Source organism: Oncorhynchus keta, unplaced genomic scaffold, assembly GCF_023373465.1.
Source record: "Oncorhynchus keta strain PuntledgeMale-10-30-2019 unplaced genomic scaffold, Oket_V2 Un_contig_2618_pilon_pilon, whole genome shotgun sequence".
NCBI classification, from domain to species: Eukaryota; Metazoa; Chordata; class Actinopteri; order Salmoniformes; family Salmonidae; genus Oncorhynchus; species Oncorhynchus keta.
This window is the reverse complement of record NW_026284834.1, coordinates 1-111,394: the sequence shown is the minus strand read 5'-3', so window position 1 is coordinate 111,394 and position 111,394 is coordinate 1. Positions and strand designations below refer to the sequence as shown.

At 50.6% G+C, this 111,394-nt stretch overlaps 1 protein-coding gene across 1 annotated transcript; it reads left to right on the top strand.

Moving 5' to 3' along the window:
* Positions 1-35,401: 35,401 nt before the first annotated feature.
* LOC118375891 (synapsin-2-like) lies at positions 35,402-95,709 on the top strand (the record flags this gene model as incomplete). The annotated part of the gene is made up of 5 exons (XM_052506386.1): positions 35,402-36,283; positions 73,274-73,331; positions 82,364-82,455; positions 94,670-94,826; positions 95,620-95,709. Coding segments are annotated over exons 1-5 (801 nt in total), but the record flags the coding sequence as incomplete, so codon positions are not given.
* Positions 95,710-111,394: the final 15,685 nt, after the last annotated feature.

Below are 111,394 nucleotides of genomic sequence, written 5' to 3'. Positions count from 1 at the left end.
CCTGGCCTGGCCTGGCCTGGCCTGGCCTGACCTGGCCTGGCCTGGCCTGGCCTGGCCTGGCCTGGCCTGGCCTGGCCCTGGCCCCTGGCCTGGCCTGGCCTGGCCTGGCCTGGCCTGGCCTGGCCTGGCCTGGCCTGGCCTGGCCTGGCCTGGCCTGGCCTGGCCCCTGGCCCTGGCCTGGCCTGGCCTGGCCTGGCCTGAGCCTGGCCTGGCCTGGCCTGGCCCTGGCCTGGCCTGGCCTGGCCTGGCCTGGCCTGGCCTGGCCTGGCCTGGCCTGGCTGGCCTGGCCTGGCCTGCTTCCTGGCCTGGCCCTGGCCTGGCCTGGCCTGGCCTGGCCTGGCCTGGTCTTCTTCTGGCCTGGCCTAGCCTGGGCCTGGCCTGGCCCTGGCCTGGCCTGGCCTGGCCTGGCCTGGCCCTGACCTGGCCTGGCCTCCTCCGACGCCTGGCCTGGCCTGGCCTGGCCGCTGGCCTGGCCTGGCCTGGCCTGGCCTGGCCTGGCCCTGGCCTGGCCTGGCCTGGCCTGGCCTGGCCTGGCCTGGCCTGAGCCCTGGCCTGGCCTGGCCTGGCCTGGCCTGGCCTGGCCTGGCCTGGCCTGGCCTGGCCTGGCCCCTGGCCTGAGCCTGGCCTGGCCTGGCCTGGCCTGGCCCTGGCCCTGGCCTGGCCTGGCCTGGCCTGGCCTGGCCTGGCCTGGCCTGGCCTGGCCTGGCCTGGCCTGGCCTGGCCTGGCCTGGCCTGGCCTGGCCTGGCCTGGCCTGGCCTGGCCTGGCCTGGCCTGGCCTGGCCTGGCCTGGCCTGGCCTGGCCTGGCCTGGCCTGGCCTGGCCTGGCCTGGCCTGGCCTGGCCTGGCCTGGCCTGGCCCTGGCCTGGCCTGGCCTGGCCTGGCCTGGCCTGGCCTGGCCTGGCCTGGCCTGGCCTGAGCCTGGCCTGGCCTGGCCTGGCCTGGCCTGGCCTGGCCTGGCCTGGCCTGGCCTGGCCTGGCCTGGCCTGGCCTGGCCCTGGCCTGGCCTGGCCTGGCCTGGCCTGGCCTGGCCTGGCCTGGCCTGGCCTGGCCTGGCCTGGCCTGGCCCTGGCCTGGCCTGGCCTGGCCTGGCCTGGCCTGGCCTGGCCTGGCCTGGCCTGGCCTGGCCTGGCCTGGCCTGGCCTGGCCTGGCCCTGGCCTGGCCTGGCCTGGCCTGGCCTGGCCTGGCCTGGCCTGGCCTGGCCTGGCCTGGCCTGGCCTGGCCTGGCCTGGCCTGGCCTGGCCCTGGCCTGGCCTGGCCTGGCCTGGCCTGGCCTGGCCTGGCCTGGCCTGGCCTGGCCTGGCCTGGCCTGGCCTGGCCTGGCCTGGCCTGGCCTGGCCCTGGCCTGGCCTGGCCTGGCCTGGCCTGGCCCTGGCCCTGGCCTGGCCTGGCCTGGCCTGGCCTGGCCTGGCCTGGCCTGGCCCTGGCCTGGCCTGGCCTGGCCTGGCCTGGCCTGGCCTGGCCTGGCCTGGCCTGGCCTGGCCTGGCCTGGCCTGGCCTGGCCTGGCCTGGCCTGGCCTGGCCTGGCCTGGCCTGGCCTGGCCTGGCCTGGCCCTGGCCTGGCCTGGCCTGGCCTGGCCTGGCCCTGGCCTGGCCTGGCCTGGCCTGGCCTGGCCTGGCCTGGCCTGGCCTGGCCTGGCCTGGCCTGGCCTGGCCTGGCCTGGCCTGGCCTGGCCCTGGCCTGGCCTGGCCTGGCCTGGCCTGGCCTGGCCTGGCCTGGCCTGGCCTGGCCTGGCCTGGCCTGGCCCTGGCCTGGCCTGGCCTGGCCTGGCCTGGCCTGGCCTGGCCTGGCCTGGCCTGGCCCTGGCCTGGCCTGGCCTGGCCTGGCCTGGCCTGGCCTGGCCTGGCCTGAGCCTGGCCTGGCCTGGCCTGGCCTGGCCTGGCCTGGCCTGGCCTGGCCTGGCCTGGCCTGGCCTGGCCTGGCCTGGCCTGGCCTGGCCCTGGCCTGGCCTGGCCTGGCCTGGCCTGGCCTGGCCTGGCCCTGGCCTGGCCTGGCCTGGCCTGGCCTGGCCTGGCCCTGGCCTGGCCTGGCCCTGGCCTGGCCTGGCCTGGCCTGGCCTGGCCTGGCCTGGCCTGGCCTGGCCTGGCCTGGCCTGGCCTGGCCTGGCCCTGGCCTGGCCTGGCCTGGCCCTGGCCTGGCCTGGCCTGGCCTGGCCTGGCCTGGCCTGGCCTGGCCTGGCCTGGCCTGGCCCTGGCCTGGCCTGGCCCTGGCCTGGCCCTGGCCTGGCCTGGCCTGGCCCTGGCCTGGCCTGGCCTGGCCTGGCCTGGCCTGGCCTGGCCTGGCCTGGCCCTGGCCCTGGCCTGGCCTGGCCTGGCCTGGCCTGGCCCTGGCCTGGCCTGGCCTGGCCTGGCCCTGGCCTGGCCTGGCCTGGCCCTGGCCTGGCCTGGCCTGGCCCTGGCCTGGCCTGGCCTGGCCTGGCCTGGCCTGGCCCTGGCCCTGGCCTGGCCTGGCCTGGCCTGGCCTGGCCCTGGCCTGGCCTGGCCTGGCCTGGCCTGGCCTGGCCTGGCCTGGCCTGGCCTGGCCCTGGCCTGGCCTGGCCTGGCCTGGCCTGGCCTGGCCTGGCCCTGGCCTGGCCTGGCCTGGCCTGGCCTGGCCTGGCCCTGGCCTGGCCTGGCCTGGCCTGGCCTGGCCCTGGCCTGGCCTGGCCTGGCCTGGCCTGGCCTGGCCCTGGCCTGGCCTGGCCTGGCCTGGCCTGGCCTGGCCTGGCCTGGCCTGGCCTGGCCTGGCCTGGCCTGGCCCTGGCCTGGCCTGGCCTGGCCTGGCCCTGGCCTGGCCTGGCCTGGCCTGGCCTGGCCTGGCCCTGGCCTGGCCTGGCCTGGCCTGGCCTGGCCTGGCCTGGCCTGGCCTGGCCTGGCCTGGCCTGGCCTGGCCTGGCCTGGCCTGGCCTGGCCTGGCCTGGCCTGGCCTGGCCTGGCCTGGCCTGGCCTGGCCCTGGCCTGGCCTGGCCTGGCCTGGCCTGGCCTGGCCTGGCCTGGCCTGGCCTGGCCTGGCCTGGCCTGGCCTGGCCCTGGCCTGGCCTGGCCTGGCCTGGCCTGGCCTGGCCTGGCCTGGCCTGGCCTGGCCTGGCCTGGCCTGGCCTGGCCTGGCCTGGCCTGGCCCTGGCCTGGCCTGGCCTGGCCTGGCCTGGCCTGGCCTGGCCTGGCCTGGCCCTGGCCTGGCCTGGCCTGGCCTGGCCTGGCCTGGCCTGGCCTGGCCTGGCCTGGCCTGGCCTGGCCTGGCCCTGGCCTGGCCTGGCCTGGCCTGGCCTGGCCCTGGCCTGGCCTGGCCTGGCCTGGCCTGGCCTGGCCTGGCCCTGGCCTGGCCTGGCCTGGCCTGGCCTGGCCTGGCCTGGCCTGGCCTGGCCTGGCCTGGCCTGGCCTGGCCTGGCCCTGGCCTGGCCTGGCCTGGCCTGGCCTGGCCTGGCCTGGCCTGGCCTGGCCCCTGGCCTGGCCTGGCCTGGCCTGGCCTGGCCTGGCCTGGCCTGGCCTGGCCTGGCCTGGCCTGGCCTGGCCTGGCCTGGCCTGGCCTGGCCTGGCCTGGCCTGGCCTGGCCTGGCCTGGCCTGGCCTGGCCTGGCCTGGCCTGGCCTGGCCTGGCCTGGCCTGGCCCTGGCCTGGCCTGGCCTGGCCTGGCCCTGGCCTGGCCTGGCCTGGCCTGGCCTGGCCCTGGCCTGGCCTGGCCTGGCCTGGCCTGGCCTGGCCTGGCCTGGCCTGGCCTGGCCTGGCCTGGCCTGGCCTGGCCTGGCCTGGCCTGGCCTGGCCCTGGCCTGGCCTGGCCTGGCCTGGCCTGGCCCTGGCCCTGGCCTGGCCTGGCCTGGCCTGGCCTGGCCTGGCCTGGCCTGGCCTGGCCTGGCCTGGCCTGGCCTGGCCTGGCCTGGCCCTGGCCTGGCCTGGCCTGGCCTGGCCTGGCCTGGCCTGGCCTGGCCTGGCCTGGCCTGGCCTGGCCTGGCCTGGCCTGGCCTGGCCTGGCCTGGCCTGGCCTGGCCTGGCCTGGCCTGGCCTGGCCTGGCCTGGCCTGGCCTGGCCCTGGCCTGGCCTGGCCTGGCCTGGCCTGGCCTGGCCTGGCCCTGGCCTGGCCTGGCCTGGCCTGGCCTGGCCCTGGCCTGGCCTGGCCTGGCCTGGCCTGGCCTGGCCTGGCCTGGCCTGGCCTGGCCTGGCCTGGCCCTGGCCTGGCCTGGCCTGGCCTGGCCCTGGCCTGGCCCTGGCCTGGCCTGGCCTGGCCTGGCCTGGCCTGGCCTGGCCTGGCCTGGCCTGGCCTGGCCTGGCCTGGCCTGGCCCTGGCCTGGCCTGGCCTGGCCTGGCCTGGCCTGGCCTGGCCTGGCCTGGCCTGGCCTGGCCTGGCCTGGCCTGGCCTGGCCTGGCCTGGCCTGGCCTGGCCCTGGCCTGGCCTGGCCTGGCCTGGCCTGGCCTGGCCTGGCCTGGCCTGGCCTGGCCTGGCCTGGCCTGGCCTGGCCCTGGCCTGGCCTGGCCTGGCCTGGCCCTGGCCTGGCCTGGCCTGGCCTGGCCTGGCCTGGCCTGGCCTGGCCTGGCCTGGCCTGGCCTGGCCTGGCCTGGCCTGGCCTGGCCCTGGCCTGGCCTGGCCTGGCCTGGCCTGGCCTGGCCTGGCCTGGCCTGGCCTGGCCTGGCCTGGCCTGGCCTGGCCTGGCCTGGCCTGGCCTGGCCTGGCCTGGCCTGGCCTGGCCTGGCCTGGCCTGGCCTGGCCTGGCCTGGCCTGGCCTGGCCTGGCCTGGCCTGGCCCTGGCCTGGCCTGGCCTGGCCTGGCCTGGCCCTGGCCTGGCCCTGGCCTGGCCTGGCCTGGCCTGGCCTGGCCTGGCCTGGCCTGGCCTGGCCTGGCCTGGCCTGGCCTGGCCTGGCCTGGCCTGGCCTGGCCTGGCCTGGCCTGGCCTGGCCTGGCCTGGCCTGGCCTGGCCTGGCCTGGCCTGGCCCTGGCCTGGCCTGGCCTGGCCTGGCCTGGCCTGGCCTGGCCCTGGCCTGGCCTGGCCCTGGCCTGGCCTGGCCTGGCCTGGCCTGGCCTGGCCTGGCCTGGCCTGGCCTGGCCTGGCCTGGCCTGGCCTGGCCTGGCCTGGCCTGGCCTGGCCTGGCCTGGCCCTGGCCTGGCCCTGGCCTGGCCTGGCCTGGCCTGGCCTGGCCTGGCCTGGCCTGGCCTGGCCTGGCCTGGCCTGGCCTGGCCTGGCCTGGCCTGGCCTGGCCTGGCCTGGCCTGGCCTGGCCTGGCCTGGCCTGGCCTGGCCTGGCCTGGCCTGGCCTGGCCTGGCCTGGCCTGGCCTGGCCTGGCCTGGCCTGGCCTGGCCTGGCCTGGCCTGGCCTGGCCTGGCCTGGCCTGGCCTGGCCTGGCCTGGCCTGGCCTGGCCTGGCCTGGCCTGGCCTGGCCTGGCCTGGCCTGGCCTGGCCTGGCCTGGCCTGGCCTGGCCTGGCCTGGCCTGGCCTGGCCTGGCCTGGCCCTGGCCTGGCCTGGCCTGGCCTGGCCTGGCCTGGCCTGGCCTGGCCTGGCCTGGCCTGGCCTGGCCTGGCCTGGCCTGGCCTGGCCTGGCCTGGCCTGGCCTGGCCTGGCCTGGCCTGGCCTGGCCTGGCCTGGCCTGGCCTGGCCTGGCCTGGCCTGGCCTGGCCTGGCCTGGCCTGGCCTGGCCTGGCCTGGCCTGGCCCTGGCCTGGCCTGGCCTGGCCTGGCCTGGCCTGGCCTGGCCTGGCCTGGCCTGGCCTGGCCCTGGCCTGGCCTGGCCTGGCCTGGCCTGGCCTGGCCTGGCCTGGCCTGGCCTGGCCTGGCCTGGCCTGGCCTGGCCTGGCCTGGCCTGGCCTGGCCTGGCCTGGCCTGGCCTGGCCTGGCCTGGCCTGGCCTGGCCTGGCCTGGCCTGGCCTGGCCCTGGCCTGGCCTGGCCTGGCCTGGCCTGGCCTGGCCTGGCCTGGCCTGGCCTGGCCTGGCCCTGGCCTGGCCTGGCCTGGCCCTGGCCTGGCCTGGCCTGGCCTGGCCTGGCCCTGGCCTGGCCTGGCCTGGCCTGGCCTGGCCTGGCCTGGCCTGGCCTGGCCTGGCCTGGCCTGGCCTGGCCTGGCCTGGCCTGGCCTGGCCTGGCCTGGCCTGGCCTGGCCCTGGCCTGGCCTGGCCTGGCCTGGCCTGGCCTGGCCTGGCCTGGCCTGGCCTGGCCTGGCCTGGCCCTGGCCTGGCCTGGCCTGGCCTGGCCTGGCCTGGCCTGGCCTGGCCTGGCCTGGCCTGGCCTGGCCTGGCCTGGCCTGGCCTGGCCTGGCCTGGCCTGGCCCTGGCCTGGCCTGGCCTGGCCTGGCCTGGCCTGGCCTGGCCTGGCCTGGCCTGGCCCTGGCCTGGCCTGGCCTGGCCTGGCCTGGCCTGGCCTGGCCTGGCCTGGCCTGGCCTGGCCTGGCCTGGCCTGGCCTGGCCTGGCCTGGCCTGGCCTGGCCTGGCCTGGCCTGGCCTGGCCTGGCCTGGCCTGGCCTGGCCTGGCCTGGCCCTGGCCTGGCCTGGCCTGGCCTGGCCTGGCCTGGCCTGGCCTGGCCTGGCCTGGCCTGGCCTGGCCTGGCCTGGCCTGGCCTGGCCTGGCCTGGCCCTGGCCTGGCCTGGCCTGGCCTGGCCTGGCCTGGCCCTGGCCTGGCCTGGCCTGGCCTGGCCTGGCCTGGCCTGGCCTGGCCTGGCCTGGCCTGGCCTGGCCTGGCCTGGCCTGGCCTGGCCTGGCCTGGCCTGGCCTGGCCTGGCCTGGCCTGGCCTGGCCTGGCCTGGCCTGGCCTGGCCTGGCCTGGCCTGGCCCTGGCCTGGCCTGGCCTGGCCTGGCCTGGCCTGGCCTGGCCTGGCCTGGCCTGGCCTGGCCTGGCCTGGCCTGGCCCTGGCCTGGCCTGGCCTGGCCTGGCCTGGCCTGGCCTGGCCTGGCCTGGCCTGGCCTGGCCCTGGCCTGGCCTGGCCTGGCCCTGGCCTGGCCCTGGCCTGGCCTGGCCTGGCCTGGCCTGGCCTGGCCTGGCCCTGGCCTGGCCTGGCCTGGCCTGGCCTGGCCTGGCCTGGCCTGGCCTGGCCTGGCCTGGCCTGGCCTGGCCTGGCCTGGCCTGGCCTGGCCTGGCCTGGCCTGGCCTGGCCTGGCCTGGCCTGGCCTGGCCTGGCCTGGCCTGGCCTGGCCTGGCCTGGCCTGGCCTGGCCTGGCCTGGCCTGGCCTGGCCTGGCCTGGCCTGGCCTGGCCTGGCCCTGGCCTGGCCTGGCCTGGCCTGGCCTGGCCTGGCCTGGCCTGGCCTGGCCTGGCCTGGCCTGGCCTGGCCTGGCCTGGCCTGGCCTGGCCCTGGCCTGGCCTGGCCTGGCCTGGCCTGGCCTGGCCTGGCCTGGCCTGGCCTGGCCTGGCCTGGCCTGGCCTGGCCTGGCCTGGCCTGGCCTGGCCTGGCCTGGCCTGGCCTGGCCTGGCCTGGCCTGGCCTGGCCTGGCCTGGCCTGGCCTGGCCTGGCCTGGCCTGGCCTGGCCTGGCCTGGCCTGGCCTGGCCTGGCCTGGCCCTGGCCTGGCCTGGCCTGGCCTGGCCTGGCCTGGCCTGGCCCTGGCCTGGCCTGGCCTGGCCCTGGCCTGGCCTGGCCTGGCCTGGCCTGGCCTGGCCTGGCCTGGCCTGGCCTGGCCTGGCCTGGCCTGGCCTGGCCTGGCCTGGCCTGGCCTGGCCTGGCCTGGCCTGGCCTGGCCTGGCCCTGGCCTGGCCTGGCCTGGCCTGGCCTGGCCTGGCCTGGCCCTGGCCTGGCCTGGCCTGGCCTGGCCTGGCCTGGCCTGGCCTGGCCTGGCCTGGCCTGGCCTGGCCTGGCCTGGCCTGGCCTGGCCTGGCCTGGCCTGGCCTGGCCTGGCCTGGCCTGGCCTGGCCTGGCCTGGCCTGGCCTGGCCTGGCCTGGCCTGGCCTGGCCTGGCCTGGCCTGGCCTGGCCTGGCCTGGCCTGGCCTGGCCTGGCCTGGCCTGGCCTGGCCTGGCCTGGCCTGGCCTGGCCTGGCCTGGCCTGGCCTGGCCTGGCCTGGCCTGGCCTGGCCTGGCCTGGCCTGGCCTGGCCTGGCCTGGCCTGGCCTGGCCTGGCCTGGCCTGGCCTGGCCTGGCCTGGCCTGGCCTGGCCTGGCCTGGCCTGGCCCTGGCCTGGCCTGGCCTGGCCTGGCCTGGCCTGGCCTGGCCTGGCCTGGCCTGGCCTGGCCTGGCCTGGCCTGGCCTGGCCCTGGCCTGGCCTGGCCTGGCCTGGCCTGGCCTGGCCTGGCCTGGCCTGGCCTGGCCTGGCCTGGCCCTGGCCTGGCCTGGCCTGGCCTGGCCTGGCCTGGCCTGGCCTGGCCTGGCCTGGCCTGGCCTGGCCCTGGCCTGGCCTGGCCTGGCCTGGCCTGGCCTGGCCTGGCCTGGCCTGGCCTGGCCTGGCCTGGCCTGGCCTGGCCTGGCCTGGCCTGGCCTGGCCTGGCCTGGCCTGGCCTGGCCTGGCCTGGCCTGGCCTGGCCTGGCCTGGCCTGGCCTGGCCCTGGCCTGGCCTGGCCTGGCCTGGCCTGGCCTGGCCTGGCCTGGCCTGGCCTGGCCTGGCCTGGCCTGGCCTGGCCTGGCCTGGCCTGGCCTGGCCTGGCCTGGCCTGGCCTGGCCTGGCCTGGCCTGGCCTGGCCTGGCCTGGCCTGGCCTGGCCTGGCCTGGCCTGGCCTGGCCTGGCCTGGCCTGGCCTGGCCTGGCCTGGCCTGGCCTGGCCTGGCCTGGCCTGGCCTGGCCTGGCCTGGCCTGGCCTGGCCTGGCCTGGCCCTGGCCTGGCCTGGCCTGGCCTGGCCTGGCCCTGGCCTGGCCTGGCCTGGCCTGGCCTGGCCTGGCCTGGCCTGGCCTGGCCTGGCCTGGCCTGGCCTGGCCTGGCCTGGCCTGGCCTGGCCTGGCCTGGCCTGGCCCTGGCCTGGCCTGGCCTGGCCTGGCCTGGCCTGGCCTGGCCTGGCCTGGCCCTGGCCTGGCCTGGCCTGGCCTGGCCTGGCCTGGCCTGGCCTGGCCTGGCCTGGCCTGGCCTGGCCTGGCCTGGCCTGGCCTGGCCTGGCCTGGCCTGGCCTGGCCTGGCCTGGCCCTGGCCTGGCCTGGCCTGGCCTGGCCCTGGCCTGGCCTGGCCTGGCCCTGGCCTGGCCTGGCCTGGCCTGGCCTGGCCTGGCCTGGCCTGGCCTGGCCTGGCCTGGCCTGGCCTGGCCTGGCCTGGCCTGGCCTGGCCTGGCCTGGCCTGGCCTGGCCTGGCCTGGCCTGGCCTGGCCTGGCCTGGCCTGGCCTGGCCTGGCCTGGCCTGGCCTGGCCTGGCCTGGCCTGGCCTGGCCTGGCCTGGCCTGGCCTGGCCTGGCCTGGCCTGGCCTGGCCTGGCCTGGCCTGGCCTGGCCTGGCCTGGCCTGGCCTGGCCTGGCCTGGCCTGGCCTGGCCTGGCCTGGCCTGGCCTGGCCTGGCCTGGCCTGGCCTGGCCTGGCCTGGCCTGGCCTGGCCTGGCCTGGCCTGGCCTGGCCTGGCCTGGCCTGGCCTGGCCTGGCCTGGCCTGGCCTGGCCTGGCCTGGCCTGGCCTGGCCTGGCCCTGGCCTGGCCTGGCCTGGCCTGGCCTGGCCCTGGCCTGGCCTGGCCTGGCCTGGCCTGGCCTGGCCTGGCCTGGCCTGGCCTGGCCTGGCCTGGCCTGGCCTGGCCTGGCCTGGCCTGGCCTGGCCTGGCCTGGCCTGGCCTGGCCTGGCCTGGCCTGGCCTGGCCTGGCCTGGCCTGGCCTGGCCTGGCCTGGCCTGGCCTGGCCTGGCCTGGCCTGGCCTGGCCTGGCCTGGCCTGGCCTGGCCTGGCCTGGCCTGGCCTGGCCTGGCCTGGCCTGGCCTGGCCTGGCCTGGCCTGGCCTGGCCTGGCCTGGCCTGGCCCTGGCCTGGCCTGGCCTGGCCTGGCCTGGCCTGGCCTGGCCTGGCCTGGCCTGGCCTGGCCTGGCCTGGCCTGGCCTGGCCCTGGCCTGGCCTGGCCTGGCCCTGGCCTGGCCTGGCCTGGCCTGGCCTGGCCTGGCCTGGCCTGGCCTGGCCTGGCCTGGCCTGGCCTGGCCTGGCCTGGCCTGGCCTGGCCTGGCCTGGCCTGGCCTGGCCTGGCCTGGCCTGGCCTGGCCTGGCCTGGCCTGGCCTGGCCTGGCCTGGCCTGGCCTGGCCTGGCCTGGCCTGGCCTGGCCTGGCCTGGCCCTGGCCTGGCCTGGCCTGGCCTGGCCTGGCCCTGGCCTGGCCTGGCCTGGCCTGGCCTGGCCTGGCCTGGCCCTGGCCTGGCCTGGCCTGGCCTGGCCTGGCCTGGCCTGGCCTGGCCTGGCCTGGCCTGGCCTGGCCTGGCCTGGCCTGGCCTGGCCTGGCCTGGCCTGGCCTGGCCTGGCCCTGGCCTGGCCTGGCCTGGCCTGGCCTGGCCTGGCCTGGCCTGGCCTGGCCTGGCCTGGCCTGGCCTGGCCTGGCCTGGCCTGGCCTGGCCTGGCCTGGCCTGGCCTGGCCTGGCCTGGCCTGGCCTGGCCTGGCCTGGCCTCTGGCCTGGCCTGGCCCTGGCCTGGCCTGGCCTGGCCTGGCCTGGCCTGGCCTGGCCTGGCCTGGCCTGGCCTGGCCTGGCCTGGCCTGGCCTGGCCTGGCCTGGCCTGGCCTGGCCTGGCCTGGCCCTGGCCTGGCCTGGCCTGGCCTGGCCTGGCCTGGCCTGGCCTGGCCTGGCCTGGCCTGGCCTGGCCTGGCCTGGCCTGGCCTGGCCTGGCCTGGCCTGGCCTGGCCTGGCCTGGCCTGGCCTGGCCTGGCCTGGCCTGGCCTGGCCTGGCCTGGCCTGGCCTGGCCTGGCCTGGCCTGGCCTGGCCTGGCCTGGCCTGGCCTGGCCTGGCCTGGCCTGGCCTGGCCTGGCCTGGCCTGGCCTGGCCTGGCCTGGCCTGGCCTGGCCCTGGCCTGGCCTGGCCTGGCCTGGCCTGGCCTGGCCTGGCCTGGCCTGGCCCTGGCCTGGCCTGGCCTGGCCTGGCCTGGCCTGGCCTGGCCTGGCCTGGCCTGGCCTGGCCTGGCCTGGCCTGGCCCTGGCCTGGCCTGGCCTGGCCTGGCCCTGGCCTGGCCTGGCCTGGCCTGGCCTGGCCTGGCCTGGCCTGGCCTGGCCTGGCCTGGCCTGGCCTGGCCTGGCCTGGCCTGGCCTGGCCTGGCCCTGGCCTGGCCTGGCCTGGCCTGGCCTGGCCTGGCCTGGCCTGGCCTGGCCTGGCCTGGCCTGGCCTGGCCTGGCCTGGCCTGGCCTGGCCTGGCCTGGCCTGGCCTGGCCTGGCCTGGCCTGGCCTGGCCTGGCCTGGCCTGGCCTGGCCTGGCCTGGCCCTGGCCTGGCCTGGCCTGGCCTGGCCTGGCCTGGCCTGGCCTGGCCTGGCCTGGCCTGGCCTGGCCTGGCCTGGCCTGGCCTGGCCTGGCCTGGCCTGGCCTGGCCTGGCCTGGCCTGGCCTGGCCTGGCCTGGCCTGGCCTGGCCTGGCCTGGCCCTGGCCTGGCCTGGCCTGGCCTGGCCTGGCCTGGCCTGGCCTGGCCTGGCCTGGCCTGGCCTGGCCTGGCCTGGCCTGGCCTGGCCTGGCCTGGCCTGGCCTGGCCTGGCCTGGCCTGGCCTGGCCTGGCCTGGCCTGGCCTGGCCTGGCCTGGCCTGGCCTGGCCTGGCCTGGCCTGGCCTGGCCCTGGCCTGGCCTGGCCTGGCCTGGCCTGGCCTGGCCTGGCCTGGCCTGGCCTGGCCTGGCCTGGCCTGGCCTGGCCTGGCCTGGCCTGGCCTGGCCTGGCCTGGCCTGGCCTGGCCTGGCCTGGCCTGGCCTGGCCTGGCCTGGCCTGGCCTGGCCTGGCCCTGGCCTGGCCTGGCCTGGCCTGGCCTGGCCTGGCCTGGCCTGGCCTGGCCTGGCCTGGCCTGGCCTGGCCTGGCCTGGCCTGGCCTGGCCTGGCCTGGCCTGGCCTGGCCTGGCCTGGCCTGGCCTGGCCTGGCCTGGCCTGGCCTGGCCTGGCCTGGCCTGGCCTGGCCTGGCCTGGCCTGGCCTGGCCTGGCCTGGCCTGGCCTGGCCCTGGCCTGGCCTGGCCTGGCCTGGCCTGGCCTGGCCTGGCCTGGCCTGGCCTGGCCTGGCCTGGCCTGGCCTGGCCCTGGCCTGGCCTGGCCTGGCCTGGCCTGGCCTGGCCTGGCCCTGGCCTGGCCTGGCCTGGCCTGGCCTGGCCTGGCCTGGCCTGGCCCTGGCCTGGCCTGGCCTGGCCTGGCCTGGCCTGGCCTGGCCTGGCCTGGCCTGGCCTGGCCTGGCCTGGCCTGGCCTGGCCTGGCCTGGCCTGGCCTGGCCTGGCCTGGCCTGGCCTGGCCTGGCCTGGCCCTGGCCTGGCCTGGCCTGGCCTGGCCTGGCCTGGCCTGGCCTGGCCTGGCCTGGCCTGGCCTGGCCTGGCCTGGCCTGGCCTGGCCTGGCCTGGCCTGGCCTGGCCTGGCCTGGCCTGGCCTGGCCTGGCCTGGCCTGGCCTGGCCTGGCCTGGCCTGGCCTGGCCTGGCCTGGCCTGGCCTGGCCTGGCCTGGCCTGGCCCTGGCCTGGCCTGGCCTGGCCTGGCCTGGCCTGGCCTGGCCTGGCCTGGCCTGGCCTGGCCTGGCCTGGCCTGGCCTGGCCTGGCCTGGCCTGGCCTGGCCTGGCCTGGCCTGGCCTGGCCTGGCCTGGCCTGGCCTGGCCTATTTTATTTTCAGCCTATTTTCGGCCTGGCCTGACTTATATTTCAGCCTATTTTCTTTCTTCCCTGGCCCTGGCCTGGCCTGGCCTGGCCTGGCCTGGCCTGGCCTGGCCTGGCCTGGCCTGGCCTGGCCTGGCCTGGCCTGGCCTGGCCCTGGCCTGACTGTGGCCTGACCTGGCTGGCCTGGCCTGGCCTGTTACTGGCCTGGCCTGGCCTGGCCTGGCCTGGCCTGGCCCTGGCCTGAAGCCCTGGCCTGAGGCCTGGCCTGGCCTGGCCTGGCCTGGCCTGGCCCTGGCCTGGCCCTGGCCCTGGCCTGGCCTGGCCTGGCCCTGGCCTGGCCTGGCCTATTTTCCTGGCCTGACCTATTTCTTCTGACCTGGCCTGGCCTGGCCTGGCCTGGCCTGGCCTAGCTATGGCCTGGCCTGGCCTTTCAGCCCCTGGCCCTATTTCCTGGCCCTGACTATTTTGGCCTGACCTGGCCTGGCCTGGCCTGGCCCTGGCCTGGCCTGGCCTGGCTGGCCTGGCCTCCTATTTTGGCCTGGCCTGGCCTGGCGGCCCTCAAACCTGGCCTGAGCCTGGCCTGAGCCTGGCCTGGCCTATTTTCGAGCCTGACCTGGCCCTGGCCTGGCCTGGCACTGGCCCTGGCTGGCCTGGCCTGGCCTGGCCTGGCCTATTTCTGGCCCTGGCCCTGGCCCTGGCCCTGAGCCTGACCCTTTACAGCCTGGCCTGGCCTGGCCTATTTTGGCCTGACCTGGCCCTGGCCTGGCCTGGCCTGGCCTATTTTCTTTGACTGACTGACTGACTGACCCTGGCCTGGCCTGGCTATTTTGGCCTATTTTCTTTCAGCCTAGGCCTGGCCTGGCCTGGCCTGGCCCTGGCCTGGCCTATTTCTTCCTGAGCCTGACCTATTTTCCTGACCTATTTTGACCCCTATTTTCTTTTCCTGCCTGGCCCTGGCCCTATTTTCAGCCTGGCCCTGGCCTGGCCTGAGCCTGGCCTGGCCTGACCTGGCCCTGGCCTGGCCTGGCCTGGCCTGGCCTGGCCTGGCCTGACCTGGCCTGGCCTGGCCTGGCCCTGGCCTGGCCTGGCCCTGGCCCTGGCCTGGCCTGGCCTGGCCTGAGGCCTGGCCTGGCCTGGCCTGGCCTGGCCTGGCCTGGCCTGGCCCTGAGCCTGGCCTGGCCTGGCCTGGCCTCTGGCCTGGCCTATTTTCGGCCTGGCCTGGCCTGGCCCCTGGCCCTGGCCTGGCCTGGCCCTGGCCTGGCCTGGCCTAGGCCCTGGCCTGGCCTGGCCTGGCCTGGCCCCTGACTGGCCTGGCCTGGCTGGCCTGGCCTGGCCTGGCCTGGCCTGGCCTGGCCTGGCCTGGCCTGGCCTGGCCTGGCCTGGCCTGGCCCAGCCTGGCCTGGCCTGGCCTGGCCCTGGCCTGGCCCCTGGCCCTGGCCTGGCCTGGCCTGGCCCCTGGCCTGACCTGGCCTGGCCTGGCCTGGCCTGGCCTGGCCCCTGGCCTGGCCCTGACTGGCCTGGCCTGGCCCTGGCCTGGCCCTGGCCTGGCCTGGCCTGGCCTGGCCTGGCCTGGCCCTGGCCTGGCCTGGCCTGGCCTGGCCTGACCTGGCCTGGCCTGGCCTGGCCTGGCCCTGGCCCTGGCCTGGCCCCTGGCCTGGCCCTGGCCTGGCCTGGCCTGGCCTGGCTATTTTGGCCTGGCCTGGCCCCCTGGCCTGGCCCTGGCCTGGCCTGGCCTGGCCTGGCCTGGCCTGGCCTGGCCTGGCCCTGGCCTGGCCTGGCCTGGCCCTGGCCCTGGCCTGGCCTGCCTGGCCTGGCCCCTGGCCTGGCCTGGCCTGGCCTGGCCCTGGCCTGGCTGGGCCTCAGCCCCTGGCCTGGCCTGGCCTGGCCTGGCCTGACTGGCCTGGCCTGGCCTGGCCTGGCCTGGCCTGGCCTGGCCTGGCCTGGCCTGGCCCTGGCCTGGCCTGGCCTGGCCCTGGCCCTGGCCTGGCCTGGCCCTGGCCTGACCTGAGCCTGGCCTGGCCTGGCCCTGGCCTGGCCCTGGCCTGGCCTGGCCTGGCCTGGCCTGGCCTGGCCTGGCCTGGCCTGGCCTGGCCCCTGGCCTGGCCTGGCCTGGCCTGGCCTGGCCTGGCCTGGCCTGGCCTGGCCCTGGCCTGGCCTGGCCTGGCCTGAGCCTGGCCTGGCCTGGCCTGGCCTGGCCTGGCCCTGGCCTGGCCTGGCCTGGCCTGGCCTGGCCTGGCCTGGCCCTGACTGTGGCCTGGCCTGCCCCTGGCCCTGGCCCTGGCTGGCCTGAGCCTGGCCTGGCCTGGCCTGGCCCTGGCCCCTGGCCTGGGCCTGGCCTGGCCTGGCCCCTGGCCTGGCCTGGCCTGGCCTGGCCTGAGCCTGGCCTGGCCTGGCCTGGCCTGGCCCCTGGCCCTGGCCTGACCTGGCCTGGCCTGGCCTGGCCTGGCCCTGGCCTGGCCCTGGCCTGGCCTGGCCTGGCCTGGCCTGGCCTGGCCTGGCTGGCCTGGCCTGGCCCTTGGCCTGGCCTGGCCTGGCCTGGCCTGGCCTGGCCTGGCCTGGCCTGGCCTGGCCTGGCCCTGGCCTGGCCTGGCCTGGCCTGGCCCTGGCCTGGCCTGGCCCTGGCCTGAGCCTGGCCTGGCCTGGCCTGGCCTGGCCTGGCCTGGCCTGACCTGGCCTGGCCTGGCCTGGCCTGGCCTGGCCCTGGCCCTGGCCTGGCCTGGCCTGGCCTGGCCTGGCCTGGCCTGACCTGGCCTGGCCTGGCCTGGCCTGGCCTGGCCTGGCCTATTTCACAGGCCTGACTGGCCTGGCCTGATTTGGCCTGGCCTGACCCTGGCCTGGCCTGGCCTGACCTGGCCTGGCCTGGCCCTGTTTCAGCCTGGCCCTGACCTGGCCTGGCCTGGCCTGGCCTGGCCTGGCCTGGCCTGGCCTGGCCTGGCCCTGGCCTGGCCTGGCCTGGCCTGGCCTGGCCTGGCCTGGCCTGGCCTATTTCTGGCCTGGCCTGGCCTGGCCTGGCCTGGCCTGGCCCCCTGGCCCTGGCCTGGCCTGGCCTGGCCTGGCCTGGCCTGGCCTGGCCTATTTTGGCCTGAGCCTGGCCTGGCCCTGGCCCTGGCCTGGCCTGGCCTGGCCTGGCCTGGCCTGGCCTGGCCTGGCCTGGCCTGGCCTGGCCTGGCCTGGCCTGTGGCCTGGCCATTTCAAGCCTGGCCTGGCCTGGCCTGGCCTGGCCTGGCCCCTGGCCTGGCCTGGCCCTGGCCTGGCCCTGGCCTGGCCTGGCCTGGCCTGGCCTGGCCTGGCCTGGCCTGGCCTGGCCTGGCCTGAGCCCCTGGCCTGGCCCTGGCCTGGCCTGGCCTGGCCTGAGCCTGGCCCCCTGGCCTGGCCTGGCCTGGCTGGCCTGGCCTGGCCTGGCCTGGCCTGCCTGGCCTGGCCTGGCCCTGGCCCTGGCCTGGCCTGGCTGGCTGGCCTGGCCTGGCCTGGCCTGGCCTGGCCTGGCCTGGCCTGGCCTGGCCTATTTATGGCCTGGCCTGGCCTGGCCTGGCCTGGCCTGGCCTGGCCTGGCCTGGCCTGGCCTGGCCTGGCCTGGCCTGACCTGGCCCTGGCCTGGCCCTGGCCTGGCCTGAGCCTGGCCCTGGCCTGGCCTGGCCTGGCCTGGCCTGGCCTGGCCTGGCCTGGCCTGGCCTGGCCTGGCCTGGCCTGGCCTGGCCTGGCCTGGCCTGGCCTGGCCTGGCCTGAGCCTGGCCTGGCCCTGGCCTGGCCCTGGCCCTGGCCTGGCCTGGCCTGGCCTGGCCTGGCCTGGCCCTGGCCTGGCCTGGCCTGGCCTGGCCTGGCCTGGCCTGGCCTGGCCTGGCCTGGCCTGGCCTGGCCCTGGCCTGGCCTGGCCTGGCCTGAGCCTGGCCCTGGCCTGGCCTGGCCTGGCCTGGCCTGGCCTGGCCTGGCCTGGCCTGGCCTGGCCTGGCCTGGCCCTGGCCTGGCCCTGGCCTGGCCTGGCCTGGCCTGGCCTGGCCTGGCCTGGCCTGGCCTGGCCTGGCCTGGCCTGCCTGGCCTGGCCTGACCTGGCCTGGCCTGGCCTGGCCTTCTGGCCTGGCCCTGGCCCTGGCCTGGCCTGGCCTGGCCCCTGGCCTGGCCTGGCCTGGCCTGGCCTGGCCTGGCCTGGCCTGGCCTGGCCTGGCCTGGCCTGGCCTGGCCTGGCCTGGCCTGGCCTGGCCCTGGCCTGGCCTGGCCTGGCCTGGCCTGGCCTGGCCTGGCCTGGCTGGCCTGGCCTGGCCTGGCCTGGCCTGGCCTGGCCCTGGCCTGAGCCTGGCCTGGCCTGGCCCTGGCCTGGCCTGGCCTGACCTGGCCTGGCCTGGCCTGGCCTGGCCTGACCTGGCCTGACCCTGGCCTGGCCTGGCCCCTGGCCTGGCCCTGGCCTGGCCCTGGCCTGGCCTGGCCTGGCCTGGCCTGGCCTGGCCTGGCCTGGCCTGGCCTGGCCTGGCCTGGCCTGGCCTGGCCCCCCTGGCCTGAGCCTGGCCTGGCCTGGCCTGCCTGGCCTGGCCTGGCCCTGGCCTGGCCCCTGGCCTGGCCTGGCCTGGCCTGGCCCTGGCCTGGCCTGGCCTGGCCTGGCCTGGCTGGCCTGGCCTGGCCTGGCCTGGCCTGGCCTGGCCTGGCCTGGCCCTGGCCCTGGCCTGGCCTGGCCTGGCCTGGCCTGGCCTGGCCTGAGCCTGGCCTGGCCTGGCCTGGCCTGGCCCCTGGCCTGGCCTGGCCTGGCCTGGCCTGGCCTGGCCTGGCCTGGCCTGGCCTGGCCTGGCCTGGCCTGGCCTGGCCTGGCCTGGCCTGGCCCCTGGCCTGGCCTGGCCTGGCCTGGCCTGGCCTGGCCCTGGCCTGGCCTGGCCTGGCCTGGCCTGGCCTGGCCTGGCCCTGGCCTGGCCTGGCCTGGCCTGGCCTGGCCTGGCCTGGCCTGGCCTGGCCTGGCCTGGCCTGGCCTGGCCTGGCCCTGGCCTGGCCTGGCCTGGCCTGGCCCCTGGCCTGGCCTGGCCTGGCCTGGCCTGGCCTGGCCTGGCCTGGCCTGGCCTGGCCTGGCCTGGCCTGGCCTGGCCTGGCCCTGGCCTGGCCTGGCCTGGCCTGGCCTGGCCTGGCCTGGCCTGGCCTGGCCTGGCCTGGCCTGGCCTGGCCCTGGCCTGGCCTGGCCTGGCCTGGCCTGGCCCCTGGCCCTGGCCTGGCCTGGCCTGGCCTGGCCTGGCCCCTGGCCTGGCCTGGCCTATTTTCTGGCCTGGCCCCCTGGCCTGGCCTAGCCTAGCCTGGCCTATTTTCAGCTGGCCTGGCCTGGCCTGGCCCTGGCCCCTGGCCTGGCCCTGGCCTGCCCCAGCTGACCTCAGCCTGGCCTAGCCTGACCTGGCCCTGGCCTATTTGGCCCTGGCCTAACCCTGGCCTGGCCTGAGCCTGGCCTGGCCTAACCTGGCCTAGCCCTGGCCCTGGCCCTGGCCCTGGCCCTGGCCCTGGCCCTTTTTTCAGCCTGGCCCCTGGCCTAGCCTGACCTATTTTCCCTGGCCTGGCCTGGCCTGGCCCTGGCCCTGGCCCCTGGCCCTGGCCTGGCCTGAGCCTGGCCTGGCCTGGCCTGGCCTGACCTGGCCCTGGCCTGGCCTGGCCTGGCCTGGCCTGGCCTGGCCCTGGCCTGGCCTGGCCTGGCCTGGCCTGGCCTGGCCTGGCCTGGCCTGGCCTGGCCTGGCCCCTGGCCTGGCCTGGCCTGGCCCTGGCCTGGCCCTGGCCTGGCCTGGCCTGGCCTGGCCTGGCCTGGCCTGGCCTGACCTGGCCTGGCCTGACCTGGCCTGGCCTGGCCTGGCCTGGCCTGGCCTGGCCTGGCCTGGCCTGGCCTGGCCTGGCCTGGCCTGGCCTGGCCTGGCCTGGCCCCTGGCCTGGCCTGGCCCTGGCCTGGCCTGGCCTGGCCTGGCCTGGCCTGGCCTGGCCTGGCCTGGCCTGGCCCTGGCCTGGCCTGGCCCTGGCCTGGCCCCTGGCCTGGCCCTGGCCTGGCCTGGCCTGGCCCTGACCCTGGCCTGGCCTGGCCTGGCCCCTGAGCCCTGGCCTGGCCCTGGCCTGGCCCCTGGCCCTGGCCTGGCCTGGCCTGGCCTGGCCTGGCCTGGCCTGGCCTGGCCTGGCCTGGCCTGGCCTGGCCTGGCCCCCTGGCCTGGCCTGGCCCTGGCCTGGCCTGGCCTGGCCTGGCCTGGCCTGGCCTGGCCTGGCCTGGCCCTGACCTGGCCTGGCCTGGCCTGGCCTGGCTGGCCTGACCCCTGGCCTGGCCTGGCCCTGGCCTGGCCTGGCCTGGCCTGGCCCCCTGGCCTGGCCTGGCCTGGCCTGGCCTGGCCCTGGCCTGGCCTGGCCTGGCCTGGCCTGGCCTGGCCTGGCCTGGCCTGGCCTGGCCCTGGCCTGGCCTGGCCTGGCCTGGCCTGGCCTGGCCTGGCCTGGCCCTGGCCTGGCCTGGCCTGGCCTGGCCTGGCCCTGGCCTGGCCTGGCCCTGGCCTGGCCTGGCCTGGCCTGGCCTGGCCCTGGCCCTGGCCTGGCCTGGCCTGGCCTGGCCTGGCCTGGCCTGGCCTGGCCTGGCCTGAGCCTGGCCTGGCCTGGCCTGGCCTGGCCTGGCCTGGCCTGGCCTGGCCTGGCCTGGCCTGGCCTGGCCTGGCCTTTCAGGCCTGGCCTGGCCCTGGCCTGGCCTGGCCTGCCCCTGGCCTGGCCTGGCCTGGCCTGGCCTGGCCTGGCCTGGCCCTGGCCTGGCCTGGCCTGGCCTGGCCCTGGCCCTGGCCTGGCCTGGCCTGGCCTGAGCCTGGCCTGGCCTGGCCCCTGGCCTGGCCTGGCCTGGCCTGGCCTGGCCTGGCCTGGCCTGGCCTGGCCTGGCCTGGCCTGGCCTGGCCCTGGCCTGGCCTGGCCTGGCCTGGCCTGACCTGGCCTGGCCTGGCCCTGAGCCTGGCCTGGCCTGGGCCCTGGCCTGGCCCTGGCCCTGGCCTGGCCTGGCCTGGCCTGGCCTGGCCTGGCCTGGCCCTGGCCTGGCCTGGCCTGGCCTGGCCTGGCCTGGCCTGGCCTGGCCTGGCCCTGGCCTGACCCTGGCCTGGCCTGGCCTGGCCCTGGCCTGGCCTGGCCTGGCCCTGACCTGGCCTGGCCCCTGGCCTGGCCTATTTTCCCTGGCCTGGCCTATTTGGCCTGGCCTATTGACTGGCTGACCCTAGCCTGGCCCTGGCCTGGCCTGGCCCTGGCCTGGCCTGGCCTGGCCTGGCCTGGCCTGGCCTGGCCTGGCCTGGCCTGGCCTATTTCAGCCTGGCCTGGCCCTGGCCCCCTGGCCTGGCCTGGCCTGGCCTGGCCTGGCCTGGCCTATTTTCTTCTGGCCTATTTTTTGGCCCCCTATTTTTCTGGCCTGGCCTGGCCTGGCCTGGCCTGGCCCTGGCCTGGCCTGGCCTGGCCTGGCCTGGCCTGGCCTGGCCTGGCCTGGCCTGGCTGGCCTGGCCTGGCCTGGCCTGGCCCTGGCCTGGCCTGGCCTGGCCTGGCCTGGCCTGGCCTGGCCTGGCCTGGCCTGGCCTGGCCTGGCCTGGCCCTGGCCTGGCCTGGCCTGGCCTGGCCTGGCCTGGCCTGGCCTGGCCTGGCCTGGCCTGGCCTGGCCTGGCCTGGCCTGACCTGGCCTGGCCTGGCCTGGCCTGGCCTGGCCTGGCCTGGCCCCTGGCCTGGCCTGGCCTGGCCTGGCCTGGCCTGGCCTGGCCTGGCCTGGCCTGGCCTGGCCTGGCCTGGCCTGGCCCTGGCCTGGCCTGGCCTGACCCTGGCCTGGCCTGGCCTGGCCTGGCCCCTGGCCTGGCCTGGCCTGGCCTGGCCTGGCCTGGCCTGGCCTGGCCTGGCCTGGCCTGGCCCTGGCCTGGCCTAGGCCTGGCCTGGCCTGGCCCCTGGCCTGGCCCCCAGCTGGCCTGGCCCTGGCCTGGCCCTGGCCTGGCCTGGCCCTGGCCCTGGCCTGGCCTGGCCTGGCCCTGGCCTGGCCTGGCCCTGGCCTGGCCTGGCCTGGCCTGGCCTGGCCTGGCCTGGCCTGGCCTGACCTGGCCCTGGCCTGGCCTGGCCTGGCCCTGGCCCTGGCCTGGCCTGGCCTGGCCTGGCCTGGCCTGGCCTGGCCTGGCCTGGCCTGGCCTGGCCTGGCCTGGCCTGGCCTGGCCCTGGCCTGACCTGGCCTGGCCTGGCCTGGCCTGGCCTGGCCTGGCCTGGCCTGGCCTGGCCTGGCCTGGCCTGGCCTGGCCCTGGCCTGGCCTGGCCTGGCCTGGCCTGGCCTGGCCTGGCCCTGGCCCTGGCCCTGGCCTGGCCTGGCCCTGGCCTGGCCTGGCCCTGGCCTGGCCTGGCCTGGCCTGGCCTGGCCCTGGCCTGGCCTGGCCCTGGCCTGGCCTGGCCCCTGGCCTGGCCTGGCCTGGCCTGGCCTGGCCTGGCCTGGCCCTGGCCTGGCCTGGCCTGGCCTGGCCTGGCCTGGCCTGGCCTGGCCTGGCCTGGCCTGGCCTGGCCTGGCCTGGCCTGACCTGGCCTGGCCTATTTCTTCCTGGCCTGGCCTGGCCTATGGCCCTGGCCCTGGCCTGGCCTGGCCCTGGCCTGGCCCTGGCCTGGCCCTGGCCTGGCCTGGCCCTGGCCTGGCCTGAGCCCTGGCCTGGCCCTGGCCTGGCCCTGGCCTGGCCTGGCCTGGCCCTGGCCTGAGCCTGGCCTGGCCCCTGGCCTGGCCTGGCCTGGCCTGGCCTGGCCTGGCCTGGCCTGGCCTGGCCTGGCCTGGCCTGGCCCTGGCCCCTGGCCCTGGCCTGGCCCTGGCCCCTGGCCCTGGCCTGGCCTGGCCTGGCCCTGGCCTGGCCTGGCCTGGCCTGGCCTGGCCTGGCCTGGCCTGGCCTGGCCCTGGCCTGGCCTGGCCTGGCCTGGCCTGGCCTGGCCTGGCCTGGCCTGGCCTGGCCCTGGCCTGGCCTGGCCTGGCCCTGGCCTGGCCTGGCCTGGCCCTGGCCTGGCCTGGCCTGGCCTGGCCTGGCCTGGCCTGGCCTGGCCTGGCCTGGCCTGGCCTGGCCTGGCCTGGCCTGGCCTGGCCTGACTGGCCTGGCCTGGCCCTGGCCTGGCCTGGCCTGGCCTGGCCTGGCCTGGCCTGGCCTGGCCTGGCCTGGCCTGGCCTGGCCTGGCCCTGGCCCTGGCCTGGCCTGGCCTGGCCTGGCCTGGCCCTGGCCTATTTTGGCCTGGCCCTGGCCTGGCCTGGCCTGGCCCCTGGCCCTGGCCTGGCCTGGCTGGCCTGGCCTGGCCTGGCCTGGCCTGGCCTGGCCTGGCCTGGCCCTCAGCCTGGCCTGGCCTGGCCTGGCCTGGCCTGGCCTGACTGGCCTGGCCTGGCCTGGCCTGGCCTGGCCCCTGGCCTGACCTGGCCTGGCCTGGCCTGGCCTGGCCCCCTGGCCTGGCCTGGCCTGGCCTGGCCCTGGCCTGGCCTGGCCTGGCCTGGCCTGGCCTGGCCTGGCCTGGCCCTGGCCTGGCCTGGCCTGGCCTGGCCTGGCCTGGCCTGGCCTGGCCTGGCCTGGCCTGGCCTGGCCTGGCCTGGCCTGGCCTGGCCTGGCCTGGCCTGGCCTGGCCTGGCCTGGCCTGGCCTGGCCTGGCCTGGCCTGGCCTGGCCTGGCCTGGCCTGGCCTGGCCTGGCCTGGCCTATTTGGCCCTGGCCTGGCCCTGGCCTGGCCTGGCCCTGGCCTATTTTCTGGCCCTGGCCTGGCCCTGGCCTGGCCTGGCCTGGCCTGGCCTGGCTGGCCTGGCCTGGCCTGGCCTGGCCCTGGCCTATTTCAGCCTGGCCTGGCCTGGCCTGGCCTGGCCTGGCCTGGCCTGGCCTGGCCTGGCCTGGCCTGGCCTGGCCTGGCCTGGCCTGGCCTGGCCTGGCCTGGCCTGGCCTGGCCTGGCCTGGCCTGGCCTGGCCTGGCCTGGCCTGGCCTGGCCTGGCCTGGCCTGGCCCTGGCCCTGGCCTATGGCCCTGGCCTGGCCTGGCCCCTGGCCTGGCCTGGCCTGGCCTGGCCTGGCCTGGCCTGGCCTGGCCTGGCCTGGCCTGGCCTGGCCTGGCCTGGCCTGGCCTGGCCTGGCCTGGCCTGGCCTGGCCTGAGCCTGGCCTGGCCTGGCCCTGGCCTGGCCTGGCCTGGCCCTGGCCTGGCCTGGCTGGCCTGACCCTGGCCCTGGCCTGGCCTGGCCTGGCCTGGCCTGGCCTGGCCTGGCCTGAGCCTGGCCCCTGGCCTGGCCTGGCCTGGCCCTGGCCTGACCCCCTGGCCCTGGCCCCTGGCCCTGGCCTGGCCCTGGCCTGGCCCTAACCTGGCCTGGCCCACAACCTGGCCCACCTGGCCTGGCCTGGCCTGGCCCTGGCCTAACCCCTGGCCTGACCCTTCTGGCCTGGCCTAGCCTGGCCTGACCTGGCCCTAGGCCTGGCCTGGCCTGGCCCCCAGCCTAACCCCTAACCTGGCCTGGCCTATTTGCCCCTGGCCTGCCTGACCTTTCCCCTGGCCTTAATGTGGCCTAACCTTAATCTTCCCCGTAACCCCACACTAACCTTAACCCTCCCCAAACCTCACGCCTAATCCTAACCTCTCCCCAAACCTCACGCCCTAACCTTAACCTCCCTTAACCCCACGCCTAACCCTAATGTGTACCATTACCTAACCAGGGTTCTCATCCTATCTCCTCCCTCACCCTAACTCCCCTATGGAAAGTGATCTGCACCAATCACTAAACCGGAACACTTCCTCTGTCTCCCTCCTTTGTCATCAATACTCAATCAACAGACAACTATCATCCCCTAGTAACCACATTTTCACATAGAATTAGACCCCTACATCAATCATTCAAACACAACTTCTCTACAGTTCAGCACACTTACATACCACTCAAACCATACAGAATTATCTCAGCATTTAGAAAGAACAAAAACTTAAAGGACATGCTCACCAAAGCAAGATTCAGTAGCAAGCCACCACAAGACCTCAAACCTCATAACGTCCATTTTCGACAGATAAAGTTCATTACAAATATACATAGCCACACATCAGCACCAGTACAAGAATCTTATTCATTGAACACACATAACACCATTTATATCATTACATGCACACTTTGCAATAAACAATACATTGGAGAAACCAAACACACCATAGAAACCAGACTCAAACAACACTTGTATAACATTAAAAGGGCACACCTACAAACAGAACTCATAACCCACTTCCAGGAGCATCCCATCACTCACCTTACCATATCAGGGTTACGGGCACATATAGGCTGGACCTGTGGGCAGCGAAAGAGGGTAGAACGGGAGTGGATCCAGCACCTACAGACAATAACGCCAAATGGCCTGAACGAGAGGTTTTAGAAAATGGGTTTTAACAGACAGGAAAATGGATGGAGAAGAACATGGTTTTATTCATAATTTATTTTTATTCTCTATAGATTTATGGTTTGTTTGGTTTTAGTTTGGCACTGCCTCTTTTAGGTTTTTCTGTCCTTTAACAAAACAATAAAACCATTTAAATGCACAACATGGCGTTTATGTTCACATTTAACAACACTATGGTTGAATGAATCTCTCACCACATTGACTCCTGTACTGCTACCCAGAAAGAGGCAACTTGGAGCTTACCTCAGTTTTATTTATGGTCTTAGGAGGACATCTACGGGCCTTTTTAAGTACTACACCCACTACATTAGATCATCACACATGGGAGGGATAAACAGGAGATAGGCCAGTGCACCGTAAAACGAACTAGTTGAAACGAAACACATTTATATGCAAAACCTAACCCTAACCCTAACCCTAACCCCTAACCCTAACCCTAACCCTAACCCTAACCCTAACCCCTAACCCTAACCCCTAACCCTAACCCTAACCCCTAACCCTAACCTAAACCCTAACCCTAACCCTAACCCTAACCTGGCCCTTAACCCTAACCTAACCCCTAACCCCTAACCCTAACCCTAACCCCTAACCCTAACCCTGGCCCTAACCCTAACCCTAACCCTAACCCCCTAACCCTAACCCTAACCCTAACCCTAACCCTAACCCTAACCCCTAACCCTAACCCTAACCCTAACCCTAACCCTAAACCCATACCTAAACTTAACCCTAACCTTAAACCTTCTTAAAAAACAATATCTTACCCTAACCCTAAACCCTAACCTTAACCATTCTTAAGCCATACCTAACCTTAACCCTACAGACAGACAGTCCTTTAACCCAACCAACGGGTTAATCTACAAGTGGGCTACCATGGGGCCTACAACTTTGGCCGGCCGCGCCCGTACCCTCCGACCCGCGTATATGATGTGGAGTGCAACCCTCCCTTCCCCCTCCGGTTTCCACGTGTCAGAGATGGAAGTGGATCAACCGACTCAAAACTAGAAACCAAACACTTGGCGAGTCACCGCTGCGTTGCCGGATGTAGGGTATGGACGCAGCAAGCCAAGGAAATGTTATTCCTTACACCTACTGGGATCCTCCCAAATCTGACCCTATACAAGGTTTTTTCCACCCTTGTACCTTCTGGATTGGTTTGATGGTGAACAGGTTTAAAATAAATCTTAGATTACATACCAACTAAAATAACCCTACTCTACTCCTGACCCCTGGATATACACCACCTACACTACCCCCCTTTTTTCAACGAAAGAAGACCCCTTCCTTCCCCAATATCCCACCTTTTTCCACCGAAGAGGATTCTTCTCAAAGATACCAACCCCCCTCCCCCCTCTTTTTCAATGAAAGAAGACCCCAACTTTTTCCACCGAAGAGGATTCCTCCCAAAGATCCCCCCCCCCCTTTTTTTCATCAACAAAAGAAGACCCCTCTCCAAGATCTTACCTTCCCACCAAAGAGGATTCCACCCCCCCAGCTAAAGACAAAGACCTTTTTCTACAAAGAACTGGATTCACCACACTGACGCAGATGTAAGAGACTTCTTTACCCATCCTGATGACCGTATCTCCAACTTAGGAGTAAAATAATACAAATTACTATATAGGCCCACCACACTCACACCCCTGCACCATACACCCACATATAAAAATAAATAAATAAATAAAAAAAATAAAACCCAGAACAATACCAACATCCTACACCAGACCCTCCCCCAGGTAAGTATTCTCCCCTCCCCCCAGGTAAGTCTCTCCCCTTCTGGAGTGGTCCCATCACCTTCGGAGGACAAACATCACTGGATACAGCCAAAAAAGTTTTTCTGGACCCATACCTCCCATTCCCCAAGTGGACGTTAACTAAACAACACGGCCAAATCTACTATATGCCCAGGATCCCAAATGGACGAAAACGCGATGGAAGCTATACTCCGTCAAAAAAGCACCAACTAAAGACGAACATTTTAGGAACACTTCCAAGCCGGCCAAACTGAAACTACCCCTCAGAAACACTACCTACCACTACCCTTCAACAAAGAAACAAGGTTACAAGTTCCCCACACACCTGGATATGACCAAAGTTCACGACCTTCACTTCAACTCTACATCGCTCCTTTCTGCACTCTAACGCAAACTCCAAAAACGGAAAAAGATGTCCACCACCTTTGAAAGCCTACAGATAGACCTATGGGTCACCTAGAAACTCAACTATAGTCTCATTCGAATCCCACAGATTTCCACCCTACCCCCAACGACTCCTGAAACTACAGAACCTTATCCTGGGTTCCTTCCAGGCCCAAACCCCCCAACAAGAAGCAGACCGCTCCCGACGCTAACACACAAGTCAATGGAGACACAGAGGTCAAACACTACTTTTTCAGAGGAGGATCTAATATACTTCTACTCATCACAGAAACTCCACGTTTGGCTTATTCTGACCCCTTAGACGTCTTGTCTTACCTAAAATTAACCCCACACCTCTGGGACCCCACATCCTATACAGCACCCCAAAAGCAAAGTTCCATCCTTTCCATATAATTCTCCATAGGATTCAATGATAGAGGCTCCCTACACCTAAGAGACGAACAGACGCCACCCGAAAAAAACGAAAAAATCTCATTGGCCAAGAGACAAGCATGCCTCTCACATGCACACCGCATGCACACCTGGTCCACCAATAGAAACGATCTTTGGCTAAACCACACCCCTATTATTTCCCATAAAAGAGGAGCATCCTCAGTCTCAGCACCATTAGGGTCGAAGAGACCCCGAAGAGCCTTCAACTGGACAAAGACTCAAGCTGGAACTCTACAAGGACAACCTCTTCCTCAACGGATCTACTGGGCCCTAGCTATATGCTTACCCCTGAAAAAGACACCTCATCGGGATCAAGATATCAAGCTTGGACTTCACACACCCCTTGGACTGTAGCTATATGCTGCTCCTAAAAGACACTTCACCAGGATCCAGACATCAAGTTGGGGCCTCATACCCCTAAAGAAGACACCTCATCGGGATCAAGACATCAAGCTGGGACTTCACACACCCCCTGGGGCTCTAGCTACATGCTACTCCCTCAAAGACACTTCACCAGGATCCAGACATCAAGTTGGGGCCTCATACCCCCCTGGGCCCTAACTATATGCTACCCCCAAACACCTCACCTGGATCAAGATATCAGCTGGGGCCTCATACCCCTAAAGAAGACACCTCATCGGGATCAAGACATCAAGCTGGGACTTCACACACCCCTTGGGCTCTAGCTACATGCTACTCCTCAAAGACACTTCACCTGGATCCAGACATCAAGTTGGGGCCTCATACCCCCTGGGCCCTAACTATATGCTACCCCCCAAACACCTCACCTGGATCAAGACATCAGCTGGGGCCCTGTACTCTCTACAGGCATCTCATCGGAACGACTGGGCTCTAGCTATATGCTACTCCCTAAATAAAGACACCTCACCAGGATCTAGATACCAGCGGGCACTCTGCACCTCTCATCCCCTACCCCCTCTCCGCCCTACCCCTTCTCCTCCCGGAGGAAAAGAAGCCTACAGCTTTCCGCTACATCGTTAATTCGGTCTGTACCCTAAACCCCACTACTTCCTCCCCATATAGGTACTCCTACGACGGACCTTCATAGACCTTCTAGACCTTCGAGCCTCAACCACATACACCCACATCCTTATTTTTCCGGTCCAAAATACGGCCTTTTTACCGTACTACGACCAAGTGCACCTATTTTTGCACATTTTTTTCTCCCTGCCACCTGATGAAGCTGAGCAAAGCAGAAACGCGTCGTGGCTGGGCTGCCCCTAGATCCGTTGTGATGCTGTAAGGAAGGCAGGTTCCACACGGACTTCGGGGTATCTCCTTTGGCTACTCAATTTCCTTTGTACTTTTCTCTCTCCTTACTTTCAGTTTTACACAGGGACACACACGGAAGATCTACAGGACAGCGATGACCCTGGGCACTCTGATGGCTACTCAGACCCCCTACTTCATCACAATACAAGCCCAAACAATTTCGACGGGCATAGTTATCTACATAGACCCTCTACATTTTTTGAAAGAGACGCACAGAGGGTCCGGCCGAATAAGAGTTTCGACCGCAACCTAGTCTCATCATAGGATCGTCGCACAGCTTACCCCCACCATACCAGAGGACCCAGAGACCCGGTCATATCCTCATAAGGTTGACATAGGGAAGGGCTCCTTTTGGGCAACACAAACCCTCCTAACCTTCCCCACATCATACCCTGACCAGGGTGATTGAGGGAACGGAGCAGAGGCAGAGTGTTAAGGTGGCCTCTGCATTTTCATCTCCATCCCATACCCAGACCTGGGTGGTATGGAATGTTAATCAGCAGGAACAGGTTCAAACTCTGTTACTACTTACCTCCATACTCTCTTCCCAGTCAACCCCATCTAAACATGGGATTGCTGGGTAGAACCACAGGCTGAATCCCCCAGTTGACCACTAGACCCACAGCCAATCCCACACCGTGGGACTCCTGGACCCTCTAGATACCAAAAAACAACTGAAAGAAGATTCGCACAGAAGGACCAGCAGATAAAAAGCGAGGACCGGCAGCCCAGTCTCATCATTGGAAACGCCGACTTCACCTCACACAGAGACCCCTGTTCAGGCTTCAACTAATGGCACTACAGGCTCCTACCTACCCCAACCACACAGAACAACCCGATCTCACCAACCCAAGATCAACTAAGAACCAAAGACAAAGAAACCCCTCCAAGAAAACAGCTTACCCCCACCATACCAGGGGACCCAGAGACCCGGTCATACCCTCATAAGGTTGACATAGGGAAGGGCTCCTTTTGGGCAACACAAACCCTCCTAACCTTCCCCCACATCATACCCTGACCAGGGTGATTGAGGGAACGGAGCAGAGGCAGAGTGTTAAGGTGGCCTCTGCATTTTCATCTCCATCCCATACCCAGACCTGGGTGGTATGGAATGATAATCAGCAGGAACAGGTTATAACTCTGTTACCACCTACCCCCATACTCTCTTCCCAGTCAACACCATCTAAACATGGGATTGCTGGACAGAACCACAGGATGAATCCCCCAGTTGACCACTAGACCCACAGCCAATCCTCACCGTGGGACTCTCCTGGACCCTCTAGATACCAAAAACAACTGAAAGAAGATTCGCACAGAAGGACCAGCAGACAAAAAGCGTTGACCGGCAGCCCAGTCTCATCATTGGAACGCCGACTTCACCTCACACGGAGACCCCTGCTCAGGCTTCTACAAAGGGCATATTAGGCATCTTCCTACTACGACCACACAGGACAACCCGATCTCACCAACCCAAGATCAACTAAGAACCAAAGACAAAGAAATCCCTCTAAGAAAACAGCTTACCCCCACCATACCAGGGGACCCAGAGACCCTGTCATACCCTCACAAGGCTGACATAAGAACGGACTCCTTTTGGACGACGCAAACCCTCTTAACCTTCCCTGACCAGGTTGCTTAACGGTACGAAGCAGAGGCAGAGTGTTGAGGTGACCTCTGTACTCTCCTTCCTGTCCCATACCCTCCCAAGCCATCTACTCATAGAACCGAGCTCCGCTAAAAAGTCCACCTACAGATACCCCAAGGACCGGACTTATCCACGACATTCAGCCCAACAACACACCCAGCTAATAAGCGATACCCTCACCAACCCAGCATCATTGGATCTACGCCTCAAGAATAGGACCGAAAACACAGGAATAAAGATACTGAATGGAACATCAGGCCCCCACCACTACGGCTGGACCACCACTGAGGCTTTCAGTACAGCGGAGGAACGTCTGGACAGACACTACACCTGCACCTTACACACCCCACATTCCATACAAAAGATAGGGGGTCATTAAGACCACAAAAACAGACCTTCAATAGCACCATAGAGTTACCATGCCCATGGACTCTCAATAAGTACTTTCTTAAAAAAAAATAATAATAAAAAAAAAAATAAAAAAAAGGGATATAACTATATATTTATATATAAATATATCACTTTTATTTTCCAAGTTTCTTGAACTCAGGGTTACCATGACCATGGACCTTTTGATGAAAAGAAACTACAAAATATAATCTAAATATCTAAATGTTATATACCTAGAACCTTCACCATCCCACCATCCTTCCAAATCTACCTCACCGAAGATACCCACCAGCACCCCCAACGGACGAGAACCTTTTTTCTCCAACTACTCTGGGGGCACGGTTTTGTCGACTCCCCCGCAGCGAGTAGACCCTAAGCAAGCAGGCCCAACCATACACCAAGCAAGAAGACGGGAGGAAATGGTAGACCGGACTCCTTCGGGACCCCTCTGGGGCCTGTTGGCTAGACCTATCGGCTCAACCCTCCCAAGCCCCCTTACACACGGGAGACTCACGTAACGCGCTGGACCACTATCTACCCCAGATTAGATCTGGATTGGCAGTAGGTTCAGTAGCGCGTGTTTCCTCCTAGCGGGTTGGGATACCCAAAAGAGGGGCTTTTGGGTTATGCGCTGCGGCTGGAGGATCGCGTCTGCCGAATAACCCCTGGGGTGCCCAGATGATGTCTGGCGAGGTATCGGACCCCGCAGGGGAATAACCCACTGGGGGACCCCTTACCCCGCCGCACTTAGCCTGGACAACCGAACCATTTTTTACCTGGACTACGAACCAATTCACTGTCTAGGGATGATATACCTTTGGAAACTTTACGATCCTGGAAGGGAGTAATTCCACTGGTCACTATTACCCAAAACCTCTGAATTACCTACGACTGAGATGGTTGGAATGGAAACACCCAATTAACTTCTACTACTGCCGGACGTTTCATACGTAAGCCAGAGAAGGTTTGCCGGTTTCCAAACCCTCCATACACCGACCGAAACACAGGACGTGACTCCAGGGGCGGATGCATGACAACCGTATAGAGGGCTCGCCTTCTGGTCTTTGTCTACTCAAACCACTGGCTGTTATAGACAGACCACTTGACAGGGACACATGGCAACCGACTGAGGTCCGGACCTGCACAAGGTACGCAACTCGATGGTTTTGCCTGATCCTACGCCGAGTATACCCATACAGACCAGCTGGATTCGACTAGACATGGGTTGATTTTGAATTAGGATCCTGGAAGGGAATAACTCCCAATCATACACATGATTGAAAACATCCAGGACCAAAGACTGACGAACACTGAGGTTGATACATAGACAACATGGAGCTAAAGAAGAAGGATCTGAAAGAGAGTAAAAACTCCTAAGTTGCACTATGCTTTCCACCTCCGTTGACACAGCGGACCTGGACATCATGACCATACCACTCGACATGGACACATGGCAACCAACCGAGGACCGTACCTGCATAAGGGACGCAACTCAAGGGCTTTGCCTGATCCTAAGTTGAGGTGACAGACCTACCTAAACTTAACCTTTTCTATACCTTACCCTAACCCTAACCCTAACCTTAACCATCTCAAAACCCATACCTAAACTTAACCCTAACCTTAAACCTTCTTAAAAAACAATATCTTACCCTAACCCTAAACCCTAACCTTAACCATTCTTAAGCCATACCTAACCTTAACCCTACAGACAGACAGTCCTTTAACCCAACCAACGGGTTAATCTACAAGTGGGCTACCATGGGGCCTGCAACTTTGGCCGGCCGCGCCCGTACCCTCCGACCCGCGCGTATATGATGTGGAGTGCAACCCCTCCCTTCCCCCCTCCGGTTTCCACGTGTCAGAGATGGAAGTGGATCAACCGACTCAAAACTAGAAACCTAACCCTAACCCTAACCTTAACCTAACCCCTAACCCTAACCCTAACCCTAACCCCTAACCCTAACCCTAACCATAACCCTAACCCTAACCCTAACCCTAACCCTAACCCTTACAATGTATTGTGTCCCCTGTTCTGTCACAATCCATTCTTCATTCATACCAAATAACATTTGAAAAGCTTGTGTCATTACAAGGTTTAACTTTTATCACATTAGGTCTCCATTGTGTTGTTGTTAGGTGTGCTTGACCTCTACTCTAACAGCCCATCCACTTTACTGCATCCCCATTCCAATCTCACCTTTATCTGAACCCTCCACACCACAACCTGTTACTGGCTATCCTACCTAGTAACAGTACAGACCAATCAAAAATAACCTAAGGCACCTGGCCCACACATGCACACACCAGAGAGGTAGCACTCCTCACAACTTTACAGGGAGACCACCGGACAGGCAGCATTTCGCTCCACACACCTAACCAGGACTACATTCAAGGCAAGTAAATGACACAGTACACCCTACTGTACATGTAGATATATATACATACATTTTTACTACTTTTTGCACCTTTTATTTCAATTTTATTTATATATTCTCCTCCCTGCTCCCTGATCAAGCCGAGTAAGGCAGAAACGCGTCGTGGCTGGGACTCCTCTAGATCTGTAGTGTTGCTGTAAGGAAGGCAGGTTCCACACAGACGTCGGAGGAGTCTCCTTTTGGCTACTATTTTATTTGTACATTTTTCTTTCCTTAATTGGATTTTTACACAGCTCTCATATATATGCACACACTAGGATGTAGTGGAGTGTGACGTTGTATGTTATCCCTCACACCACTTGTGGGGATGTATGTGTATGCTTTTGTATATGTAAAAACTATGTGTATAGGCACATCCCCTTTTATGTTCATGTGTGTATGCATGTGTATCCCCACCCCATCCTTGGTCCCAACCCTACTGACGGAGAGACACTAACACTCAGCCATCGCACCACAGGGCCTTTTTACCAGTAGGCTACCCTAAAAATAGATTGGTGGCCATTAAACATAGATCTTTAATAGCATTTCAGAGTTACCGTGACCACGGACTCTTAAAAATGTACTTTATATTTATCCTAAATGATCTCTTGGATCCTGTACCAATAATCACTAGGGAACCAATTTATATTTAACAAAACATTTCATTTTCTTCTCTTGGGGTTACCTTGACCATGGACCCTTGACCAATAGGTTACAATTTAACCCTAACCCTAACCCTAAAATAAATAAATAATAATAAATAAATAACATAGATACTCGGGGTTACCATGACCATGGGCCTTGATGAAAAGAAACAATAAACTGGATTCGACTAGACATGGGCTGATTCAGAGTTAAGATCCTGGAAGGGAATAACCCCTGAATTACACAACATGATTGAAAACATCCAGGACCTAAAGACTGACGAACACGGAAGTAAATACATAGACAACATGGAGTTAAGAGAAAATGATCCGATGGGGAGTAAACTCCTAGGTTGCACTATGCTTTCCACATCCGTTGACATAGCGGACCTAGACATCATGACCATACCACTCGACATGGACACATGGCAACCAACCGAGGACCAAACCTGCATAAGGTGCGCAACTCAAGGGTTTTGCCTGATCCTACGTTGAGTTGACAGACCTACCTAAACCTAATCTTAACATTTCTAAAAAACTATACCTTACCCTAACCCTAACCATCCTAAAATCCATACAGAACCTTAACCCTCACCCTAACCCTAAACCCTTACCCTAACCCTAACCCTAACCCTAACCTTAACCTAAATATTAAAATACTATACCTTACCCTAACCTCAATCCTAACCTTAACCATTCTACCAACTATACCTAACCCTAACCCCTACCCTACGGACAGACAACTTTTTAACCCAACCAATGGGTTAATCTACAAGTGGGCAACCATGGGGCCTACAACTTTGGCCGGCCGCGCCCGGACCCCTCCGGCCTACGCGCACATGAGTGGAGTGCACCCCCCCCCCCTTCCCCCCTCCGGTTTCCACGTGTCAGAGATGGAAGTGGATCAACCAACTCAAAACTAGAAACCTAACCCTAACCCCTAACCCTAACACTAACCCTAACCCTAACCTTAACCCTACGGATGGACTGTTTTATTCCCAACCAACGTACCCCAGGGAATTTCTACAATTGGGCAACCATGGGGTCTACAACTTTGGCCTGGTGCACCCCTGGCTCGCGCGTCAATGCTGTGGAGTGCACCCATTCCGCTTCCCCCCCTTCGGCTTCCACGCATCAGAGATGGAAGTGGATCAACAGACTCAAAACTAGGAACCAGAAACAAACCCTAACCCTAACCCTTAACCCCTAACCCTAACCCCTAACCCCAACCCTAACCCCCAACCCTAACCCCAACCCTATAACCCTAACAAACAAAAACCTAACCCTATTCGGTATTAAGAATTTGTCCCCAACCTAACCCTAACCCTACCCCCCCTAACCCTAACTCCAATCCAAACCCTAACCCCTAACCGCTAAACCTAACTCCCCCATTATGCAAGCGAAGTACAACCCTCCCCCCGCTCTCTGAATTTGCTTGAAGGTATCAGATCGACCTTGTGGATTCCTTAAAAAAAAAAAATAACCCTAACCCCAACCCCCTAACCCTACCCCAAACTCTAACCCTTAACCTCTTTGGGCTAGGGGGCAGTAACTGCCTGTTACTCAGGCCCAGAAGCTAGGATATGCATATAATTGGTAGAATTGGATAGAAAACACTAAAGATTCTAAAACTGTTCAAATAATGTCTGTAAGTATAACAGAGCTGATATGGCAGGTGAAACCCCGAGGACAAACCATCCCCCAAAAAATAAAATTCAGCCTACCACTGTTTCCAAAAGCTTTCATGTTTATTATGAGGATAAAAGAAGAAGAGGGGGAGGAATAGGGAGTGAGACAGAGAGGGAAGCCGTCACAGCAGAGTAGAGTGGAGTCTGTGCGTAAGTAACACTGCACCTCCCTCTCTATACACATTCACATTGACTGGAAACCCTTTCAGAAGCTACACTACTATACACGAAGCCTCCCTCCCTGTAACCCTAACACTTCAGAGGCTGCAGTACACAGAGCTGCGTCACATAACTATGATGGGGGAGGGGGACAGCAAACCAGAATACATATTACAGAGAGGAATAGAGATAGAGCGGCAGAGAGAGAGAAGGGGGTAAGGAGAGAGATTGAGAGAGAAGGAGAATTTAAACTAATTGAGAGAGAGGGCGAGGGGAAAGACAACCACCATACATACTACAGAGAGGAAGAGAGATAGAGGGGAGAGAGATAGAATTGAATACAATTGAGAGAGGGGGAGGGGGACAACCAACCACCATATATACTACATCGAGGAGAGATAGAGCAGCAGAGAGAGAGAAAGGAGGAGAGATTGAGAGAGAGTGAGAGAGCGAGAGGTGGTGAAGGAGAAAGAGGTGGAGGAGAGAAATTGAGAAAGAGAGAGAGATATAGGTGGTGGAGGAGAGAGCGAGAGGTGCAGGAGAGGCAGAGAGAGAGAGAGAGGTGCAGGAGAGAGGTGGAGGAGAGGCAGAGAGAGAGAGGCAGAGAGAGAGAGAGAGAGAGAGAGAGAGAGAGAGAGGGAGAGGAGAGAGCAGAGCTACAGAGAGAGAGAGAGAAGCAGAAAGAGGACGAGAGGCAGAGTGAAATCCTCTCTTGCAGGCATTCAGGTTTCTGTCGCAGATGGGGACAGGCAGAGTAGCAGGATACCACCAGTACCTTATCGAGGGACAGCATCACCACATACACATCCTGCACACACAAAAACACACCACAACACTCCATAGGAGAAGCTGGTGAAGCTCGGAGGGGGAAACAAGCATCTCTTCTCTGTGGTGTGGAGAGCTAGAAGACTGGTCTAGAGCCTCTGCTACACCACCACACCGTGCAGGAGCCTCATCCAGCTCCCCAGGATCCTCTAGCAGCAACAACCCTCATACATAGCTCTACTTCGATAGTACAGCTTTCTCCATCCGACCATCCGATAGCTCTCCACTCCACCTCTAAAGCTCTCTCCATCCGACGAGCTCTCTCTCTGAAATTTCTCTGTCAGCTCTCTCTCAACCGCTACCATGAATTTCCTGCGTCGCCGGTTGTCTGACAGCAGCTTTATAGCTAATCTTCCTAACGGCTACATGACAGACCTCCAGAGATCTGACCCTCCACCGCCTCCCCCCTCTACAGCCACCCCAGGAGTCCCAGCCACATCCCCAGGACAAGTTCCAGCACCAGCCCCCAACGCTGCCCCCCCAGCTCCAGAGTGTGGGCCCCAGCCTGTCCAGGCTGCCCCATCCCCGGCCCCTTCTTCAGGCTCTGGGTTCTTCAGCTCCCTGACCTCCCTGAGTTCCATCACTAATGTGGTAAAACAAACAGCAGTGTCAGCTGGCTTGGTGGATCAGAACCCAGCACCCGGGCCTGGTCATGTCTCCATGAGATTTAAGATACTGCTGGTCATCGACGAGCAGCAGTACGTGTGGTGAGTGGACACCTGGACGGCATGACTCAACAAATCAGCTCATCCTGTTGGCTATATGAGAACAGTCAGGGTGGATTCCAATAGGGCAGTAGGAACCTCCACAGGGCTTAGGGCATAGGGATAACCGAGCGTCTGCTAAATGACTTAAATGTAAAAATGTAATAACCTTATGGATCAGAATACACACTCAGATTGATGTTGGAGTTGGGTTTGTTGTCATAACTGTCTTAATGTAAGTTGCTCTGAATTAGAGTGTGCTAAATGTCTGAAATGGAAATGTAATGTCAGTTCTCATTGGTGAGCTGCAGGATCAGGTTGGATTGATTTAGGATTAGGTTGGACAACAGTAAAATATGACTGCACAAGATGCATCTGAGGTGTGTGAGCACTGAGCATTGACAATGATATTCTATTACATGCATACATCCTATTTACTTCTCCCTTTTCCCATATTGAAATCAGTGTTTGAAGCTTGATAGTCAGATGGTTATACTATTTCAACACACAGCTACCACTCTATTCCCCGGGAATCAACAGCCCCCTGCTAGCTCTGGGCTAAGAGGGATGTTAAGGATAGAGACATGTTATGTTATAGAGAGGATAGTGACAGTGACATGTTATAAAGAGGACAGAGAGATGTTATGAAGAGGATAGAGAGATGTTCTGTTAAAGAGCATAAAGAGATGTTCTGTTTTAAAGAGGACAGAGAGATGTTATGTTAAAGAGTATAGAGAGATGCTGTGTGATATAGAGCATAGAGAGATGCTGTGTGATGAAGAGGATAGAGACAAGTTATGTAATAAAGAGCATAGAGCGATACTATATTATAAAGAGGATAGAGAGATGCTATATTATAAAGAGCATAGAGAGATGCTATATTATAAAGAGGATAGAGACAAGTTATGTAATACAGAGCATAGAGCGATACTATATTATAAAGAGGATAGAGAGATGCTATATTATAAAGAGCATAGAGAGATGCTATATTATAAAGAGCATAGAGAGATGCTATTTTATAAAGAGCATAGAGACCAGTTATGTAATAAAGAGCATAGAGCTATATTATAAAGATACTATATTATAAAGAGCATAGAGCGATACTATATTATAAAGAGGATAGAGATGCTATATTATAAAGAGGATAGAGATGCTATATTATAAAGAGGATAGAGAGATGCTATATTATAACGAGGATAGAGACATGCTGTGTTATAAAGATTATAGAGACATGCTGTCTTATAAAGAGGATAGAGAGATTTAATGTTATAAAGAGGATAGAGAGATTTAATGTTATAAAGAGGATAGAGAGATGTTATATTATGAGGAGGATAGAGAGATATACTGTTATACAGAGGATGCGTGGAGTGGTTGAAAAACGAGTTTGAATGACTCCAACCTAAGTATATGTAAACTTCCAACTTCAACTGTATATGATATGGTCATTATTTGAACTACCTAGCCAGCTAATTTAGCATTAGCTAGATAGCTTACAAGCTAGATACGAATCAAAACTTTGTTTCAAAAGTTGCTTTTAATTTTCTGGTTTGCTTGATTGACATATATTAAATACATTTTTAAACATATAGGTTTATTGGTGTTTAAACACACCAGTTATGCCATTTTGTACCACCAGGCTGCTGATGTCATGCAGCCTGTCCTTTTTGTGTTTATGATTTTTCATAACAACAAGTTTGATGTGGGACAACAATAGAATGTTAATGATGTCACTGCGACAACTGTATACAGACATCTCAATGGACGTAGCATAAACTAGTCTATAGTGTCGAAATCTTTGGTTGTTTAGTACACTACTGTACTCACTCTGTTTAGCAAAGGCCTCCTGTGAATCCTTAAGAGGGTGTTAACGATACTGAATAATTGTAGACAACGAAGAGCTCTCCACTAGGTGTACCAAATTATTCAAGAGACATTTTCTCAAAAGTAGAATTACAGGTTTATCAACTTTCAAAGCAGAATGACTTTCCAATTGTTCCTCAACTGCAGTAAATGACATACTATTTTCTAGCTCTGAGTCTCTACTTTTATCCAACGTAAAGAAAAGTACAAAAAAATACATAAGACCGAATCGAGCAGGTCGGTCACATATTGGAGCTTATTCATAGTGTTGAGGCATCCATTGTGAAAAACTGCAACTTGTAGGGATTTGGAATCTTCAACCCTAATTGGAGATCTCTATGACTTCTGTCAGCCTCCATATGTTGGCAACTGCGGAATCGATCTCTTGGTTGGTGTATTGCTCTGTACTGCCTTCAATAGTATGTTCAAAGACACGTGCAAAGAACCTGTAGTGTAGTGGGTCACCCTTAAACACTAAGAGGAACATTCACCAAGGTATTCTCAGGCCTTCCCATTGCAATCAGGTAATCGTTCAATCATCATCTGATTCACGTCATGTAACAAAGTGGAACACAGTCATATTGCATGCTGAAACACAGTGATATGTCACATCATGTAACAAAGTGGAACACAGTCATATTGCATGCTGAAACACAATGATATGTCACATCATGTTACACCAACCTGATCTCTTAGTTTTATTTTGGAATTTGCAGTATTATGAATGAATGCCATATTATTTTTGATGCAATAATGCCATGTGGTTAGAGGGATAATTCCGACACATTATGCTACACAGTGGAACACAGTAATATGTCACATTATGTTACACCGTGAAACACAGTAATATGTCACATTATGTTACACAGTGGAACACAGTAATATGTCACATTATGTTACACAGTGGAACACAGTAATATGTCACATTATGTTACACAGTGGAACACAGTAATATGTCACATTATGTTACACCGTGAAACAGAGATGTCACATTATGTTACACAGTGAAACAGAGATGTCACATTATGCTACACAGTGAACACAGTAATATGTCACATTATGTTACACCGTGAAACAGAGATGTCACATTATGCTACACAGTGAACACAGTAATATGTCACATTATGTTACACCATGAAACAGAGATGTCACATTATGCTACACAGTGGAACACAGTAATATGTCACATTATGTTACACCGTGAAACAGAGATGTCACATTATGTTACACAGTGAAACAGAGATGTCACATTATGTTACACAGTGAAACAGAGATTTCACATTATGTTACACAGTGAAACAGAGATGTCATATTATGTTACACCATGAAACAGAGATGTCACATTATGTTACACCGTGAAACAGAGATGTCACATTATGTTACACAGTGGAACACAGTAATATGTCACATTATGTTACACCATGAAACAGAGATGTCACATTATGTTACACCGTGAAACAGAGTTGTCACATTATGCTACACAGTGGAACACAGTAATATGTCACATTATGTTACACAGTGAAACAGAGATGTCACATTATGTTACACTGTGAAACAGAGATGTCACATTATGTTACACAGTGAAACAGAGATGTCACATTATGTTACACAGTGAAACAGAGATGTCACATTATGTTACACCATGAAACAGAGATGTCACATTATGTTACACCGTGAAACAGAGATGTCACATTATGTTACACCGTGAAACAGAGATGTCACATTATGTTACACAGTGAAACAGAGATGTCACATTATGTTACACTGTGAAACAGAGATGTCACATTATGTTACACCGTGAAACAGAGATGTCACATTATGTTACACCATGAAACAGAGATGTCACATTATGTTACACCGTGAAACAGAGATGTCACATTATGTTACACAGTGGAACACAGTAAGATGTCACATTATGTTACACCATGAAACAGAGATGTCACATTATGTTACACCGTGAAACAGAGATGTCACATTATGTTACACCATGAAACAGAGATGTCACATTATGTTACACAATGGAACACAGTAATATGTCACATTATGTTACACCGTGAAACAGAGATGTCACATTATGTTACACCGTGAAACAGAGATGTCACATTATGTTACACAGTGGAACACAGTAATATGTCACATTATGTTACACCGTGAAACAGAGATGTCACATTATGTTACACCGTGAAACAGAGATGTCACATTATGTTACACCGTGAAACAGAGATGTCACATTATGTTACACAGTGGAACACAGTAATATGTCACATTATGTTACACCGTGAAACAGAGATGTCACATTATGTTACACCGTGAAACAGAGATGTCACATTATGTTACACCATGAAACAGAGATGTCACATTATGTTACACAATGGAACACAGTAATATGTCACATTATGTTACACCGTGAAACAGAGATGTCACATTATGTTACACCGTGAAACAGAGATGTCACATTATGTTACACAATGGAACACAGTAATATGTCACATTATGTTACACCGTGAAACAGAGATGTCACATTATGCTACACAGTGGAACACAGTAATATGTCACATTATGTTACACCGTGAAACAGAGATGTCACATTATGTTACACCGTGAAACAGAGATGTCACATTATGTTACACCGTGAAACAGAGATGTCACATTATGTTACACAGTGAAACAGAGATGTCACATTATGTTACACTGTGAAACAGAGATGTCACATTATGCTACACCGTGAAACAGAGATGTCACATTATGTTACACCATGAAACAGAGATGTCACATTATGTTACACAGTGGAACACAGTAATATGTCACATTATGTTACACTGTGAAACAGAGATGTCACATTATGTTACACAGTGGAACACAGTAATATGTCACATTATGTTACACAGTGAAACAGAGATGTCACATTATGTTACACCGTGAAACAGAGATGTCACATTATGTTACACAGTGGAACACAGTAATATGTCACATTATGTTACACAGTGAAACAGAGATGTCACATTATGTTACACAGTGAAACAGAGATGTCACATTATGTTACACCATGAAACAGAGATGTCACATTATGTTACACCGTGAAACAGAGATGTCACATTATGTTACACAGTGAAACAGAGATGTCACATTATGTTACACAGTGGAACAGAGATGTCACATTATGTTACACCGTGAAACAGAGATGTCACATTATGTTACACAGTGGAACACAGTAATATGTCACATTATGTTACACCGTGAAACAGAGATGTCACATTATGTTACACCGTGAAACAGAGATGTCACATTATGTTACACTGTGAAACAGAGATGTCACATTATGCTACACCGTGAAACAGAGATGTCACATTATGTTACACCATGAAACAGAGATGTCACATTATGCTACACCGTGAAACAGAGATGTCACATTATGTTACACCATGAAACAGAGATGTCACATTATGCTACACAGTGGAACACAGTAATATGTCACATTATGTTACACCGTGAAACAGAGATGTCACATTATGTTACACTGTGAAACAGAGATGTCACATTATGCTACACCGTGAAACAGAGATGTCACATTATGTTACACAGTGGAACACAGTAATATGTCACATTATGTTACACAGTGAAACAGAGATGTCACATTATCTTACACAGTGAAACAGAGATGTCACATTATGTTACACCATGAAACAGAGATGTCACATTATGTTACACAGTGAAACAGAGATGTCACATTATCTTACACAGTGAAACAGAGATGTCACATTATGTTACACCATGAAACAGAGATGTCACATTATGTTACACCGTGAAACAGAGATGTCACATTATGTTACACAGTGGAACACAGTAATATGTCACATTATGTTACACAGTGAAACAGAGATGTCACATTATGTTACACTGTGAAACAGAGATGTCACATTATGTTACACCGTGAAACAGAGATGTCACATTATGTTACACAGTGAAACAGAGATGTCACATTATGCTACACAGTGGAACACAGTAATATGTCACATTATGTTACACCGTGAAACAGAGATGTCACATTATGTTACACCGTGAAACAGAGATGTCACATTATGTTACACTGTGAAACAGAGATGTCACATTATGTTACACTGTGAAACAGAGATGTCACATTATGTTACACAGTGGAACACAGTAATATGTCACATTATGTTACACCGTGAAACAGAGATGTCACATTATGTTACACTGTGAAACAGAGATGTCACATTATGTTACACTGTGAAACAGAGATGTCACATTATGTTACACCGTGAAACACAGTGATGTCACATTATGCTACACTGTGAAACAGAGATGTCACATTATGTTACACTGTGAAACAGAGATGTCACATTATGTTACACAGTGGAACACAGTAATATGTCACATTATGTTACACCGTGAAACAGAGATGTCACATTATGTTACACCGTGAAACACAGTGATATGTGACATCATGTACCAGCTCTGTGTCCCTGTTGTTTTTTCAGATCCCTCTCAAATATAAAACCATCCCTGAGTTTCATATGAAATGACAGGAATCTATTTTAGGTATTAAAGAACGCTGATTAACCGGTGGACACAACACAATTTGGCTCTGAGCTGCAAGACCTGCTGGGTAAATAATCACATTTCCTCCTGCTAGTGAGACAAAGCGGAGAGAGAGTACTCAGTGCTCTGTTCTACCTTGCTCTGTAATGACATTGACTCTCAGTACACACACACACACACACACATACACACTGAACAGACGCTGATGGGAAGTGAAAAGAGGCCGTGGGGTTCCACACTCTGTTCTGTTGCCCGGGAAACGGCTGCCTGACGCCCAGAGTAGTGACACGTGCTGCATCAGTCTGAGACAACGTCACATGACCTCCTCAGGGCTACTCTACTCCAATCCACTGCGCCATGATGTTATCAGAGAGTGAGAGAAAAAGGGTGAGGGAGCGAGAGAGACAGAGAGGTGGAGGGAGGGAGGGAGAGAGAGAGAAAGAAAGAAAGAAAGAAAGAAAGAAAGAAAGAAAGAAAGAAAGAAAGAAAGAAAGAAAGAAAGAAAGAGGGAGCGACACATTTGCTATAGAAATATTAGCATGCGTCATTCGAATATGAAATGGTTTTTGGAGTTCCCACTGTTATGTTTCCATCTGCACCGCCATCTTTTTGGATGAATGTGTAAAACGTAATGCACAACAGAATGTCAACTGCAATATTCAATGTTCCTCTCCACATCATGCTTTGGAGAAAACACATGTTATCGTCATTCTATGGTGAATAGTTCATAAATTAACATTACATTTCCATGCTTGGTATCAGGCAGAGAAGCCTCTACATGCAACAATTTCAAAGATTGTACTGTGTTACAGTTCATGGGTAGGCATTTTTTAAATTTGATTTAACCAGACAAGTCAGTTAAGAACAAATTCTTATTTTCAATGACGGCCTAGGAACAGTTGGCTAGCTGCCTGTTCAGGGGCAGAACGACAGATTTGTACCTTGTCAGCTCGGTGATTTGAACATGAAACCTTTCAGTTATTAGTCCAACTCTCTAACCACTAGGCTACCCTGCCGCCCCACATAAGCTACAGACAGTGTTATGAAATGTAATGTCAGGTAATATTTTTTATTGTATATAAATAACTGTCTTCATGTTGCTGGACCCCAGTAAAAGTAGCTGCTGCTGCCTTAGCAGAAGTTGACAGCAGAAATGTGTGAAGGTGAGAACAGAACTGTGTGAAGGTGACAGCAGAACTGTGTGAACATGTGAAGTAAGCAGCAGAACTGTATGAAGGTGTGAAGGTGACAGCAAAACTGTGTGAAGGTGACAGCAAAACTGTGTGAAGGTGGCAGCAGATCTGTGTGAAGGTCTGAAGTATACAGCAGAATTGTGTGAAAATGACAGCAGAAGTCTGTGAAGACGTAAACAGAACTGTGAAGATATGAAAGTAAAAACAGAACTGTGTAAAGGTGTGAAAGTTACAGCAGACCTGTGTGGGGGGGGGAAATTACTACAGAACTGTAAGATGGCGCCTGACCAGAAGGCAGACGTTTTACATGCCCCCAACTGATGTGTTTTTTTTATTGATCTGCCTTGTTTGTAGCTTATTTATTTACTTATTTTGTACATAATGTTGCCACTAGCATCTCTTATGACTGAAAATAACTTCTAGACATTAGGACTGCGATTCCTCACCACGGACTAGCAGAATCCTTTTTCTTCTTCCACGACAGTGACGAGCCCGAGGATATACGGTTCCCTCGGGAACAGGCCCGACCCCAGTGATCTGCATGAAGAGGAGGCAGAGAAAGAGAGGCCGGAGAGCGGGCTGCCTTCTGAGGAGTAGGAGGCGATCGAATAAATCCCCATTTCCCTCAATTCTGCTAGCAAACGTGCAATCTTTGGACAATGAAATCGACGACGTGGAAGATTAAACTACCAATGGGACATTTAAAACTAACATCTTATGCTTCACGGAGTCGTGGCTGAACGACGACAATATCAACATACAGCTGGCTGGTCATACGATGTACCGGCAGGATAGACAGCGGCGTCTGGTCAGACAAGGGGCGGCGGACTATGTATTTTTGTAAATAACAGCTGGTGCACTATATCTAAGGAAGTCTCGAGCTATTGCTCGCCTGAGGTAGAGTATATTATGATAATCTGTAGACCACACTACCTACCGAGAGAGTTCATCTGTATTCTTCTTATCTGTTTACATACCACCTCAGTCAGAGGTTGGCACTAAGATATCACTGAATGAGCTGTATTCTGCCATAAGCAAACAGTTAAATGGTCACCCAGAGGTGGCGCTCCTAGTAGCCGGGGACTTTAATGCAGGGAAACTTGAATTAGTTTGACCAAATTCCTATCAGCATGTTAAATGTGCCACCAGAGGAAAAATAAAACTCTGGACCACTTGTACTCCACACACAGAGACAAATACAAATCTCTCTCTCCATTTTACACATCTGACCATAATTCCATCCTCCTGATTCCTATTTACAAAAATTAAAGCAGGAAGCATCCGTGACTAGTTGAATAAAAAAGTGGTCAGATGAAGCAGATGCGAAGCTACAGGACTGTTTTGCTAGCACAGACCGGAACATGTTCCGGGATTCTTCCGATGGCATTGAGGAGTATGTCACATCTATCATTGGCTTCATCAATAAGTGCATCGATGATGTCATCCCCACAGTGACCGTACGTACATACCCCAACCAGAAGCGATGGATAACAGGCAGCATCCGCACTGAGCTAAAGGCTAGAGCTGCCGCTTTCAAGGAGTGGGACTCTAACCCGGGAGCTTATAAGAAATCCTGCTATGCCCTCAGACGAACCATCAAACAGGCAAAGCGTCAATAAAGGACCAAAATCGAGTCATACTACTACAATGGCTCTGACGCTCTTTGAATCTGACAGGTCATGCAAACCATTACAGACTACAAAGGGACGCACAGCCGAGAGCTGCCCTATGACACGAGCCTACAAGACGAGCTAAACTACTTCTATGCACCAGCTCTACCGGAAGATTGTGTGATCATGCTCTCCGCAGCCGATGTGAGTAAGACCTTTAGACAGGTCAACATTCACAAGGCCGCAGGGATAGACGGATTACCAGGACATATACTGCGAGCATGCGCTGACCAACTGGCAAGTGTCTTCACTGACATGTTCAACCTCTCCGAGTCTGTAATACCAGCATGTTTTAAGCAGACCACCATAGTGCCTGTGCCCAAGAACACTAAGGTAACCTGCATAAATGACTTCCGACCCGTAGCACTCACATCTGTAGCCATGAAGTGCTTTGAAAGGCTGGTCATGGCTCACAAGACCATGATCCCAGAAACCCTAGACCCACTCCAACTTGCATACCACCACAACAGATCCACAGATGATGCAATCTCTATTGCACTCAACACTGCCCTTTCCCACCTGGACAAAAGGAACACCTATGTGAGAATGCTATTCATTGACTACAGGTCAGCGTTCAACACCAAATCAAATCAAATGTATTTATATAGCCCTTCATACATCAGCTGATATCTCAAAGTGCTGTACAGAAACCCATCCAAAAACCTCAAACAGCAAGCAATGCAGGTGTAGAAGCACGGTGACTAGGAAAACCCCCCCTGAAAGGCCAAAACCTAGGAAGAAACCTAGAGAGGAACCAGGCTATGTGGGGTGGCTAGTCCTCTTCTGGCTGTGCCGAGTGGAGATTATAACAGAACATGGCCAAGATGTTCAAATGTTCATAAATGACCAGCATGGTCAAATAATAATAATCACAGGCAGAACAGTTGAAACTGGAGCAGCGGCACAGCCAGGTGGACTGGGGACAGCAAGGAGTCATCATGCCAGGTAGTCCTGAGGCATGGTCCTAGGGCTCATGTTCTCCGAGAGAGAGAGAGAAAGAAAGAGAGAAAGAGATAATTAGAGAGAGCACACTTAATTTCACACAGGACACCGGATAGGACAGGAGAAGTACTCCACATATAACAAACTGACCCTAGCCCCCAACACATAAACTACTGCAGCATAAATACTGGAGGAAGACCATGGTGCTCGCCTACGGAGCTGTGAGGGGAACGGCACCTCAGTACCTCCAGGCTCTGATCAGGCCCTACACCCAAACAAGGGCACTGCGTTCATCCACCTCTGGCCTGCTCGCCTCCCTACCACTGAGGAAGTACAGTTCCCGCTCAGCCCAGTCAAAACTGTTCGCTGCTCTGGCCCCCAATGGTGGAACAAACTCCCTCACGACGCCAGGACAGCGGAGTCAATCACCACCTTCCGGAGACACCTGAAACCCCACCTCTTTAAGGAATACCTAGGATAGGATAAAGTAATCCTTCTCACCCCACCCCCCCCCCCCCTTAAAAGATTTAGATGCACTATTGTAAAGTGGCTGTTCCACTGGATGTCATAAGGTGAATGCACCAATTTGTAAGTCGCTCTGGATAAGAGCGTCTGCTAAATGTAAATGTAAATGTAAACTACTGCAGCATAAATACTGGAGGCTGAGACAGGAGGGGTCAGGAGACACTGTTGCCCCGATGACACCCCCGGACAGGGCCAAACAGGAAGGATATAACCCCACTCACTTTGCCAAAGCACAGCCCCCACACCACTAGAGGGATATCTTCAACCACCAACTTACCATCCTGAGACAAGGCAGAGTATAGCCCACAAAGATCTCCGCCACGGCACAACCCAAGGGGGGGCGCCAACCCAGACAGGAAGATCACATCAGTGACTCAACCCACTCAAGTGACGCACCCTTCCTAGGGACTGTATGAAAGAGCCCTAGTAAGCCAGTGACTCAGCCCCTTTAATAGGGTTAGAGGCAGAGAATCCCAGTGGAAAGAGGGGAACCGGCCAGGCAGAGACAGCAAGGGCGGTTCGTTGCTCCAGAGCCTTTCCGTTCACCTTCACACTCCTGGGCCAGTCCATAGTGCCGTCAAAGCTCATTAATAATTTAAGGACCCTGGGACTAAACACCTCCCTCTGCAACTGGATCCTGGACTTCCTGAAGGGCCGCCCCCAGGTGGTAAGGGTAGGTAACAACACATCCGCCATGCTGATCCTCAACACAGAGGCCCCTCGAGGATGCATGCTCAGCCCCCTCCTGTACTCCCTGTTCGCTCATGACTGCATGACCAGGCATGACTCCAACACCATCCTTATTAAATTTGCCGTTGATACAACAGTGGTAGGCCTGATCGCCGACAACAACGAGACAGCCTATAGGGAGGAGGTCAGAGACCTGGCCGTGTGCAAGGACAACAACATCTTCCTCAACATGATCAAGACAAATTAGATGATTGTGGACTACAGGAAAAAGAGGACCCAGCACGCCCCCATTCTCATTAATGGGGCCGTAGTAGAGCAGGTTGAGAGCTTCAAGTTCCTTGGTGTCAACATCACCAACAAACTAACATGGTCCAAGCACACCAAGACAGTTGTGATGTGGGCACGACAAAACCTATTTAAGGGCCAGCCGTGCTGCCCTGTTCTGAGCCAATTGTAATTTTCCGAGGTCCCTCTTTGTGGCACCTAAACATAAGACTGAATAGTAGTCCAGGTGCAACAAAACTAAAGCCTGTGGAACCTGCCTTGTTGATGGTGTCGTTAAAAAGACAGAGCAGCGCTTAATTATTGGCAGACTTCTCCCCATCGTAGCTGCTGTTGTATCAACGTTTTTATTTATTTTTATTTTACCCCCTTTTTCTCCCCAATTTCGTAGTATCCAATTATTAGTAGTTACTATCTTGTCTCATCAGTAAAAATGAAATCAGACCTTGTTTTGCATGTACAAAAATCTACAGTTTATATAGGAGTGGTTAAAACATGCTAATAATGGTCCACTGAGTATATCAAAACAAGTTTGGTATAATTCCACTGGTATGCCATCCAGCCCTGGAGTTGGCTGTCTTTGTTAGGAAGAAATAGTCTTCACACAGTTCGCAATGAGCCAGGTCACACAGTTCGCAACGAGTCATGTTAGCAGGCAATATTAACTAAATATACAGGTGTAAAAATATATATGATTTTAAGAAAGGCATTGATGTTTATGGTTAGGTACACATGGAGCAACAACAGTCCTTTTTCGCAAATACGCACCGCATCGATTATATGCAACGCAGGACAAGATAGATAAACTAGTAATATCATCAACCATGTGTAGTTAACTAGTGAATATGATTGATTGATTGTTTTTTTATAAGATAAGTTTAATGCTAGCTAGCAACTTACCTTGGCTTCTTACTGCATTCATAACAGGCAGGCTGCTCGTGAGGTGCAATGTAAGGCAGGTGGTTATAGCATTGGACAAGTTAACTGTAAGGTTGCAAGATTGAATCCCCGAGCTGAAAAGGTAAAAATCTGTCATTCTGCCCCTGAACAAGGCAGTTGACCCATCGTTCCTAGGCCGTCATTGAAAATAAGGTGTTCTTAACTGACTTGGTTAAATAAAGGTTTAACAAATTAATTTTAAACAATTTAAACCCTAACCCTAACCCTAACCCTAAATCTAACCCTAACCCTAACCCTAAATCTAATTAATCGACCTCTAGTACAGATGTTCATTTTACATTATTAATTGGAAAAAAAACCATACATTTAGCTTCGGTTAGTGGAGATGGAGGAGACTGAAATTAAAACACATTCTTAAAGTACTTCCTCTGTGACTCCATCATTTGTAAGTTTCAATAAAAAAATGTTGGTACCATTTCCAAATTTGGGCATTTTTACCATATATACCTTCCAGTTTGATTTATTTTTTATAATATATAACACTGGATCTTTCTTGAATAAGTTCCTCCATTTATTTTAGTTTTCCTTTAAATCACTTAGTACCTCTATGGTACAGTTTATCTAACTGTACTGCTTCCTTTGTTAATATGGACTCTTTTGCTCTAAATTGATTTTGTTTTATAGATGAGTACTGAATTGCATGGCCTCTAAAGGCACATTTAAAAGTGTCCCATACAATAAGTGTATCTGCTGTACCTATGTTTTGTCGGAGAAAAATCAGTTATCAATTCTTCTATCCTAGTTATAAACAAGTTATCATCCAGTAGGCTGATTAAATTTCCAATATCCTCGCTCATGTGGAAATTCTGTATTTGCCAATTATGTGATGATCCGACCGCATTCTGTGCCCTATCAACACTATATTTTGTTGCCAGAGAGAATGACATAAGAAAGTAATCAAGATGACTAGCTTGATTAAGCCTCTGCCATATACAGTATATCTCACTAGGTCAGGGTATTTAAGCCTCCATATACCACTAATTCCAATATATCCACGACATTCATGATTTCCTTAAGTGCCTGTGGGTGATAGTTTGTAGTGTGATTACCTTTACGGTCCATAGAGGTATTTAAATCCATATTAAAATATCCCACCATAATAATAGAGTCTGGTGTTGCTTGTAGAGTTGATAAATGAGTTTCCTGTAAACAATAGATATTATATTCCTTCTCTTTTAGCCAGGTAAATACTGATCGACTTTTCTTATTATCTGCTAAGCCAGTATAATTATAACTGGCTATTCTTATTTCACCACTTAACATAATGAGACAAGATTCAATTCTGTTTATCAAAATATATGTTTGTAAATTAATTAACATTAAAAAGTGACATGATGATTGAGTGTCTATATAGCTGTACCATGAATATTTGCGTTTCCCTAAGTAACCTCCAATTTTCCCCACATTTTCACCTGTTAAAACCCCTCCTCATCCCGAGCTGGGTTTTCATCCCAATCCCCGGCAGAACACCCCTGACCCATCCTTCGAAAAGAGTATACAGTGCCACTCACAGAACAGAAACAGATAACCACCTAATGCGTAGTAGCCTTCCACAAACTTCCCACAATAAGTTGGGTAAATGTTGGCCCATTCCTCCTGACAGAGCTGGTGTAACTGAGTCGGGTTTGTAGACCTCCTTGCTCGCACACGCTTTTTCAGTTCTGCCCACACATTTTCTATAGGATTAAGGTCAGGGCTTTGTGATGGCCACTCCAATACCTTGACTTTGTTGTCCTTAAGCCATTTTGCCACAACTTTGGAAGTATGCTTGGGGTCATTGTTCATTTGGAAGACCCATTTGTGACCAAGCTTTAACTTCCTGACTGATGTCTTGAGATGTTGCTTCAATATATCCACATAATTTCCTCCCTCATGGTGCAATCTCTTTTGTGAAGTGCACCAGTCCCTCCTGCAGCAAAGCACCTCCACAACATGATGCTGCCACCCCGTGCTTCAAGGTTGGGATGGTGTTTTTCAGCTAGCAAGCCTCCCCTTTTTCCTACAAACATAACAATGGTCATTATGGCCAAACAGTTCTACTTTTGCTTCATCAGACCAGAGGGCATTTCTCCAAAAAGTACGATGTTTGTCCCCATGTGCAGTTGCAAACCGTAGTCTGGCTCTTTTTATGGAGGGTTTGAAGCAGTGGCTTCTTCCTTGCTGAGCGGCCTTTCAGGTTATGTCGATATAGGACTTGTTTTACTGTGGATACAGATACTTTTGAAACCTGTTTCCTCCAGCATCTTGACAAGGTCTTTTGCTGTTGTTCTGGGATTGATTTGCACTTTTCGCTCCAAAGTACGTTCATCTCTAGGAGACAGAACGTGTCTCACTCCTGAGCGGTATGACGGCTGTATGGTCCCATGGTGTTTATACTTGCGTACTATTGGTTGTACAGATGAATGTGTTACTTCCAGCTGTTTGTAAATTGCTCCCACAGAAGAACCAGACTTGTGGAGGTCTATAATTTTTTCTGAGGTCTTGGCTGATTTCTTTTGATTTTCCCATTATGTAAAGCAAAGAGGCACTGAGTTTGAAGGTGGGCCTTGAAATACATCCACAGGTACACCTCCAATTGACTCAAATTATGTCAATTGGCCTATCAGAAGCTTCTAAAGCCATGACATAATTTTCTGGAATTTTCCAAGCTGTTTAAAGGCACAGTCAACTGAGAGTATGTTAACTTCTGACCCACTGGAATTGTGATACAGTGAAATAATCTGTCTGTAAACAATTGATTGGAAAATGACTTTTGTCATGCACAAAGTAGATGTCCTAACCGACTTGCCAAAACTATAGTTTGTTAACAAGAAATGTGTAGAGTAGTTGAAAAATGAGTTTTAATCACTCCAACCTAAGTGTATGTAAACTTCCGACTTCAAGTGTGTGTGTATTATATATATATATATATTTTTAACCCTGTTTCATATTTTCTATAATTAGCTATTCATATTTGTAGTAATGTCAGCAATTTATGCAAATTTAATTTATGCATTACCAAAATTACATTAAGGCAAGCAATTATTATATGAGCAAACACTTATTGTGAATCATCCTATATTGTCCCTAACATCTTTTACTCCCTCTCAACAGTTGTGGGACACACACAACCATTTCCCCCACAACAACTATAGACTCAGATTCTCAACATTTGCACCAACTCAAGAAAGTTCTTTATTTACGAATGCATATACAGATGCAGCTGTATGAGAAGGCATGCAAAACTGATAAAAAAAAAGGGCAGAAATGAGGAGATTTCCTTTTTTCCCTTCACCTTTATTAACCAGGTAGGTAATGTGCATATATGATATGCAAATATGTACATATTCTTATTCATTATTTTACAATTGTGTGTATAAGGTAGTTGTTGTGAAATTATTAGATTACTTGTTAGATATTACTGCATGGTCGGAACTAGAAGCACAAGCATTTCGCTACACTCACATTAACATCTGCTAACCATATGCATGTGACCAATAAAATTTGATTTGATTTATTTAGAGATCCTGGGGTGTAAAAGAGCAAGAGTGTAAGTAATAATAAGGGGATGAGGTAGTTGGGTGTGCTATTCACAGATTGGCAGTGTACAGGTACTGTGATCGGTAAGCTGCTCAGACAGCTGATGCTTAAAGTCAGAGAGGGAGATATAAGACTCCAGCTTCATAGATTTTTGCAATTCGTTACAGTCAGTGGCAGCAGAGAACTGGAAGGAAAGGTGGCCAAAGTAAGAATTGGCTTTGGGGATGACCAGTGCAATATACCTGCTGAAGTGCGTGCTATGGGTGGGAGTTGCTATGGTGACCAGTGAGCTGAGATAAGGCAGGGCTTTACCTAGCAAAGACTTATAGATGGCCTGGAGCCTGTGTGTTTGGCGACGTATATCTAGTGAGGGCCAGCCAACGAGAGCATACAGTTCGCAATGGTGGGTAGTATATGGGGCTTGGGTGATACGGATGGCATTGTGATAGACTACATCCAATTTGCTGAGTAGAGTGTTGGGGGCTATTTTGTAAATGACATCGTCGAAGACAAGGATCGGTAGGATAGTCAGTTTTACGAGGGTATTTTTTTATTTTTTTATTTCACCTTTATTTAACCAGGTAGGCTAGTTGAGAACAAGTTCTCATTTGCAACTGCGACCTGGCCAAGATAAAGCATAGCAGTGTGAACAGACAACACAGAGTTACACATGGAGTAAACAATTAAAAAGTCAATAACACAGTAGAAAAAAGGGGAGTCTATATACAATGTGTGCAAAAGGCATGAGGAGGTAGGCGAATAATTACAATTTTGCAGATTAGCACTGGAGTGATAAATGATCAGATGGTCATGTACAGGTCATGTACATGTATATTGGTGTGCAAAAGAGCAGAAAAGTAAATAAATAAAAACAGTATAAAAACATGAGGTAGGAATGAGGTAGGTGAAAATGGGTGGGCTATTTACCAATAGACTATGTACAGCTGCAGCAATCGGTTAGCTGCTCAGATAGCTGATGTTTAAAGTTGGTGAGGGAGATAAGTCTCCAACTTCAGCGATTTTGCAGTTCGTTCCAGTCACAGGCAGCAGAGAACTGGAACGAAAGGCGGCCAAATGAGGTGTTGGCTTTAGGGATGATCAGTGAGATACACCTGCTGGAGCGCGTGCTATGGATGGGTGTTGCCATCGTGACCAGTGAACTGAGATAAGGCGGAGCTTTACCTAGCATGGACTTGTAGATGACCTGGAGCCAGTGGGTCTGGCGCCGAATATGTTGCGAGGGCCAGCCGACTAGAGCATACAAGTCGCAGTGGTGGGTGGTATAAGGTGCTTTAGTGACAAAACGGATGGCACTGTGATAGACTGCATCCAGTTTGTTGAGTAGAGTGTTGGAAGCCATTTTGTAGATGACATCGCCGAAGTCGAGGATCGGTAGGATAGTCAGTTTTACTAGGGTAAGCTTGGCGGCGTGAGTAGGCTTTGTTGCGGAATAGAAAGCCGATTCTTGATTTGATTTTCGATTGGAGATGTTTGATATGAGTCTGGAAGGAGAGTTTGCAGTCGAGCCAGACACCTAGGTACTTATAGATGTCCACATATTCAAGGTCGGAACCATCCAGGGTGGTGATGCTAGTCGGGCATGCGGGTGCAGGCAGCGATCGGTTGAAAAGCATGGATTTGGTTTTACTAGCGTTTAAGAGCAGTTGGAGGTCACGGAAGGAGTGTTGTATGGCATTGAAGCTCGTTTGGAGGTTAGATAGCACAGTGTCCAATGACGGGCCGAAAGTATATAGAATGGTGTCGTCTGCGTAGAGGTGGATCAGGGAATCGCCCGCAGCAAGAGCAACATCATTGATATATACAGAGAAAAGAGTCGGCCCGAGAATTGAACCCTGTGGCACCCCCATAGAGACTGCCAGAGGACCGGACAGCATGCCCTCCGATTTGACACACTGAACTCTGTCTGCAAAGTAATTGGTGAACCAGGCAAGGCAGTCATCCGAAAAACCGAGGCTACTGAATCTGCCGATAAGAATATGGTGATTGACAGAGTCGAAGGCCTTGGCAAGGTCGATGAAGACGGCTGCACAGTACTGTCTTTTATCGATGGCGGTTATGATATCGTTTAGTACCTTGAGTGTGGCTGAGGTGCACCCGTGACCGGCTCGGAAACCAGATTGCACAGCGGAGAAGGTACGGTGGGATTCGAGATGGTCAGTGACCTGTTTGTTGACTTGGCTTTCGAAGACCTTAGATAGGCACGGCAGGATGGATATAGGACTGTAACAGTTTGGGTCCAGGGTGTCTCCCCCTTTGAAGAGGGGATGACTGCGGCAGCTTTCAATCCTTGGGGATCTCAGACGATATGAAAGAGAGGTTGAACAGGCTGGTAATAGGGGTTGCGACAATGGCGGCGGATAGTTTCAGAAATAGAGGGTCCAGATTGTCAAGCCCAGCTGATTTGTACGGGTCCAGGTTTTGCAGCTCTTTCAGAACATCTGCTATCTGGATTTGGGTAAAGGAGAACCTGGAGAGGCTTGGGCGAGGAGCTGCGGGGGGTGGAGCTGTTGGCCGAGGTTGGAGTAGCCAGGCGGAAGGCATGGCCAGCCGTTGAGAAATGCTTATTGAAGTTTTCGATAATCATGGATTTATCGGTGGTGACCGTGTTACCTAGCCTCAGTGCAGTGGGCAGCTGGGAGGAGGTGCTCTTGTTCTCCATGGACTTCACAGTGTCCCAGAACTTTTTGGAGTTGGAGCTACAGGATGCAAACTTCTGCCTGAAGTAGCTGGCCTTAGCTTTCCTGACTGACTGCGTGTATTGGTTCCTGACTTCCCTGAACAGTTGCATATCACGGGGACTATTCAATGCTATTGCAGTCCGCCACAGGATGTTTTTGTGCTGGTCGAGGGCAGTCAGGTCTGGTGTGAACCAAGGGCTGTATCTGTTCTTGGTTCTGCATTTTTTGAACGGAGTATGCTTATCTAAAATGGTGAGGAAGTTACTTTTAAAGAATGACCAGGCTTCCTCAACTGACGGGATGAGGTCAATGTCCTTCCAGGATACCCGGGCCAGGTCGATTAGAAAGGCCTGCTCACAGAAGTGTTTTAGGGAGCGTTTGACAGTGATGAGGGGTGGTCGTTTGACTGTGGCTCCGTAGCGGATACAGGCAATGAGGCAGTGATCGCTGAGATCCTGGTTGAAGCCAGCGGAGGTGTATTTGGAGGGCCAGTTGGTCAGGATGACGTCTATGAGGGTACCCTTGTTTACGGAGTTAGGGTTGTACCTGGTGGGTTCCTTGATGATTTGTGTGAGATTGAGAGCATCTAGCTTAGATTGTAGGACTGCCGGGGTGTTAAGCATATCCCAGTTTAGGTCACCTAACAGAACAAACTCTGAAGCTAGATGGGGGGCGATCAATTCACAAATGGTGTGCAGGGCACAGCTGGGAGCTGAGGGGGGTCGGTAGCAGGCGGCAACAGTGAGAGACTTATTTCTAAAGAGAGTAATTTTCAAAATTAGTAGTTCGAACTGTTTGGGTATGGACCTGGAAAGTATGACATTACTTTGCAGGCTATCTCTGCAGTAGACTGCAACTCCTCCCCCTTTGGCAGTTCTATCTTGACTGAAGATGTTATAGTTGGGTATGGAAATCTCTGAATTTTTGGTGGCCTTCCTGAGCCAGGATTCAGACACGGCAAGGACATCAGGGTTAGCAGAGTGTGCTAAAGCAGTGAGTAAAACAAACTTAGGGCGGAGGCTTCTGATGTTGACATGCATGAAACCAAGGCTTTTTCGATCACAGAAGTCAACAAATGAGGGTGCCTGGGGACATGCAGGGCCTGGGTTTACCTCCACATCACCCGCGGAGCAGAGAAGGAGTAGTATGAGGGTGCGGCTGAAGGCTATCAAAACTGGTCGCCTAGAGCGTTGGGGACAGAGAATAAGAGGAGCAGGTTTCTGGGCATGGTAGAATATATTCAGGGCATAATGCGCAGACAGAGGTATGGTGGGGTGCGGGTACAGCGGAGGTAAGCCCAGGCACTGGGTGATGATGAGAGAGGTTGTATCTCTGGACATGCTGGTTGTAATGGGTGAGGTCACCGCATGTGTGGGAGGTGGGACAAAGGAGGTAACAGGGGTATGAAGAGTGGAACTAGGGGCTCCATTGTGAACTAAAACAATGATCACTAACCTGAACAACAGTATACAAGGCATATTGACATTTGAGAGAGACATACAGCGAGGCATACAGTAATCACAGGTGTTGAATTGGGAAAGCTAGCTAAAACAGTAGGTGAGACAGCAACAGCTAGTCAGCTAGCTCAACAAACAGCAGGTAAAATGGCGTTGACTAGGCAACGGGGCCGACAGATAAAACAAACAAGCAGAATGGAGTACCGTGATTAATGGACAGTCCAGCGTGCATCAGCTATGTAGCCAAGAGATCAGTGTCCAGGGGGCAGTGGTGGATGGGCAGGGAAGCTGGACTGGCGAGTGTTATCCAGGTTAAAAAAACTAACAATGACTAAATAGCTTGTAGCTAGTTAGCTGGTTAGCGTCTGGAGGTTCTTGAGTGTGTTCTAAAAAATTACAAATAATAGCGTTTCCGGATCACAATGGGTGAGGCAGGTTTCCGGAAGGTATAAACAATTTAAAAATCAAAAAGAGATAGAAAGTATATGGGTCCAGAGAGTGTTTGGGACTCGGCGATTCAGACGGTTAGCAGGCCTGTGCTAACAAGCTAACAGTTCGTAGGCCCGGGCTAGACAGGGTAGCAGGGGTGTGCTACAGGTGCTCTGGCCGGGCTAGCTTCAAGCTAAGTGGGTGGAAACGCTAGCCAGGGGTAATCATCCGGGGTTGCAGTTTAGCTCGATAGCTAGTTGTGAAGATCCAGCTAAAAAATGTTCCGTTTGCGGTGGGAATCCGGGGATGAAAAATAAATAGGTCTGTTATGCTCTGGTTAGAGTCGCGTTGTTCGAACTGGCGAGAGCTTTCCGCGCTAAAGGTTAGCTGATGACCGGTTAGCTGAAGACCGCTAGCATAGCTGGTGGATTAGCTAGCTAGCTTCAGTTGAGGGGTTCCGGTTCCGAAGTAAATATAAATACTTTAGGAAAAATAGCTACATTGGGTGAGGCGGGTTGCAGGAGAGTATTTGGAAGCTTAGGTTTAGCAAAATGTTTTTAAAGAGGTATGCGAAGAAAAATATGTAAAAAAATGAAAAAGAGGCGATATATACAGGGGACAGGACGACAGGACGACTTACTGCTACGCCATCTTGGAATTCATGATGTTTGGCTGCATGAGTGAAGGAGGCTTTGTTGCAAAATAGGAAGAGGATTTTAGATTTAATTTTGGATTGGAGATGCTTAATGTGAGTCTGGAAATAGAGTTTACAGTCTAACCAGACACCTACGTATTTGTACTTGTCCACATATTCTAGGTCAGAACCGTCCAGAGTAGTGATGCTAGTCGGGCGGGAGGTTGCTGGCAGCAATCGGTTGAAGAGCATGCACTTAGTTTTACTAGCATTTGAAAGCAGTTGGATGCCACGGAAGGAGTGTTGTATGTCGTTGAAGAACGTTTGGAGCACAGTGTCCAAAGAGGGGCCAGAAGTATACCAAATGGTGTCGTCTGTGTAGAGGTGGATCAGAGAATCACCACCAGCATGAGCGACTTCATTGATATATTAACCATGGTCACATCCTAGATGATGGTCAGATATACCCCCTTCCCCCTTCCCCTGAAACACCTTTAACATGGTCCCCCGTAGTGACCATATTCCCAAGCATCTCTGTGCAGTCAGACCTTTGATGTTGTGCCTCCAGGGTCACAATAACATGCACTCTCTCTGAATGTCCGAGTGTGACCCCCTCCCCATGGGTTACTGCAGCTAGTGTTGCCAGCACTGCCACTGCCTCAGTGGAGGCACCCCACCGGAATCCCCACCAGCTAGGTACAAGGCCGCCAAGGTTCTCATTAGCAGCTTTGAGAATGTCCTTGTATATTATGCTCTCCCTTTAGGGGGCTTTGGCTTTGCAGGACCAACTCTGCCAAGCAGGCTCAGAATCTTGAAGGGGCAGTGCTGCTCTAGGTCTCTGACTGCATTTTGGCTGCATACAGACTGCTTATAGCAGGCCCATAAAACAGTTAGGGACTTCTCCTCAGTATCTGGGTCATTCAGGTGGGTGTCTAGGGTATAGGGCTGTGGACCGTACCATTACATTAGGACTTCTCCTTAGTATCTGGGTCGTTCAGGTGGGTGTCTAGGGTATAGGGTCATGGACCGTACCATTACATTAGGACTTCTCCTCAGTATCTGGGTCATTCAGGTGGGTGTCTAGGGTATAGGGCTGTGGATCGTTCCATTACATTAGGACTTCTCCTTAGTATCTGGGTCATTCAGGTGGGTGTCTAGGGTATAGGGTTGTGGACCGTACCATTACATTAGGACTTCTCCTTAGTATCTGGGTCAGTCAGGTGGGTGTCTAGGGTAAAGGGTTGTGGACCGTACCATTACATTAGGACTTCTCCTCAGTATCTGGGTCATTCAGGTGGGTGTATAGGGTTGTGGACCGTACCATTACATTAGGACTTCTCCTCAGTATCTGGGTCATTCAGGTGGGTGTCTAGGGTATAGGGTCATGGACCGTACCATTACATTAGGACTTCTCCTTAGTGTCTGGGTCATTCAGGTGGGTGTCTAGGGTATAGGGTTGTGGACCGTTCCATTACATTAGGACTTCTCCTTAGTATCTGGGTTATTCAGGTGGGTGTCTATGGTATAGGGTCATGGACTGTTTCATCAATATAGGACCATAAATAAATAAATAAAATGTATATATATATTTTTTTAAATGTAGTTACCCATGATAGGACAATAAATTAGATGTATAATTTATTTTAAAACACTGTTCCACCACGATAGGACAATAAATAAATAAGATGTATAATTCATTATAAAATGTATATCCCTCATATACACAACACTGAAAGCTCTCTCACAACCCCTGCTCACAGAAATACATTGGTTCAACCATTTCCTTTCTCACTCAACGCCACACTTTATCAAACACCACACTCAATACATACACACAGAGTCTTCTGTTTTTATCTCAACCATGTTGAATTTGTGCCTTTGTGTTCCAATTAGTTATATTTGAAGATAGAAAAGCTACAATGTTTGTTGTATTATTACAATCCATAACAGGGCTAGAATTGTGCATTTCATTATTTGCCTCCTCTATGAGAACTTTGTAATTTAAAAAAAGCCATGGAGTAGTCTGTGTCTCCCATAGTTTTGTCACAAAAACTGTTGTTTTAAATGGCAGACTGAAGGGTGGGTGCAGCGGCAGGTGCCGCTTATCATACGAATGCTGTTATTTTATCTAAACCATCAGGTGTACGCCGACCCCAGCTAAGTAACTAATGCAAAGATTTAAAACGCAATTATGGGTTTTATCTCCAGTACTTTGCCATGACTGTCAATTATGTAGCTGCTCTACTGATAATCTCAGTGCGTCCTTGCTGGGATGACACAATCAGTCTACTACCGGAGAATATCAACTCCAAACACATTGGTTCACCGTTCCACGGGAGCGGACAGTACACAGCATACCATAATGTTCTGAATAATGGCCAAGTCTACCTCGCTCCCTATTCTACTGAACCGCTTAGGCGTAACAAACACAAGTCCAACATTTTTCGGAAACTGTTAAACTACCTATTCACTACACTCCTGCTCTCCGGGAAGTCGCTATATGTGGCTATATGCGATCTCTGACTCGGCTTCTGGTATGCAAGCTGTTTTAATTAGTTCCCCGCCTCCAGTGCAGGCGGGAGGGATAGTTAATTGCACTATCAAACTGCTCCTAATCCAAACGAAACAAAACGGTTAACCCAGCCGTCAGAAAACCCAGAAAATCTAACTTTTTTCAATGTGTCAATCAAGAGCATCTGGGATCCACGAGGTAAGCCCAAGGGACTACTAGGAGGGCACTTGAACATTTGTAGTGTCGTTCCAAAAAGTGATCAAATTCAACATCTACTCACAGACTCCAACCTTGACTTCCTCTGCCTCTCAGAGACATGGCTCCATAAAAACTCTCCATCTGCTGCTTTGATTGTGATTGGCTACAATGTTTTCAGGAGAGACAGGATTGAAGGAAGAGGAGGGTTGTGATGATTTACATTAAAGAACATATCCGATGTAAACAAATTGAGTGGTCATGTGATAATGAACTAGAATGTATTGGTCTGAATGTTACACTGTCTCCCCAAATGTATTTTGTCCTAGTGGAATGTGTAGACCACCTTGTACCAAAAGTGTGTTTTTTGATCAGTTTAATAACATTGCTTAGGGAATGGGATTTTGGGAAAGAGATCATCATTTTAATATTAATTATGAAGACAAGTCTTGTAGGAAATCCCTCAAACGGATCACTAATACCTTTGACCTTACACAGCTAGTTAAAGGGCCAACCAGGGTGACTTGTTGCTCTGGACCTAAGGAAGGCTTGTGATACTGTTAAGAGTGTCGTCCACTCTTAGCTATGATGTGGGCGTGCCCCAAGGGTCAATACTGGGGCCCCTCCTGTTCAGCCTGTACATTGACCTTTTGTGACTAGGGGGTAGTATTTTCATTTTTTGGAAAAATAACGTTCCCGTAGTAAAGGGGATATTTTGTCAGGACAAGATGCTAGAATATGCATATAATTGACAGCTTAGGATATAAAACACTCTAAAGTTTCCAAAACTGTAAAAATATTGTCTGTGAGTATAACAGAACTGATGTTGCAGGCGAAAGCCTGAGAAAAATCCAATCCGGAAGTGCCTCATGTTTTGAAAGCGCTGCGTTCCAATGCGTCCCTATTGAGCAGTGAATGGGCTATCAACCAGATTACTTTTTCTCCGTATTCCCCAAGGTGTCTACAGCATTGTGACGTAGTTTTACGCATTTATGTTGAAGAATACCCGTAAGCGGCTACATTGCGCAACTGGTCACCTGATGGCTCCCAGAGTGATTCCGCGCCTAAAATACAGAGGTAGCCATTATTCCAATCGGTCCTACTAAAAAACCAATTGTCCCGGTGGATATATTATCGAATAGATATTTGAAAAACACCTTGAGGATTGATTATGGTGAGGCTGGCTTCCGGGTTGGATGGCGCTGTGTTAAGAAGCAGTGCGGTTGGGTTGTGTATCGGAGGACGCATGACTTTCAACCTTAGTCTTTCCCGAGCCCGTACGGGAGTTGTACCGATGAGACAAGATAGTAGCTACTAAACAATTGGATACCATGAAATTGGGGAGAAAAAAAAACATTTGGCAACGATTGGACGTTCATACCTCTGCCCGAATCGGTGTACATGTTCAGTTGGATTTTGTCAATAGCTTTGGGTGGGATCTGAAGCGCTGTAAGGAGGACCTTTCTAACTACAGATTCAGGAAGTTGTCCTTTCTCTTGGACACCTGTAAGTACCAGATTCTCTCTCATGGATCTAGTCTGTATGTCAAGTAAGGCTTCTCTCAAAATGATGTTCTCCTTTTTAAGTTCATTAACTTCGGTTTCAATCTTATTGACCGCTCCTTTTAGCTTGTGTTTTTCTCCAATGTTGAGGCTTTTTCGTCACTCATCTCGAGGCTTGCCTTCAACTCTTTTATACCTTACTGACTAGTTCAAGTATACCCAGTTTGTCATTTATTGATTTTAACTTCTTATGGCTGGGGGCAGTATTGAGTAGCTTGGAGGAATAAGGTGCCCAGATGTGCCCAGAGTAAACTGCCTGCTCCTCAGTTCCAGTTGCTAATATATTTTGTCAAAGAAGGGAGTCGAGTGATAAATTGCAGATATGTGAGAGCAGAACTAATAAACGGGCTCTGCCCGATCACTAAAATGGCCACCCCTGTCAGAACTACAGATCACAAAATGGCAGAGGGATCGAGGGATCGAAGAGTCACATATTGAGTGGTCTAGCCCAATTGTGATGGTCTCCAAGCCCGATGGGTCTTTGCGGTTCTGTAATGACTTTCGGAAGGTAAATGAAATTTCCAAGTTTGATGCCTACCCCATGCCCCGAGTAGATGAACTACTGGAGAAAATTGGTAATGCTCGGTACATTACGACCCTTGATCTGACAAAAGGATACTGGAAAATTCCTCTGACCCCCAGGGCCAAAGAAAAGACAGCCTTTGCAACACCTGACGGTTTGTTTCAATACACCGTCATGCCATTCGGCTTACACGGGGCCCCAGCCACCTTTCAACGGCTCATGGACAAAAACCTAAAACCGCACAAAGCATACGCTGCAGCTTATTTAGATGACGTGGGGTACAGGCAGTGTTAGACGCCCTTAGAAAGGCAGGGCTCACGGCAAACCCTGCCAAGTGTTATGTGGGGTTAGAGGAAACAGAGTATCTGGGATACACTGTGGGAAGAGGGTTAATCAAACCCCAACGTAAAAAGGTGAAGGCAATTAGAAAATGACCGAAACCAGTAAATAAAAAGCAGGTTTGAGCCTTCCTAGGGCTGACCGGTTACTACCGGAAGTTCATCCCAAGTTATGTCACAGTGGTCGCCCCACTTACCGACATGACTAGAGCCAGAGGGCCAAACATGGTCAAATGGGATGAAAGGGCCACCAAAGCATTTAGGACATTACAGGAGGCTCTCTGCTGTAATCCAGTGCTGGTGGTACCCGACTTTGAGAGAGAGTTTGTGGTTCAGACGGATGCCTCAGAGGTCGGCTTGGGAGCAGTGCTATCCTAAGAGGTAGAAGGGGTGGAACACCCCATCCTGTTTTTACGCAGGAAGCTGGAACCACAGGAAACCAACTACTCAGTTGTTGAGAAAGAGGCGCTGGCAGTAACGTGGGCTCTAGAAAGCCTGAAATACTACCTGCTGGGGCGCCACTTCACCCTCATCAATGACCATGCCCCACTCACCTGGATGCATAGGGCTAAAGAGAAGAACGCTTGGGTGATGCTGTGGTTTTTGAGTCTCCAACCATTTCATTTTGACTTGAAACACAGAGCAAGGAAGGAAATGGGAAACGTGGATGGGTTATCCCGCATGCGCGCATATTTTGCTGCGGTAGCCCGACCTAGGGGGTCGGTTGTAGGGGGAGAGATGTGTGGCAAAGAAGAGGGTCGAGTGATAAATGGCAGATATGTGAGAGCAGAACTAATAAACGGGCTCTGCCCGATCACTAAAATGGCCACCCCTGTCAGAACTACAGATCACAAAATGGCCGACCGCCAAAACTTCAAGTCCCAGAAGCAAGGGGAACCCTCAGAAGGTGGAGCCGACCCACAGATAAAGGGTCAAGAAAAACCAGGAAAAGGGAGAGAGAGGGCTGGAAGGATCTATGAACAATAGAGAAAGAGACAATAGAGATTGGCTGGATTTACCGTGTATGAGCTGGATTGTTTTGGATTTACCTATTGGCGTTTGGACCTGGACGTACCGAGAACCCGATTCGTGTACCGAACCCTGCTATCCTTGACCTCGCCTACGGCCTGGGTGGACCAGGACGGAGAAACAAACACACAGGTACTGTCCTGTTCGAAAGAACTCTCATTCTTGGGTGATTTGGTGACAGTTTACCACTTAATTTGTGACAAACGCTCCTAACCTTGAAGAGGTTTGCCACAATATGCATATTATTAGTATATTTTGATAGAAAACACTCTGAAGTTTCTGTAACGAAACTTTTTGATATTTCATCTGCAACTAGTGAACGCGCTTCGTGAGTTTTGATTTGTTTACCAAACGCGCTAACAAAAGTAGCTATTTGGATGTAAATTATGGACATTATCGAACAAATCAAACATTTATTATGGAACTGGGATTCCTGGGAGTGCATTCTGATGAAGATCATCAAAGGTAAGTGAATATTTATAATGTTATTTTTGACTTCTGTTGACTCCAACATGGCACATATATGTATTTCTTGTCTGAGCGCCGTTCTCAGATTGCATGGTTTGCTTTTTCCGTAAAGCTTTTTTGAAATCTGACACAGTTTCATTAAGGAGAAGTGTATGTAATGTTCCATGCATAACACTTGTATTTATCAACATTTATAATGAGTATTTCTGTAAATTGACATGGCGCTCTGCAAAATCACCGGATGTTTTTGGAACTACTGAACATAATGCTACAATGTAAACTCAGATTTTTTTATTTATCAATATGAACTTTATCAAACAAAACATACATGTATTGTGTAACATGAAGTCCTATGAGTGTCATCTGATGAAGATCAAAGGTTAGTGAATCATTTGATCTATATTTGTGCTTTTTGTGACTCCTCTCTTTGGCTGGAAAATGGCTGTGTTTTTCTGTGGGTCGAACCTAACATAATCGTTTGTGGTGCTTTCGCTGTAAACCCTATTTTAAATCAGACACTGTAGTGGGAATAACAACAAGATTACCTTTAAAATTGTATAAGGTCCATGTATGTTTGAGGAATTTTAATTATGAGATTTCTGTTGTTTTGAATTTGGCGCCCTGCACTTTTACTGGCTGTTGTCATATAGACAGGATTTCAGCCCTAAGAAGTTAACAGATCGGTTTTGACCTTTACCGGTGATTAAAATAGTAAATCTTTCTTGACCTGGAGGCCTGCTTTAGTTTTTGCTTATTGCTTATATACTTTTTTCCATTTCCGCCTGAAGACATACCCAAATCTAACTGCCTCTAGCTCAGGATATGCATATTCTTGGTACCATTTGAAAGAAAACACTCTGAAGTTTGTGTAAATATGAATTGAATATAGGATAATATAACACAATAGATCTGGTTTATATAATACAATGAAAACAACATATGTTTTTTCTATTTATTGTTGTATCATCTTTAAAATAAATGAACATGATAAAACATTCAGATAGGATGATGAGGACAATTTCAGTGAAAAACATAAGAGGGCAACAGTACTTGTGCAAAGTTTCAGAATGATAACTTTCAAAATGAGTGTGCTACATGACATTTATCATGAAGTCCCACACAAGTAGCCCAAATGTACCCAAGTGGCCAAATTGGGGAAGTTATACATTTGGAATGGAATAACTATATACAAAATACCAAAATGTTATTCTAACACCGCTTATTTGGAAGACCCTCTACAGCATATTGTGCTGCTGATGCCAGGTGCCATAGCACATCCATGCCTGCAGAAATACATTTGGGCAGATGAACACCACTTGTGGCAGGAGCTGGATGAACCAGCTTCAGTGGGGGATGGACACCTTGGCACTGGGGGCTCCCATTCGGAGTCAGTGTCACTGTGAAAGAAAATGTTAATTTAGAATAGTTTCACATATGAGCCCTGTATCAACAGGTATAATAAACAGATATATATAGAGTACAGGGAACATAAGGTTGAATATATTATTATAGACCTGCTAGATCTACTGTCTCATTTATATTATGACATATCACCTAGATCTGCTGTCTTTATTATATTACAACAGACCAGCTGTATCTACTGTCTCCATTTCACTTAGGCCATTGTTGTGGACCTGCCCTCCCCTCAACAGCCTCAAATAGGCTATGTCATTTCACAAATAATATGTTATATTATTAATTTCAAACAACGGCATTAGCATGAGAAGAACTTACCAGTCCAAAACGATGTCCTCTTGCTCAATGAATCGTCCTCGATCAATTTCTTCTAAAATTGTGTGTACATCTGTATATCTAGACTTAGATTTAGCTTTCCCTGACTTAGTCACCAAACTAATTCATATATAAACAGCTGAAGATGCGCTTTACCAAAACAATGCTGTGCTCAACATGCGTGGCTCCTTCCGGTATGAATCGTCAATGGCAAATGAACCTCTTTACGCCGGAGTTTACTACATGGGTTGGTCTTCCAACACATAAACATTACATATTGCCGTTTACCTCAGCTCATTGGCTATCTACCCAACTAGATTTCAAGATGTTAAAATACAGTCAATCAACGAAACAGTGGGCAAATCATTGGTGCACAATGATGTCATTACTTGTTGTCTTCAAATCGGTTTCTTTCAGTCGATACGTCCCGCGAAATGACCCATCAGGTTTGGTTGTGTTACAAACAAACCAGTTGATTGCAATGAAACCAAACATGACTGGAAAAGTCACATTTTGTGTGTGTATTTACCTCGAATGTGTCGTCGAAAATGGAATGAGACGGAATTCACAACACAAGCGGTTCACAAAATATTTGTGTTAGGCTATAAAAATAGATTTTATCAAACAAAAGACCATTCATTGTGTAACAATGAGCATTGGCATTGCAAAAAGAGGAAGATCGTCAAAGGTAAACAATTTATTTTATTGCAGTTTGTGATTTTGTTACGCCTATGCTGGTTGAAATAGTTTTTTTCTTATGGGGCTCTATCCTCAGATAATCGCAACGTATTCTTTCGCAGTAAATCCTTTGTTAAATCTGACAATGCAGTTGGATTAGCAAGATTATAGGCTTTCGAAGCATCTGAGACACTTGTATTTTCATGAATGTTTAATATGACTATTTATGTAGCGATCACCGTATGTTGTAGAATTTTATCCCGCTACCGGGTTCGGTGCACAGAGAGGTTAAGGTCAGATTGCCAAATGGAGGGCGAGGGAGAGCTTTCTATGCATCTCTGTCTGGAGCAAAGGTGGTCTAGATTTTGTTTAACCTCTGGATACACATGTAACATGCTGGTAGAAATGAGGAAGAATGGATTTAAGTTTTCCTGCATTAAAGTCCCCAGCCGCTAGGATCGACACATCTAGATAAACATTTTCTTGTTAGCTTATGGCCTTATACAGCTTGTTGTGTGGGGTCTTAGTGCCAGAGTCGGTTTGTCGTGGTAAATAGACAGCTTTGAAAAATATAGATAAACTCTTGGTAAATAGTGTGGTCTGCAGCTTATCATGAGATACTCTACCTCAGGCCAGCAAAGCCTTGAGACTTCATTAATGTTAGATTTCATGCACCAGCTGTTATTGACAAATAGACAGACTGCCACCCCTTGTCTTACCGGAGGCATCTGTTCTAGCTTGCCGATGCACGGAAAACCGAGCCAGCTGTATGTTATCCATGTCATCATTCAGCCACGACTCTGTGAAATATAAGATATTAGTTTAATATCCCGTTGGTAGGATAGTCTTGAACGGAGCTCATCCAGTGTATTATCCAATGATTGCACGTTGGTTAATAGGACTGATGGTAGAGGCAGGTTACCCACTCGCCGTCGGATTCTTACAAGGCACAACAACCTACGACCCCTATATCTCCATCTCTTCTTCATGCAAATTACAGGGATTTGGGCCTTGTCCGGTGTCTGAATTAATTCCTTCACATCCGACTCCTTAAAGACAAAAATCTTTGTCCAGTACGAGGTGAGAAATCACTGTTCTGATATCCAGAAGCTCTTTTCGGTCATAAGAGACGTTAGCAGAAACATTATGTACAAAATAAGTTACAAATAACACACAATAGCACAATTGGTTGAGAGCCCGTAAAATGGCAGCCATCTCCTCCAGCGCCATTGGTTTGCCATCATGTTTCTCTTATTTTTGACACAACTTTTACCAGTATCAGTTAATATGGGGAGGGATGAACCCTGTGTGTTTTGCACCAGGATCAGTGAAACCCTGTTCTATATGGGACACCACAAAGGTATCATCACTCTGACATGTTTGCCAAGGTAGCCCAATTACGACCAGACAAAACGTCAATAGGCACAGTATCTGTATCGGCTGGGAATGACAATGAAAGGTGAACATTGTTATATTAACAGAACACTGCTTCTATGGTATTATGTAAAGGGTTGTTAATTCTACATGGACCTGTTAAACATTATAAACTATATACCTACAGCTGTTCAACTTTATAGACTACATACAGTACACAAGTATGTGGACATCTGTTTGTTCAGATTCAGAATACTTGAATGTCCTCAGAGGCAATTCATCTTACAGCAGTCATAAAACATAACATCTAAAAATGTAAAATAAACAGCAAATTACATTTACAAACAAATAGGCAGGGCAAGTGCAGTTTCATAGTACAAGTGCTAAGTGCAGTGTCTTGTCTTTGGCTATGCCGGATTAAGTGATATGACATGCTATTCGATAAAATAATTTATCCGTAATTAATATCACCTGATTGAGCTAATCATGTAAATGTAATTAACTAGAGAGTCGGGCACAACAAAATAATATTTATGCAAATTAATTACTTCAAAATCATACAATGTGATTTTCTGGATTTTTGTTTTAGATTCCGTCTCTCACAGTTGAAGTTTTCCTATGATAAAAATTACAGACCTCTACATGCTTTGTAAGTAGGAAAACCTGCAAAATCGACAGTGTGTCAAATACTTGTTCTCCACACTGTATACATATAGGGAAGATAATCAGGGAAGTGATGGAGTCCAGGTGAGTCTGATGACACGCAGGTGCGCATAAAGATGGTGACAGCTGTGCACCATAATGAGAAGTCTGGTGACCTAGAGGCTGGAGGGAGCACACGTGACACTGACAATCTTGCCCAACCTATTTTTCTGTGCAACCTTGATATTCCCAAACCAGCAGGTCAAGCAGTAGGACTATATTTTTTAAAAGAGAACCATGATAGTTAAATCATCATTAAAGTAGTAAATACAGTCTTTGTTGGCCTTTCTTAAAAATATTGTCAGTACAAGGACAGCTGATTGTCGATGACTAGCCCAAAGTATTTGTACTCCTCCACTATTTCAATGGGCTCACCTTTTATCAGTGATGGTGTGTGCATGGTAGTGTTCCTTCCAAAGTCAATTACCAGATCCTTTGTTTTTGATGTATTTAATATTAGATGGGATGACTCACACCAGACAGTAAACTCATTTAGAGCCGGTCCGGGCTCCATCTCATCCCCTTCGAGAAGACTGACCTAAGCAGTACGGTCAGCGTATTTGAGGTGGAGCCCTGGGAACTGTCTCCGGCAGCTGTCTATATACAGTATGTATTGTACTGGTAAAAGAACACTGCCCTGTGGGGTTCCAACTGAAGCAGTGCACACCTCAGAGAGTGTGTTGCCAACTCGTACCTGCTGAGACCTATCAGTTAGGAAGTTGGTGATCCATGTGATAAGCATCAAGTCCGAAGTCTGTCCGGGAGGGCCAACGGATTGATTGTATTAAATGCTGAGGAGAAATCTGCAAACATGATCCGCACATGGATTTTACTACCCTCCATATGCATACACCAGATATAAGAGCGAAAGGATGACATTATCTGTTCCTCTCTCTGAACGGTATGCAAAATAAAGGGGTCAAGAAGGTGACTGGTAGTGTTGATAATGTATGCCTTGATGATCTTTTCAATAGATTTAATCAAGAGAGAGGTCAGAGCGACAGGTCTGTAATTATTTGATGCAGACGGATGAGAGGTTTTTGGGACAGGTATAACAATATATTTTTTTCCAAAAAGATGGAATTTCCAATGTATTCAGGGACCGCTGAAAGAGAGCAGAAGACATCGCTCAGCTGAGTGGAACAGTGTTTCAAGACACAACCACTTATGTTATCAGACCCCGGGCTCTTTTGTGCTTTTGAACACTCGTTGTACGACTGACTTCCTCATCGATGACAAGCGTGCTCTTGGTTGCCATGACATCCTCCTTCAGACAGGCCAGGGGAGCGGAGGCAACCACTGTTTCAAAGTGGATGAAGAACTTGTTTAGTTCATTGGCTGTAGAGAGGAACACCCTAGGGGGGGCAGCATTTTAGGGGGCAGCATTTTCACTTTTGGATGAAAAGCATGCCCAGAGTTAACTGCCTCCTACTCAGTCCCAGATGCTAATATATGCATATTATTATTAGTATTTGGATAGAAAACACTCTGAAGTTTCTAAACTGTTTGAATGATGTATGTGAGTATAACAGAACTCATATGGCAGGCAAAAACTTGAGAAAAATCCAAACAGGAAGTGGGAAATCTGAGGTTTGTAGTTTTTGAACTCACCCCTATTGAATACACAGTGGGATATTGGTTATGTTGCACTTCCTAAAGCTTCCACTAGATATCAACCGTCTTTACAAGGTTGTTTCAGGCTTCTACTGTGATGTGGGACCGGATGGGAGCTCTTTGAGTCAGTGGTCTGCCTACAGCCTCGTTCTCAGTCACGCACTTTCACTTGAGAGGTAGCTGTCGTTCCATTGCTTTTCTACAGACAATGGAATTCTCCGGTTGGAACAATATTGAACTTTTATGATAAAAACAACCTAAAGATTGATTCTATACTTAGTTTGACAAGTTTCTTCAACCTTTAATATAACTTTTTGAACGTTTCTTCCGAATGGACCAGATCGCAGATTTGGATATGTTTACCAAAAGCCCTAACAAAAGAAGCTATTGGACATAAATGGACATAAATCATGGACATTATCGAACAAAACAAGCATTTATTGTGGAACTGCAATTCCTGGGAGTGCATTCTGATGAAGATCATCAAATGTAAGGGAATATTTATAATGCTATTTATGAATAATGTTGACTGCGCAACATGGCGGATATTTCTCTGGCTGGTTTGTGCTCTGAGTGCCGTCATCACATTATGCTTTTTTCGTAAAGTTTTTTTGAAATCTGACACAGTGGTTGCATTAAGGAGAAGTGTATCTATATTTCCATGTCTAAATTTTTTTATTTTCATTGACATTTATAATGAGTATTTCTGTGAATTCATGTGGCTCTCTGCAATATCACTGCATGTTTTGGAACTACTGAACGTAACACGCCAATGTAAAATAAGACTGTTTAATATAAATATGAACTTTACAGAACAAAACATACATGTATTATGTAACATGAAGTCCTATGAGTGTCATCTGATGAAGATCATCAAAGGTTAGTGATTAATTTTATCTCTATTTGTGTTTTTTGTGACTCCTCTCTTTGGCTTGAAAAATGGCTGTGTTTTTCTGTGAGTTGGTGGTGACCTAACATAATCGTTTGTGGAGCTTTCGCTGTAAAGCATTTTTGAAATCAGACACTGGCTGGATTAACGAGAATTTTATCTTTAAAATGGTGCCTAAATGGTGCCTAGAAATTTGATTTATGAGATTTCTGTTGATTTGTATTTGGCGCCCTGCAATTTCATTGGCTGTTGGCGAGGTGTTCCGCTAGCGGAACGAGAGTCTCCTTCTCGGTCTGAGATGTTGAACATCTCATTCCAAAGTCATGGGCATTAATATGGATTTCGTCCCCCCTTTGGTGCCATAGCAGCCACCACTCTTCTGGGAAGGCTTTCCACTAGATGTTTGAACATTGCAGCGGGGACTTGCTTCCATTCAGCCACAAGAGAATTAGTAAGGTCGAGCACTGATGTTGGGCGATTAGGCCTGGCTTGCAGTCGGCTTTACAATTAATCCCAAAGGTGTTCAATGGGGTTGAGGTCAGGGCTCTGTGCAGGCCAGTCAAGTTCTTCCACACCGATCTCGACAAACCCTTTCTGTACGGACCTCGCTTTGTGCATGGGGCGTTGTCATGCTGAAACAGGAAATGGCCTTCCCCAAACTTTTAACACAAAGTTGGGAGCACAGAATCATCTAGAATGTCATTGTATGCTTTAGAGTTAAGATTTCCCTACACTGGAAATAAGGGGCCTAGCCTGAATAATGAAAAACAGCCCCTGACCATTATTCCTCCTCCACCAAACTTTACAATTGGCAATATGCATTCGGACAGATAGCGTTCTCCTGGCATCTGCCAAACTCACTTTGTCCATTGGACTGCCAGATGGTGAAGCGTGATTCCTTACTCCAGAGAACGCGTTTCCACTGCTGAGTTTAATGACGGCCAGCTTTACACCACTCCAGCTAACGCTTGGAATTGCAATCGCAGGCTAGTGTGCACCTGCTCAGCCATGGCAACCCATTTCATGAGGCTCCCCATGAACAGTGTTTGTGCTGATGTTGCTTCCAGAGGCAGTTTGGACCTCAGTAGTGACTGTTGCTACCGAGGACAGACAATTTTCACAAGCTTCCGCACTCAGCGGTCCCGTTTTGTGAGCTTGTGTGGCCTACCACTTCGCGGCTGAGCCGTTGTTGCTCTTAGACGTTTCCACTTCACAAAGATATCACTTACAGTTGACCAGTGCAGCTCAAATATGGCATACATTTGAAAGGTATCCTATGCCACGTTGAAAGTCACTGAGCGCTTCAGTATGGGAAATTCTACTGGCAATGTCTTTATGGAGATTGCATGGCTTTGTGTGCGATTTCATATACCTGCCAGCAACGGGTGTGGCTGAAATTGCCAAACCCACTATTTTCAAGGGGTGTCAACATCATTCTGGATGCTGCAGTGAGTGACTGATCGTCCTCCACAGCTGCTCTACTGCTAACAGCTTACTGGGTAGTATAGTGGTGCCTGGATACAGGTTAGTAGCCTATGCAAAAAGGTTAGCCCATTTCTGCTAATGTCCTGGGTTGTGATACATAACAGTCCTGAACTGCATGGGTTTCGGTAGTATAATATGACGCTATAGTAATCTCATCCCTTTCATATTATGTGAACAATAGTAATTGTAATATCTATCAGTTAGCGCCACAATGTATACAACTGGCACAACAAAAATAACAAGGGGAAGGGGTTGTGTACTGAAAAGTATTTACTTCATTTGCTGTATTGCCACGCTTATGCAATCTGAACAGAAGTGCACCCCAGAACCATTTCAGTAGTTGTCTTCCTGTTTTACTGTCCTGTACCCAGAGGGTAGGGTTAGAGGACCTATATATCCAAGGAATATGGTTATTTGACCAGTGACTATGTCTCTGTCTCTTATTTGAAATACTGTATATCTCTGTCTCTCAGGTCCAGACTGTTCAGAGGGAAGAAGATCCAAGGAGACTATGACATCAAAGTGGAACAGGTGTGTACAATCACACACACTCCAGTAATTTGAATTCATTAATCATAAGTTATTTTGTACCATTATTATTATTATATTTAACAGTTAGCGCCACAATGTTTACAACTGGCACAACCACAAAGAACACGGGAACGGGGTTGTGTACTGAAAAGTATGTACTTCATTTGTCGTGTTGGCAAACTTTTGCAATCTGAACCAAAGTGCATTCCAGAACCATTTCAATAGTTGTCTTCCTGTTTACCGTCCTGTACCCAGAGGGTTAGGGTTAGAGGACATTCTGGTATAAACACTACTGTCCCATACCCAGAGGGTTAGGGTTAGAGGACATTCCGGTATAAACACTACTGTCCCATACCCAGAGGGTTAGGGTTAGAGGACATTCTGGTATAAACACTACTGTCCCATACCCAGAGGGTTAGGGTTAGAGGACATTCTGGTATAAACACTACTGTCCCATACCCAGAGGGTTAGGGTTAGAGGACATTCTGGTATAAACACTACTGTCCCATACCCAGAGGGTAGGGTTAGAGGACATTCCGGTATAAACACTACTGTCCCATACCCAGAGGGTAGGGTTAGAGGACATTCCGGTATAAACACTACTGTCCCATACCCAGAGGGTTAGGGTTAGAGGACATTCCGGTATAAACACTACTGTCCCATACCCAGAGGGTTAGGGTTAGAGGACATTCTGGTATAAACACTACTGTCCCATACCCAGAGGGTTAGGGTTAGAGGACATTCCGGTATAAACACTACTGTCCCATACCCAGAGGGTTAGGGTTAGAGGACATTCCGGTATAAACACTACTGTCCCATACCCAGAGGGTTAGGGTTAGAGGACATTCCGGTATAAACACTACTGTCCCATACCCAGAGGGTAGGGTTAGAGGACATTCCGGTATAAACACTACTGTCCCATACCCAGAGGGTAGGGTTAGAGGACATTCCGGTATAAACACTACTGTCCCATACCCAGAGGGTTAGGGTTAGAGGACATTCCGGTATAAACACTACTGTCCCATACCCAGAGGGTTAGGGTTAGAGGACATTCCGGTATAAACACTACTGTCCCATACCCAGAGGGTTAGGGTTAGAGGACATTCCGGTATAAACACTACTGTCCCATACCCAGAGGGTTAGGGTTAGAGGACATTCTGGTATAAACACTACTGTCCCATACCCAGAGGGTTAGGGTTAGTGGACATTCTGGTATAAACACTACTGTCCCATACCCAGAGGGTTAGGGTTAGAGGACATTCCGGTATAAACATTACTGTCCCATACCCAGTGGGTTAGGGTTAGAGGACATTCCGGTATAAACACTACTGTCCCATACCCAGAGGATTAGGGTTAGAGGACATTCTGGTATAAACACTACTGTCCCATACCCAGAGGGTTAGGGTTAGTGGACATTCTGGTATAAACACTACTGTCCCATACCCAGAGGGTTAGGGTTAGGGTTAGAGGACATTCTGGTATAAACACTACTGTCCCATACCCAGAGGGTTAGGGTTAGAGGACATTCCGGTATAAACACTACTGTCCCATACCCAGAGGGTTAGGGTTAGAGGACATTCCGGTATAAACACTACTGTCCCATACCCAGAGGGTTAGGGTTAGAGGACATTCCGGTATAAACACTACTGTCCCATACCCAGAGGGTAGGGTTAGAGGACATTCCGGTATAAACAATACTGTCCCATACCCAGAGGGTTAGGGTTAGAGGACATTCTGGTATAAACACTACTGTCCCATACCCAGAGGGTTAGGGTTAGAGGACATTCTGGTATAAACACTACTGTCCCATACCCAGAGGGTTAGGGTTAGAGGACATTCCGGTATAAACACTACTGTCCCATACCCAGAGGGTTAGGGTTAGAGGACATTCTGGTATAAACACTACTGTCCCATACCCAGAGGGTTAGGGTTAGAGGACATTCTGGTATAAACACTACTGTCCCATACTCAGAGGGTTAGGGTTAGTGGACATTCCGGTATAAACACTACTGTCCCATACCCAGAGGGTTCGGGTTAGAGGACATTCCGGTATAAACACTACTGTCCCATACCCAGAGGGTTAGGGTTAGAGGACATTCCGGTATAAACACTACTGTCCCATACCCAGAGGGTTAGGGTTAGAGGACATTCCGGTATAAACACTACTGTCCCATACCCAGAGGGTTAGGGTTAGTGGACATTCCGGTATAAACACTACTGTCCCATACCCAGAGGGTTCGGGTTAGAGGACATTCCGGTATAAACACTACTGTCCCATACCCAGAGGGTTAGGGTTAGAGGACATTCCGGTATAAACACTACTGTCCCATACCCAGAGGGTTAGGGTTAGAGGACATTCTATAAACACTACTGTCCCATACCCAGAGGGTTAGGGTTAAGGACATTCTATAAACACTGAGGGTCCATTCATATAAACACTACTGTCCCAGAGGGTTAGGGTTAGTGGACATTCCGGTATAAACACTACTGTCCCATACCCAGAGGGTTCGGGTTAGAGGACATTCCGGTATAAACACTACTGTCCCATACCCAGAGGGTTAGGGTTAGAGGACATTCCGGTATAAACACTACTGTCCCATACCCAGAGGGTTAGGGTTAGAGGACATTCTGGTATAAACACTACTGTCCCAAACCCAGAGGGTTAGGGTTAGAGGACATTCTGGTATAAACACTACTGTCCCATACCCAGAGGGTTAGGGTTAGAGGACATTCTGGTATAAACACTACTGTCCCAAACCCAGAGGGTTAGGGTTAGAGGACATTCTGGTATAAACACTACTGTCCCATACCCAGAGGGTTAGGGTTAGAGGACATTCCGGTATAAACACTACTGTCCCATACCCAGAGGGTTAGGGTTAGAGGACATTCCGGTATAAACACTACTGTCCCATACCCAGAGGGTTCGGGTTAGAGGACATTCCGGTATAAACACTACTGTCCCATACCCAGAGGGTTAGGGTTAGTGGACATTCCGGTATAAACACTACTGTCCCATACCCAGAGGGTTCGGGTTAGAGGACATTCCGGTATAAACACTACTGTCCCATACCCAGAGGGTTAGGGTTAGAGGACATTCGGTATAAACACTACTGTCCCATACCCAGAGGGTTAGGGTTAGAGGACATTCTGGTATAAACACTACTGTCCCAAACCCAGAGGGTTAGGGTTAGAGGACATTCTGGTATAAACACTACTGTCCCATACCCAGAGGGTTAGGGTTAGAGGACATTCTGGTATAAACATGTCCCAAACCCAGGGGTTAGGGTAAATTCTGGTATAAACACTACTGTCCCATACCCAGAGGGTTAGGGTTAGGGACATTCCGGTATAAACACTACTGTCCCATACCCAGAGGGTTACATTCCGGTATAAACACTACTGTCCCATACCCAGAGGGTTAGGGTTAGAGGACATTCCGGTATAAACACCACTGTCCCATACCCAGAGGGTTAGGGTTAGAGGACATTCCGGTATAAACACTACTGTCCCAAACCCAGAGGGTTAGGGTTAGAGGACATTCATAAACACTACTGTCCCAAACCCAGAGGGTTAGGGTTAGAGGACATTCCGATATAAACACTACTGTCCCATACCCAGAGGGTAGGGTTAGAGGACATTCGGTATAAACACTACTGTCCCATACCCAGAGGGTTAGGGTTAGAGGACATTCCGGTATAAACACTACTGTCCCATACCCAGAGGGTTAGGGTTAGGGACATTCCGGTATAAACACTACTGTCCCAAACCCAGAGGGTTAGGGTTAGAGGACATTCCGGTATAAACACTACTGTCCCATACCCAGAGGGTTAGGGTTAGAGGACATTCCGGTATAAACACTACTGTCCCATACCCAGAGGGTTCGGGTTAGAGGACATTCCGGTATAAACACTACTGTCCCATACCCAGAGGGTTAGGGTTAGTGGACATTCCGGTATAAACACTACTGTCCCATACCCAGAGGGTTCGGGTTAGAGGACATTCCGGTATAAACACTACTGTCCCATACCCAGAGGGTTAGGGTTAGAGGACATTCAATAAACACTACTGTCCCAGAGGGTTAGGGTTAGAGGACATTCCGGTATAAACACTACTGTCCCATACCCAGAGGGTTAGGGTTAGAGGACATTCCGGTATAAACACTACTGTCCCATACCCAGAGGGTTAGGGTTAGAGGACATTCCGATATAAACACTACTGTCCCATACCCAGAGGGTTCGGGTTAGAGGACATTCTGGTATAAACACTACTGTCCCATACCCAGAGGGTTAGGGTTAGTGGACATTCCGGTATAAACACTACTGTCCCATACCCAGAGGGTTCGGGTTAGAGGACATTCGGTATAAACACTACTGTCCCATACCCAGAGGGTTAGGGTTAGAGGACATTCCGGTATAAACACTACTGTCCCATACCCAGAGGGTTAGGGTTAGAGGACATTCTGGTATAAACACTACTGTCCCAAACCCAGAGGGTTAGGGTTAGAGGACATTCTGGTATAAACACTACTGTCCCATACCCAGAGGGTTAGGGTTAGAGGACATTCTGGTATAAACACTACTGTCCCAAACCCAGAGGGTTAGGGTTAGAGGACATTCTGGTATAAACACTACTGTCCCATACCCAGAGGGTTAGGGTTAGAGGACATTCCGGTATAAACATTACTGTCCCATACCCAGAGGGTTGTCATTCATAAACACTACTGTCCCATACCCAGAGGTTAGGGTTAGAGGACATTCCGGGTCCCATACCCAGAGGGTTAGGGTTAGAGGACATTCCGGTATAAACACTACTGTCCCAAACCCAGAGGGTTAGGGTTAGAGGACATTCCGGTATAAACACTACTGTCCCAAACCCAGAGGGTTAGGGTTAGAGGACATTCCGATATAAACACTACTGTCCCATACCCAGAGGGTAGGGTTAGAGGACATTCGGTATAAACACTACTGTCCCATACCCAGAGGGTTAGGGTTAGAGGACATTCCGGTATAAACACTACTGTCCCATACCCAGAGGGTTAGGGTTAGAGGACATTCCGGTATAAACACTACTGTCCCAAACCCAGAGGGTTAGGGTTAGAGGACATTCCGGTATAAACACTACTGTCCCATACCCAGAGGGTTAGGGTTAGAGGACATTCCGGTATAAACACTACTGTCCCATACCCAGAGGGTTAGGGTTAGAGGACATTCACTACTGTCCCAAACCCAGAGGGTTAGGGTTAGAGGACATTCCGGTATAAACACTACTGTCCCATACCCAGAGGGTTAGGGTTAGAGGACATTCCGGTATAAACACTACTGTCCCATACCCAGAGGGTTAGGGTTAGAGGACATTCCGGTATAAACACTACTGTCCCATACCCAGAGGGTTAGGGTTAGAGGACATTCCGGTATAAACACCACTGTCCCATACCCAGAGGGTTAGGGTTAGAGTTAGGGTTAAAAAAGTATTTAGTCAGCCACCAATTGTGCAAGATCTCCCACTTAAAAAGATGAGAGAGGCCTGTAATTTTCATCACAGGTACACTTCAACTATGACAGACAAAATGAGAGAGAAAAAATCCAGAAAATCACATTGTAGGATTTTTAATTAATTTATTTGCCAATTATTCTGGAAAATAAGTATTTGGTCAATAACAAAAGTTTATCTCAATACTTTGTTATATACCCTCTGTTGGCAATGACAGAGGTCAAACGTTTTCTGTAAGTCTTTACAAGGTTTTCACACACTGTTGCTAGTATTTTGGCCCATTCCTCAATGCAGATCTCCTCTAGAGCAGTGATGTTTTGGGGCTGTTGCTGGGCAACACGGACTTTCAACTCCCTCCAAAGATTTTTTATGGGGATTTTTTATGGGGTTGAGATCTGAAGACTGGCTAGGCCACTCCAGGAGCTTGAAATGCTTCTTATGAAGCCACTCCTTCGTTGCCCGGGCGGTGTGTTTGGGATCATTGTCATGCTGAAAGACCCAGCCACGTTTCATCTTCAATGCCCTTGCTGATGGAAGGAGGTTTTCACTCGAAATCTCACGATACATGATTCTTTCCTTTACACGGATCAGTCATCCTGGTCCCTTTGCAGAAAAACTGCCCCAAAGCATGATGTTTCCACCCCCATGCTTCACAGTGTTCTTTGGATGCAACTCAGCATTCTTTGTCCTCCAAACACGATGAGTTGAGTTTTTACCAAAAAGTTCTAATTTGGTTTGATCTGACCATATAATATTCTCCCAATCTTCTTCTGGATCATCCAAATGCTCTCTAGCAAACTTCAGACGGGCCTGGACATGTACTGGCAGGGGGACACGTCTGGCACTGCAGGATTTGAGTCCCTGGCGGCGTAGTGTGTTACTGATGGTAGGTTTTGTTACTTTGGTCCCAGCTCTCTGCAGGTCATTCACTAGGTCCCCCGTGTGGTTCTGGGATTTTTGCTCACCGTTCTTGTGATCATTTTGACCCCACGGGGTGAGATCTTGCGTGGAGCCCCAGATCGAGGGAGATTATCAGTGGTCTTCTATGTCTTCCATTTCCTAATAATTGCTCCCACAGTTGATTTCTTCAAACCAAGCTGCTTACCTATTGCAGATTCAGTCTTCCCAGCCTGGCGCAGGTCTACAATTTGGTTTCTGGTGTCCTTTGACAGCTCTTTGGTCTTGGCCATAGTGGAGTTTGGAGTGTGACTGTTTGAGGTTGTGGACAGGTGTCTTTTATACTGATAACAAGTTCAAACAGGTGCCATTAATACAGGTAACGAGTGAAGGACAGAGGAGGCTCTTAAAGAAGAAGTTACAGGTCTGTGAGAGACAGAAATCTTGCTTGTTTGTAGGTGACCAAATACTTATTTTCCACCATAATTATTATTATTATTATTATTTTTTTATTTATTTTAATTTTTACCCCTTTTTCTCCCCAATTTCGTGGTATCCAATTGTTGTAGTAGCTACTATCTTGTCTCATCGATACAACTCCCGTACGGGCTCGGGCTCGGGAGAGACGAAGGTTGAAAGTCATGCGTCCTCCGATACACAACCCAACCAAGCCGCACTGCTTCTTAACACAGTGCGCATCCAACCCGGAAGCCAGCCGCACCAATGCGCCGGAGGACACACCGTGCACCTGGCCACCTTGGCTAGCGCACACTGCGCCCAGCCCGCCACAGGAGTCGCTGGTGCGCGATGAGACAAGGACACCCCTACCGACCAAGCCCTCCCTAACCCGGGCGACGCTAGACCACCATTGTGCGTCGCCCCACGGACCTCCCAGTCGCGGCCGGTTATGACAGAGCCTGGGCGCGAACCCAGGGACTCTGATGGCACAGCTGGCGCTGCAGTACAGCGCCCTTAACCACTGCGAGACCCGGGAGGCTTTCCACCATAATTTACAAATAAATTAATTAAAAATCCTACAATGTGATTTTCTGGATTTTTTTTCTCATTTTGTCTGTCATAGTTGAAGTGTACCTATGATGAAAATTACAGGCCTCTCTCATCTTTTTATGTGGGAGAACTTGCACAATTTTTTAAATTTTTTTTATTTCACCTTTATTTAACCAGGTAGGCTAGTTGAGAACAAGTTCTCATTTACAACTGCGACCTGGCCAAGATAAAGCATAGCAGTGTGAACAGACAACACAGAGTTACACATGGAGTAAACAATTAACAAGTGAATAACACAGTAGAAAAAAAAAGAAAAAAAAGACGTTATGGGGATGAGGTATGTAAAATGGGTGGGCTATTTACCGATAGACTATGTACAGCTGCAGCGATCGGTTAGCTGCTCAGATAGCAGATGTTTGAAGTTGGTGAGGGAGATAAAAGTCTCCAACGTCAGCGATTTTTTTGCAATTCGTTCCAGTCACAGGCAGCAGAGAACTGGAACGAAAGGCGGCCAAATGAGGTGTTGGCTTTAGGGATGATCAGTGAGATACACCTGCTGGAGCGCGTGCTACGGATGGGTGTTGCCATCGTGACCAGTGAACTGAGATAAGGCGGAGCTTTACCTAGCATGGACTTGTAGATGACCTGGAGCCAGTGGGTCTGGCGACGAATATGTAGCGAGGGCCAGCCGACTAGAGCATACAAGTCGCAGTGGTGGGTGGTATTAAGGTGCTTTAGTGACAAAACGGATGGCACTGTGATAGACTGCATCCAGTTTGCTGAGTAGAGTATTGGAAGCCATTTTGTAGATGACATCGTCGAGGATCGGTAGGATAGTCAGTTTTATTAGGGTAAGCTTGGCGGCGTGAGTGAAGGAGGCTTTGTTGCGGAATAGAAAGCCGACTCTTGATTTGATTTTCGATTGGAGATGTTTGATATGAGTCTGGAAGGAGAGTTTGCAGTCTAGCCAGACACCTAGGTACTTATAGATGTCCACATATTCAAGGTCGGAACCATCCAGGGTGGTGATGCTAGTCGGGCATGCGGGTGCAGGCAGCGATCGGTTGAAAAGCATGCATTTGGTTTTACTCGCGTTTAAGAGCAGTTGGAGGCCACGGAAGGAGTGCTGTATGGCATTGAAGCTCGTTTGGAGGTTAGTGTTTAAGGGGATGCTGGTATGATGAGGTTGATGTGTTTTCCTGTATGCCAAATAAACCAGATATTGTTGTTGACGGGGAGGCCATGGGGATGTGCTCATTTTGGAAGTGGGCTGCTCAATTGACAGCTACACGTAGTAGGTGCAAGCTGGTGGCGCTGGTATTCAGGAGTCTCGGACACATACACAGGCTTACAGTGCGCTGCCTCCAGATTGCGGGCCTGACAACAACTAGGGCAAAGCAATTGGCTAGGTACTGCTCTTTTCAGCTGTCGTGGGCAGCCTAGCTTTTTGGAAAAGGATCTGCTTTCTGTACCCTTGTGTGCCATGCAGACAGTGACTTTTGAGATGTTTGGATCCTTTTTTTGTAAATTTGATTGGTGGATTCAAATAGTGTTAAAAATGTGTGTGTGTGTGTGTGTGTGTGTGTGTGTGTGTGTGTGTGTGTGTGTGTGTGTGTGTGTGTGTGTGTGTGTGTCAGGCGGCGTTCTCAGAGATCAACCTGGTATCCCATGCCAACGGGTCGTGTAACGTGGACATACAGTTGATCAGGAACGGAACCACAGTGGTGAGGTGAGTTTCCATCCAGAGACCTGCTTGTGTGAGCTGGGTGCAGTTCCTCAGTGTGTGTATGTAGTCTACTACTAAGCACCATCTGAGTGCTCTGAGCCCTTAAATCAAAGGTTATTTATTACACGCCAACATACATACAATACACTCAGGGCAGCTGGGCCATATTGAACACAGCTGTGTTTGTAACTAATGGAGGTCCTATTTTAGATTAAATATAGGCTTCTAGGAATTCTACCCATATTAGAGCGGTAGAAGTACAGTCCAAATATCTGTATTAATATCAGTAATAATTGCAGTCAAAAACTCGGCAAAAAAATAAACGTCCTCGCAGTCAACTGCGTTTATTTGCAGCAAACTTAACATGCGGAAAAAAATATCCCATAACGACAAAGCAAAAACAGGTTTAGAAATTTTACCAAATGTATTACAAATAAAAAACATAATTATCAGATTTACATACAGTTGAAGTCAGAAGTTTACATACACCTTAGCCAAATACATTCAACTACAACATGTTCTGTCAAGATAGAACTGCCAAAGGGGGAGGAATTGCAATCTATATATATATAACCCTACTGCAGAGATAGCCTGCAAAGTTCTGTCATACTTTCCAGGTCTATGCCAAACAGTTCGAGCTTCAATTTTTTTTAAATAAATCTCTCCAGAAATAAGTCTCTCACTGTTGCTGCCTGTTACAGACCACCCTCAGCTCCCAGCTGTGCCCAGGACACAATTTGTGAATTGATCGCCACCCATCTAGCTTCAGAGATTGTTCGGTTAGGTGACCTAAACTGGGATATGCTTAACACCGTCCTACAATCTAAGATCGATGCCCTCAGTCTCACACAAATTATCAAGGAACCCACCAGGTACAACCATAAATCCTAAAAATGTAGACCTAAGAACAGATATAGCCCTTGGTTCACTCCAGACCTGACTGCCCTCGACCAGCACAAAACGTCCTGTGGCGTACTGCACTAGCATCAAATAGTCCCCGCAATATGCACATTTTCAGGGAAGTCAGGAACCAATACATTTGGCTTTTTTGTTAGGAAAGCAAAGGCTAAAAATTTTCAAACAGAAATTTGCATCTTGTAGCTCTAACTCCAAAAAGTTCTGGGACACTGTAAAGTCCATGGAGAATAAGAGCACCTTAAAGAGCTGCAAAACCTGGACCCCTACAAATCAGCTGGGCAAGACAATCTGGGCCCTCCCTTTCTAAAATTATCCGCCGCCATTGTTGCAACCCCTATTACTAGTCTGTTCAACCTCTCGTATCTGACATTTGATTTTGTAAATGATTATATATTTTTAATTATAAGACAACAAAGTCCTGCTCCTTCCCTGACTTTTCCTAAATGTTGGTATTTAACATTGCTTAATTTTGAAATCACTAACAGAAAAGCATTTGGAACCAATTTTCAATGGATAGGTGTTCCGCTAGCAAACCCACCTCGACAACATCCGGTGAAATTGCAGTGCCAAATTCAAAATACAGAAATTAATTCATAAAAAGATACAAGTGTTATACATCGGCTTAAAAATGAACTTCTTGTTAATCCAGCCGCTGTGTCAGATTTCAAAAAGGCTTTACGGGGAAAGCATACAATGAGATTATCTGAGGACAGCGCCCCGCATACAAAAGCATACTAACATTTTCAAGCCAAATGGAGGAGTCACGAAAGTGAGAAATAGAGATAAAACGAATCACTTACCTTTGATAACCTTCATCTGGTTGCAGTCTCAAAAGACCCTGTTAGACAATAAATGTTTGTTTTGTTCAATAAAGTCCCTCTTTATATCCCAAAAACTCTGTTTTTTTTGGCGCGTTTAGTTCAGTAATCCACTGGCTCAAAGGCGGTCACAGCATGCAGACGAATAGTACCTATAAAGTTTGTTGAAACATGTCAAACAAGGTTTATAATTAAGCCTCAGGTTGTCTATTGTCTAAATAATCCATAATATTTCAACCGGACAATAGTGTATTCAATAGAAAGGAAAAACAACGAAGGGCGCGGCAAATTGGTCACGCGCGCAAACCATCTCTGCTTCATTCTACAGTCCACTGACAATGGTCTCATTCTTCCTCATTTTTCAGAAAACAAGCCTGAAACAATGTCTAAAGACTTGACATCTAGTGGAAGCCATAGGAACTGCAATCTGGGTCCTAACCCATTACATACTGTATAGGCATTCAATTGAAAACTACCCACATCAAAAATCCCACTTCTTTGGATGGATTTTCTCAGGTTTTCGCCTGCCATATCAGTTCTGTTATACTGACAGACATTGTTTAAAGAGTTTAAAACTTTAGAGTGTTTTCTATCCAAATCTACCAGTTATATGCATATCCTAGCTTCTGGGCCTGAGTAACGGGCAGTTTACTTTGGACACCTCAGTCATCCAAACTTCCGAATACTGCCTCCTATCTCAAAAGTTAACCCGCTGAGACAATACAATGTAGCTCGTTGGTACCCAACCTGGCGCTAATGTGTCTCTCCTCACTGAATGAATGACAAATGGTTGAATGGGCAATAATTGTGCACATTACTTCAATCAAATTTAAATGAGGCCTAATTGAATGATAAGGAGTGTGAAGAGGATGATTTAATTTAGAACAATAGTGTAATGATCAGTTTGCTATGGCTATTTATCAGCGCTGGCACTCATTTACATTTACATTACATTTAAGTCATTTAGCAGACGCTCTTATCCAGAGCGACTTACAATGTCATACTTACTTACTTACTCATGTTTATAGCAAATTATTTGACCATGCGGGTTGCATGTAGATGTCTTTTTTTATGTTTTACTTTGTAAAAAGAAGCTGTTACAGGGCTGTTTTATTTACTATAACTCTATTACTAGTCAGACTTATCTTTTGGGAAACGAAAACATGCTATGTGTTGCAGTAGACCTTTACAATCATGCTAAACATGTCCTTGACTCTATTCAACTTGATGAGCGAGGGGAAGTCAGCCTGCACAGCCAGCCCATTGAGACTACCAAAACTAATTTCACACATAATAAGAGTTAGCCTATAGACAAGATTAAATTGACAATAGTCTGAGTTACAAAATTATCAGTTTTCAAATTGCACATGAAGAGATAGGCGCCATTTGGAATTGACAGAGCGTCACTTTATCAAATCCTCCTTCAGAGTCACATGCAGGTAAAACATTTGCTATAATATCAGTAAGAGCATATTCTCCCGTTTCTGTGACACGTTCCTTTGTCAAATTGCTCTCAAAATTTGAGAGGTGCAGCTCTATTTCCAAATATCACTTTTTCCAAGAATATCCGCACATGACCACTTGCGTGGCAGCAGTGCTCTAGCTAGTAAGCTAAGCTTACTAACATAATAATCCTAAAATATGCGATTGTTTTTTTAATACATGTTCTTATTTCTACAATGTTTCTTTAGTCCTGCCAAAATTACATTAGAATGTATTTCTTTGTGATAGATTTAACTCTTGCACTAGTGGTTTTTATTTTTTACTTATAGACTTGAGTAACTAATGAAAATGCTATTATGTTCTCTTAAAATGTTTTTTTAGTATTCTAATGTTACTTTAAGATCTTCATAAACACAACCAAATTATTATTCGTCCATATATCAAATATGTTCAGGGAAGCTAGAAACCGTTATACACAGGCAGTTAGAAAAGCCAAGGCTAGCTTTTTCAAGCAGAAATTTGCTTCCTGCAACACTAACTCAAAAAAGATCTGGGACACTGTAAAGTCCATGGAGAATAAGAACACCTCCTCCCAGCTGCCCACTGCACTGAAGATAGGAAACACTGTCACCACTGATAAATCCACCATAATTGAGAATTTCAATAAGCATTTTTCTACGGCTGGCCATGCTTTCCACCTGGCTACTCCTACCCCGGTCAACAGCACTGCACCCCCAACAGCAACTCGCCCAAGCCTTCCCCATTTCTCCTTCTCCCAAATCCATTCAGCTGATGTTCTGAAAGAGCTGAAAATACTGGACCCCTACAAATCTGCCGGGCTAGACAATCTGGACCCTTTCTTTCTAAAATTATCTGCCGAAATTGTTGCCACCCCTATTACTAGCCTGTTCAACCTCTCTTTCGTGTCGTCTGAGATTCCCAAAGATTGGAAAGCAGCTGTGGTCATCCCCCTCTTCAAAGGGGTGACACTCTTGACCCGAACTGCTACAGACCTATATCTATCCTACCATGCCTTTCTAAGGTCTTCGAAAGCCAAGTCAACAAACAGATTACCGACCATTTCGAATCTCACCATACCTTCTCTGCTATGCAATCTGGTTTCAGAGCTGGTCATGGGTGCACCTCAGCCACGCTCAAGGTCTGAAACGATATCTTAACTGCCATCGATAAGAAACATTACTGTGCAGCCGTATTCATTGATCTGGCCAAGGCTTTCGACCCTGTCAATCACCACATCCTCATCGGCAGACTCGACAGCCTTGGTTTCTCAAATGATTGCCTCGCCTGGTTCACCAACTACTTCTCTGATAGAGTTCAGTGTGTCAAATCGGAGGGTCTGCTGTCCGGACCTCTGGCAGTCTCTATGGGGGTGCCACAGGGTTCAATTCTTGGACCGACTCTCTTCTCTGTATACATCAATGAGGTCGCTCTTGCTGCTGGTGAATCTCTGAACCAACTCTACGCAGACGACACCATTCTGTATACTTCCGGCCCTTCTTTGGACACTGTGTTAACAACCCTCCAGGCAAGCTTCAATGCCATACAACTCTCCTTCCGTGGCCTCCAATTGCTCTTAAATACAAGTAAAACTAAATGCATGCTCTTCAACCGATCGCTACCTGCACCTACCCGCCTGTCCAACATCACTACTCTGGACGGCTATGACTTAGAATATGTGGACAACTACAAATACTTAGGTGTCTGGTTAGACTGTAAACTCTCCTTCCAGACCCATATCAAACATCTCCAATCTAAAGTTAAATCTAGAATTGGCTTCCTATTTCGCAACAAAGCATCCTTCACTCATGCTGCCAAACATACCCTTGTAAAACTGACCATCCTACCAATCATCGACTTTGGCGATGTCATTTACAAAATAGCCTCCAATACCCTACTCAACAAATTGGATGCAGTCTATCACAGTGCAATCCGTTTTGTCACCAAAGCCCCATATAATACCCACCATTGCGACCTGTACACTCTCGTTGGCTGGCCCTCGCTTCATACTCGTCGCCAAACCCACTGGCTCCATGTCATCTACAAGACCCTGCTAGGTAAAGTCCCCCCTTATCTCAGCTCGCTGGTCACCATAGCATCTCCCACCTGTAGCACACGCTCCAGCAGGTATATCTCTCTAGTCACCCCCAAAACCAATTCTTTCTTCGGCCGCCTCTCCTTCCAGTTCTCTGCTGCCAATGTTTGGAACGAACTACAAAAATCTCTGAAACTGGAAACACTTATCTCCCTCACTAGCTTTAAGCACCAACTGTCAGAGCATCTTACAGATTACTGCACCTGTACATAGCCCACCTATAATTTAGCCCAAACAACTACCTCTTTCCCTACTGTATTTAATTAATTTATTTATTTTGCTCCTTTGCACCCCATTATTTTTATTTCTACTTTGCACATTCTTCCATTGCAAAACTACCATTCCAGTGTTTTACTTGCTATATTGTATTTATTTTGCCACCATGGCCTTTTTGCCTTTACCTCCCTTCTCACCTCATTTGCTCACATTGTATATAGACTTGTTTAGACTGTATTATTGACTGTATGTTTGTTTTACTCCATGTGTAACTCTGTGTCGTTGTATCTTTATTTTTAATTTTTTTTTATTTTACCTTTATTTAACCAGGCAAGTCAGTTAAGAACACATTCTTATTTTCAGTATCTGTCGAACTGCTTTGCTTTATGTTGGCCAGGTCGCAATTGTAAATGAGAACTTGTTCTCAACTTGCCTACCTGGCTAAATAAAGGTGAAATAAAAAATATAAAAATAGAAAAATAAAAAATGTATTAGACCATTAGAATGTTATTGTGTCATTGGCAGGAAGTGGTGTAGAAAGTTAGTTATTGGTCAACATCTTTCACTAGGACTGTAGAATTCTACAAACCATATACTTGAGTCTATCTAAAGAAATAACTATTATATTTTTTCATGGATATATTTCCACTAATATTTCTCTCATGCAATTCGTCCATTACAATTGTTTATGTACTATTTATGAAGCGGGTTGACATGCATCTCATGCATATGCTAAAGGAGATGCCCAGGAAACATTCACAACGTTGCAGACGTATAAACTGAAAGGCCAGAACGTCAACATTGTGTCCGTGATCCGCTGAAGTCTCTCAGAGTGTTTGGTGCGTAAAGGACAAATGCGGCCATTGTTTCTCTCTTTCCTTCTAAGAAGCCACCAGTCCCGGTTGATATATTATCGAATAGATGTTTGAAAAACACCTTGAGGATTGATTATAAACAACATTTGCCATGTTTCTGTCGATATTATGGAGCTAATTTGGAATATATTTTGGCGTTGTAGTGACCGCAATTTCCGGTCGATGGTCTCACAAGGGGTCTGAGGATCTCATCTCGGTACCTAATAGCAGTCAGGCTACCTCTGGCGAGCACATGGAGGGCTGTGCGGCCCCCCAAAGAAATGCCACCCCACACCATGACTGACCCACCACCAAACCGGTCATGCTGGAGGATGTTGCAGGCAGCAGAACGTTCTCCACAGCGTCTCCAGACTGTGTCACGTGCTCAGTGTGAACCTGCTTTCATCTGTGAAGAGCACAGGGTGCCAGTGGCGAATTTGCCAATCTTGGTGTTCCCTGGCAAATGCCAAACGTCCTACACGGTGTTGGACTGTAAGCACAACCCCCACCTGTGGACATCGGGCCCTCATACCACCCTCATGGAGTCTGTTCCTGACCGTTTGAGCAGAAACATGCACATTTGTGGCCTGCTGGAGGTCATTTTGCAGGGCTCTGGCAGTGCTCCTCCTGCTCCTCCTTGCACAAAGGCGGAGGTAGCGGTCCTGCTGCTGGGTTGTTGCCCTCCTACGGCCTCCTCCACGTCTCCTGATGTACTGGCCTGTCTCCTGGTAGCGCCTCCATGCTCTGGACACTACGCTGACAGACACAGCAAACCTTCTTGCCACAGCTTGCATTGATGTCCCATCCTGGATGAGCTGCACTACCTGAGACACTTGTGTGTTGTAGACTCCGTCTCATGCTACCACTAGAGTGAAAGCACCGCCAGCATTCAAAAGTGACCAAAACATCAGCCAGGAAGCATAGGAACTGAGAAGTGGTCTGTGGTTACCACCTGCAGAACCACTCCTTTATTGGGGGTGTCTTGCTAATTGCCTATAATTTCCACCTGTTGTCTATTCCATTTGCACAACAGCATGTGACATTTATTGTCAATCAGTGTTGCTTCCTAAGTGGACAGTTTGATTTCACAGAAGTGTGATTGACTTGGAGTTACATTGTGTTGTTTAATTAATAAGGATAGGGGGCAGCATTTCCACTTTTGGATAAATAGCGTGCACAATTTCAACTTCCTGCTACTCATGCCAGGAATATATTATATGCATATGATTAGTAGGTGTGGATAGAAAACACTCTGAAGTTTCTAAAACTGGTTCAATCATGTCTGTGACTATAACAGAACTTATGTAGCAGGCAAAACCCTGAGGAAAAACTATTCAGATTATTATTATTATTTTTGCCTCTGACCATTCCCTCAGTTGTATTTGACAAGGGATATTTGATAGGGACCATTTTACAGTTCCTACGACTTCCACGGGATGTCACCAGTCTTTGGAATTGGGTTGGAGTTAATCATTGGTGCAATGAAGAAGAGGCACATCCTGGAACAACGTTACACTGTTGAAAGTTACGCAAGAGGGAAAAAGGGGCATGTTTTGTTTACTTGCTCTATTGAATACAGATTGCCCCGTCTACAATTTGATTGATTAATAATGTTTAAAAATACCTAAAGTTGTATTACAAAAGTAGTTTGAAATATTTTGGCAAAGTTTATAGGCAACTTTTGAAATGTTTTGTAGTGACGTTGTGTTTTGGCAAGCTGTTTTTTTCTGGATCAAACCTGCTTTATAAATGGACATTTTGGGTATACATGGACAGAATTATTCGGAAAAAAAGGACCAATTGTGATGTTTATGGGACATATTGGAGTGCCAACAAAGAAGCTCGTCAAAGGTAATGCATGTTATATATTTTATTTCAGCGTTTTGTGTAGCGCCTGCTACGCTAGTTATTTTGTTTACAACTGGTTCAGGTGGGTGCATGCTATCAGATAATAGCTTCTCATGCTTTCGCCAAAAAGCATTTTTCAAATCTGACATGTTGGCTGGATTCACAACGAGTGTAGCTTTAATTGCGTATCCTGCATGTGTGATTTAATGAAAGTTTGAGTTTTATCACATTTTATTTGAATTTGGCGCTATGCATTTCCCGAGGCCATTGGCCATTTTAGACGCTAGCGTCTCACTATCCCCAAGAGAGTTAACCTCAGTCTACCAATACCGGATCCGGGTTCGTGACTACGGCTCAAGATCATTAGCATAACGCACAATGCGAAAAAATATTCCTAAAAATATTTAACCTCCACACATTAACAAGTAAAATAGCTCAAATGAAAGATAAACAAGTTGTTTATCTACCCAGCAAGTCAGATTTCTAAAATGTTTTACGGCGAAAACATAGCACATATTTATGTCAAACCACCACCATAGACATAGCTCATTTACATAGCCAAGTAGGAAAAAATATGCAATCAACAAACGCAGGATTAAAAGAAAAATCATTTCACTAACCTTTTGAAATCTTCATCAGATGACAGTAATATAACATGTTACACAGTACATTCATTTTTTTTTCAATAATCTGCAATATATATCCATAAATCTCTGTTTACAATGATGCATCGTTCAAAAAATGCTACTAAAATGTCAGGAGAAATGCCGATAGCTCCGGCAGATAACGTCAGCTAACAAGGAATACACATCATAAACTTTGACTAAATATGCATGTTTTACATATGTATAGGAAGATACACTTCTTCTAAATGCAATCGCTGTGTTACATTTATTTTTAACGTTACAGGTTGCGTTCACTAGGCTATACTAGGAGTCAGCGCTCCAAAAGTAGCATTATCGCTCCTCTATCTTGGAGTCGACAGAAACCCAAATTTACCACATAAATATTCCCTTACCTTTGCTGTTCTTCCATCAAAAGACCTGGAAGGGATTATACTTACCAAACCAGCGTTTAGTTTTGCAGTCTGTGTCTTTCGGTTCTCAAAATAGCCACATTTAGGTCGAAATGTAGGCAAAATTCAAGTGGATGCGCACCAAAACGTCGAAATTACATATGTCGAGTAAACTTGTCAAACTATGTTCATAATTAAGCTTTAACATGTTATAAAGGTGCACAGAAATCTTGACGACGAACAGAAACACACACGTCGTTTAATCGATCCTGAAGAAAATACATCACCCGGCCAGAGCGCGCGTAACAGTCACCTTTTTTTTCGCTTGGCCGAGAGCCGGCGCGCGATTCTCACAATGAGAAGCCCCATTGAAAGCAGGCTTCGCGCTGAACACGTACAGACTGTTCCCAGAGCGGTAGCTGTTTGGGAAGTGCGTGTGAGATGACGTCAAAGTTGGGCCAACTTTTTCCATGACAAGAGAGCATTTGGGAGAATGCATGCCCTGAGATTTCTGCTTTACATAGAGACAAAATTTAAACGGTTTTAGAAGCTTTAGAGTGTTTTCTATTCGATAATATTTATATATATATATAATATATATGCATATATTAGCAATTTTGGGGAAAAATATTTTCAGTTTACTATGGGCACGCACTTTCTCCAACAGGGGCAGTATAGAGCAAGAGTTCTAAGAGGTTAAGCTAATAAAATGTTAAAGTTTATTATAAAGTGTAATTAATAAGTTAGACACTCACCGGACAACTTTGGAAGGTACTGTAGTTAGCTAGATATCTGTTGGAAAATGGAAACCAAGCTTTTTCTAATCCTCTTGATTGGTCAATGGTTACTGGTCTTGGAGCTCATGTGTTCACCAGAAGTGGATATTGGTGAACTGTTTGCCACTAGCGGCCATACAGTGCCATCTAAATTGTTCCGACCACTTGACTTTTTCCACATTTTGTTAGGCTACAGCCTTATTCTAAAATGTATTAAAACATTTGTTCCCTTCCTTAATCTACACACAATACCCCATAATGACTAAGCAAAAACGTTTTTTTTAAAGAAATGTTAGCAAATGTATAACAAATCCAACTAAAATATCACATTTACATATGTATTCAGACCCTTTACTCAGTACATTGTAGAAGCACTTTTGCCACAATTACAGCCTCAAGTCTTCTTGGCGATGACGCTAAAAGCTTGGCACACCTGTATTTAGGGAGTATCTACCATTCTTTACTGCAGATCCTCTCAAGCGCTGTCAGCTTGGATGGGGAGTGTGGCTGCACAGCTATTTTCAAGTATCTCCAGAGATCTTGCATCGGATTCAAGTCCAGTCTGACCACTCAACGACATTCAGAGACCTGTCCCAAAGCCACTCCTGTTGGAAGGTAAACCTTAGCCCCAATCTGGAGGTCCTGAGCACTCTGGAGCAGGTTTTCATAAAGGATCTCTCTGCATCCCCACAGCATGATGCTGCCACCACCATGCTTCACTGTAGGGATGGTGTCAGGTTGTCTTCCAGACGAGACGCTTGACGTTCACGCCATAGAGTTCATTCTTTGTTTCATCACACCAGAGAATCTTGTTTCACATGGTCTGAGAGTCTTCAGGTGCCGTTTGGCAAACTTCAAGCCGGTTGTCATGTGCCTTTTACTGAGGAGTAGCTTCCGTCTGGCCACTCTGCCATAAAGACCTAATTGGTGAAGGCTGCAGAGGTGGTTGTCCTTTTGGAAGGTTCTCCCATCTCCACAGAGGAACTAGAGCTCTGTCAGACTGACCATTGTGTTCTTGGTCACCTCCCTGACCAAGGCCCTTCTCCCCTGATTGTTCAGTTTGGCTGGGCGACCAGCTCTAGGAAGAGTCTTGGTAGTTCCAAACCTCTTCCATTTAAGAATGATGGAGGCCATTTTCATCTTGGGGACCTTGAATGATGCAGAAATGTTTTGGTGCCCTTCCCCACATCTGTCTCTCGATGCCATCCTGTCTCGGAGCGCTACAGACAAATCCTTTCAACCTCATGGCTTTGTTTTTCATCTGACATGCACTGTCAACTGTGGGACCTTAAATAGACAGATGTGTGCATTTCCAAATCATGTCCAATCCATTTAATTTCCCACAGGTGGACTCCAATCAAGTTGTTCAAACCTCTCAAGGATGATCAATGGAAACAGGATACACCTGAGCTCAATTTCGAGTCTCATAGCAAAGGGTGTGAATACTTATGGTCCTTCTGTGGCTCAGTTGGTAGAGCATGGCGCTTGTAACGCCAGGGTAGTGGGTTCGATTCCCGGGACCACCCATACGTAGAATGCATGCACACATGACTGTAAGTCGCTTTGGATAAAAGCGTCAGCTAAATGGCATATATTATTATTATATTATATTATTATTATTATTATATATATTACTTATGTAAATAAGGTATTTATGTTTTTTCTTTTTGCACAAAAAAAAAATGTTTTGCTTTGTCATTATGGGGTATTATGTGTAGATTGCTGAGGAAATAGTTTTGTCTAATCTATTTTAGAATAAGGCTGTAACGTAAAAAAAAAATTGGAAAAAGTCATGGGGTCTAAATACTTTCGAAAGGCTCTCTAGATGTTTCTGCCTCAGGTTTGCCACAGATTCAAATAGGATCTTGAGAGAATTATCTGTCAGAAAAAAACTTTTGTGAACTGTTTGCCACTAGTGGCAATAAATATTTTTGTTGCCAAATGTTTGCCGACGATTCACCACCAGTAACACATTCATTTTTCTAAGGGCACCCAGGCTGTATGCTTTCCAGGATATTACCTCAGCAGAGTTTTAATGTCTCAGATTGATCACTTCAGACCCTGTTTCTGAATGTGATCAAATCACATATGTTCTACCCTCCCATGTCATTCAAGCCTGATTTTGTCCTCTAACCCTCTCAGGTCCTTCAAGCCTGACTTTGTCCTCTAACCCTCTCAGGTCCTTCAAGCCTGACTTTGTCCTCTAATCCTCTCAGGTCCATTAAACCTGACTTTGTCTTGATGAGGCAGCATGCCTATAGCATGGCCCACAATGAGGATTTCAGGAACATGATCATCGGCCTGCAGTACGCAGGAGTCCCCAGCATCAACTCACTGGAATCCATCTACAGCCTCTGTGACAAGCCCTGGGCGGTGAGACACACACATACACAGGGGGTGGTAAGGCTATACAGTGGGGAAATAGGCTCCTCTATTAAACACAGAGCCTGACATTTTTACAACTGGCTTTTAAGTTGACCTTATAACTCAGCACAGCATTGATTTAATGTTGGATGTGAATGGACCAGATCACTGTAGCAGCACCATCAGCACAATAACCTGTTTTATAATAGTACTTCCCATCATAGTGCCCCAGCCAGCTAACAGATAATCATTTAGAGAATTATTTGCCTCATATGTTCCTCCAGTTACAGCTTTATCTGAACATTTACCAAGTGTCTGGAGGAGAGTCCTGTAAATAATTTGGCTCATCAGTTCCTCTACAGATTTATCTGAACATTTACCAAGTGTCTGGAGGAGAGTCCTGTAAATAATTTGGCTCATCAGTTCCTCTACAGGTTTATCTGAACATTGACCAGGTGTCTGGAGGAGAGACCTCTAGATTTATTTGCCTCATATGTTCCTCCAGTTACAGCTTTATCTGAACATTGACCAGGTGTCTGGAGGAGAGTCCTGTAAATAATTTGGCTCATCAGTTCCTCGACAGCTTTATCTGAACATTGACCAGGTGTCTGGAGGAGAGACCTCTAGATTTATTGGCCTCATATGTTCCTCTAGTTACAACTTTTCTTTACATTTACCCGGTGTCTGGAGGAAAAGTCTGTAGGATTTTGGTTCAGCTGCCATGTCTTCTTCAGTCCTAGTCCAGGCCTAATCACTAGTCCCATGCCACCTCTACTAACTGTCTCCTGTACTCCTCCACTAGTTTGCCCAGCTGATCGCCACCTGTAAGAAACTAGGCCCTGACAAGTTCCCTCTGATCGACCAGACCTTCTACCCAAACCACAAGGACATGGTAAGAAAGACTTAACGACCTATCTAGCTAAATACCTATCTGTACACAAACCACAAGAGCTACCTATCTGCTTAACTACCTGTCTACCTAATTATCTATATACAGTGGGGCAAAAAATTATTTAGTCAGCCACCAATTGTGCAAGTTCTCCCACTTAAAAAGATGAGAGATGCCTGTAATTTTCATCATAGGTACACTTCAACTATGACAGACAAAATGAGAAAAAAAATCCAGAAAATCACATTGTAGGATTTTTAATGAATTTATTTGCAAATTATGTTGGAAAATAAGTATTTGGTCAATAAAAAGTTTATCTCAATGCTTTGTTATATACCCTTTGTTGGCAATGACAGAGGTCAAACGTTTTCTGTCTTCACAAGGTTTTCACACACTGTTGCTGGTATTTTGGCCCATTCCTCCATGCAGATCTCATTTACATTACATTTAAGTCATTTAGCAGACGCTCTTATCCAGAGCGACTTACAAATTGGTGCATTCACCTTATGACATCCAGTGGAACAGCCACTTTACAATAGTGCATCTACATCTTTTATGGGGGGGTGAGAAGGATTACTTATCCTATCCTAGGTATTCCTTAAAGAGGTGGGGTTTCAGGTGTCTCCGGAAGGTGGTGATTGACTCCGCTGTCCTGGGGTCGTGAGGGAGTTTGTTCCACCATTGGGGGGCCAGAGCAGCGAACAGTTTTGACTGGGCTGAGCGGGAACTGTACTTCCTCAGTGGTAGGGAGGCGAGCAGGCCAGAGGTGGATGAACGCAGTGCCCTTGTTTGGGTGTAGGGCCTGATCAGAGCCTGGAGGTACTGAGGTGCCGTTCCCCTCACAGCTCCGTAGGCAAGCACCATGGTCTTGTAGCGGATGCGAGCTTCAACTGGAAGCCAGTGGAGAGAGCGGAGGAGCGGGGTGACATGAGAGAACTTGGGAAGGTTGAACACCAGACGGGCTGCGGCGTTCTGGATGAGTTGTAGGGGTTTAATGGCACAGGCAGGGAGCCCAGCCAACAGCGAGTTGCAGTAATCCAGACGGGAGATGACAAGTGCCTGGATTAGGACCTGCGCCGCTTCCTGTGTGAGGCAGGGTCGTACTCTGCGGATGTTGTAGAGCATGAACCTACAGGAACGGGCCACCGCCTTGATGTTAGTTGAGAACGACAGGGTGTTGTCCAGGATCACGCCAAGGTTCTTAGCGCTCTGGGAGGAGGACACAATGGTCAATAGTCACAATAGTCATACATCACTCTCCATCCCTCCTCTTCTGCCTGGGTTGTGTCTGGGCATGTCCTGTCTCTTGTTAGCTTCATAGTCATACATCACTCTCCATCTCTCCTCTTCTGAATGGGTTGTGTCTGGGCATGTCCTGTCTCTTGTTAGCTTCATAGTCATACATACACAGTGACAGGACAGACCTCATCCCTAAATCAGAGGGAGGAGGAAATACAAGGAACCTCTGGACTCTGGAGAACTAGTCAGGAAATAGGAAGAGATATTCTGTGTCTGGTGCTCCGTTCATGTGCTCCTCTGAATATCAGAAACGCAGCAATCCTACTAAACGTTGTTTTGGATGTTGGAAACTGTAATATTGATAATTCCATGAGAAAACAGCAACTCAAGTTTTCCAGTCAAGCATGTATGAATTTCCAAATAGCACATGAACACAGCAGTAGTGTACTCAGCGCCCCTGCCCCTCTTCTCTCTCTGTCCTGGAGTAAAGTAGCACCTCCCTAACCCCAATCCTACCCCTCTCAGGGGTCTGACATGTCCATGAAGTCATTCTCTGGTGGCGGGCCGCTCCGGTACCAGCTGCAGGAAGAGTCTGAGCTTTTGATGCAGGCATACTGTCTGGCCTGCTCCCCACTCAGACTGTTAACCAGCAGCCAGTCGGTCCCAGACACTCATTATCCGTAGTGGTGGCACAAGGCACTGAGTAGCAGGTAGCAATCTGAGGATAATGACAAGGGGTTTGGGTTAGGTTGTTATAGTGGCAATCTGGGGACAACAACCAAGTTATGGTGGCAATCTGGGGACAACAACCAGGTAATAATGGTAATCTGGGGACAACAACCAGGTAATAATGGCAATCTGGGGACAACAACCAGGTTATAGTGGCAATCTGGGGACAACAACCAGGTTATAGTGGCAATCTGGGGACAACATGAAGGATTATAGTGGCAATCTGGGGACAACAACCAGGTAATAATGGCAATCTGGGGACAACAACCAGGTAATAATGGCAATCTGGGGACAACAACCAGGTAATAATGGCAATCTGGGGACAACAACCAGGTAATAATGGTAATCTGGGGACAACAACCAGGTAATAATGGCAATCTGGGGACAACAACCAGGTTATAGTGGCAATCTGGGGACAACAACCAGGTAATAGTGGCAATCTGGGGACAACAACCAGGTTATAGTGGCAATCTGGGGACAACAACCAGGTTATAGTGGCAATCTGGGGACAACATGAAGGATTATAGTGGCAATCTGGGGACAACAACCAGGTAATAGTGGCAATCTGGGGACAACAACCAGGTTATAGTGGCAATCTGGGGACAACATGAAGGATTATAGTGGCAATCTGGGGACAACAACCAGGTTATGGTGGCAATCTGGGGACAACAACCAGGTTATAGTGGCAATCTGGGGACAACAACCAGGTTATAGTGGCAATCTGGGGACAACAACCAGGTAATAGTGGCAATCCGGGGACAACAACCAGGTTATAGTGGCAATCTGGGGACAACAACCAGGTAATAATGGTAATCTGGGGACAAGAACCAGGTAATAATGGCAATCTGGGGACAACAACCAGGTTATAGTGGCAATCTGGGGACAACAACCAGGTTATAGTGGCAATCTGGGGACAACAACCAGGTTATAGTGGCAATCTGGGGACAACAACCAGGTTATAGTGGCAATCTGGGGGCAAAAAACAGGTTATAGTGGCAATCTGGGGACAACAACCAGGTAATAGTGGCAATCTGGGGACAACATGAAGGATTATAGTGGTAATCTGGGGACAACAACCAGGTTATAGTGGCAATCTGGGGGCAAAAACCAGGTTATAGTGGTAATCTGGGGACAAGAACCAGGTAATAATGGCAATCTGGGGACAACAACCAGGTTATAGTGCCAATCTGGGGACAACATGAAGGATTATAGTGGCAATCTGGGGACAACAACCAGGTAATAGTGGCAATCTGGGGACAATAACCAGGTTATAGTGGCAATCTGGGGACAACAACCAGGTTATAGTGGCAATCTGGGGACAACAACCAGGTTATAGTGGCAATCTGGGGACAACAACCAGGTAATAGTGGCAATCTGGGGACAACAACCAGGTTATAGTGGCAATCTGGGGGCAAAAACCAGGTTATAGTGGCAATCTGGGGACAACAACCAGGTTATAGTGGCAATCTGGTAACAACCAGGTTATAGTGGTAATCTGGGGACAACAGGAAGGGTTATAGTGACAACCTAGGGACAACAGGAAGGGGTTTGGGTTATGTTATAGCTTACTGTGAGAGAAAGAGAAAAAAAAATAAAGACAGTCACAGCCCATCTGGTATCTGTAGTTGAGGTTCTTCTTCTGCGACATGGACAGGTTGTCCCAGGGTTCTACCAGATCACACAGTCCAATGGTACTTTCCCATCACTCCACATACTACCTGCAGGACAACACCGACATCTTCCCATCACTCCACATACTACCTGCAGGACAACACCGACATCTTCCCATCACTCCACATACTACCTGCAGGACAACACCGACATCTTCCCATCACTCCACATACTACCTGCAGGACAACAGAGACACCTTCCCATCGCTCCACATACTACCTGCAGGACAACACAGACACCTTCCCATCACTCCACATACTACCTGCAGGACAACAGAGACACCTTCCCATCGCTCCACATACTACCTGCAGGACAACACAGACACCTTCCCATCACTCCACATACTACCTGCAGAACAACAGAGACACCTTCCCATCGCTCCACGCACTACCTGCAGGACAACACCGACATCTTCCCATCGCTCCACATACTACCTGCAGGACAACAGAGACACCTTCCCATCGCTCCACGCACTACCTGCAGGACAACACAGACACCTTCCCATCACAAATTGTTAAATTAGAGCCTAGTTGGTTTAGCCACCGAAAAAGACAGCCACCTTCCCGCTAGCCATTATTGGCTGAGATGATGAGTGGGCTGGACATGACGAGAGATAGGTTCGGATTGGTCTGCCATATAGCACACTTCGGTCAATTTGAGCTGGTCAGTATGTGTATAACGCAGCTTTATTTTTATGTATCACGTAGTAGAACTGCATAAGTGTTGCGCGCCATTTTCTGGAGGACCGAGTTCTGAAATCAGTGGAATTAGAGTATGATAGCTAAGGAGATGGAGAAAACACTAGATCTTCAAACTAAGGGTAACCATGGCATCTGTGACAGGGAGAAAAACCCATCCATGATGTATCCGGGTAAGATAGTTTAGCTAGCTACATTTTCAGATATTACTTGTTTCTTATTTTGACAGAAAGTAATTTTCATTTCAAGTTAAAGTGTACTGTCAGCTAGCTAGCTAATGTTAGCTGGCTGGCTGGCTCGCTAGCTAACGGTACGTGCATGATCTTATTATTCGTATCTCAGAGCCATTAGCTTCGCTAGTTAAGTCCTAATATTATCTACATTGAACCTGGTTGGTTAGCTACCTGCAGATTCATGCAGGGTAGTAACGTCATGAGTATGGTTCATTGTTTAGCTAGCTAGCTACATGTCTTAACAAGAATCCATTTCAATAGAATGTCACTGCGACAACTGTAGATAGCCAGAGCGCATTTACCAGCTATGTCTATCTACTCCAATTTCAGAGCACTCTCGTCTGAGTGTGTCAGAGTGCAGAATAACTGACAAATTTACGAACACTCAACACCAGTTGAATGTGGCCGGTGTCAGTAAAAGTTGGTAAAAAACGTCAATTGTAAATCTAAGTAAAGGAATGGAATTAAGAATATATAAATTCAATATATAAACTCTAAACTCAACTCTCTAGAGACAGCAGGAGCGGTAGAGATACTCCAAATGATCGGCTATGAAAAGCCAACTGACATTTACTTCTGAGGTGCTGACCTGTTGCACCCTTGACAACAACTGTGATTATTATTATTTGACCCTGCTTGTCATCTATGAACATTTTAACATCTTGGCCATGTGCTTCTACGCTTGCTGTTTGGGGTTTTAGGCTGGGTTTCTGTACAGCACTTTGAGATATCTGATGTAAGAAAGGCTTTATAAATACATTTGATAAACATATGGATGAGCAATGTCAAAGCGGCATAGACTGAGATGCAGTAGAATAGAATACAGTATATATTGTACATACAGTGCCTTGCGAAAGTATTCGGCCCCCTTGAAATTTACGACCTTTTGCCACATTTCAGGCTTCAAACATAAAGATATAAAACTGAAGAATCAACAACAAGTGGGACACAATCATGAAGTGGAATGACATTTATTGGATATTTCAAACTTTTTTAACAAATCAAAAACTGAAAAATTGGGTGTGCAAAATTATTCAGCCCCTTTATTTTCAGTGCAGCAAACTCTCTCCAGAAGTTCGGTGAGGATCTCTGAATGATCCAATGTTGACCTAAATGACTAATGATGATACAATACAATCCACAATACAATCCACCTGTGTGTAATCAAGTCTCCGTATAAATGCACCTGCACTGTGATAGTCTCAGAGGTCCGTTAAAAGCGCAGAGAGCATCATGAAGAACAAGGAACACACCAGGCAGGTCCGAGATACTGTTGTGAAGAAGTTTAAAGCCGGATTTGGATACAAAAAGATTTCCCAAGCTTTAAACATCCCAAGGAGCACTGTGCAAGCGATAATATTGAAATGGAAGGAGTATCAGACCACTGCAAATCTACCAAGACCTGGCCGTCCCTCTAAACTTTCAGCTCATACAAGGAGAAGACTGATCAGAGATGCAGCCAAGAGGCCCATGATCACTCTGGATGAACTGCAGAGATCTACAGCTGAGGTGGGAGACTCTGTCCATAGGACAACAATCAGTCGTATATTGCACACATCTGGCTTTTATGGAAGAGTGGCAAGAAGAAAGCCATTTCTTACAGATACCCATAAAAAGTGTTGTTTAAAGTTTGCCACAAGCCACCTGGGAGACACACCAAACATGTGGAAGAAGGTGCTCTGGTCAGATGAAACCAAAATTGAACTTTTTGGCAACAATGCAAAACGTTGTGTTTGGCATAAAAGCAACACAGCTCATCACCCTGAACACACCATCCCCACTGTCAAACATGGTGGTGGCAGCATCATGGTTTTGGTCCTGCTTTTCTTCAGCAGGGACAGGGAAGATGGTTAAAATTGATGGGAAGATGGATGGAGCCAAATACAGGACGATTCTGGAAGAAAACCTGATGGAGTCTGCAAAAGACCTGAGACTGGGACGGAGATTTGTCTTCCAACATGACAATGATCCAAAACATAAAGCAAAATCTACAATGGAATGGTTCAAAAATAAACATATCCAGGTGATAGAATGGCCAAGTCAAAGTCCAGACCTGAATCCAATCGAGAATCTGTGGAAAGAACTGAAAACTGCTGTTCACAAATGCTCTCCATCCAACCTCACTGAGCTCGAGCTGTTTTGCAAGGAGGAGTGGGAAAAAAATTCAGTCTCTCGATGTGCAAAACTGATAGAGACATACCCCAAGCGACTTACAGCTGTAATCGCAGCAAAAGGTGGCGCTACAAAGTATTAACTTAAGGGGGCTGAATAATTTTGCACGCCCAATTTTTCAGTTTTTGATTTGTTAAAAAAGTTTGAAATATCCAATAAATGTTGTTCCACTTCATGATTGTGTCCCACTTGTTGTTGATTCTTCACAAAAAAATACAGTTTTATATCTTTATGTTTGAAGCCTGAAATGTGGCAAAAGGTCGCAAAGTTCAAGAGGGCCGAATACTTTAGCAAGGCACTGTATTTCTCCAACTGCTCATAAACGCTAGTAAAACCAAATACATGCTTTTCAACCGTTCGCTGCCCGCACCCGCCCACCCGAGTAGCATCACCACCCTGGGCGGTTCCGACCTAGAATATGTGGACACCTATAAATACCTAGGTGTCTGGCTAGACTGTAAACTCTCCTTCTAGACTCATATTAAACATCTCCAATCTAAAAATCGTCTTTCTATTTCGCAACAAAGCCTCCTTCACTCATGCCGCCAAACTTACCCTAGTAAAACTGACTATCCTACCGATCCTCGACTTCGACGATGTCATCTACAAAATAGGTTCCAACACTCTATTCAGAAAAGTGGATGCAGTCTGTCACAGTGCCATCCGTTTTGTTACCAAATCACCTTATACCACCCACCACTGCGACCTGTATGCTCTAGTCGGCTGGCCCTCGCTACATATTCGTCGCCAGACCCACTGGCTCTAGGTCATCTATAAGTCTATGCTAGGTAAAACTCAGTTCACTGGCCATGATAACAACACCCACCCGTAGCACACGTTCCAGCAGGTATATCTCACTGATCATCCCCAAAGCCAACACCTCATTTGGCCGCCTTTCCTTCCAGTTTTCTGCTGCCAGTGACTGGAACGAATTGCAAAAATCGCTGAAGTTGGAGACTTTTATTTCCCTCACCAACTTTAAACATCAACTATCTGAGCAGTTAACCGATCACTGCAGCTGTACACAGTCCATCTGTAAATATCCCACCCAATCTACCTACCTCATCCCCATACTGTTTTTATTTTATTTACTTTTCTGCTCTTTTGCACACCAGTATCTCTACTTGCACATCATCATCTGCTAATTTATCACTCCAGTGTTAATCTGTTAAATTGTAATTATTCGCTCCTAAGGCCTATTTATTGCCTACCTACTCATGCCTTTGGCACACACTGTATATAGACTTTCCTTTCTCTACTGTGCATTTGACTTGTTTGTGTTATTAGCTTGTTTGTTTACTCCATGTGTAACTCTGTGTTGTTGTCTGTGTCACACTGCTTTGCTTTATCTTGGCCAGGTCGCAGGTGGGATTTGTGCTTACAGCCCAACACCATGCAGGACGTTTGGCATTTGCCAGAGAACACAAAGATTGGAAAATTCGCCACTGGCGCCCTGTGCTCTTCACAGATGAAAGCAGGTTCACACTGAGCACATGTAACAGACGTGACAGTCTGGAGACGACGTGGAGAACGTTCTGCTGCCTGCAACATCCTCCAGCATGACCGGTTTGGCGGTGGGTCAGTCATGGTGTGGGGTGGCATTTCTTTGGGGGGCCGCACAGCCCTCCATGTGCTCGCCAGAGGTAGCCTGATTGCCATTAGGTACTGAGATGAGATCCTCAGACCCCTTGTGAGACCATATGCTGGTGCGGTTGGCCCTGGTTTCCTTCTAATGCAAGACCATGCTAGACCTCATGTGGCTGGAGTGTGTCAGCAGTTCCTGCAAGAGGAAGGCATTGATGCTATGGACCGCCCATTCCTGAATCAATTGAGCACATTTGGGACATCATGTCTCGCTCCATCCACCAACGCCACGTTGCACCACAAACTGTCCAGGAGTTGGCGGATGCTTTAGTCCAGGTCTGGGAGGAGATCCCTCAGGAGACCATCAGCCACCTCATCAGGCGTTGTAGCATGCCCAGGCGTTTTTGTTTATTTCACTTTTTTTGATATTATCTACCTCCACTTGCTTTGGCAATAACACATGTTTCCCATGCCAATAAAGCCCCTTGAATTGAGATAGATACTATAGATAGATAGATACTATAGATAGATAGATACTATAGATAGATACTATAGATAGATAGATAGATAGATAGATAGATAGATAGATACTATAGATAGATAGATACTATAGATAGATAGATAGTATAGATAGATAGATAGATAGATAGATAGATAGATAGATAGATAGAATTTCTGTGTTGGTATACAGGGCTGTGTTGGTCTACAGGGCTGTGTTGGTCTACAGGGCTGTGTTGGTCTACAGGGCTGTGTTGGTATACAGGGCTGTGTTGGTCTGCAGGTCTACCGGCTGTGTTAATCTACAGGCCTGTGTTAGTATACAGGGATATTTTGGTCTACAGGGCTGTGTTAAAATACAAGGCTGTGTTAGTCTACAGGACGGTCTTGGTCTACAGGGATGTGTTGGTCCACAGGGCTAACAACTCTGTAGTTTAGACCTATACTAATTCTGTAGTTTAGACCTGTAGTAACTCTATAGTAACTCTGTAGGTTACATTTACATTTACATTTAAGTCATTTAGCAGACGCTCTTATCCAGAGCGACTTACAAATTGGTGCATGTAGTAACTCTGAAGTTTAGACCTGTAGTACCTCTGTTAGATCTGTAGTAACTCTGTAGTTTAGACCTATAGTAACTCTGTAGTTAGACCTGTAGTAACTCTGTAGTTTAGACCTGTAGTAACTCTGTAGTTTAGACCTGTAGTACCTCTGTTGTTAACTCTGTAGTAACTCTGTAGTTTAGACCTGTAGTCACTCTGTAGCCAAACCTGTAGTAACTCTGTAGTTTAGACCTGTATTACCTCTGTTGTTAGGTCTGTAGTAACTCTGTAGTTTAGACCTGTAGTAACTCTGCAGTAACTATGTAGTTTAGACTGTAATAACTCTGTAGTAACTCTGTAGTTAGACCTGTAGTAACTCTGTAGTTAGACCTGTAGTAACTCTGTAGTAACTCTGCAGTAACTATGTAGTTTAGACTGTAATAACCCTGTAGTAACTCTGTAGTTATACCTGTAGTAACTCTGTAGTTTAGACCTGTAGTAACTCTGTAGTTAGACCTGTAGTACCTCTGTAGTTAGACCTGTAGTAACTATGTAGTTAGAACTGTAGTAACTATGCCGTAACTCTGTAGTTAGACCTGTAGTAACTCTGCAGTTAGACCTGTAGTAACTCTGCAGTAACTATGTAGTTTAGACTGTAATAACTCTGTAGTAACTCTGTAGTTAGACCTGTAGTAACTCTGTAGTTTAGACCTGTAGTAACTCTGTAGTTTAGACCTGTAGTAACTCTGTAGTTAGACCTGTAGTAATTCTGCAGTAACTATGTAGTTTAGACTGTAATAACCCTGTAGTAACTCTGTAGTTAGACCTGTAGTAACTCTGTAGTTTAGACCTGTAGTAACTCTGCAGTTAGACCTGTAGTAACTCTGCAGTTAGACCTGTAGTAACTCTGCAGTAACTCTGTAGTTTAGACCTGTAGTAGCTCTACAGTAAATATGTAGTTTAGACCTGTAGTGACTCTGTAGTTAGACGTGTAGTAACTCTGTAGTTTAGACCTGTAGTAACTCTGTAGTAACTATGCAGTTAGACCTGTAGTAACACTGATGTTTAGACCTGTAGTGACTCTGTAGTTAGATCTGTAGTGACTCTGTAGTTAGACCTGTAGTGACTCTGTAGTTTAGACCTGTAGTAACTCTGTAGTTTAGACCTGTAGTAACTCTGTAGTTAGACCTGTAGTAACTCTGTAGGTTAGACCTGTAGTAACTCTGTAGTTAGACCTGTAGTAACTCTGCAGTAACTCTGTAGTTAGACCTGTAGTAACTCTGTAGTAACTATGTAGTTTAGACCTGTGGTAACTCTGTAGTAACCATGTAGTTTAGACCTGTAGTGACTCTGCAGTAACTATGTAGTTTAGACCTGTAGTAACTCTGTTGTAACGCTGTAGTTAGACCTTAGACCTGTAGTACCTCTGTTGTTAACTCTAGTAACTCTGTAGTTAGACCTGTAGTGACTCTGTAGTTAGACCTGTAGCGACTCTGTAGTTTAGACCTGTAGTAACTCTGTAGTTTAGACCTGTAGTAACTCTGTAGTAACTATGTAGTTTAGACCTGTGGTAACTCTGTAGTAACCATGTAGTTTAGACCTGTAGTGACTCTGCAGTAACTATGTAGTTTAGACCTGTAGTAACTCTGTTGTAACTCTGTAGTTAGACCTGTAGTACCTCTGTTGTTAACTCTAGTAACTCTGTAGTTAGACCTGTAGTGACTCTGTAGTTAGACCTGTAGTGACACTGACGTTTAGACCTGTAGTGACTCTGCAGTAACTATGTAGTTTAGACCTGTAGTAACTCTGTTGTAACTCTGTAGGTTAGACCTGTAGTAACTCTGTAGTTAGACCTGTAGTACCTCTGTTGTTAACTCTGTAGTAACTCTGTAGTTAGACCTGTAGTTAGACCTGTAGTGACTCTGTAGTTAGACCTGTAGTACCTCTGCTGTTAAGTCTGTAGTAACTCTGTAGTGTAGACCTGTAGTAACTCTGCAGTTAGAACTGTAGTAACTCTGCAGTAACTATGTAGTTTAGACCTGTAGTAACTCTGTAGTAACTCTGCAGTCAAACCTGTAGTAACACTGACGTTTAGACCTGTAGTGACTCTGTAGTTAGATCTGTAGTAACACTGACGTTTAGACCTGTAGTGACTCTGTAGTTAGATCTGTAGTAACTCTGTAGTTTAGACCTGTAGTAACTCTGTAGTTTAGACCTGTAGTAACTCTGTTGTTAGACCTGTAGTGACTCTGTAGTAACTATGTAGTTTAGACCTGTAGTAACTCTGTAGTAACACTGACGTTTAGACTCTGTAGTTCGACTGTGTACTCTGTTTAGACCTCTGTAGTGACTCTGTAGTTAGACCTGTTAGTAACTCTGTAACTTTAGACCTGTAGTGACTCTGTAGTTAGACCTGTAGTACCTATGTTGTTAGAGTCTCTAGTGTTGTAACACTGTAGTAACTCAACTCTGTTTAGACTCTGTAGTGACCTGTGGTAACTCTGTAGTAACTCTGTAGTTAGACCTGTAGTGACTCTGTAGTTTTAGACCTGTAGTACTCTGTTTAGACCTGTAGTAAGTTAGACTGTAGTGACTGTAGTTAGACCTGTAGACATGTAGTACAGTAACTATGTAGTTAGACCTGTAGTAACTCTGTTGTAACTCTGTAACTCTGTAGTTAGACCTGTAGTAACTCTGTAGTAACTCTGTATGACCTGTAGTTAGACCTGTAGTGACCTGTAGTTAGACCTGTAGTACTCTGTGTTAGTCTGTAAACTCAGTGTAGTTTAGACCTGCAGTTAGAACTGTACTCTGCAGTAACTATGTAGTTTAGACCTGTAGTAACTCTGTAGTAACTCTGCAGTCAAACTGTAGTAACACTGTTTAGTTAGACCTGTAGTACCTCTGTTGTTAACTCTGTAGTTTAGACTCTGTAGTTAGAGACCTGTAGTGACTCTGTAGTTAGACCTGTAGTAACTCTGTGACGTTTAGACCTGTAGTGACTCTGCAGTAACTATTTAGACCTGTAGTAGTAGTTAGACCTGTAGTAACTCTGTTTAGTGTAGTGACTCTGTAGTTAGACCTGTAGTGACACTGTTTAGACCTAACTCTGTAGGTTAGACCTGTAGTAACTCTGTAGTTAGACCTGTAGTACCTCTGTTGTTAACTCTGTAGTAACTCTGTAGTTAGACCTGTAGTTAGACCTGTAGTGACTCTGTAGTTAGACCTGTAGTGACCTCTGCTGTTAAGTCTGTAGTGACTCTGTAGTTAGACCTGTTAGTAACTCTGCAGTAACTATGTTTTAGACCTGTAGTAACTCTGTAGTAACTCTGCAGTAAACCTATGTAACACTGTTTAGACCTGTAGTAACTGTAGTAACTGTTTAGACCTAACTCTGTAGTTAGATCAGTAACTCTGTAGTTTAGACCTGTAGTAACTCTGTAGTTTAGACTGTAGTAACTCTGTTGTTAGACCTGTAGTGACTCTGTAGTAACTATGTAGTTTAGACCTGTAGTAACTCTGTCAAACTGTAGTAACACTGACGTTTAGACCTGTAGTGACTCTGTAGTTCGACCTGTAGTGACTCTGTAGTTGTAGACTCTGTAGTAACTCTGTAGACCTTAGTAACTCTGTAGTTACCCTATGTTGTTAGTAACTCTGTAGTAACTCTAGACCTAGTAACTCTATGTAGTTAGACCTCTGTAGTAACTCTGTAGTTAGACTCTGTAGTTCGACTGTAGTTTACTCTGTAGTTAGACCTGTAGTAACTCTGTAGTTTAGACCTGTAGTAACTTCTGTTTAGACCTGTAGTACCTATGTTGTAACTCTGTAGTTAGACCTGTAGTAAGTAACTAACTCTGTAGTTAGAGACCTGTAACCTGTAGTAACTCTGTAGTTAGACCTGTAGTAACTCTGTAGTAACTCTGTAGTTAGACCTGTAGTAACTCTGTAGTTAGACCTGTAGTTTAGACCTGTAGTTTAACTCTGTAGTAACTCTGTAGTTTAGACCTGTAGTAACTCTGTTGTAGAGTTAGACCTGTAGTACCTCTGTTGTTAACTGTAGTAACTCTGTAGTTAGACCTGTAGTAACTCTGTAGTTAGACCTGTAGTAACTCTGTAGTTTTAGACCTGTAGTAACTCTGTAGTAACCTGTAGTAGTTTAGACCTGTAGTAACTCTGTAGTTAGACCTGTAGTAACTCTGTAGTTAGACTCTGTAGTAACTATGTAGTTTAGACCTGTAGTAACTCTGTTTGTAACTCTGTAGTTAGACCTGTTAACTCTGTTGTTAGTAACTCTGTAGTTTAGACCTGTAGTGACTCTGTAGTTAGACCTGTAGTTTAGACCTGTAGTGACTCTGCAGTTTAGACCTGTAGTAACTCTGTTGTAAGTTTAGACCTGTAGTACTCTGTAGTTAACTGTAGTAACTGTAGTTAGTAGTGACTCTGTAGTTAGACCTGTAGTAACTATGTAGTTTAGACCTGTAGTAACTCTGTAGTAACTCTGTAGTAACCTGTAGTGACTCTGTAGTTTAGACCTTACCTCTGACTCTGTAGTAACTCTGTAGAGACCTGTAGTAACTCTGTAGTAACTCTGTAGTTAGACCTGTAGTAACTCTGTTTTAGACCTGTAGTAACTCTGTAGTTACTGTAGTAACTCTGTAGTTAGACCTGTAGTGACTCTGTAGTAACTGTAGTTTAGACCTTAGACCTGTAGTTCTGCAGACTCTGTTTAGACCTGTAGTAACTCTGTAGTAACTCTGTAGTTAGACCTGTAGTAACTCTGTAGTTAGACTCTGTAGTAACTCTGTAGTTAGACCTGTAGTACCTGTAGTGTAACTCTGTAGTAACTCACCTGTAGTAACTCTGTAGTTAGACCTGTAGTTTTAGACCTGTAGTAACTCTGTAGTTAGACCTGTAGTACTATGTTGTTAGTTAGAACTCTGTAGTAACTCTGTAGTTTAGACCTAGTTAGACCTGTAGTGACAGTAGTTTAGACCTCTGTAGTAACTCTGTAGTTAGACCTGTAGTAACTATGTAGTTTAGACCTGTAGTAACTCTGTAGTTAGACCTGTAGTGACTCTGTAGTAACTATGTAGTTAGACCTGTAGTAACTCTGTAGTAACTCTGTGGTTAGACCTGTAGTACTCTGTAGTTTAGACCTGTAGTAACTCTGTAGTAACTCTAGACCTCTGTAGTTAGACCTGTAGTGACTCTGTAGTTTAGTGACTCTGTAGTTAGTGTAACTATGTAGTTAGACCTGTAGACCTGTAGTAACCTGTAGTAACTCTGTAGTTAGACCTGTAGTAACTCTGTAGTTAGACCTGTAGTAACTCTGTAGTAACTCTGTAGTTTTAGAGACCTGTAGTAACTCTGTAGTAACTATGACTCTGTAGTTAGACCTGTAGTAACTCTGTAGTTAACTCTGTAGTAACTCTGTAGTAACTCTGTAGTTAGACCTGTAGTAACTCTGTAGTTTAGACCTGTAGTAACTCTGTAGTTTAGACCTGTAGTAACTCTGTAGTTAGACCTGTAGTAACTCTGTAGTTTAGACCTGTAGTAACTCTGTAGTTTAGACCTGTAGTGACTCTGCAGTAACTATGTAGTTTAGACCTGTAGTAACTCTGTAGTAACTCTGTAGTTACCTGTAGTAACTCTGTAGTTAGACCTGTAGTAACTCTGTAGTTAGACCTGTAGTAACTCTGTAGTAACTATGTAGACCTGTAGTAACTCTGTAGTAACTCTGTAGTTTAGACCTGTAGTAACCTGTAGTAACTCTGTAGTTTAGACCTGTAGTAACTCTGTAGTTAGTAGTAACTCTGCTGTAGTAGACTGATGTTGTAACTGTAGTAACTCTGTAGTTAGACTGTAGTAACTCTGTAGTTTAGACCTGTAGTAACTCTGTAGTTTAGACCTGTAGTAACTCTGTAGTTAGACTGTAGTAATTCTGTAGTTTAGACTGTAATAACTCTACAGTAACTCTGTAGTTTAGACCTGTAGTAACTCTGTAGTTAGACTGTAACTCTGTTAGACCTGTAGTAACTCTGTAACTCTGTTTAGACCTGTAGTAGCTCTACTAAATATGTAGTTTAGACCTGTAGTAAGTTAGACCTGTAGTAACTCTGTAGTTTAGACCTGTAGTAACTCTGTAGTAACTCTGCAGTTAGACCTGTAGTAACACTGATGTTTAGACCTGTAGTGACTCTGTAGTTAGACTCTCTGTAGTTAGACCTGTAGTGACTCTGTAGTTTAGACCTGTAGTAACTCTGTAGTTTAGACCTGTAGTAACTCTGTAGACCTGTAGTAACTCTGTAGTTAGACCTGT